This window comes from Aythya ferina, assembly GCF_964211825.1.
Source record: "Aythya ferina genome assembly, chromosome: 8".
Classification (NCBI taxonomy): domain Eukaryota; kingdom Metazoa; phylum Chordata; class Aves; order Anseriformes; family Anatidae; genus Aythya; species Aythya ferina.
In genome coordinates, this window is record NC_140304.1 from 30,136,281 (window position 1) to 30,280,459 (window position 144,179).

At 42.0% G+C, this 144,179-nt stretch overlaps 3 long non-coding RNA genes across 6 annotated transcripts in view; 1 reads left to right on the top strand and 2 right to left on the bottom strand.

Moving 5' to 3' along the window:
• The first annotated feature begins 9,017 nt into the window (after positions 1–9,017).
• LOC311440971 lies at positions 9,018–72,448 on the top strand. The gene is made up of 4 exons (XR_014695692.1): positions 9,018–9,201; positions 12,131–12,202; positions 70,421–70,545; positions 71,129–72,448. It is a non-coding gene; the product is annotated as an uncharacterized lncRNA (long non-coding RNA).
• On the bottom strand, positions 51,955–72,974 carry LOC311440972. 3 transcript variants are annotated; one of them, XR_014695693.1, is made up of 7 exons: positions 72,859–72,974; positions 65,434–65,501; positions 59,801–59,950; positions 58,687–58,783; positions 56,339–56,428; positions 55,363–55,490; positions 51,955–53,193 (listed from the first exon to the last, which is right to left on the bottom strand). It is a non-coding gene; the product is annotated as an uncharacterized lncRNA (long non-coding RNA). The 3 variants fall into 3 exon arrangements; XR_014695694.1 differs by having other exon boundaries at positions 56,339–56,454; XR_014695695.1 differs by lacking the exon at positions 51,955–53,193 and having other exon boundaries at positions 54,722–55,490.
• Positions 72,975–134,907: 61,933 nt separating this feature from the next.
• Positions 134,908–144,179, bottom strand: part of LOC311440675 — a 10,801-nt gene continuing 1,529 nt past the window's right edge. Inside the window, exon 2 of one of the 2 annotated variants that reach the window (XR_014695534.1) lies at positions 134,908–139,188. This is a non-coding gene — a long non-coding RNA (uncharacterized lncRNA). The remainder of the gene's footprint in view (positions 139,189–144,179) is intronic. The other variant, XR_014695535.1, reaches the window with a different exon arrangement.

Here is a 144,179-nt window from a genome sequence, read left to right on the forward strand (position 1 = left end):
AATGTCTCCCACAATTAAAACTCTCTCCTGCTTCATGCATACGAAATTCCCGTTTCTCATTAATGAATATTTTGAACAAATGAAAATTCACCTTAGTGTTTAGTAACATAAAGATTTTCTTTAAACTGGGAAGGAGACTTTTATTTCATTATTTTTTTTACTAGTTGTTGCTGCTGTTATTTATCAAATAGCCCCCTAAATCACCAAGCTTCCTCAGGCTAGAGGAATACAGCTCACTAGGAATTGAACTCCAAAAATGGTAAGAGACTCTGACATTTACCCATTCTCATAAAGCATGCAAAGCATTCTTCCTTTCAGCGCCATTTAGTCTGTTCCAGAAATAAGTATATTTGCTTGTAGCAAAGTCTGAAGAAAGTACAGTCAATAGACAGATGTGTTATATGTTTGGGTAAGAGAGTCCATTTCCTTTCCTCCTCACCTCCCATTTCTGGTAGTTATGCACTTTTAATAAAGTATGACTAAAATCCCTTCTTTGGCATGGGGAGATTGCCAGCTGTTGAATCCAAAGCAGTTCAATTTAATCTAGACAACCACTGTCTGGTTCCAATGAAATATGAATATTTATCATTACTAAATACATGAATTATTTACATTATTTATATTAGCCAGAAAAAGAGTTGCAAGCATCTTTAAAAGAGATGGCTATGCTGCTGACTATAAAGAGACAAAAATATAAAAATATTCTCCAAATATTTTATTTACAGCTTGAACATGCATAGTTTGCATAATGACCTAATCTTGACAATATATATGTATATACATATATGTCTGTGTATATAAATAAGCCCAGAAAAACAAAAAGAAGGGCAATGGTCCTGATCCTGAGGTGATCAGACCGCTGCAGGATGAAAGCCAGGCAAAGTATTCAACCAGCAGACGATAATAAGCAAGAGGATGGGGCTCTTGTAAGTGTCCATAAGACAATGGAGTGGGAGAAAAGGGAGAGTTTAATAGGACTTTATGGGTGAAGTCATAGACCCCGTGAAGGAGCTTAGGGTAATTCACTGAAGTACAGTCAAGTAAGAAACAGGGAAGAAATGTGAAGCTGAGAAATTTGCTGTAGGTGGTGATCCTGAGAAAGGGGAGCCTCTCCATTTGGTCTGTGTAGCAGGCAGACAACTGCTGATAACAGCCTGTCTAGAATTTGAAGGGAGGAGCAGGGGTTGCACAAGTGAAGGCACCCAAGGATTCAGCCTGAATGAGAATGGCTGGAGTACCGGCTGCAGGCACAGCTTAGTGATAACCAGTGCTCCTAATACAGAATACATTTAGTTTCAGAAATGTGGAGCCTTCTTGTGTTATTACGCAGCATACTGTACGTACAGAAGTGTCAGGGGTCAGCCTTGTGGCACTCACAGCACAGAGAGGAGTGATGCCACGGGAAAACAAAGAGGCACAGTGGAAATGGAGTAAAAAGGCAGCACTAGTTTCACCCCAAAAGCTGGATGTGCTTTGAAGAAGCAAAAGTAAAGGTTTGTCTGCATCTTCACCCCTTTACTGTGACATCTGGGGAGTATTTTGCTGCAGAGATATGTAGTAACTGAACTGCTTTAGTAAATAGTTAGAAATGTCCAATGCTGAGGAAGCATTTTTCCACACATCCTTGTGAGCTTGTTCTCAGAGGGCACCTTTGATTGAAGTTGAGCAATACAAATGCCCTCTAAGCTGTTCGTGAGCTTTAAGAGGTGTGAACACAGAGACAGCACTGAGTATGCCAGTCTCACAGGCTGCATCTAGAAAATCAATAATTCAGCTATGCAAAAAAGATGGATTCCTTAAAAACTCCATTATTCAGCTTACTTCCCTCTAATAACCATGGGAAACTGCACAAGAGCTCACAAATAGAAGGTTTTTATCAACCTTGATTGCTTAATTTTTTCTTTCAAATAGATTTTTCTCTCTGAATCCTATTGTGTTTACAGAAAACCATGCTGCACGTGGATTGACTACAGTAGCTTGGCTGCTTACCTGGCATCTGCAGAGAACACAGCTAGAGCAGACCCCACGAGATCAGCTGGCTCACTGGAAACCAAGAAGAAAAAGGGAAAAGAGAACATGCAGAAGACTTGAAAACTCTGGTGTTCACTTATAATTTTGGTATTATCAAAGGATGCTTTAAAAGGAGCATCTGTGGGATGTACAATTTGAAAGAAACTTCAGAGAAAGAGCTTCAAATAACAAATGTAACTGAACAATCCAGAGGAATATAACAAAGAAAAGGGGAAGATCATGGAATATTCATCACTGGAGACACAAAACCCCAGGTTTGATTTTTGTTAAAACAAGTAAACAGATCTGTCCACGCTCAAAGGATGGATTACACAAATTTGCATATATTTTTTCAAGCCCTATTTGCTAAGAATCTGTGAAAATGTGAATAAAGAAAATGTGAGGCATCAACAAAGAAAGACACAAGCTTCATGGCCCAGTGCATACAATATGTCTGTGAAAGTCCTACTAGATCAAAGACAAACTTGATTGCAGCTGGTTTATAAACAAGGTGCAAAAGCAATGCTGAACTGTGGAAATGTGAACAAGTCTCCTGCTTAGAAAAAAAAAAAAAAAAGGAAAAAAAAAAGAAAACATTCTGAACACAGTGAGCAAGAGCAGGATTGAAGAGGAACTCATAGAATACAAAAAAATACATTGCTTGCTGTTTCATAACAACTGACTGACAGGGAACACCTCCTTGGGTGTGGAAAGTCAGGACAGGAAATTATGTGTAATTTCCCTATAATTTAGAACTTCTCTCATTCTGTACCATGATGAAAACAAATTCTGTGCACACAAAAAGCTGTAGTATCTCTTCACTGGATCCCCTTTATTTAGGGCCTAATAAAATTTGTTCTCTCGGTTGTCTGAAATGTTTAAGAGTGTAAGGAGCACCCTCTGCTGCCCTGAGCCACATAAAAATTGTGTGGATTTTAGTGCTTTATTAGGATTTTAGTGCGAGCACTAAAAGTCAGGCTCTTGACAGGCTGACCTCTGGCATACGCTGAAGGGACTCTTTATATGGTGCCGCACTGAAATTTCCCTTTCATAGGAGTTTCAACATGCTTAAAGAAATGGACTGCATGAACGGAGTGTGCTGAGCTCTATTGTAAAGATCTGCATTTGACCCAAACCAAAGAAAATTGAGTTTTGCTTTGGATTTGTGTGCTAAGACTAATATATACATATATACATATATATATGTATGTAAGTATATGTATATATATATAAATAAAATTTTGGTTGGAATTGAAGTGCTAATTAAAAAACAACAAAAAAAAAAAAGAACAAGGAGAAACTGAGGCACAAGTAGCACTGTTGTGCCTATATGAAGGGCAGCTGCTGTTGAATACTGCGGGAAACACCCAGGATCTATTGAAATTTTAGAAGAGACCAATCACTCTCTCTGGAGATTATGAAAAAGTGCTTATGTACAGAATATTTCTTACAAATGCATTTGTTTTTGGACTTGCCTGCAGTTAAAGTCAATTTGATCTATAGTTGACGTGAATTTCAAAATTAAAAGATAAGTTTTCAAGTAATTCCGTGCTAGGCAAGCAATAATCACACACTTACATAGCCCTCAGTAACTCAGCAGCTAAAATAACATTGCTTTACTATCATGTCTGATGTGGGGCAAACCAAGTGTAGTGATGGTTCCTGCTCAGGAGTCACTAGCACAGGACAGGGAGTGTCTTGTTGTAACTATCACATAGCTTGTTTTAACTGTTCGTGCAGTTTCTCATCCTGATCAGCAGGCAGATGATCCTGCTTTAAATATACTGTCAACTAAAGAGGCACTATTCTTGACCTATCAGACTATATGAGATGGTTGGGAAGAAAGATGGGCTTGTTCCTCCTCTGCGTTCCAAATCTAGAAGATATCACGAACAGCTCCAGCAAATCCCTTTTTCCTTCTCTTAACCAGTGTCACCTGTTCAGTTAAAGCATACAGCACATTATGTAGCTGCTATTAGGAACAGAGCTCTAGCCCAGAAACTAAAAAAGGTTGGATTAATATTAATTATCTCATAGGTATCAAGTTATATGCTATATATATTTTTACTAAAGGTCAGTATGGGATTCTTTCATTTTATAACCATCTGCTTCATTAGGTAAAGGAAAGTAAGTTAGATATAATGGATTTTTTTGGTACTTTTAATCAACAATTTCATCAAAAACACATTTTTCACCTGTGATAACAACATAATGGAAAACTAGATCAATACATTAATTATATCCACTGCTTTCTAGAGTTTTGTTGTTGTTGCTTTTGTAATACATTAAGTGTTGTGGAAATTAGAAAGAAAAAAAAAATACAAATAAAATATATTACCTTTCAGTGTGAGGCAAATGATCTGCTTATTTTTTATTTTTAAAAGACTTTAATTATTATTTCATATAAAAGATCAAAAATTAGGAGATCCTAAGCGTAATGTCCGTAGCATAGCATAGAATAGCAAATAATGATTTTGCTGGCATATTACCCAGAATACGATGAAGTAACAGCTGACTGCTAGATGATAGAAATGGCAACTATATTAATCTGAGGAAAACCCAAAATCTTTACTTCATGGGAACTCCTCCTCCACACTCGATGATGGAGATAAATATCCTCATCTTTTCCATCAATCCAAGGTTCTGTTACCACCACAACAAGTGAGGCAAGGCAGCAGTCAGAAATGTAGGGAAGCATCTCTAAAGTCAGGATATTTTCTTGTGGGGAAGAACATTTCCATACTGAGATGCTTATTTGTCTCCCAAGATGCTGAGTTCTTAAAAGTCAAGAAAGTGGAAAATAGCTACAAATCAGCTAAGCCTCCTCTGCAGACCTTAGCAGGGTCTGAAAAACATTTGGTCTCCAATGAAAGTGGAAGCTGCAGTTGTCCCGTTTGCTAGCCTTGCTAGCTCCCCTTGTAACACACCATCTACAGTCACAGCTCCTCTGCTTAGATCTTGTGTTTCTTTGCACAACAAAGAACCCCAGACAAGCACCACATTGGGCCAGCAAGTCTCTTTATGGGACTACACAAAATGGATACAAAAGCAGCTCTGCCTCAGCAAGAGGGCTTATTAATTTAGGTGCAAAGCTACAAAAGTATAGCTGTTCAGTTTCAGATCCAGCTCAGAGAGCCATAGCAGTGTCTTTACCTTCTGATTCCAGTTCTGGAGTTAGCTTGCAAAAAAATGAACAGGTACTCTAACTTGAAATTTTTATAGACTTCATATATGTACTGTTAACTACTTTACGTTCTGTTCCAGTTTCCTTAGCTCAAAGGACACTTCTTTCAGCTACCTTGTTTTCTAGCTCTGGACAATATTGAGAAGGCTAAAAAGACAGCAAGAGATGGAATCAGCAACACAGGAACAAGATAATCTAAGCTGGCAACCCTTCCATACTGAGGTTAATTCAGCATCATCCCTCGCTACTGCTTCGATTTCTCCTCTTGATTCTCCCAATAACCAAAACCAACCCATCTTTAACATTTATTTCTTAATATGCCCACATATTATAATTGCCAGCATAAAAAGAAGAGCTGAGTCCAGCACTATTTTCTTCTCCTTGCAGGGCTCACTGGTTAATTCCAAAAGACATCTTGCTTCCAGGCATTCCCTGAAGCTTTCTGATGCAGAAGTCCACACCATTTGGGGAGATTTAATTTCACAGAATAGTATCACAGGATTCTGATCTTCTGACACGAATGACAGTTCAGATTTGAAAACATCTGGGAGTAGATTCTCTGTTGGTTACAGGGAAAGGGGAAAATTGACTCTAGTCCTTTGACTAAGCAATGAAAGGGGCCCAATAAAAGTATGAAGCACACAGTTGCACAAGTGGTAGAATGTCTTAAACCTCGTTTCTTATTCTTATGAATTTGAGGTGAAAAGAAAATGTGACCTAGAACTGAATTTTTTCTCTGTAGTGATTTATTTACCACAGTTACCACCTCCACGGATTTCCTGGAGCTCCTAAAATAAAAGTTCATGCTGCAGCCTTCCATCAGCTGGGCACCACAGAATAGATATACATGTATATTTTTTGTTCATCTATCTGGCCACTTATTTTCATGAAATTTGCTACAGCTCAGTCATCTTGGAGCTTCTGTCATTTTGTCACTGTTGGTTGGAAAAGGCCACTAGATTCAAGAATTATTAGGGGGTACACAAGGACAGATACATGCACAGAGACAGCCTGATCACAGATGCCTTGTTTCCATAGGAAACCAAACTAAAAATAGACAGTTTCCAAAGTGTTAAAGATGGAATTTTTATTTGTTATTGCAGTTGTAAACCTAAGAGGCCCACTATTCACATGGCTTTACCACATGAGAAACTGGAAAGAGAAGTAATCTTCATTTTTCTGATAAATGTATCAATGTGTGTAATACAATGACTAGTGACAAACAGCCAGATGATCCAAAGGCTGTGATCTTCTGTTAGATCACAGATTTGTCTATATGGCAGCATATGAGATTTTCTTTTAGCAACATCTCTAAAATCATTTGGTAAGCACAGAGAGCTCTATTTGCTAGAAACACAACACATGATGACATCAGTCTGTGTAAATTTCATTGCTTTGAATGATCCAGGCACAAATAAGGTCTCTATTTTGCTTTTCATTCATTGAAAAATGATAAAACAGATGTTAGCAATTCATTTTTCCCCCATCAGTTGCTAAGTATCAACCTCAACGTGGCATGCGGCAGCAAATGATAGCTAGGCATACCACGACTGAGAAAGCACAGCTTTCTTTTGTAATCAAAATAATATGGTCATTATAGCATACATATAAGCTGTGCAGTGCAAGCTTTGGCTGAGTCCTCATAGAAGCTGACATTTTACATATGGATGTCTTTAATGTATTTGAGGTGTTTGAGCTAAATCACTTGGGGATATTATATAAAGAAATACATAGAAATGAGGTGAGCCTCTCAAGCAATGGATGAGAGAGGTGGAGAGTTTGACTGACAACTCAGGCTATCTGTGTATCATTCAGCTAAACACACAGAAATCATAGGACCACAAGTACTGTATAAATACAGATAATCTGAAAGCACTGAAGGGTCTCAAAACAGAAAACTATTTTTAAGGTGTAGTAACAATGTGGAAGGAATAACTTCCATGGCATCTTATATGGTAGCATGTGAGGCTGTTGCTTGACAAAAACCTTCTAAACCTGCTTTACTTGGGACCGAAGCTGCAGGTGGTACAGGCTGGTTGTGCTTATTGCTACCACTGCGCCTCAGGGGATCTACACCAACCGATATCTAATGGTCAGCAGTTTTAAGAGCACAAGCACTTGCAATTGTACAGGCCTCAGCCATTAGCAGCAAACAGTGCATGCAGGTGGATATTTAACAGAAAGAAATGTCACGGTCTTCAACTACATACCTTCATGCAACAGCATACAGCAATGTAACATGGTGGGGAAGTGTGTGTCTTGAACATGCATGTAGCTCAGAAAGGCCTGCTACTTTTTGGGCCTAAGCTTCAGCTGTCCTGCAATTTCTTTTCACTTCTGTGTCAGACCCAGTCAGACCTTAACCATGAGAATCAGATTGGTGGCTCTTCAGCACAGGTGGGCCTTCCAGCTCACCCTGGCAGCACAGGGTCTACAGTGCGTCCACAGCCCTGTGTGCCCCAGGGGACACAGGTATTCCCTACACACACCCATATAACCATTCCCCCCCCACCCCCCCAAAAAAAAAAAAAAAAAAAAAAAAAAAAAAAAGATTTTCAGAAGTATTCAGGAGTTTAACTCCTTTGGGGACTAAAACTGAGGATTTTTTTTTTTTTTAATCTGGGTTCAGAGAGCATGAAATTGAAAGTATTTCTGGAGGAATATTACAATTAAGTCTGTATTTAGCCTCAAGAAAATGAGTCAAAAGTTTTCCCCAACCTCCTGGAGAGAAATATGTGGTTTGCTAAATGGGGTTGATGGGGTTCAGAGCTCAGCACAGCACAAAATGGCATCCGGAGGAGGGAACAATGCGAAGGCAGGTGTAAGCTCCAGTGTTGTGGTGCAAGACCATCATTTATATCACTCTATTATTGATTTATGTGAGGGATTATTATTTATTTTGATAAAAAAATGTGTGTAATCATGATATTATTCACCAGTGATATTAATTCACATAAAACTACTGAAATCATTTGTGGCAGTAAGGCCTACCTCAGTTACCTGAGGTAGCTCAGTCACCTGAAGCAGAGAACTAGCTGAGGGAAATCAGCCCCTGCAAAATGGAGGACGCCACTCTCCAGAGGGTGGTAGACTCCTACCACGACCGTGATTCCTCTCTCATACAACCGGTTGGGTTGTGGCAGGAGAAGCCATGTTATCACAGCACTGCCTTCCTGCCGAGGAAGCTCTGAGGGACAGAGACATGCCCTGGAGAAAGAAAGTGAGGACATGGAGTAGGTGCAAGAGGCCAGGAGTCTGTGAGGTGAGGCCTCCGCTGGCCTGTGAGGCAGGAGGGAGCGTTTTGGGGGATCCTTGCCCCCACTGGTATGGGAGTTAAAAGTTGCGTCTGGAAACTTTTTGCACTGTAGCTTGGGGGCTGGGTAGAGAAAAGGTTAGGAAGTGCTAGCTTAAATCAAGGATGTAGTTTTTCAAGGATAGGTTGTTACACACAGATTGATGCCACACTGTTGTCAACATGCCAGGGGTAGTTTTAGCTGTCAGCTCTGTCAGAGTCTGCCAACCAACTTTAACTTGTTTTCTGACTTTTCCAAATGTTTTCCAAGTTTTTGCTTGCTGTGCTGAGGATAAATTGTTCCTCAGTTTCTGAAAACCACATTTGTTTACTTATTTCCTTTTCATCTCTGTTTCTTTCTATGGTGTTCCCTGAGGGGGTGGAGAGAGCACAACCCCTACACCTTCACTCAGTCTTAGCATAAAGATAAATCACTCATGTTGGTATATGAACCATGAGGTTCTCTTCACCTATCAGTAGTCACCCATGTCCAACTCATGGTTGCATTATTCTAGAGTTGGGTGTGCCTCCACCATGCCCAAGATGGCAGACTAGACAGCACATGCAGCTACTCAGGAATAAACTCTTATAGCTGCTCTTTTGTGTGATTTCCTGCAGGTAAAGACCTCTTTCTTCTGGTATGAACATTTTGAGGAAGAAAAGTGTTCCAGCTTGGTGAAGATTATTTGCCATGAACACAACAGATAACAAGGAGGTGAGCTACAATCCTGCAGCGTTTCACTGCTTTCCAGAGCCTCTCTCTTTCCACTTCGGACTGATTGTGAATGGCTCCATTTTGGAGAACCAATCTTACAATATTTACAAAGAAATCAATTTTAAGGAAAGTTAAAAGAAGAGGGGAATTTGAAGACCAAAAATTATAAAGCTGAAACTAAGATTGCACAATAGCTATGTATGCATTATGCTACATTTACTTGCTTGCACAATTTTTTATTCTGATAAAAGATGGATGGAACAGACATACTTCTGGTTTTCCTCACAGTCCAGTATGTAGTCCCAGGCCTTGCTTACTGCCCAGAGTTACTAATTTCTTCTTCATCTCTTTTACAGCTTAGCAGTAAAATTTATATACATGACAAACAAAGATGTAATATATTTTTTTTAAAACCACAGGAAGGTGCAGCAAAATGAGGTAAAGAAAAAAAATGGAAAAGAATTCTGATGTAGGAATATAATTACTTTAGAATACTTACCATTACATCTTCATATTAATACATTACTTTGGGGCTAACTACAGAGAAATGGATCTTAAGACCATGATTTTCTTAAAATGCAGCAAGGAATATATCCGGAGCAATTGGATTAGGAGACTGACAGTAATTGGTCACTTTGCTCCTAGAAATCCACCAAATTCACAGTAATAGCATGTAAGAAAGAAAATGCTGGATTCTAAGCTACTTGCTATTTTCAGTGTTTATATATCTATGTATGTTAAAAGTACTCATAACTGATACGGTGTTTTTACTGAAACTTGAATTTATTATACGTGTTTTATGGAGATACCTAAGTAAAAATTCATATGTTCTTTGCATTGCTCTCCTTTGTCCTCAGTTTCAGTTTGTTCAGCACTTCAGTGTATACAGTCCTCTAGTATGAAGCTGGGCCCCCTGAAAATGAGGAACATATAAGTGACCATATATCACTGGATGTCTGATTTGCCTTTCACCACATAATAACTTTAGTAATAACAATTAGAGAATCAAGATCTCAGTCTTCAGTGGGTTTAACCATGAGACTTTCTTATCACTCCCAGAAATCTCTACCTCATTTATTACCTCTAGTTTCCCAATATGTGGAGATTTGAAAGAATTTATTTCACAACACCAATTTATCCCAAAGAAGATCAGAACTATGAAATGAATAAGGCAAGAGTTTTGTAGAAAAAATAGCATGCAATTATGTTATTAAAGATATAATACGTATGAACAGGAAGAGTTCAATTACTACTGAAAGAGCAACATTCATTCTGCAAAATCTGTTCCCATGAGTCCTTGGTATTGAAATATATATAACTTTAGTATAGTTTCTGCCTGTCATTTTTCTGAAAGGCTCATAAATAAAACGGAGAGCAGATCTTGCATCACACTGACATCCTTATGGGTCACTCCCAAGTCCGGGAGCTCTTGTACCGTAGCTCTGTACCTAAGCTAATGGAGCAGTTAACAGCAGCGGCAGCTTAAATATGCTTTCCCTTTTGGCATGCAATTGCAGTTTGCTCCACTTATATCTTTTCTACAGCCAGCCATTCCCTTCTTTCCTTCCATTTGGTGGTATTTGGTCCCAGGTCCTCCTTCAGTCTGCCTCCTCTCTCTGCTAGCACTCAGTATTTTTTGTCCATGGCTTGCAGTTCTGATCTCTTCACTTAGTTTCCCCACACCTCAAATCTCAGTTCCATTCTTTCACCCACCAGCCTGCAGCTCTGGGCTATGAATCCATCCAGTTGTTTGCCTCAGTTATATCACATGAGATAGCTTCTTATGCAAATGTAGAAGGCAGCTTTGCCTTTCACACTGACAGAACAAGGAGAGAAACAGGATGCTGACGCAAAGTGGCTAGCAGCAGATGAGAGTTGCAGGTACCAATAACATAGTTTTTGATGCAGTCCTTTTAAAAGAGTAATGACTTGCCCAAGTCAGCTTACAGCTTTCCACAACGTGGAGAATTTCAGCACAAAGAGCTGAAAGCTGTCAAGATTATAGGCAATCAGACGTGACAGCTTTAGAGGCATCTCAATAATAAACTGGTTTACCTGTTCCACCTTTACTTAGGTCACAAGTATTTTTTATGTACTTTGAGCTTAGGTGGGACATAAGACCTTTCTCAAAAGGAAAATGTGTTAGGCAATAAGGAAGAATGAACAAGCATTTCTAACTTTCTATTCCACTTTTATTTAATCTTTTTTATTAAAAGGCACAGAATGATTTACCTTTGAAATACCTTCTTCTGAATGTCTGGATCACCCTCAATACAAATAGCTCCAGACCTCTTTTTTTCTTTGCTTACTGTCAGGTGTGTTTTGTGTTTTTTTCTGACCTGTAAGTGTTTCTGAGTTTGGGCTTGTACAGTGAGAGACTAGAAACAAGATCTATAAAAAGGCTTCTGAACCCTTCTCTCTACTGCATTACTGAAAGTTAGGCTTGTCTTCTCCATTATGTCTAGGAAAATTAATCTGGATCACCTTTGGAAAATGATTAGTGTAAATGTAGTGGTAGAAGATAGAGGCATATAAACAAAACATTCCAGCATAGATTTCAGTGTTAAGTTGGTGGACATGAGCTGCTCCGTGTGCATGTGGTAAATGAGAAGTGACATAGCCCTGTGTGAAATAAACTATTTCACATTTACCTCTGCAGATCTGCTTGCGTACAGCCAGTAATTAGAGTTGATATGCTGTAAATTCACGTCTAAGCATAGGTCACCATCATTTATTTCTGGGCCTGTATGAGAATGAAGTGGCCTTACTTTGTATGTGTTGCACTTTGCAAGCAAGGTCATTGTCATTCTGCGTCCACCAAGTGTTTTATGAAGGGTAACAGATCCACTGCAAATTCACATTTCTAGTTAACTCAGATTTCTTTTCATAAACATTGCCAAGTAAACAAACACTTTTCCACCTCTTTTAGAGTCGTCATCTTTGGAGGAAGTTGTCATGTTGCGATCCAGATCTATGAGTGGACCTGTCTTTGATGGCAGTGGTAAGTCTAAGACAGAACTATCAGGGTTTTCTCACTCCAAGTCATATAAAGCATAACAGTAAAACATGCAAGAGGAGGTTGTACATGATATATCACAAAATGTGGTTTGGCACCAAGTACAGTAACAGTTTAGGGAACAGGCTGTTCTTTAAATAATATGCTTTTGTTTTCAACTTTTAATTCTTCATGCGGCTGATTTACAGCAAAGGCTTTTTTCTTAAAAGAAAAAAAAAATAAAAAAAAAAAGCAGACCCACAACTAATCCATCAAAAAGACACAGTATGTGGTTTCTTTGTCAAACATTTCAATAAATCATTCAGCTTTCTCTGGAGTATTTGTACTATTCGCATTGGAATAGAATTGTTTTTTTTCCTTTGAACTGTGGGCTGGATTTGGTGTTGGTGCATGCAGATGTACATGCACAAATACACATGCCTGGCTTCGAAAATCTGATCTTAAACGCACAGGAGGTGAGTGAATGATGTGTGAGACTGAAAGAAATTTTCAGTGCTCAGCTAAAAGATCTGAGGAATGGGGAAATGAGAGGTGCTCATGACTGAGCTTTAGCAGGGGTCGAGGGGGTAACCGATAATTGGCGCCTTTTAGATCTGATGTCATTATGTAGCTAAACACATAATCAGCAGTTAATCCAAAAAGGAAAAGAGAGAATATTAGCGGCACTTAATACTGCACTTAATCTTTTTGTCTGTTCTTCTGTCTGTCATTCATAAGTAAGTTTCATTTTTTGACTGTATTGCTAGGTTTATGCTGCAGAACTGTAATAACTATTGGGCAACATGGACACATCTGACATAAAGTCAGTAATGTCAGTAAAAGATTACAATAATGTAAAGTGAGATGACCTTGGATGTTGGGGATTTGTTTGATTTTGCCACTACAGTTAGCTTTCATTATTTTTTTGTATTTTCCTCACAATGTAAAAATTAGCTGAGTGATTAGCTGATTGATTTTTTGATTTCATTGCAAAATAAAGATCAAAAACTTTTTCTCTGAGTCAACACAGAATTTATCATTCAAATTTAAATGAATCATTTCCTTTTTATGCCACCTAAAATTTCTAGAGACTCTTCTTACAAGTTTAGGTCAAATTCTAAATGAAAAATACTTGTTTCAGAGGGAAAATTAAACCTTGTCTTAAACTGAAGATATCAGCATTCCTGAAATCAGGTATTTTTATTTTGAAAAAGACCAGAAAAATGTTTAGCCATTTACAGTATTTTCTGTATTTTTGACCAATTTACTGAATCTGATCTACTAACAAATAATTTTGGTTTCTTCAAAACTGTCAAAAAAATCCTGTTTCTATTTTGCACATTTCATTTATGAGGGACAAAAAATAGCATATATTTTGATTAAAAAATTGAATAAAAGAGGAAGGAGCCAAAAAGCAAAATGTATTTTCTCAAGGGGGACCATTTCAAACCAACTTCTTGTCTATATTTTTTTTTAAAAAAAGCTAATTTTTCACCAAAGGGAAATGTGGCAGGGCCAAACTATCCGGTCTTCGGCGGTGCATAGGATATTACAAGGCAAACCTGCAAAAATGCAGCTTACAGTAAATAGTAGAAGGAAACAGGTATGCAAATGACTGCCTTGCTATACTAAAAGCAGTGAACAACCACCCAGATTGTTAAGCTAAGTGAAGACTGAGCATGGACTGGGGAGGGAAACGGTAATGATGATAAAAGCTACTTGGACTAAATGATGTTGCATTTAATGTGACTGGAGGCGTCAACCCTCAAATGAGTTCTCTCTTTCTGAAGCCCCTAATGTTGATGAGCGCTGCTTATAAAACGCCTTGGTGATAATGCTAACCATTGTAAGTGTTCAGGGCAAGGGTGAAATCGTGGCTCTGTTGACATCATTAACAGTTCTGCCATTGATCTGAACTGGGTCAGGATCATCCCAAATTAAAGCAGTAGGCTTGCTGACAAAAGAGCGCTAGTCAGAGGGAGGCCCAGTCGCTGAGTTCATCAACCCTGTGTTCTGTTCAACAAAGGTCAATAAGATGGAAGGTCTCGGATTTAGATCGCTAGGAAGATAAGCATGCCAGGCTGAAACAAGGCTCCAGAGAAATCTGGGAACAGCATTATTTGGATATTTGCTGTATGACTTGTTTGAGAATGATTAAAATGCGCTTTATCCATATTCAAATCCAGTATAAACTGAAGTAGAAGAATATGATCTCCGTGGGAAGAGATCATGGAAACAATATCTGTGCACCTGCCTACAGATCCATGCAAGCATTTTCAAAACAGACATTTTGGAAACAGACAGCTACTGCTAATCTATTATTGTTTCCATGCAGATATTTATATAAATACCCTTCTTGCAAAATACCACATACTCTGCTGAGCTTTGAATATTGGCATATTGAAGAAACATAACTTCAGCCTCTGTAAATAAAATTTAAAACTTAAATGGTTTGGGGAATCTGGACTTTATAGGGACAACTGTGTTGAATTTGTCTATAAATTATAAACTCATCAATTCAAAAGAATGTATGTTCCTACTAGTTTGTAATTTTTTATTGACACTTAAACATTTTCCAGCTGATTTTATTCTCTTCAAGAAAATATAAAAATACCTTCTGAAAAGTGTCTTCAAACCTATCGTATCAACTACACCTATTAATTTAAGATACAATCACCCGAACAGTTTGATAATACGCATCGTAAAACTGTGTGTGTGCAAGTACACACATTCTTTAATTTTCTTCCTGAGACCAGCACACTTTGGAATGATATTTTAATTTATTATTATGAAAGGAATGGCAACTGGTTTTTAATGGTTACAGAATGGTGACTCACAACACTGTCCCAGATGCTGTCACCGTCGCTATGAGAGCAGATTTGCAACATCTTGTCATAGGCACACATCAGTGCTCATGCCTGCTGCCTTCATCCCAGAGGACAGCCTAACACCTGCTGCTGGCAGCGTGCCGGCCCTTCGGGGAACAAATGTTCCATTGCTGCTGGGTGATAGGATAGGACAGACTCGAGATTTCAAGTGAACTGGCTAAAGGCACCCTAGGGCTTGGTGCACCCACCCCAGCACCCAGATGGTTGTCATTTCTGTAGGAATATTAGAGAGCAAGTGGTATGTTATAGCTGCCTCCTGTAAATACAGAATAAGACAAAAATCATCAGCACTCTGGATGATAAAATTTCTAGCATTAGGTGTAGTTCCTTTGGAAAATAAAACATTTTTTTCCAGTCAGTATTGTACTGCTGGAGTAACGTGTTCCTGCTCTCTATTTTATCACATCATGATCTTAAAAGAGTGTGTTAAAGGTTTTTCCTTTACAGCAGAATATAAGCGCAAATTCACTTCTGGATGGATATTGTGCTTCTCTGTTGCAGCATATCTTTAACCTTATATAATTTACAAATTTACAAATCCTAGACAAAATAAACAGCATTTATATTTTCCACATAGCGCTGAGCTGCCATACCTTTAAGTTGCCAGATGCACTATGTTAAGATGAGACATAAGGATGAAATCAAAGTGGGTAAATATATTTTGCAAGTGTTCAATTTAAAGCATTTTTCAATACACCTATCCCAGAGTTTTAAAATAAAGAGTACTTAGCACTAGCTCCAGAGTGCCCAGATTTCTCCCTGAATTCAAGGGAGCTTAAAGGATTCCTGGCTTGGAATAAGAAGCTCAGTACATTTCAGGACCAGGTCCCTCAGAGAGGACGTAAAGTGTTTCTTTCAATTTATTACAAGTCCATGTCCAGTGGGGTGATAATGGCAGTGTTATGAAGGATTCACTTCATGTGGATTGAATAGTAGGCTAATAAAGATGAGGTTGGGGCTTTTTTTCAGCTGTTACACTCAAATTTCAAATAAGGCCATTTTTAATCTCTGCTTTTGAAAATGCATGTTGTCCCCATTATTCCCAACAGCTTAGATCAAAAACATGTCACATTTCTGACAGAGGTGCAGTCCAGGATTCTGTGCATTAATATTTCAGCTACTGCCACAGTACGGTTTAAGTACTGCATTTCAGCGTTTGCACAGGCATTTGTTCCTATGAAAACAAGATCGCTTAAATATAAAAAGATTGATTATGTATTTATAGGAGGATGGCTTGATCCAAAATCTGTAAATAGTTGCAGTTGAATTCAGTGTGGTTTAAATCAATGTGCAGTAGAACAAAACCCAAGTATTTCACTTTCACTGCAATATGCTGCACTTTTCTGCAACAAATCACTGTAATCTACATCACAAGACAAGGAGCAACATCTTGGAACTAGCAACAGGAGAATTCTGGGTGGCTTTCAACAGTTAAAAAAATCCTTCTTTTTCTCATGTTAGAACTGCTAATGGTTGGGATGCAACACCGTGAAGTCTTAGGAAGGAACAACATCACAGCTCTTTGTGGTTCTGTGAACACACGTTCCTATTCTGTTCCTTCTGATGGTCTCTAAAACGAGTTTCCAGGTGATGCCAATTCATAATATTCTCAGTGCCAGTGACCCAGTGATTGGCCCTGGACAAATTGCATTGTTTTTCTTTGTCCCCTAATTCTCTCTGTAAAATGCTGCTAATAGTGTCCACAACTAAGAGGTGCTGGGTGAACCTGTGTGCTGCAGAGGACTTTGAAGATGAAGAGGTTTATTTAAATGTTAACTGTTGCCACTATTATTATAGCAGATTAAGAATAATTCTACCCTCAGATAGACACGTGCAGCTGTTGCTATTCCTATTGTCCATGTTTACACAAATAGCCATGCAGTGGTGCAGGAGGGTGCAGATCAGCAAGTCAGCTTCACTAGAGCAAAGACAAGGCTTTTATGTGCAGATGGCAGGCATGCAAATTTGGTACAGTCACAATTTAGAGGTACTTTTAAAGCATTTATGTCAAATGAGTCCTTTCAGCTTCTATTGCTGCAATATGAACTACAATGAGAAAAAATAGAATGAAAGAACAGGGAAAGTATTTACCTTAAAGCCTTGGATAAATCTCCTGATCCAAAGCAGCCAGTGCTAGGGCATTCCTGGTGATCGAGACCTGGATATTCAGAGGTCAACCTGAGCTCTCGTGTCACATTTGGGTCATGCTGCATGAATCATCTCTTTTGCAAGGCTTCCTTGTAAGCTGTGGGGTACTTCTGATCTGGAATTTCTATTCAAACTGAAAAATGATAGAAGCCCTGTTATCACTCAAACATTGTATTCTCTTTTGCTCATGGTAAAAGTAATTATTTCACTGTCCTGCATATCGTCTTTACAGAGGATTTCCAAGGTAAGTTTTCTGCCTGTGACGTCATTCTACTAAATTTAATTGCACTTCTCTAGCCACACTGCCTTTGCTTAGCTTGCCAGGTGTAACAACAGTAAAATTTGGCCTAGTAAGTAGAAGCTTAGCCTTGTACTCAGTACAAATAAACTTCTGAAGGAGAGCCTCCCTGAATAAATTGTCATCTTCCATGTTTCAAGGTATATTGCTTTCTGTTTATTCCCCTTTTTTTTTTTTTTGGATGACTAGGTCCACTTGCAAAATAGGAATAATCCAAATTCCAGAAGGAAATAATAATGAAAACTCCCACTTTATTGTCAATTAAAAGCCAACTTTGTCAAATGGCAAGGATGCTTCTTTTACTGGGGAAAGCTACATTTACTGCTTCGTGTTCAGAACATTCTCTGAAGTGAACAGAAATGAAGCTGGCCTGTGTAAGAACCTGGGCTTCAGAAGCCAAAGAAATAAATAAGTTCTTGCAGTTAATGATGTCTCTCAGTGCACTTTTAAAGGCCAAGATTAAGTAAATCAGTAAAAGAAGATACACGCATCTTCAGAATCCAAACACCCAGACCTGATATTTTTTTAATAAAAAATGGTGCGTGGTGTGAGAACTCAACGGTTCTACTGAGGAGTTCAGCATTAAGATAAGAAAGAGAAGCCAGAGAGTGTGGGCCAAGCTGACTGACAGAGCAAGCTAGTGTCTGAGCAGCTGTGTAAGTGCTTAAAGGGCTCTTTTTGCCTTTTGAAGTTCATGACCAAAAAAAATAAAAATCTTTCATCAGAGCTCTGTTACTGGATCACCAAGGACGGATGCTGGGTGGTCCCTGTAAAGTTTCTTTTCAGCTTGCTTGCTACACTCATGGGTACTTTTCCAGCATTTGCAGGGCATTAAATGACACTGAATTCATTTTCTTTTCTAAATAGAAGGAATGAGAGGAGCAGCTAGACCTCTGTACAACCAACCACCTTTGAAATCATTGCTTTTGGGCTTGTCTGTACGTTTTGTGAAATATTATGTGTTGCATGGTCTGGCCTTCCTTAAGACCCTCCTTGCTAGACAGTGAGCTTGGTAACCTTGGATGCCTCTTCTGAGCACAGCAGAGCACTTGGGCTGGCTCATGTTCAGGAAGGTCAAAGCTAAGTGCAAAGATGCTTAACAGCAGTAAAACATGTAACCTGCTCACCTGGCTCCTTAGAACGAGTAGTCATCTGCCATCTCTAAGTCATGTTCTCTTGCACTGAAGGAACCACACAGACGTGATATTAAGTTATTAGGTGGCAGTTGCTAAAACCAGTGGGTGAAATGGCCATCTCATATACAAGGTCCCCAGACAAGCAAAATATTTCACAAAGTGGTACACAAGAAATCTCTAGACTCAAGTTTGGTTTGTTTTTTTTTTTTTTGTTTGTTTGTTTCCTGCTCTTATTTCAAAATATTAATGGTGCATTTTACGGTCATTCATTTCTTGGGAAAGATGTTCATGTAGGAAAAATGGTTTCATGACTGCTTAATTTCTGATCTTGTTCTTGCGTTCTCTTCATGATACCATCTGATAAGATCAGCCACCCTGAGCTGCCACTCATTACTCATTTTCACTTGATCTTCCCTATTAAAAAACCTGCTTTGGAATTCCTTTATGGAATGACCCTCCCATACCACTGTGGTGGTGTATTCATAGCCTCAGTCAATACCCATGGCCTGAAGTAGGTGATAAAACAGCAGGGAAATAAAATCAACATCCTACTGCAGAGATTATATGCAAGTAAATAAATAGAAAATGCAGTTATTAGCTCCTGATTTTTTTTCAGAGAACAGTTGAACACCAGAAACGTGAACTTCACAACCTGAAATTGATTTAATGGCTTTCATCCATGTTTCACTATGATTAAGTCTAGACAAACAAACTCTCCTCTAGCACCGCTGAGCGTGTCTGCTTTGTGCACAGCCTGCATAGTACACATTCCTTCCTTGAAAAATTATATTGAATCTATGAGTTTCTTCATGACTATTGAATGAAAACAGGTTATTAAAACACCTGGTGTTTATACAATCTCTCACCTCTTCAAAGCATCCTACTGCATGATTGGCTTAATTACCTATTACTTTGCAGCATCCTTTCCATTGTGCAAAGCAAGACACACACACAGAAACAAAAAACAACCAGCCCTCCGTGAGGCCCTGGAACAAATACCTACATAGACAAGAGTGTTCATCTGCTGAAAAACAACTGAGGATATGTCCCCATCACCCTTGCAGAATTAAACTAGAGTCAACACACTTGTAAACAGAGAGAGCCAATTTCTGACATCAGCATCTAGACTTTACCATTTCACAAGTACACATAAAAATATGGTGTCACTAGGGAACTCAAGTGGAAAGGTGAAAATTCCATTATTAATAGGGCAAATGAACATAGGCAAGAAAGAAATTTAAATGGTAGCTGGGACATCTAACATTTGACTTAGGAAATAACCACATTTTTAAGGATATGGAACGAAATTACCTTTGATACAGGGTCATCTCGTAAAACAGCCTTAATCTGGAAGCTGTGTATAAGGAAACAGTTTATACATTCTCTTGCAGTCATATGCCCAACTGCCAGATTCTGGGTTGCCTTTCCAGTGTTTTCCATCTTTAGTTGTCAAAGAGGCAAAGCACATTTCTGTTGTTTGCAGGTGCTTATTCTGAACCGAGACATGTCAGAGATAGTGAACTTTCATTTTCAAAGAGAAAAAATCAATAATGAGACATAAGATTCTTGGAAGTTGAATGAAATCTAGCATCCGTTTTTTGCACTCCTAGTACTGTTTTGTTTCTTCTTACCTTCACTTTTGTACCATGCGCATCGCCCTAGATCCTTGCAGACACGACTATTCCGGTGCAAGGACTTGTCAGATATGGTTTGTTCCCTCATTCCCAGGAGAGGGAGCCTGTATAATGAGTAAATTGTTTTGGTGAAGGAAGCATTTGGGAAGGTTTGGGTACAGTTTGCATGTGCTAGTACACACATAGAAAAAAAAAGTACTGCTATTGCAAAGACTACAATTTCTGTAATTCCTTTGTCTTTTCTAGCACAAAGCAGTCCTTGGGAAATGCTGGTTACCAATATCATAAGAACATAAAACATGACTTTCTTCATGTTCAGTTCATCTAACCTAGCATTCTCCCTACAAAAGGAGTCAGCAGCAAATTCTAAGGGTAGAATAGAAAAACAGTACTGAAGTGGCATTCCCATCTTCTAATCATTCTGGTTTGCAGTAGTCAGTACTTTAAGAACTCGAGGCTGCAGCTAGGTCATCCTGTCCAATGCTATCAGTAGTTGCATTCCCCGTGAACTTGTTTAACTCCTTTGTATCATCAGATTTATTATTCTTCAAAATGCTGGTGGGACTTGAGATTGGATCACTGCAAGAGTATACTACACATTATTTGTATTCAAAATATTTAATGTCTATGTTAATGTCTCAACAATATTGTTTTACCTGTTCTAGGGCCATATATGAGGTTGATACTCCTGTTTGAGTAAACAAGCAGTTACTAGTTCGCAAAAATAAAAACATCTTAACTTTCTGAGTACAATTTTCCAGTGACACCTTAGATCAATTGTTCTAGGCTGTCTGCGCTTTAAAGCTCAGCGTGACTTTAACCTCCAGGCAAGGGGCCACAGATAGAGCAGCCATAGAACAACAGAGAAAGGTACCTAAAGGGTGAGCATGAAATGTAAGTATAAATTCAAATGACTGCATGGTAAAAGCAAAAATCTGCTGGATGCTTTTAAAATACAAGAGGCTGCAAGGAGAGCTGAGAATGACAGAGAGGGCAGGTAGTGACCCCTGTACTGAAAGATGTACAACAAAGGCATTTGCTATAAGTTCTCATGGAAAGCCTTTTAGACAAATTAATTAAGCAATAAGACATGACAGGGTGTGAATCACTTGGTAATGATTTACGCCTATTGTGTTGTTAGGCAGAAGGCCAAAGGCCGAGTGCTGTCAAATCACCTAGGTGTAAATTATCATTTGATAATTTGAGCCCTGGAGTGCGTTATTGTAATTAGAAGATGTTCTATCATATAACTTTGCTACTTCGTTCCATTTTTTTCTCCATTCTCAGCTACATTTTGATACTTTGAATTTTGTTATTAAAAATGGAAGTTTTTTTGGTGAGATATTTCAGACAACTAATATCCTGAGGGGCTTTAGATAACAAATCCTGTCGTATACCACAATGCATAGCAAAGAAGTCGATGCAAGCAAGTCATTGTGATTCAGTCATTGCACCTTCATTCATAAAGCCAGGTCTAGACAAAGAGAGCTATTAGGGTTATAGGGGAACATGCAATTTGAAACGAGTTGGAAGTGAGATGGAGAATCGATGAAGAGGAATGAGGCAGCTGTAGATGACTTTCAATTTTTACATTAAACAGCGCAAAAAGAGATGAGAAGATAATAACAAAAATTCTTGCAAGTTGCAGCTTCGAGGCAGCTGTGGCGACCACAAGGCAAAAGCAACTAAAAATGATTATTCAAATTGACAGACACAAAGTCCAGCAAGGGCTGTTCAAAACAAAGATGTGGACATATTTGGCTTTAAAAACTCATACAGTGCAAAATGTCGGAGCCTGGGAGAAGTTATCACGATCTACTTGTTCTGTTCATAAATGTTTCTTTCAGCTGCTTGCTACTACTGGAGATAAAATATTAAAGTAACAGGATCTTCAGTCTAATTCAGTTTAGCATTATTAGGCACTTATAATCTTTAGCCACATTACAGGTATGGAGCAGAAGCACAGATCTTTTTCAAATCTGCCATAGAAATGGATGTCATGACAGCCTCAGTTTCCCTATTCTGTTGTCTATGGCCCCAAGATAGTTAGGGAAAATTATTTTACCAAATCTAGCTATTAGTGAATGTTAACCAAGGTCACAGCCGTATGCAGTAGAAGATGCTTAATGTTCTTTCATGACTAGATGACAACAGCCCTCACTGCAGACTTCCTAACACTAAAATGCTTCCCCACTGATAAATAGGAGCCCCAGGATAAAAGTATCCAGGGTGAAATGGAAAGGTCAATCAAAAGAACATCCTTCCATCTATTAGATATGCTGAGAGAAAGATTACTGTGTCAATCTGATACATCATCAGTCAGCCATGATTTCAAAACCAGCAAGAAACCATCTTGTAGGTGATGTAACCGTAAAAACAGAATGTTTCAAGTCTGTTCTGATAAACCTACTGGTCTTGAAATTATTTTTCTGGAGTTTGCTTTTAATGTTTGCTTATTGATGGCATATGCTCCTTTTTTTGTTGTGATTCTTTTTTGCATCTATTTTTTTTCTCCTCCTTCCATGTTGTCATAAAAGCTGCCACACATCCTATTGCATTTATTTAGCCAGAAGGATCCAGATAGCAAGATGGTTGGTTTTACCATCCGTCTAGCATATTATTAGTAGGTTGGGGTTTGGAAAGTTGACAGAGAAACAGATGTTGGGATTATTTTACGTAGCTTGAATACCATAATGATGTACAGTTGTCAGAAGCATCTATTTTCTTATTTCAAGAAGTTGATTGTTTTATGAAGGAAATGGCTCTACTCTTTACAAGCCAGAGGAGAGAGAAAAATAAAATGAAAGAACCCGAGGAAAAAATCTAAGGAAGGAGTGACAAATGTTTAGTCTGTGCCTAAAAGTCTGTGCAGAACACATGTAATTTATGAAATGTTCTATGGGAATAGTCCTGGCTATGCCTGTTTCCCTCACAGATGCATGTTTGATGAAATTAGTGAAAATGAATCTGTAGTCTCAGGATTTGCACATCCTCAGTCTGCTATAAAGCGTGACACGAAGGAGGCACCATTGTTGTTAGCTGCAGCTTTAATAATGGGATATGCAGAGGTCTGCCTTTCTAGGAAGGAAGCAGTGACCTTGCAAATAAAGAACTTGGACATGCTTGGTATGTCTTCATTCCTTTTTAGCTATGCTTATCAGTCACAGTGGGGAAAAAAGATCTAGCTGATGTACAAAGGACAAAGGTCAAAAAAAACATTATTTCCATGTTTTTTTCCATATTTAGTGTCTTACTATTTGACTTTTCGATGCAAAATAACAAGATGAAAGGTTTTTTAGTGGCTCATGAGTTTGGTTGCTTTGTTTTCTTGACACCTGCTCAAATTACGTTTTGTGAAGGTGCTGAGTGACAATGAAAAATACCGTGAAAAGAACATAGTTCTCCATGCTTTGATGTGAATCTCTAAGAATGAATATCCATTCCTACATGTCTTTACCTCTAGTTACCCTTTTCCTGCCTATTTTGTCACAGTAGCATCAGATGTGAATAAGAATTCAGTATCTGGTATGACACTATCACTTTAATGGTCTAAGTAGTACATACATTTGGCTCCTTCTGAAGGTGAAATAAGCCTCAAAAATGAGTTCCTGGAGCAGTAGGGAAGGCAGTGTCCCTATCTATTGTCATCCAACATATATATTCATGAACAGGGTTGGATACTTTCACCACTGACATCCATGGGAACATTCTGACTGCAAAAAAAATGAGGAAACAGTGCTGCACATGGATTGGTGTGGCACTTCACTGCATGAGAAGTAGACAGAAACCTTTGTACACATGCATGCAGATTCACGTGTGGGCACGTGTCCACACAGACTTACGCTATATAACTTTTGAAATCTCTCCTTATTTCATGTAACAGAAAAATTGGATGTTCAGTCTTTAAAAAGTATGTAAAACTGGTTGAGAATAAAGTAACTTGTACAAGATAATATATAGTCAAGGAAATCCCTAGGAAATTTGCAAAGATCTTTAATATTAATAATAAAATTATTATTAATAAATACTCCCATTTTTGTTAAAGGCATAAATCTCCATAATGAAATAAAGTTCACTATGTCCAGATTTATACATTTAGGAGGGCTTAGATCTTTATGGGTGCTTCCCAAAATCGAATAGGTACTGAAAAAGTGCTAATCTGATAAAGTCAACAGGTAGTTGATGCAATATTAGAGTTTCAACTACACTTTTTAATTATAGGGCGACAACTTGGAAATGTATAGAACTATCTCTGGACATTCAGCAGAAATATCTCCCTTTGATTTACTTACCTAGCCATTGGTTTATAGCTAGTATAACTTAATTCAAAGGCAACTGGGAAAGGATGTATGTGATAGTAAAGCTGTTCCCATTAAGATATATTAAGGACTGGAGTGTGCATTTTTCCGTGCAGCTTTAATAAAAATAGGACTGTTCATCATGCTCTAAAACAACAATGGTTATTGCCAGTATTACCATCAGATTAATAGATTAATCCACTGGTTAAATTATTTATTCTTTCTTCTTCATCCTTTTATTTGTTTTAAAATATTAATTTCATGAGTATTATTGACAATGAAGAATAAAGAAAAGAGCGTGGGTCAGCTATCAACTGCTCCATATGCTCCAAATCTGTTCTCACAGGAGTGTCTTGTTAGTACTTAGCTGTGCTCAGCCATTCCTAAAATTTCATTTTCCAATAAAAATTCTATATCCAATCCTCCTCTAGCCCTGGGGAAGACACAGTTTCAAACTTCTTTGTCTTTTTGTCGTAGCCTAATTCATCTCCAAATTCAGATTAATTCAGGACAGTGAACTGAGCCTTAACTTTGTAATCGTGGTCCATCTTTTAACATCCACTTGCTACATAACATGCAACAGCTACTAAAAATGACAAACATGGAAATGTTAGTAGAGTCTTTCAGTTTTTGTCATGAAGCTTCTAGGATTTACAGTTCATTATTATAAGAGAGATGAGCATTTGAAATATTTGAGAAGTGTTTGTGTAGTTTTATGTGACTAAACTTCCCTGGAAAAGAATGGAAAATAATTAGCTGTCAAAGATGGTAGACAGGTTCTAAAGCTAAAGAAAAATGAATCGGGATCACTTCTAACAGATGACTTCATCCTTGGGGTGGATCTGCAGGAGAACTGGATTCTGAGATTAGTCTTTTCCTTGTAGAACTAGCCAGAATAGCGTGGTAGTCTTCATAGTGTTCCGTAACCAGGAACAGTGTTGTACTGTTCTTATGTATAACAGATCTGCACGGGGAACCACCGAAAACAGCAATCAGCGTGATCCAGACTCTACTGTAACTTTGACCTACACGTACCTAGTGTGAGGATTCTGGCTGGCTGCTGCACTGGCCATGAAATACAGCCCAGCTCCCTTGTACTACTTGCAAGCAATTCAGACAGAGAATATTTTGGGGATTGTAAATGAGCAACATCTATTCCCAGGGTAAGGCAAGTCTATTTCACAAGTTACTTTATGGACCATATGGTTATACTTGGTTACATTCAGCCACATAACATCACACAAAGCAACTTAATCCAGTGTGTCCAGATACCATGCAGTACAAGTGGAGCATCATTTTAAAGCTTTAAATGTGCCTTGTCTAATTCCCTGGGGAACCTGCTATAGACTATAGCTTTAGGTAAAACTTCCCATAAACTTTTAACACTCCACTCTCACAAAAGAGCACGTCACCTTCCAACCTAGCGTGATGCAGCTTATTATCTGTGTTAAAAAAAAAAAAAAAAGGCACCGTGGTATTCTTCTAACTGTATGCTGAAAATTGAATGTGAAATTACAACCAGTAAAGAGGAGAAATTAGAATTGGTTTAAGCTTTTAGTATGGTCCTTGCCAAAAACAGCAAAGTATCCCCAAGGTCCCCTTATCTGGTGAGCTGAGCCCAAGCCTTCTGGAAACAGCGGGCTCAAAGGCTGCTAAGCCAAACTCTCTTAGATAATTTTAAGGCTTACAACCAGGACATTTTAGTACTACACAGGGAAATAGTTCCCAGTCTCAGAAATGGCAGATATTGGATGTAATTATGGGGTGAGCGAGACAGAAACCATTGCTCAAGAGGCAAGGAAAGAGTTAAGCATTATGTTCTCAAAGGTAGGACTTCAGTCCCGGGCCGACTGCCCTCCAACACAACTTTCCATTGTTCATGGGTCTGGTAAGTTCCTGGGGTAAGGTACCTTTCAGGCTGTTGATGTCAGGACTGCTATCGCTTTTGTGATATAATTTGGTTTTCTGTGTAATTACATCCTGGCAAAAGCATATTTCTAATAGCACAGCTAGAATTTTCTGCTTAAAATGCATTGTTGACTTTACGCTGGCATGGTGGATTTGGTTACGTTTCGCCCTCATTATAGAGCTCTCTGTACATCCCAGAGCACAATAGCGTTATTATGCACTACCTTGGCCTCCAGGTCACGAACTACAATTATCTCTTTTTTCATGGCAACAATCCTTATAACCTAGAAACTACTCCCAGGGATAATACTATAAAGAAGGAGTGGCGTATGCATAAATAAAGATGAATAGTTATTGGCACTCCTCGGAGTTTTTGCCATTGATTATGGAATGTTGATTAATGCCATAATCACTACCTCCCCTCATAAACGATAGCAGCATTTTGTGCTGGCTTCACTTCTCTGTCTTCACATCTGCTGCTTTCTCTCCGGTCCCTGGCTCTTGTCACCCATCTGATTCATCCTTGTAGCACGATGACAAAAGTCACAATGTTTGGTTGCCAGCGAGAAAATTTCAGAGGAACAATTTTGAATCTGATTGTTCTCGACTAACATGCTGCTCCAACGGATTATAGCACTTTTATATGCGGTTGCTTTTTGCTAGGTCCATCTGTCTGCTCTCCAAGCTGTGCTCCGAAGATTTGACATTTCAGGCAATTCTGATTCTGTTTTCTCTCATTCAGCTTCAGTTTTTAAGAACAAAAATCCAGTCAGGAAGGTTATTTGGGGAAGAGTAAGCAAAAAGTATGATTATTCTTAGCACTCTTTCAAACTATTAACCGCAATGCTTTGTATTTCATTGCCATTGCTTAAAAAAAAAATCTCTATACAGCCCATCTTTAAGGCAGATGAGTAAATAGCACCCGCTTTCTGTGTTTGTAACTTGAATCCAAGAATGAGACATTCAGCAAACCTGTGTCATCCACAGGAAGAGCTTATGAACCTGAACTCCCAAAGCACTCTTCACTACAATAAACCCCATCCTCGTTAGATCAATTATCTGAAAGTTCATCTCTACTTCCTACAGGTTGCTTCCCTGCATTTACAGGTAATGAGTGATTTGTGCAGCGCGGCTGCGTTTTAACAGACACGGCCACACAGTCTTCATGGAACATGATCAGAATTGCCAGCAACAGAGATTGCTCTGCAGAAAGAGGGCTATGCTGGAAATGTATGTCAGAGTAAAATAACTAATTTACATGCATTGTCATTTTATGCAACATATGTTCATTTTTTAAATACTTGCCTTGCCAGAAGCTAAGGAACCAGCCATAAAGATAAACTAAACCAGACAATGTCTGGTAAAGTTTAGAGTAAAAATTGCTCCGAGTCGTACTGCACTGTTCTAGCTGTCCTGCTGTACCATTTAAATATATAGTTATAGCAAGTTGATTAGGTTAGTCCAAACATGCTGGATGCAAATTACTTGGTATTGGTATCGGGGAAGTCTTCTGATTGCTTGAGAACTAAATGCTTAAGGGGGGGTTGTAAGCCAGCCGTCAGCATAGCTTTTGTCTGTAAAAGTCCATCGAGGCTTACGCATGTCCACGTATTTTGTGTATCTGGTCTATCTGGGACAAGTAGAACAAATGGCCTTTGTGCCTTTGGTCCCTCTGCTGTGGGAAAGGTTTCCAGAAAATTGCATTAGCCCTAAATGGCACAGGTTTCCTCTGGCAACAGAGCAGCTAGGAGCAGGAGGGGATTAAAATGCAAGGTAGACTGTGCAAGAGGTGTAAAAATATACCAAAGGCAGCAAAAATGAATCTGAAAGTTCTGACAATCATAGAGAAAGGCAGAGGGAAGAAAACTGGAACCTGAACCTATAGTTGCTGAAATAAAAAGACTATTTAAAGAATATTATTTCCTTACCTACATGAAAAGATTGAACTTTTTTTTTTTCTTTTTAATTAAAGCATTTATTAAATACATGATAGTAGATTAATGGAAGCATTGATGAAAGCTTTCAGAGACAGGGAATTTCCTAAAAGAAGTAGAGATTGTACAGGTATCAACTGCTTCCCTTTTACACAGGAGTTAGCAGGAGAAAGATAAAAGATACAAACCCAGCAGTCCTATGTCCCTGAAGGTTCCTTGGTGCTGGGTTGTTATTTTTCCAGTTTTTGTGTCCTAGCATGATAATGTGGCGTGTGAATCGTGAACCCAACTCTTAAATCTTGCTTTTCCCAAAAGGTTTGTAGACCCTTGTCCAAGTGCTGGTCATGTAAAGAGGCCCATTGCAGTCAGTGCCTCAAGCATTCATGCAAGTTTCTTTCTAAAGTGGGAATCCATCCTCCTGGAGACCTGCCTGACCCTTCGGCGATATGCAGATTTAGAAACAAAGCAAGCAAAAATCCTCAAGGTGTGTTCAAGTACATGTTAGCACGGGGAATTAGACACACTGAGAAGGACTCGCATAGAGTGGATAAGGAGCAAATCCCTTTAACATGTGCTGCCTGCAATCCAGAGGGGTCAGCAGGCAGCAAGCATAGCTCTCAATGGCAAATGAGAGCAGCAGAAAGGAATGACAAGTAACATCATGCTTTCAGGACAAAGTTTGCCACAGAACAGGATTGATTTTAAGGATTCCTCAAAATTGTAAAATAATGAACAGTTAATGGGATGCATGAAAGGACCAAAATGCAGAAAAGGACTAGTACAGTAGGAAAAACAGATCTCTAGCACAGTAGACAGCGTGATATGAGAACATACCAACGTTTGATGTGTGCACAAGGAGTTGCTGTGTCCACATGCCTTTCCAGTTTTATAACTGCATACCCAGAGCGAATAGTTCTATGTAGAAGGAACTGCCTGTGACAGATACCAAATTATCTCAATGCCAGTGTAGTCTATTAAAAGCTCCTGTGCTGGTAGAAACAACACATAAGAGAAACTGCCACAAACAGTGAGGTCTGCTGTGCCTTTAAAGAAGTCAGGTTTAATGCCTGGACTTCAAGGATTTGTTATCTGGTGGATGACCTTCACTGAAGGAATAACATAATAATGTTATTGTAAAATAACAAAATAAAAATAACTCAGCTGACTTGAACATAGTTATGCCTGAAAAGAGTCAAGAATTCTTCCCCTATTCCTTCTATTCCTGGATAAAAGAAGAAAATAAGCATATCCCTGTTTCTACAGGATTACTATTATTACAAATATCATCTAAAAGGAGCCCAGAATAATGCCATTCAGCCTAATGACAGACTGTGTATGCAGGCTAGAACTGAATTTAGCTGTGTATGTCTGTGTGGCAGCAGAGGTGACAGCGAGTGAATACCATTTGCAGAAAGGCAGCCAAAGAGCAGCAGCAGCAGGGATGATGGTAGCTGCAAAGTGCCAACAGACTCCACTCTGAATCAGGTTTGCCAAGACTGCTGCACCATGTGATGACACAGATTCCGTGCTGAATGCACAGTGACATGGAAAATGTCTCCTAGTGGTGTCCAGGCTTCACCTGTTAACTCCTCTAATAGCCACTCTCCCCTTACTTTGTGTTGTTACACCAGCCGTTGGGCATCTCCTCTTCAGAAGGAACTACGAGCAAAGTGAAAGCATCATTAGGGAAAAGCAACAACATATAGATGGGAGAAGAGTCATTTTTTTTTGTTGTTTTAATTACAAGTAAGTGTCTGTCTGTCTTCTGTCCACACACAAGGAGTATCATCATATTTAGTTACTTGAGCTTGATTTGTCTTTTGTACCTTCCTGCACCAAGGAGCTCTTGGAAGCGCAGAGCGTTCTGGAGGATACCAGAGCAAATGCACCAAGCACAAAGTTGGCTCCACTTGGCAATGTTAGGGAAACTTCAGGGTGGAAAAGATTCCTATTTGGTGAAGAGGCAGTTCAGCAGTCCAGCCTTACATTGAACTCCTGTTTGTCTTCCAGGACTGAAGGCATTCACCTAATGCCATCATGGTCTATGAGTGATGAAACACCCCTGAGAGCTTAAGGCATCCAGCTAGGGCTGCCTTTGGGTAAGCCAAAGGCCAGAGAGCTGAAACAAGCCATTCTATGGGAAATAGAGCTCATGAAAACTGGACTTCTCTAATTTGTGTCTTGTAGTAACTGTCTTTGGTGCTGTGAGGTCAAACTGAAGCTTTTGGGATGCTAGGAAGGAGCAATCCTCTGAGGGAGGATTCCCTGGTTTCTAGTTCTGTCAATTTGTGCCATAAATGCTTCCTGAGGCAGTGTGTACAGGTTCAATCAATGAGGCTTTCTCTTCTAAACAAATACTGATTTTTACCCAATGTGTAGAAGCTTAGCCATCATTAAGAAGTGTCTGAAATTCACCAGTGATCCAAACAATTATTAAAGGACACAATGCAGACAGGCAGCACACCCCACCTAAAACCTGCTTCCTCAGAACCTAGTTCTATAGGCCTTATTTCTCTACAAAAAGTAGTTTAAAATGAAGTAAGCATTTTTTGCACATTGCTGCCTGTCTTTGCCATGTTGGTAAGTGGCCTGGCTGGAGCACATGGATCCTGGTACCCTTTGTTCTGTTGTTAGTGAAACCCTCAGGAAGACAGGAGGTGACGAAAACTGCCAAAATGCTTGCAGTGTCTTTTGCCTTTCCTCTGGCCTGTCGCGTGCTCAGTGTCTCCAGGCTGTCATGGGCCAGAATTCATAAAAGTTTTTGAGGTTTTATAATCTCAGAGCACCATCCAAACGAAGTCCATAAGAGCACACAATTTATTTGGGGCACACTAAATTAAAGGCCTTTGACTGTTTATTAGTCTTTCTTCCAACCTTTCAGTCTATAACTGAGATAAGGATGTGTTCATACATTCTGCCTCACACCTGCCTATTATGTGTTTCATTAGTAAAAGCTTTCATTTGTAAAATCTCCCATGAGATGCATACCTTTGAGAATAACTGAAATCAGGCAGTCATAACCTATTCAATTTGATGCTTTATAAGGAGGAAGCTTTAGGGTTCCAGCTGGTGTAGTAAAAAAGCACCAGATACAACACTGTAGTAATGTATTGGGAAAAAAAATCATTAAAACAACATTAACAAGACTGGTATCTTGCACTGGTTTTCTCTTGGGTTTCTATACTATTCATAGCAACATGACAGAATCACTCCAATTTAGTGTCATAGTGAATTTTCCTCTTAGTGTAAGGGCTTCCATCTGACATCCTTGTCAGGTTCAGAAGTACACGTGCAAACACAGCCATTCCTTCTGTGCCAGTACAAGTTGTGAGTCCAGCAGGTAGCGAGGACACCCCATTTCTGTGGGATTGGTGCCTTCCACTGGGGTGCATCTCGCTGAGCAGTACCAGCATTTCAGGATGAGGCATAAACGTGCATATAGCCCAAACTAAGGAGACCTGTTAGCACGGTTTTGCACTGAGGTGGCAAGAACTGGTAGAAGGGAGCAGAAGAATAGGTGGAGGAAAGCTAATGGGGCATCCTAAGAACAGACACTTTGACACGGTGATGGTAAGATGGATTCCCCCGCCTGCACATTTGTTGACAATTTATTTGTTGGAGGCTTATCTGTATTCAGATCATGGCAGGAATTCAAAGGGCAGCGGATCTGATTTTCTGTTGTCTGGCACTTTGCTTAACATTTGCCTCCTCCACAAAGGAAAGGGAAAATGAATGTGAAATGCTGTTCAGAATCTGGGCTTAGTTTTGTTCTCACCCTACTTTAGCAGATACGCCTCTGTATTGTCATTTTTCCTGAGTTCCCCTTGTGTGACAGCAGCGGAATGATGTGACCCTCTTTTGTCCTTGCTCTACTTTGAGGAGCTTATTTTCTCATCAAACTGACCCGGAGCCTCTTCACTGCCTATAACTGCAGGTCAAAACATCAATTTTGGCAATTCAGCTGCCTGCTCTGCCATTTGGAAGGAGCAAGGTGGAGACAGCTGGCAGTTAGGGGAGCACTAGGAAGCATATGGTAGCTCTGTGCAGAGCTGTCCAAGAGCTTGTAGGACAATCATTCGCTTGCTTCACTGATTTCTAAAATGCACATCTCTTCTTTTGTCTTTTTTTCATAAGCCTCTGGGATAAGCATCACTGCACCAAGGGTGGTTTTAGAAGAAAATCCATGTTTTGAAATTTCATGGTTCTCCCCATGAAAAAAAAAAAAAAAATATATATATATATATATATATATATATATATATATATATATATACGAAATCTACTTTGAAATTATTCTGCTCCCTTAAATGACTACAGAGAAAATAGGGTGGCTATAGAATATATATAGAATATAGATGATTGGCCAGGAACAATTTTTTGGAGACTAAACAAGGCAATAAAATGCCATAAGAAAGTATCTTAACTTTACAGAATTATGTAGTTGGACATTTGCAACTTGTCTTTTTAACATGGCAGCTGGTCGGAGGGTTAAGAAAATATGTGGCCATGCAACTTTGGCTGAGATCCTGCCTGATCTTGCGAGTTAAACAGAGCCAAGCCCTGTAGTGTTGGATGGGAAAATGCCAAGGAAAATCCAGTGATTCAGTAAGTGGCATTCTTCCTGCATGATTACAGCAACCCAAGTGCCAGCATGGTGCGAGGCAATAGTGTTGTTGGTGGCGGTGATGTTTTTGTATGAGATGTGAACTTATTCTAAAGATCTAGTGACAATTTGCACAGAAGTACAGAAGTTTTGATAATTGTTGTTTTCTCGTAACTCTGTGCTCTACTTTCCGTTCTGTGAGGTTTTCTTCATTTTTTATTCTGCTCATGGCCATCGCTGTAGTAACACTACTGTATTCCTCCAAGGAGGTGGCCATATTTCTGTAGTAATTTCTGTTCATATAAACAGCTCACAAAACATCTACAGCATTTGATGAAATGTATAATCAGAAGTTTGTGTCTGTATAAAGACTGCTTGATATTTCAAACTCTCTCCAGCAAGAGACGGTAATTTTGGAAAGTCTTTATACAGTTCTGTGATACAATTTTTCTCCCTTCTTTATGCCAGTCATTCATTCCAGCCCCAGGCTGCAATACATTACTGTAAAATTTGTGCTTATGTGACTGCACGGGTCACATTCTAAGCCAGATCAATGAGCTGACGAGGACTAAAAAGTCCTCCAAAAGAGATTATTTTTTAACTTCAGTAATTGTTCTGATCAGTTTTGATTTTTACAATCATAAAATCAGTGTCATTAGTACCACCGTGGAGGCAGTAATTCCCAACATGGGACTAGATGTGGTGGAGCAAGGAGGCAGGAACACCAGAAGAAACAGTTGGCCCCACATTTTTGCCATTTTAAATAAGACTAATGCCTGTGTTTTGAAGGGTAACTGCTGAACACGATCCTCCCTTCTTTGTAGGCCTGTTTTCACCATCTCATTGGGAGTTTGGAGTTTATAAAGGATGGTCCAAGTGCTTTTGGATCCTTGGATTATAACTGTCTCCTGTAATAGCTCAATGTAATGCAAAAATGCGAGTGTATGAGAGCGTTTTTGCAGAGGTCAAACTGCAGTTTTTGTTATTTCACTTTACAGTTTCCATTTGAAATAGGATTCCATGACACGTCTAAATCATTATACACAAGAGTCTCTTCTAATAGTAGTAGGCTCATAAAAAATAACAAGACCAAATGATAACTGTCTCCTGACCCATACAAGTATTTACAATAGAAGTACTTTAATAAAGGTAGCTACATCCTCTAGATCCCCAGACCTTTGTTTGAACTCTTCTGTAGCGTAATTGACGGACAGAATTAGGCTGTATATTAAGACCTGGAACTGAACTTTTTCACTAGGCTCAGCTTCAGTCACACTACTCATTATATTAGAAAGAATCTGTGAGAATCGTATTAAAATGATGCCATCCTGACATAGATTAACAGAGTATGCAATTATATTTGAATGCTGTAATTGGAACTTGCTGTTAAGTGCCTACTGTCACTTCTCAATTCCCCTCAAGGCAAGTAAACCACTTCTTCCCGTGCTCTATAAACTCAATGCCATATTCTGCACATAGAAAGAGCTGGTATTTCATCAAGAGCATTTGGTTTGCCTCAGATGCTGTGAAAACACAGGCCTTGTGAACACTGCAGGATATGAATCCGTCCTGGAAAATGACTCTGTTAAAAAAAAGGCATTTTGCCATTTCATGCTTGTGGGGACAACCTGAGTCTCTGCATTTGATTAGTTTCTTAACCCGAGAGCTGTCTTGAGCTCACTCTGCAGTACACAGCATTGTTAGGAGTAAAGATCCTGCAGGTGAAGGCAGGGCTTGAGTAACCTAAAGGTACCCAGGTGCACCTTTTTCAGCCCCATGGATGTCCCCAGGTGTTTCTGAGGGTCTCACTTCAGTGGCAGAATGGCTTTTGGTGGTGATGGTGTGTGACAATGGGGAGCCTGGTGGGACCCAGTGTGCAAAGGCAGGATTGTAGAGGTGCCAAGTAGGAAAGATGTATTCTTGGTTATGCTTTTAAAACAAGATTTGATGGGAGACGAGAAAAAAAACAGTGATTGAAGTTACTTGTGTGCCTCTCAGAAAAGACCCTTCTCAGTGTCTCTGCAGCCTTCCATGAGCATGATACCCTCGGCTAGTAGTTATCAGCCAGATACTTAATAAGTGTCTGAATAGATTTAGTCAGAATCGTGTGATATGCCTTTTTGTTCTGCGGGACTGTATTGGTGTGGGTTAGCACCTAACATGCCTTGTAGTGTTTAAAGAACAATAAAGTGTTACTTAAAACCTGAATGGGAGTTCTTGTCCTTCTCATTGATCTAGAGTGCCTGGAATTCTGTTTTTTCAGCACAGCCATGATAACACTGTTTTTTCCTTTTTTCCTTTGTGTCTTTTGCCAAAATGACCTAGACATGAACTCTACCAAGAGCAGGAATGTGTATTAGCATAGTCTTCATACTTGAGTAGATCCAGAGATCTCTTCTAGTAGGTGCGATAGGTGGTGTGAGTTACATTGGTCCTGCATAAATCTGGGATGGTGACTATTGCCCACTGGAAACTTAGTCTGAGGCAACTAAGTCCTTTTGTGCAAAAAATAAATAAAAAATACATAAAAATAAAAAAAATCACCAGCAGTTAAATAGCATTAGTTTGGAGGCAATATTAAAAAGGCTAACTAGAGAGGTGTATGAAGGAATAGGTCATTTGTTTTGTTTTTTAATTACTATGGTTGACTGTAACTTTACTGTGAAAATTGGTATTATGCAGGCTGGGGTGCAATTCGATACGCATTCTCTGCAATGTTGCTTTTCTAAGTACTGTACTCGTGTTAAGTTTACATGTTATAGACATGTTATGTCTGTGGATGTTTAGAATAAAATAAGTATAAAGCTGCATATTGGTGCCTTTGATAGATGCACAGAAGACAAAAATCTGGGACTGGGCATTACTCTACATTGCCCAAAAATCCATCTATTAATCCGTTTCCATTTTCTGTCTTGAAATGGCATGCTTTTGTCTGAGCAATGAACTAGAAACCAGCACACCCAGATGCTACAGAAGGCCCTTGGCTCCTCCACAAAGCTTGGTCTTGAATGATGTTTTTGCAGTGTGAGCAAGTGCTAGAACCCCACATGGTGACCTACATGGCACTGGCTACAGGTCTTAGGGTGTTTATTTTGTGTGAATCTAATCCAACAAATGCAGCTGTCTGTAAAATAGTAGAGCTGCAAAAGCACTAACATCACAGAGAACTGCAGCTATTCTTCAAGGTACCTGCTAGCTAAATGTGAATGTTTCTAATACAATACCGTGCTCTCATCAAAACTCTTTCATGCAAGTACGTTTTGCTTTACATCTTTTTCTTTTTATTCTGATGCTATTTATACTGCCACTCTTCTGACTCCCTAAACCATTGGAGGATAAACACCATGCAACTGAAAGCTCTTTTGAACAGAATCTGCAGTTGCTCATTCATGCTGCATATGATTGTCATCATTGTATGCTAATGGCCTTATTAAAGGATACCAAGTAATACAATGCAAACAGCAATACGAAAACATGAAGCTGGAGTCCAAATCCTGCGTGTTTCCCCGGTGTCTTGGAATCAAGTCAAGAGCTCAACTTAAATGGAGTCCCAAGAATGTCACCCTTCAGTCATCCTTTGTAGCAGCTTCCCTTTGACTTTGTTGGAGTCCGGCAGCATCATTAACTGATGTTTTTTTTCCCAAGTACTTTGAGTGATGAGGATTCACTATGAGTTTATCAGCGTTCCTGGATCGGATGCTGCTTTCTCAGCCAATGTGGCAAGATTATGTAGATTAGGTCCTAAGTTATCCAAGTCACCATCTCCATTATTGAGACAACTAAGGATATTTTAAGGCCATTTTCGTTCCACTGCACTTGATAGTCTGCGTTGTTAATTAAATTCTTTTTCTCGGGATTCCCCATAGAATATGTAGAGTGATATTCTGGCCCTAGTGAAGTTGGTGGCAAAACTCCCATTGTTTTCAACGATCTGAGACTTCCCTCCTAGAACCAAAAAGGAAGAGAAACAGGCCAACAGACTACAAAAATACTAATGGAGTCACTTTCAATCTATTGCCATGACTGAGACTTATGTTTCGGAAGTGAGAAGCTTAATCCCAATAGTAGGTGACAATACATCTCTCTGAGGAGCTGGGGGAAGCGTTGGTGAGACTTAGAGGTTGTGACAGGCCTGCTCTCCCAATTAATGACCTGTCAGTCTCAGGATGGAGTTAGGCTATTTCGTCAGTGCAGGACTCCAAACCTGGGGATACACAAAGGCTGGATTAATGGAAGCTCTGCGTTAGCTTAAAATATCACAAAGTTTGGGGAGGATTGAAGCATCTGACATGAACTTCTGATATGCAGTGATACTTGATTAACTTCAGTAGCATGTGCTAGTTATATATCCTGTAGCATAAAAGAAATTGGTGTTGCAGAATTTCATTGCAGATGACAAAAGATGTGCCTAAGGAAACAGTTAGACCTCAATGCAATCTGCATCTCGCAAAGAAAAAAATCTTTTAGGGTTACAATTACAGGGATAGAGGGAGAGAATTCCTGAAGACTTGGTAGGTTTGGGAAAGCTATCAGTGACAATAAATGGAATAGGACAGACAAAATAAAGTAGAAGGCTTTCAGGAAAATATGTATAAAACTCAAGTTTCAAAAGCCAATTGCTTTTGTTTGAAAGTATGGTTCAGACACTTCGGTTGTGATGTTATGACTACCTCAAGGACAGTTAATTTTATCATGCATTTACAAGGGGATATTGCTATGGCAATTTGTACAAAATGGGCAATAGAGGTACAAAGAGATGTGCCCAAGGCTTTAGCAGCTACTATGAATTTAAAGCCCACAATCCTGATACCCTATTTCAGCCTTCCTAAAAGTAGATACAACTGTGTAAATGATGGAGGAGTTTTTGGTTCAGGAGTCAGAAAAAGAAGATTTTTGTGTTTAAGTCTTTCAAAACTTTCTGGTTTGCACCATGCACACATTGTTTCAGAGTGCTGAAATTCATATTTCAGTGGTAGGCGTTTTTTCTCCACCACGATACAATGAAGTTGCCTAACAGCCTTGTCCTTCCATCCAGAGTCTGCCAACTTCAGGAGGTGAAATCTGTGGCTTAAATACTTGTCGTTTCGGTGGAGTTCAGGTTCTCTTTCAGATGCTGAGACAAATATCCAACCACCCATTCCCATACACACACAGCTCTAGGAAAGCTCTGACCTTGGTCAGCCCTTTAACTCTGTTCACCCCTAGTGTGTATTTCAAATAGTCATTCAGGTAAATGCAGACAATTATGCATTGTCAGCTCTTCATCTGTCCTCAAAGAAGTGATGGTCCTCAGCCAGACAAATCTGTCAACCACTTGGAAGAATAAGAAGGGGAGTATGAAGAACGATCCGTAGGGGATGGCCTGCCAAATGGTACAGAAACCACCTACCTATCTTGGTTCTGCCAAATCCAGCATCCGCGGTGGTGGCTGGGTTGCTCAGGGGGAGCACTTAGATGTATTGCATCATTCTAGCAGCCAGCCAGAAGGGGGAGATGACAGCTAGGATGTTAAAACTTGGAGGGCCAAATGGCTCTTGTAACTCCACTAATCACACCTAGTGAGAAGACTTTTTACTGCCCACGTCAATTGCTAGGACACAAAGTAGACTTAGAAATGAAGTATGAGTGCAGATAAGGAGTGACAACCCTGGAAATCTCTGGGTGATCACAAGAAAGTCAGTTTGGGAGAACCTGAAGTCCTGCCTTCCCCTAGGAGAAGCTGGGGAAGGTGGCTAGGTGGAGTAGTTTGCAAAGAAGGGGGCTGTATGTTGTACAAACACCCTGTACTATGCTCACTTGTTCGTTGATAGGTGATGGATCCGATGGTTATGATATCAGCTGTCTGTACTCCTATGAAAACAAATTTCTGTTTCCATCCAGGCTACATATTATTTCTGTATTCAGCATGGTGTAAGGAAGTAAAATGTCAAGTGTGTTTAATCCATTAATGCTAGGTAGGAGAACCTCTGCAGTTCAGTGAAAATATTGGCCATACATGAAGTGTCTTGTGCCTGGCAAGTGCTGTTTCCTCTTCTTGCTGACATTTTGGATTATTTATTGACTATTTTAGAGCTCATTCTTTTTCAGCTGAGACTTTCTGTGTTACTCTGATACAATCATACTGTTTGATAATGAAGTTGGAAAGGAAAACTAACCTAACATGGGACTTATCTAATGCTGAAAGTGGTTATTTGTAAACAGATGCCACTACTAAGTGCTTAAATTAGATAATAAATGGTACCTATCTCATGAATGCCATTCACTCCATTTAGTCTGGTGTGCAGTCTGGGATTTTTTTTCTGCTTTTAGGATGTTTTAGGAATGCAATTTGCTTGTGAATTGTGCACAACTGTCACTGGTTCAATACAGGCTTATAGGGATTAGCTCTTTTCTAGAGGGTCCCAGGTGGATTTTTTTTATTAACCTTTTGGGTAATAAACATTTATCTAATTTTTACAGCAGCATTTAACACTATCTATTTATGGCCAAATATCTGTATATCCATTACGTGAGCTGAAAATGCACCTGCTTCGGAATAAAAGCTCTCTAGAGAACTCACAGCAGGCACCGATAATTGTAAACAAAACAAAACAAGAGCCCATAAAATAAAAATAAGAGTACTACCTTGAGTATCATGTCTTACAGAATGACGGCTTGGAACAAAAATGCAATAATTATCATAGCATGTCTATTAAAAAATAAAAATAAAAAATGGTGGGGGAGAAAAGAGTGATTGAGTTAGTGTGAAATCGAGATGGATGCTTGCATGTCCAAGCCTCAATGACTGTATCTGGGACATCATGTGTACATCAGTTGAAAACATGATGTTCTGCATGTGTATAATATTAATCTATTAGACTGATCTATCATTTGCCTTGTTGCTTATAAATTTATAGACCTCCAATCTGCGTTGAATGCTCTATATGAAGAAATAATAAAAGAGGCCAGTGGTGGAAGCAGCCTTGGTGAATCCCATATCTGCTGTAGTCTTTACTCCCAAAGAGCCTACAGAATCAGTGTAGGTCTTAAGAGTAAGGATGACAAATGAAAAGAGGGAAATGGGTCAGGATACTACCTATCATTCAAAAAAACATCTCCTTATGCTATGTGTTGTGAGTACAGCTAACCCAGAAGAGAGAGGGTACGTGACAGAAATAAGCAGTAGTGTTTTCAGAGGAACAGATTTTGAGCATATGTTGATTTCATTGTCATCTTTCTTAAAGGTAAGCATATGCTTACGAGCCTTGATGAATCACAGTTGTAGTAATAGAAATAGCTATCACCATTAAAAATGTTTTTTTTTTAAAAGGGGAAAAAATGTGGGCTTCGATCTCAGGGGTATAATAATAGTCTTCTTACAGTTCTGTTGGGCCATTCATTGAAAGTTTTGTCTGAACTTGAAGCTAGTTTAATCTCACAAGTTCAGAGCTTGGTTTCTCCTTAGTAATTAATTGCTGAACTGCTAATATGGTACAGGTACACTGCACGTTAGGAAAAGATAATATCTTCACATTCTGGAGGTACACAATTTGTGTTTCCCATGTTTTCCAAAAGTTACATGCATTTGGTTACCTAGAAAGACTTCACCAGAGCAGTGTGACAAGAGGCGTAAAATGCATGATGTTATGAGGCAAGCTGAAATTTTACCATTTTAGGTGAAAAGCCATGTGTATTTATTTCTATTGAAGCAATTATTTTGGCACCATAGACGTTAACAATGCAATAGTCACCCTTTCTAGCTGTGTAAACCTCATACCTAAGAGGCAGAAGTAGGGGTCAAAGAAATTACATCATTGCAGTATGAGAGAAAGAAGCACTCTTTTCACTGGGCTGATCAAATTAATTATGCTAAATAGCTGAAAACAGAGGGAAATGAAACAGAATTAGCCCTTCAAATGATGCTTAAGGCAAAGCCAGAAATGAGACCACTTCAGAGTGGTCCAGTGATATTTACAAATTGGGATCTCATTCTATTCCCTCCGGCTCTGGCTGACACCAAATTCAGTTCTTGGTACAGGTTTCTGTCGCAGAACCACAGCATGGAGGAGCACAGGGTGGAAGCTGGGAAGTTCTGGGATGTTGTTACCACTGCACATGCAGGGCAGGATTTTCTTGTTGTTGTTTGCTTGTTTGTTTGTTCTTGTTAAGAGAATTTTCAGCAATTATTAATAACAAGTTTTAATTTGTCATTTTACGTAATGTGATTTTCTCTTTTGTAAGTGGAAACAAAGTGCTCCCAAGAAGTCTTGTGTACGAATGGAAATAGGTAAATGTGTGTTGATCCAAATTTCTGTAGTACGTACACCTGTGCAGCCCAGAAGAAGCAACTGAATTGAATAAATGTAATGGGGAAACAGAAAAATACTGCTGTGAGTCTTCATGTGTATCAAAGTAAATGATAACTATGTTTATCTCCAACACTGAATCCATTTACAAGGTGATTTTGATCTAGCTTAATTTAATGAGTAGCCTTCCTGCTGCTGCAGTGCTTTGAGAATTAATTAGTGCTCAATTATCAATATAAAAGGGATTTGATAACACCAATATGCATATGTATGTTTTGGTTAAAATGTTTGTCCTGTTGACATCAGTAGTCGTCTCTTTCCTTAGCAGAGTTAACAACACAATCAAAGAACCAGATGCACCTGTGTTTTGTAGAAGGTAGCTTCTATGTAGTCCAAACTTTTGGGAGAATCTCAAGTAAAAATAAAATGCAAGATGCTGCACAGCCAAGGAGCAGCACGCGAGCATTGGCTTTGGTTTGGGAGTTACATTTTGCTTTGTTTATTGAGTGATACAAAACACAAATTTCTGTTGCAGAAGGCGGTACTCTTATCTTCTGCATATCAGCAGTGGACCTAAGTCTTCATCTCCTGTCTTTATCAGTCAGGAAATGCATGAGTAAGAAGTACAGACTGAAGCATAAAGTGTTCCCAATAGCTCTCATAATTCAGTGAAGGTCACTGCTTTTGTACTCAACCAGAAAAGATTTAGCATGAGAAATTAAACAATGACTGCACTGAAGGTTAAAACTATTGCACTAAAAATTATTCCAGTGTATTAGGAATAATAAATGTATATAAGGTTTGTAAGAGCCTTTTTATCCAAAATCCCATATATCTCTTTACATATAGGTTATTATTCCCACTTTGGAAGTAGTTAACCATAGGTTTGAAAGCAGTTTCACTGGTTTGATCATGTAGTGTATCTACAGAAGAAAGAAGAACACAAAACTGTTCTGCTTCCTGAAATCTGACTGTGCATTAACCACTACACAACACTGGGTAAATGAAAGGCCCTAAAAAGGCCTTAAAAGCTCTTTCTCTAGTGGGAAATTAGCACCTTTATTAACGAAGAGTACTGTAGTACTGTTATTAGGAAGTGTTCTTGTGACAAGATGAAATGCTTCCCCAGGTGAAACTACTTAGTCAGCAAGGTGCTTAAGGTTATAGGATGGCAGGGGCTTCTCTGCAAATAATCTACAGATAAATCTCTGAGGAGTTGTACATTGCCTAATGGGGTATTCTGCATACTGGAAATGAAACCCACAGAAAAGACTAAAAGTAAGGAGGGCTGTCTGTACTAGTGAGACTTGTGTTACGCTTCTTCCTACCAAAAAAACTTTTATGTGAGGTTCTTAATCGCTTATCTGAAGCACGTAATTTTAAATTTGAATGGTTTGGAATAGTCTAGAAACATAAGTAACTCTTCCAATTCAACTTAAAGAAATATGAAGTAATGAGTTTGAGGGGAAGGTAATTGAGAGAAAGGGTTTTACTATTAACTCTTCTTTGTTAGAGAGCCATGAAGAAGAGAAGGATATGGTAATGATTTGAAATAAGCCCTCTGAAGTCATTAAATAGTTTTAAATAGCAATAACAAAACTTTCGGAACAAGTAAAAGTTTCCATGTTAGCTACCTCATTTATTAAAGCAAGAAATGCTATGGCAAACAAACCTATGGGACAAAAGGTTACTTCTCTGGGGGCATTCTGTGATACATTAACACTAGAAATCCAAGCTTCAGACAATAAAAGAAGCTCCTGAGCTCTGTTACAGCATGCAGAGGACACAAGGCTTCAGAAGTAAATTGTGTGCATATTAGGAAAAGGAAAACATGGGAATAAAGCTTGTAACCAGGCTTCAGCAGCCCAGGAATTATGACACTGTTGCTTTTGTGCTTTCACTAGCCTAACTTCCTAATGATTTAGGTGTATCAGAAACAGGATTGTGGCTTTGGTTTCTCTGTTGTAGTCACCAACACGGTGAGATAACACAGATGTCTAAAATCACGCACATGTATCCTGAATGAGACCCGCAGTGTGTGCTTTCCTTGGAGGCACTTTGATAGGAAGGCAGAGCAGTGTCAGCAGGAGATGTGCTTCAGGTTATTCACTAATGTAAGAACTTCTGAACTTGAGCCCAGAACTGAACTCATTTCTGGTTTTAATAGCCAGTGGTCTAACAACAATAATTAATTGCAGTCAAATTGTAGAAAAATGGTTGAAAGGTTCTTGGATTCTTGTTACCTGCAGAGTCCCCTTTCTCGTGAGAAGACTCCTGGAGTGCTTGCAGGGTCTGTCCCTGTCTTGCTGACTGTGCTACTACCTCACTGCACAGGATGGGCTCTATAAACATGTGTTAAGTCAAACCACCTTGCAACTAGAAGCAACAAACATGTTTGTTTTCATCACGTGTAACCACGAAGATCTGCCTTACATTACATTGTATTTAAGATCACTGTTTTTGCACATGTCATAAAGTGAGACCTGAGAAGACATTAAATTCATTATGTTCTCCTCGCACCTATGTAACCCTTTCTCTTTCCTCAGGCTAGCCCTTTCCTTTAGGAACTTTGAGAGGTTTATCTTTTATTTTATTTATTTTTCTTGTTGTGAAGACTGAAACCAGCTGTTCGCCTTCTCTAAGACTGTCAACAGCCTTAAAGATAAGGACAGTGACCATTGCCATCTTGCAAGGTGTTTAAAGAAATCTGATATCCTCACAAGGAAATAGTTTGCCTTGCCCATAAATATTTTTCTCTGTTAAGAAATGTTTCGGATAGGTTATGTTTTGGTATTGCCAGGTGTATGAAATCCTGGTGTTCTAGGAAAATTAATTAGAAAAGAATTTATCACAGAGAATGTGGATAAACAGGATTGCTCAGGGACCGCTGGGATATCAGGCTAAGAACCACAGAACAAAATGAATATGCAATGGGATTACTTACATTTTAGTAGATGAACAATTGGATTTAATAGGGAAAGACATGAAAGGCTTTGTGGGCCACAGGTGTCCTTCAAGGCTGCACCTTCAGAACAAGCCAGTGTCGTTATTCCATCAGTACAGCATAACTGGGAAACTGGGCTTTCCAAAAGGTGGGTGGAAGGTCTTAGCTAGGGGGCATCACCAGTAAAGAAAGAACAAACGAAGCAGCATAATTTTAAAAAGAAAATCTACTCTTCAATTTGGGGTCTTCAGCATCTTCAAAACTTTCCAAGTATTGAACAAGGACATCACGAAGCGGAGTGAGCAGGTGACAGAGTGGCACCTGGAAATCCAGGTTAAGAAATTCAAAGTAATGCATGTGGAGGGAGACCGAACTGCTGCCCAGAATGACTGCGTCTAACTGACCCGTTATCGCTCTGAAATGAGACTCTTGGAACTGCTGTGGATGCTTCTGGGTGGCTGTCCACTTGGGGTGCAAGCTGATAAAACAACATTAGGAACTGAGGGAGCCCAGGAACTCCTTTGGGTTGTTGTGCCCAGTGTGGCTTCTAATCTGAATGTGTTGAACTGTTTTCCCTCCAACTGCTTGAGTGTTTTTTGAGAGCTGGGCTGTCAAAAGCCTCAGTGCAATTCAGTGGTGACTTTAACGTGGTGCCAGTGGACAGCAGGCAGAGCTGTCAGCTTGCAGTGGTGCCACTGCAATTACAGCTAAATCCTCTTAATAACACAAATAACTAAGTACCTGTAAAATTATTTGAATCAAATCCGAACAGGAACAGAAACAGAAGCTTTACTTGAGAATGAATAGGAGTAATTCTGTCTTTTCTGAGAGTTAAAAGTGTTTGGCTAACTTCTGCTGCCATATTAGTTCTAATTTGCTTTGGCATTTCCAGGGCCAGCACTAAAGCAGCAGTGGCAAATATAAGTGAATTACTCTGAAAAAGGTTTTCGCCATTGCAGTTTTGGTCTACTTAGAAGCCACAGAAGGAAAGCTGTTTCTCATTGTGTTTCTGCCTTTTTTTAATATGTAATCCTTCCTGGGTGTCTGGTCAGACCAACCTTCTGAACTGATTCAGCCTCCACCTGCATTTAGAAATGTCAAATCACAACTGAAAGAGGAAGAAGCAGTCATTTTTCCCTTTCCCATTCACAGCTGCCAAGCGACTGTTTTAGCACCTGCACGAATTAGCATACTCGGCTCCAGCCGAGCTCTGACTCACGGACATCTCCAAGGCTCTTATTACTGGCTGTAGCCGAAATTACCATTGGCTCCAGGAATACCAGCTCTTCTTGCCGTATCTGGATTTCCTTTGTGTCTCGTCCAACCGGAGCAAGCACATGTTCTAAGCTGGTGAAAATTGATCCGAATGCATGGAAGCCAGTAATGTTTTGCCGATTTACATCTAGTAAGGATCTGACCTGTCTTTGAACCCCTGATGGGCCTGCGCTGTTGGCTTTCTTCCAGCTCATATCTCTTTTACAGTACAGTCAGGTGAAGCTTTTCCAACCTTTACTCCTGTAGCAGACATGTTGCAAGGCGTGCTGCCGTTCCACCAGGGCATAATATTGTTTGTTTTTTGTGAGTGGGATGGGCTTATGGCAAATTTACTTCTACACAACGAGTTTGAGTCACTTTGCTCTTCAGCAAACCAAATCTTATCCAAAACATCCGTCATATCCCTGCCCCACTAAAGAAAGCAACATACATTTCTGGTCACCACAGTTTTCAGTTTTGGTAAATACATACCTGTGTTGCTGCTGCTATGTAGTAAATTAGTGCACGGGGATAAATCCTGAGTGTGTGAATGCTTCAGCAGCACCACGCTTCTGTTCAGAGGTCATCGCTGAAAGCCCAGTTAAGTTAGTGAGAGCAGATACAGACCAAACCTTTCACAGTTGGTTTTTTTTTTTTTTTAATTATTAATTTAATATATTTTTTTTAGTACTAGGAAATTATTTCTTTCAATTGAAGAGAGTTTACACAAATACACTTTGCACAGAAACACTCCTGATAGTTTTGCATGGTGCAAGAAGTCATTTTGTAAGGCACATTGGGCAGCAAAGTTAAAGCACTCAGCTGCCTCTCTTTCTCTTGCAAGAACCAAGCTGTTCATGGGCTCCTGTCAGGTGTCAGCACCAACAAACAGCCTCTGGGGGTCCCGGGGCACCAGTGCACCCACCGGACCATGAACCTTCCCTTTCACATGCTCAGCACTGAAGTGGTTATTCCTTATCAAGCAAAGCATGCTGCAGATAATCTCAGCAGGTTTATCGGTTGTGTTTCCCTTCCTTTGCCAAGTAGCTACAATTTACCATCTCTTCTCTTATAAAGTGGAGTAAATAAGAGCAGATACTTTACCATAAATAAATAAATAAATAAATAAATAGCTGTTTAAAGTTAGAAAAATGTTAGTATATACTAATAGCTAATATAATGCGTATAGATTTTTTGTTATATCATTTTTATGAAAGTAGCTGGAAAAGTTGTGTACCTGACATAGAGTAGAAATCCATTTCTTTTACTACTTTTTGAGAAAATTCAATTACATTAAGCTGTCAGGCTTTTTTAGTTTTTCATCATTGCTTATGGAAAAAAAAAAAAAAAAACAAAAAAAAAACCTTTTTACTGGGAACCTACAAAAATGCTGATGGAAAATTTACTTTGCTTTGTAGAAATAGTACCTTTGTATCATGTCAATCTGCTTAAACAACCTAAGGAATTTATCTAGTATTTTGTGAAATTTTGTAGTGTTGCTCTGACTTCCTACAGTTTACTCTGAAGGGCATGACATTTATGTTGCTATATTCAGCCATATCGTAGAATACCTGACAAAAATACATGCAGAAGATGTCCCAGGTATTACTTGAAGAAGAGTGATTCCTATTTAGAGAGGAAGAGGAAGCAGAAGCAGCGTCTTGCGAGGAGGGGTGGCAGTAAGGCCATCTCTGTTGCCTGATGAGCCAAGGTGGCAAATTCGACAGAGAAAGATCTGCTGGGAGTCCAAGCCAACTTCTCCCAGCCATGGGGCACAAGGCTGCTCCTGTTGGAAGCAGTGCTGCTTTTTTCAAGGCTACAGGGCCTGGGGGAAGGGATCTTGGGCTTTTGTTAGCCCTCATCTCTCCTTTTCCTGCCAGCAGCCCTGGCCCCACTCCCATTTCAGTTGCAGCATTGTGAACGCTTCTGTGAGCTTTGTGGGGAAGCAGGAAAGAGGTGTTAATAATAAGGAGGCTAATTGTCACTCTACACCTCATCTGGCCTGGAAAGGACAGTTCAAAGAGACGCTCCTTTCACAGAGCAAGCGGTTCAGAAGGCACGTGGTAGCACGCCCTCTAAATGGCAGGGTGCAGAAGGAGTGGTTGTGCAAAGGAGTATTTATATATCAGCTTAGATGTTTAAAGATGTTCCTACAACTAAGAGATAAAAAAATAAAATAAAATAAAATAAATAAATAAATCGATGGTAATCTAACAAATGAATCACCTCCCTCCCACCCCTCTGCCACCCCCTTTTTTTTTTTGCCCCTTGGAGGCATTTTCTGTGGTAGCCAGAGGAGCTGATGGAGCTGAAGGGTTTCAGAGTGGAGAAATGGCTTCAAACATTGTCCAAGTGGTGGCACTTCATGAGGAAGGGGATTCTCTTTCTCCAAAGCTCCTCTTATTGTAATTAAGCTTATATTATGAAAGCACCTTCCACCTACACAACGTCCCCCTGTGACATCCATGATGAGGACTATGAGAGTGGAACTAGGATGAAAATCTGCTGGGGCTTCCCACTGTGCCCGGGGATGCGCGCAAGCACCACTTTTAATCTTCCAGCATCAGACACGACGTGTGCGATTCTGATCTCATTTATAGTACTACAAAATGGAGATTAATTCCATCTAAATCACACAGCCATGTCAAGTTTCGAAAGTGTACCTTTAAGAAGCATATGGCAGAACAAAATGTATTAAAGTCATCAATATTTATGGAGCAGGTAGAATGCATATTAGACAGGCTAGATGCCATCTGTCAAAATAATCTTGATTCCAACTTGCTATCCAAAATGATGAAGACTAATTCTAGGGCCAGCTCCTTAAGTCAGGTTAAAAGACAACATATTACTGTGCCAACAAAAGTGAGGTTATCGCGCAAACGAATACGAAAGAATATCCTTATGTATTGAGTCACTGTCAATTCCAGACATGTACCAGAAATCTCCGACTCTGAACACATCATGGAGTAGCCTCTAGGCACAATTGTCAAAGTAATTCTGTCCTTCAGACCAAACCGCTAGCTGTTAAGCAGTATCCCAGGCAAATAATGCCCAAAGTAAATTAATTAACAATGTGGTATCACATTTTCTAAACCATGTATTACAGAAGTGGACCACACAAACATACAGATAGAATAGATTATCTTAGGTAAGGAACAGTCTGAAGTTTTCCCCTTTCTAGATTAATTCCAGAAAGTGTTGGTATTTAAATATTTACAGTCTAATCCTGCATCAGCTTATGTTAATAAAACTGTCATTAAACCTAGAGGAAGAAATTTCAGGCCCTGGAAGGTAAGTTTATTTTAATCCTGTTACACAGGACTGTTTAATGTTCTTCACAGAAATCCTTAAAATGAGGCAAAAGTGACTTGTTTTTCAGATTTTTGAGGGCATTTTTGTTTCAAGCACACTGCCCTGAAGCCCTCCTCATGTTTGCCAATTTGGCTAGAATTCTGACTGAGCTTAGGGGAAAAGGAAAAAAAAAAAAAAAAAATATTTACATTGGGGTTTCATGTGGTTTACAGTTTTGACCCAAATAATTTTCACTTTGAAATTTTTGGTTTTGTTCAAAACAAAAAGCAAGCAAACTTGGAGGAAAGGGGACAGAAGAAAGGGGAAGGCCTTCCCTTAATCATCATTAATAGAAGTGGGTGCTAAAATCCACTAATGCCTTCCCCCTTTTTCAGTGTGTTGGTTTTTGTTTGTTTCTGAGTATCTCATTATGAATAGAAAGGTATCTGAAACACTGTTGGCTAAGCTGATGTCAGCTGCTGACATTTTTTTCCTCACTCTTAAGAAAATCCAAGCACAGACACCTCCATTTATTTAGGAAAGCTTTAAAATGCCAAGAAATGGCAAGAATTGGCAATGTTCTGTAGCCAATGGACACTTCATTAGCAAAGTTGTTAATAAGTAACATCCAGCGAAAGCCCCCTAAAATCAAAGGGAAACCTTCCATTTGCACTTCAAACTATTAAAATAGAAGCCAGTAGTAGAAAATCATCCCCAGTTGTTATATTTTTTTTTCTCTTATGAAATGCTTATATCCACCATGTTACTAAATAAGGCCTGCCTGATCAGGGGTATTTTCCCCCAAGTGGATTCCCTGAGTGTGTTGTTTGTCATGGCAGATGTCCACAGAATGTTTTCTTTTGCTGATTAATACCTTCATTAAATACTCTTTAAATTTTAAAGATGAAAGCAACTCTTTAGTGTTCGCTTCTCCTGCTACTGGCTCCGTGCTTCGGCAGGGACGCAAATGGGCGGTGTCTTGCTGGCTGCACAGAGGAACTTGCAAACTTTTTATTTTTACTTCAAGGCTTTATTCCCTTACCAGGATGCTGCACTGGGGTATGACGTGTAGTAAGGATTGTTTGTTTTCCCAAAAGGTGTTTAGGGAATAGCAGAAAATGGTACAACTTGGTGTTCCAGCTCATAGCTGACAAAAAAAAGAGGATATGGTAGCTGAAAGTGGAGCATATTTGATCTGCAGAAGTACAGGGTTGTGTTCTGATTTTGATTCTTGAAGTTATTAAAACCCTTCCTGCAAAGTGCTAGGTGCCTTCAGGTATGCTTCTTCAACAGGAATTGATGTTGCTGAGCTCCATCTATCACCCAGACCTAGTATACAAATGTTCAAGGAAGACTACGTCTAATCTCTTACATGATTGTGCAAAATTGCTTAACCACATCAAAGAAGCGTGGGCATCCACTCTGGGAAAGACATTGGAAAAGAGCTTTCAAACACAAAATGCTGCCTTCCAGGTGATTTAGTCATGGGAATGCATCACTGAATGTATGTTTCCCTTATGCCTCCAAAATCAAAACAATGGGGCCATTATCAAAGAGAGATTAGAACCATTTTCCTTATTAACTTGGCTTATTAGAGGATATTTAGCTGTCTATTCATCTTTCCTTCTTCTTCATTTAATCAAAGCATTTTTCAAAATCCATTTTTGATCCTTATTAAAAATAAAGCGTCTTCCAAGGGTCAGGAGAAAGATTTTAATTATTTTATTTTAAAAAAAATAAACTCAAATAATGGTTGGAAGAAATAAGGGGAAGAGAATTCTGAAAGAAACATATTTCTTCCCACTAACTCCAGTACTCACACAAGGGTAATATTTCTCCCACACCCCATTCCTGCTGTAGTCACTGTAGGAATGTTTTGCAGTAGCTGAAATAACGTCAGCGTTCTCTTATTTGGTTTCCAGACAAAGTAGTTTGAATGCTTGTGAATGTTAAACTCTCAAAGTGCAATGAAAAACATCTTCAGCAGGAGTTTTGGTGGTTGTTTTGGGGTTTTTTGGTGGTTTGGTAATTCTTACTTTGGGCTGAAACCACTGTGAAAATTACCTTATTTAATGAAACTCTGCACCATATTTCATGATTTGTTCAGTCTGACATTGCTTCTCTGGTGTGGGCAAGGAATAATTACTACAAGTTGGAGGAGCATGGCTTTGAAATACCCAACTGCTGTTGTCCTTTACAGACCTTTGATTTTTGGGGGGCAACCTAAACTTGTTGTCAGACCACGAAGGGGGTGTTAGGGCTACAGCAGCCCTAAAGAACCCCAGCCAATCTTCCCCATGTGCTCGCAGTGCTCTTCCCCTCACCTGCCTCTGATCAGGAACAGATTGCACTCACACAGCCATGCTTATTTTAAATACCCAAAATCTTTATGAGCTATTCATTACTAAGAGTCTGGCTTGCTGATGTGCATCACACACCATCCAAATCACCTGCAGCCTCCTCTGTAGCTTCACTGAGAGGTGTGCTAAAGCTTGGCCAACCACCCAGGTGAGCAGAAGGGGTAAAGCACGCAGAAGCAGGGGTCAGCCTTCAGAGCAGGGTGGGATTGTCTCTGCAGCATCCCCACCTCACTGACAGCCATGGGGCATTAAAAAGACAAACTGGGGCTGGCAGGGAGGACAAAGATGGATGACCTGTGGTGTGTGCTGCCTGCAGTCTGGGCTCCGATGCTGTGTGGGCAGGGAGGAGGCAGGCAGAGCAGCCTGACCGTGTTTTCTGCAGCATTTTGCTTTTGCCCAGAGCACAGAAAAGTCTGAATGCGACCCCTTGCCTTAAGGGCAAGGCCTTAAGGCTTTTTTTACTTACTAGATGTTTGGGGTTTCTGTTAACTGCCTTCTCACACCTTGATTAGATCTGTAAAACCCCTTAATTTAGTGATTTTTAAAATAATAAAGCCAGTAAAATGCTAAGCCTCTTCCTTTTCATCAACAAGTGGCGTGTAGTTTGTAGCTTCGGAGAACCACACATAACGGTGTAGTAGCGATGTGCCCAGGTGTGACTGGAGGTGTTGCTGTCTGCATACAGGCAGGCTACAGAGCTCCAAGAGCTTCAATTCACTCACAGGTGAATTTCTTTATCCAAGTCAATATAATGTCCTGAAAATCAGAGCTTGTGCAAAAGTGCTGACACCAAGGCAGGGCACTCATGCTGCTGCTACAGGGATTCAGCTGTGCTTCAGCCAAGAGCACCTGGAGAGCTGTGTCTGGGCACTGCCACCAGGTTTTAGCTCCAGGGTGCTAATGCCGTGTGCTGTGAGGGTTTAGCAAAGGTTTTGTGATTACACTGCTCTGAGCAGTGCTTCCACAGCAGAATCAGCCTGGGTGCAAACAAACAGTCAGTATTTCTGAGCAGGAGAACCTAGTAAAACATTGCCCGTATTGATTTGTATTTTAATGCATAGAAATCCCCTCTCATTCATTGTTAATTGCAGGAAGCTGGCTATGGCTGCCAAAACCACAGCACCGATACTTTAAAGCCTGATGTAACTGAGCAAATAGATGTTTACAATAACCTACATATTGGAAAAAGTGGGTAGTAAGTTAACATTTTCCAATTCTATGTTTAGTTGTGTAAAATTAACAAATCCCCTCACTAAAACCCACAAAAAAAAAAAAATCAACTTCAGGGGCTAAATTTGACTTGGGTGCAAATCCAAAGCATCTCTCACACGCCAATCCTTTTATACAGGTATAACTGAAGTCTAATTTTGTCTCCTTTTGGAGTCACAACCTTGTATCCATAGAGATGGAAGTGGAATTGGGACTTTATCCTTTTAATAGCAAAGCTTTTTTATTTGCTACTAAGCATGCAGGGTGTCTTAACGTGGAGGGGCAGTGTGCAGGGGAGGAAAAAAAAGGGATTGAGAGGAGTCTGAATCTGGAAAGCAAGTTCTAGCAAATATAAGCAAGGATTTTACCAAATGTGGTCATCAATGACCTTTTTTTTTAAAAAAAAATAAATAAATGGAACTTGTAGCATCTGGAGAACCCTGTGGCATGGGGTCCCACTGCTTGCTTCCTCAAGCAGTTCTGTTTGCTGCCTGTAGTTCTCCTCTTTGTTTGAACTCTGTGAGCTGTGCTGGTGAAACAAAATGTGGCACAAGCTGAGATATTTCTTCTTCCCAGACGTCAGTCAGTCTGGACCTTTGCTCCTTGGCACATTGGGATTCCTGCTGGAAAATCAGTACAAATCCAGACTGGGAGCAGTCTCTCTGCTCTTAAAAGAGCAGACTGTGGTTCCCCCCATCACCCACAAAAGCACATAGGAGGATTGTATCTTCCTTATGTTCTTCCTGGTGATCCTCCAAGATGCTTGGTGTTTTCTGTAGGCCCTTGTTCAGAGTGGGGATTTAAAACCTGCAGTTTAGAGAGAAAGATTACTATTTGCCATTAAACGTACCATATATTTTGAACTGACCTATTGGCCCTTGTGAGTTAAATAGCTGCTAGATAATAATTAAAAAAAAAAACTGTGAAAGAAAGTCTGTCTTTCAGTTGTCTTCTTTCCTCAGATATTTTTGGTGTAGTTCTGTTTTCATCCCAGTAATCCAGGATTTTTGCATAAAGAACAGAAGCTGCAGCAATAACAATTGTGCTGGAAACATTCTTGGTCTGATGGGTAGTGCCAAAAAGCTACTGCTGGAAGTCTTGAAGAGAGTTCATTTAAATGATTTACACACAGTCTCCTGCCCTTATTTATTTTTTTTAAACTTCACATAAGCCCTGAAGAAAGTTTCTTATGAGTATAAGGTACATACAATAGCATATTCCTTGCTTATGTGTAAATGTGTTGGATATTCAGCGTGCTGGGTGGTCTGAGGAGTAGGAGGATTACACGAGAGAGCGCAGAAGACCCAGCACTTGCTTGCTAGAGCATATGGTGTTTCTGGTCTCTGGTATACATATCTGTGTCCATATTATTAGAGATACAGAATGCAGCAAGTCGTTCAGCATATGCTGGTGCTTATGAAGTCTTCCAGTGGTTAGAGACGGTACAGTCAGCTACAGAAAGCGTAATCCTCAGCCTCATAAAGAGAGGGAGATTCTTTATGCTTAGTGAGCTTCAAATCTTTCGTTTCAAGTGGTAGCTGCTCTATCACCTGTGTGCATGCAGCAACTGAACCCATAGGGAACATACACAGTAAATACTTGGTGTTGGGAAATCATGATAAGACATGGATGTGGTCTTCAGGCTTCGAAGTTGCATAATTGTTGCCTGTAGCCTGTCAATTACAACGCAGTAACTGACAAATGAGAAAGCTTTTAACAGTGTTTGCATAGTGGGGGAACCAAACAAACCAATTTTGCAATTTGTGACTGCTTAATTACGTGTTTGAAGGCCAGGTCCGCTGCAGACAGCAATACAGGTTTCATTATGTCCCACGGTGAAAGGTTTAACAGTCTTTTAAAAGGTTTTATAGCATCAAAAGTGCACGTAATATTTTGTTAACTGCTGGACACGATACATTGCATTCTGCTCTGTGCATGTGCTCAGCTGGCCCAAGCACAGTGAACTTCAGGGCCGTGTTGGAGGGTATCTGGGGAGCAGACAGGCTCCGGCCCCAGTTGCTCCCAGCGCATCTCCCAGCAGGTCCCTGTCCAGCAGCACGTGTCCTCTGTCAGCAGCTGGGTCTGCTGCAGCTGGCAGGAGGCGTTCCTGTCCCCTCCCAGCTGCAGGCTGCTGTCCCTGTCCCCTGTCCCTGCTGGGATTTCAGAGGGGAGAGGATGGAGCAGGAGAAGGTGGCTTTGCTTAGGCTGCTGTGGTGGTCAGAGGGGACCAAAAGTGCCATCTCAACACGGATTTTCTTTCCTCTCCTCTCCAGAGTCAATTGACAGCCAGTTGCTGTTCCATTCTTTATCCCCTTTTTTGTTCCAGGGAGGAAAAAAAAAAAGTGGAAAAGGAGCAGGAGGCTGAAAGCATGGTAATTAAAGAAGGATGTCTGCAGGGGACTTGTCATCGTGCTTGGCCTCTGCCTTCAGCAGCTGGCCCTGGGCATGCACTGCAGCCGTGTCTCAGCTGATGCTGTGTCAGATATGCAGACCCTGAGCCCCATTAACAGACCATCTTTGTGCACTGCTGCCATCCGAAAACCAGGCTAACTTTTGGATGTTTGTTCATTACGCCTGTTGCCCTGTTCTATTGCTTGCTCCTGCACATAGGAGTAGGTGCCTAAATGTCAGATTTGTGGGGCAGATTCATTGTAGAAAGAAGCAGGCAGCAAGAAACATAACTAAAGAAGCTGCTGTGTGCCATGACCGCCAGGTTGGAAAATACTGCTTTACAAAATAATTCCTGAGAGGTGCTGGACACCAGCCTCGGGATTTCCCTGTGCTGGAGTTGGTAGCTGGGCTTTGCATACCGGGCTGTGACCCTCCAGTGGCTGGCTTCACGCAGATCAGAGGTTGGGTTGGGACAGGAAAAGGGCAGGAGAGAGAAATTTGGAGGAGTTTACGGGGAAGGCTGGGGAAGATGCAGGCAAAGCTTTTCTCACTGCCACGGTGGCATCTGGTGACCCAAATGCTTACTGTCACAGGAGTGTCGCCGGGTACTGCTGGAGAGTAGTTACTGGCTGCGATGCCATCCAGTTAACTCTTGGAGCGCTTGTGTTGGCTGGGGGCTGGGAGGGGAGATCTTTTTCCTCGTGTTCCTGTTTCTTTTAGAGTCGCAGTACATGAGGGGAGAAAGAGATTAAATCAAGTTTAGTCCCGCAGCTAATGCAAATTGCGGGTTATGTACAGAAACGCGCAAAGCTGACTGCGATGCTGAAGCAATATGCTGACTAAAGCATAAGGAGCACTCCTGGATGATGTACAGCACGTGCCAAGTGCAAAATGGTTAAGATGCAACCTGCAGAAATTCAATTTTAAGTTACCAGAAAGAAAATCTTTCTTACTGGTCCTGAAACTAGAGGAAAATTTCCAATAGTAACCACCGAGACAGTTTTTACAGTGGAATTAAAGAAAAAAAAATAAAAATGAAATAACATTTGCCAATCTACAAATCCTGGGGCTCTGGATGTTTTCTCCTTCCTGAAGACGGCTTCCAGTTCTGGACTGCCCCGCAGGTGATCACATCTGCCCCAAGCAGAACAAGCAGCATTTGCCTTCCAGTCCGTGGTCCATCTCTGGGGCAGGCAGCCACCGAGGGGAGTTTATCAAATGGGCATCACCAGGCTGCTGTAGTGATAACGCCCAGATCCAGGGAGCTCCCCCAGCCCTCTGCTGCCTTGTACTCATCACATCTCACAGCCTCTGCTCCCAAAATGCTGGAAGAATCACTTGAGAAAGGACCCCGGTGTCCTTCTCAGAGAGCAATCTCCCAGGCTGTCCTTACTGTAAGCTGTTGTTTGCTGTAAAATGCTCCACTACTCTTTGCAGAGCTGAGCATAGTGAAAATGAGCAATAATGAGAAGTGATACAGATGATCTTCCTTCAAATTTATCAGTTCCTTTAAATTTTGATACAAAACTTCTTGTCTTTAACCTTTAACTCTTATTCTTACCTGGGAGAGGGGCAGAAGTTTTGAGGATTTTGAGGGTGGTGGTGGTGGTGCTGGTGTTTTTCTTTGTTTTTCATCCCCCGTCATTCTTTGCTGAGAGAGAAGGACAAAGGAGAAAACTGACAGAAAAGAATATTAGTCTGCAGCTTGTAAAGAGGGCAAGGACGTTGCAAGCAATGGAGATTAAAAAGGGAAAAGAAAAAAAAAAACTATAAAGAAGTACTTGACAGTCTCCTGCATTTACTGGAGTATGCTGCTCAGGCTAAAACAAACAAAAACAAACAAAGAGAAAAGAAACACCAGGACAAGAGGTAATGGGTGCTCAGCTGTTTGCTTTTAATATGAGCATGGCTTTTGCTTCCACTACACCCAGTGATGCTTTTATCATTCAAAACACACCTCACGGAGCTACTGGAAAACCAAGTGTAGTGGGTAGTATGCTTCTGAGGTTATGGTGTACATGGAAGATGTAAGCTCAAAATATTTTTACAATCAGTGACAATACTGCCTGCTAATTCATTATTACCCCATGCGTCTTATTCTTAGTCATAAATATTTTGTTTCTTAAAGTTGAAAGCAGCTCAGCCTTGGAGGCTAAGTTTTGTGCAAGTGGCTTAGCTGTTGTTGCTCTGACGTTTATTTCAGATGCACTAACCTACGTGCAGTCTGCAAAATCAATAAGTAAAACATAGAAACTTGGTTGGAGATCGGTGCGTGTATTTTCCAATTTTTCATGCAGGAAGCAGAGGGCTAATTTAAAAATCATGCAGCTAATTCGCAGAAGGGAGAGGGAGAAATTAGGTTTCGCTCTGTAGGCCTTGTTTTCAGGGACTGAAAAGCAAGGTCCAGGTTCAATGCATCATTCTAAAAGCACCGAACAAAATCCGTCTTTGTTCTTTAGTGAAACTTATCTGGAGAGGAGCTGCGCTGCTTCCTGTGAAATACAGCCCTGCAGATGTGCTTTGCTGGTCGTCCCTCTGCTTTTGCTTCCTTTGGTCAAGTAGTCAAGAATAGGCACTTTGTGCTGGAGTGAAAACGATGCTGCCTCCCCCGTTTGCCCTCTGCCGAGCCTGAGCCCTGCTCACCAAAGGGCCGTGCCTTCCTGCCAGGTACCCCGGTGTTTGTTTATTTGTAAGGCGTAACGGGAGATCCCTCGGCGAAACCAAAGCTCCCTCCTTCAAGCCTTGGCAAAGAGGCAGCAGGTTCCCAAGCAAGTGCAGACAAACCTGAACTGATGCTGGAAGTGCACGAACATAGGCAATGTGCAAGGGGAGGTGATGGCCCTGATAGTTTCGCTCTATGGAGCATATGGTCGGAGTTCGGGAGGAAGCTGGTCCTGCTTTTAATGGGTCAGATGTAAGAAGGTGAATTGTAGGAAATTAAGGCTTTAAGTGGCTGAGTTATAAAGCAGAATAGAAATTGATTTTGTAATAGTCCCTTGCATACTCCAAATATCCTTAAGTGCTTCGTGTTTTAAATAGAGCAGAGTAAATGCATAGCAAAATGAATTGCCTATTATGCACCAAATAGTTGATTTGTTACTAAATCTTAGAAAAGGACGGGTTTTACCAGTATCTTTTCTGTAGGTATTTATTTAGCATAAAAATCATCTTATGAAATTTTCCAGAAACCCCATGAACATTCATGGCCCGATTGTGTTAGGTGCAGTGTAAGTAGTTAGTAAGATCCCTACCCCAAATAATATGAGCTGCGGGAAGGCAGGGCTGAGAAGTGATGCAGTGCAGGAAGGGGAAGACAAGGGGATGTGTGCTAAAGAGCGGATGGGACGTGCAGATATCCCATCCCTTCATTTCCCAGGAACATACTCCTGGCTCATATTTGTGGAGTGACATTTTTTGATAAGTATTGTCTGGGTTAATCTCCTGTGGAATAATCTTTTGGATTATCCACTGGAGCCCAGGTCTTCCAGCAGAAGCACGGAGAAGCTCGAGCTAACGCTGCTTCCCTTTAGGAAGGCGATCACTATATCCTCAGGTGAAGCAGTTACTAGAAGGGACCTGATTCTGTTTTTGTGTGTGTTTTGTTTTTTTTTTTTTAGGCTACATTGAGGTGCTCTAGGCAAAACTATACCCACTCCTGACTGAGAGTGAATATAAGCACGGAGGTGCCGCTAGACATCTCTGCAAAAGCAGAGCGAGGGGCAAAGCAGCTCACTCTGGAAGGTGTTCAAATCCTGCATCTTTGGGAGCCTGACTCAGTATGAGCTGTACACAAACTTCTGAATACAAGACTGAGGCTGTGAGTTTATGTGTGAAAACAAATATATACAGTGTGTCATGTATTGGGAACCTGTTTGTGGCTGTGGGTAGCCTTAGGAGGACTAGTCTTACCTCAGTGCTTGCCGTGAGCTTCTCTGCAGTTATCAAAGCATGGCTGTTCTTTGACAGACATCACTGGAACCTGTCAACTTGCACGAGCCTGGTGAACCTTAAAAAGTAGTTCATGAAGATTAAAAAGCTGTAGAGGCTTTTTCCCATCCTTTGATGAATGGTTCTCCCCTCGCTTCCTACTGTTCCTACTTGTACGGTTGCAGTTCTCACTGCTTCCCTTTCAAGAGCCAGGATTTGCCCCGTTAATGGAAAGTGCCTGCAATTTGTAGGCTTTGCTTCTTTTCATATAAAGATAGTGCTATGCCATTTACGTGTGTTGAGTCCTCATGTTATGGTGACAAAAGCTCTGATCCAGGTAAGCACCCAAAAGCAAGGCTGTTTGACCCATCTGTAGGCAAATATGTGCCAAAACTGAGTGACAAAGCAGGTTTCAGCCAAGTCTGGCTGAGGATTTGGGGGAAGAAAAGAGGGGAAAGGAAGCGTGGTCCCCACTGACTCGTGCACAGCTAACTGACAGGTTCAGCTCTTGAATACTAAGGCCTAAGATTAATTTTTTTAGTTATTACTGGAGCAACATTTTGTGTAAACATTTACACATGGATATATTTATAGCTCTTTGCATTTTGTGCAGGCTTCCTTGGTATCTGCCTATCTACAGAGAGTTGGAATAATTTCATCCAGTGAAAAATAAACCCGTGCCATGACAGGTTTTGCATCACTTCAGGATTGTTGGGGGACACTGCAATGTCCTGGCTCGAGGTGGGAAGCAGGGAAGGTTGTGCAGGGGGGAGAGCACATCCCATACAATCTCCAGCACTGTCCCCAGGTATCTGATCTGGTCCCTGCTCAGCTGGGCATCGGGTTCCTTGCTGCTGGGCTGTGAGAAATCTGGGCTCTCTGACATGGGAATACTGCACGGGTCTGATTTTGACCCAGAGTCTCAGCAGAAAGCCAACAAGAACTGGATTCCCCATTTTACTTCCTGGTCTGAGCAGTATTTTTACCCCTGTATCCCTTCTCAGCAAACAGTTTTCTACTCTTACTCGAACACAACGAGCTATTCTTGAGCAACTTCGCCGGTTTGCCAAGAATAGGGCTTGAAATATGCTCTTACCTCATACACGTGGCTGTTTGTCTGTATTACCTCATGCAAACAAGAGCACTTCTTTCTTCTGCTTCTTATTGATCACAGCAGGTGACTTACACTGAAGGAGGAAACACCTGATTTATTAGTCCTCAGTCCCCCTTCCCGAGGACACAGCATCTGAAATAAATCGAATAAAGGGGCAGAGAATGTACTCAGACCCGGGCACAATTGTTTGTGTCTCATCCTTCCGATAAGAAAAAAAACTCTAAAGAAAATCTAAAGTGGCATTAGTGTGATGCTATAAATAAGCAAAATGCTGCACAGATAAGACTGTACCACATTTTCAGTTCTGGAAATGGCTTGCAAGCCATTAGGTGCAGGTTAAGATACGGAACCACAGATTTAGAAAGGGGGAAGGAAAGAAAAATTAGTGCTGAGGAGCAGAAGGAGAAAGCAATCACTGGCTCTGATTTCCAGGCTCTCCAGCCTGAGATGAACCAATTCCTTCAAGAAAGGCTGGGAGCCATCACTCTTATTTGGCGAGATGTTTTGTCTTGTTCATCTCTCTCAAAATCAGCCCCAAGGAAGCAGAAGCTGACTGCAGCTGTCTGCTGGGGCTTTTCTCAAGATGGGAGAGCCTCAGTGGCAAACCTGAGTCCTCTCCCTCTTTCTCTACAAAGCATCCAGCAGTGGCAAGGTAGGATGGTGAAGGACTAGACCGTCCTGCATTCAGCATTGCAGCGCTGATGCATAATGTCTTTGGAGCCAGCTATGCACAAGAAAGGCACCTTCTGCATCTCAGGAGTCGGGGAGGTGCAGCAGGACGTGGCCGAGCTTCTCCGTCCCTCTCCCACCTCCCAGCCCCGTTGATAAGACAGCAAAAACCTCCTGGAGTGAGAACTTGTTCCAGCCATTTGGTTTAAGAGCTGAATGGTAGAGCTCAGAAGACATGTTTTCCATTCATTTAAAAGAAAAAAAAAAAAAAAAAAAAGCTGCTTTCATTGCTTTCCACTGTCGTCCTCTGGAGCCTTGAGGGCCGTGTGTGTGTCACACCCTTACTTTGTTGGTCTTGCATTTATAGACTCTGTTTTTCACTCCCAGAGATTTATTGTCCCAGTGAAGAAACAGTCTGGATATGCCTCTGAAGTGGAAATGTAGCCATGTATTTGCTAAGAACAAGTTTGTGGTTTACCAGAATATTTCTGTTTCCTTCTGAGGTTTCCAGCTAATGAAGGGGAATTTATCCAGTACATTTATTGACATTAAAATAAGAGTTGCAGTCCATAAATAATCCCATTGTTGTTTTAGCTTGCAGTTTAAAACATTTTGTCAGCAGCATTGTCGTCTGCTGTGACTCAGCTTTGTGTTTTTCCTCGCAGTACCAGAGCAGCTCGCTGGTAACGCAGATGCACATTCCAGCCATTCCTACTGAGTAGGCTTCAAAGCCTGCTTTGAAACCATTCCTCAGCTTTTCAACACTGAGCACGGCTGATCCACGGCACAGAGTCAAGTTCACAGTCATTCCCTACCTTATGAAGGTAAAAGCATAGCGCCCTGAGTGATTTCTGGGTTCCTGTGAACTCCTGCCACTTCAGAGCTGGCCGAAGGCCTGTGAGGGACAGGTGACGTGGTGGCATAAGGGCCACCACCTCTGTTTTACCTGCAGGCATACAGGGGGCATAGCCAGAAGGGTCATGATTAGGCTGAACACAGGGTGCAAGTTATTTGTTAGTGCCTCCTGACTCCTGTAAAGGAGCCTTTGAGGACTGAATGTGCCTTCCCCTTAATGACGGATTCCTGTCAGAGAATTTCTATATAATCTTCTCTTTGCTAGCAGTGCACCGTATTTTGAATTAAATTTGATTTTCTAAATCTGAAGTAATAAATTTCCATTAGTTCTAAACTCATGAAAAACTATGTTTGATTAGCTGAAACTTCTTTATGGGACTATTTATTTTTTGATGAGCTATGACTTCTGTGGATATTTTTGGAAAGAGGTTAGGAAAAAAAAAGGACCTCACAAAGACAGACAAGTGTTGCAGACTCAATCTCTGAAATTCCTTTATATGATCAGTTAACAGAAAAAAAAAAAAAGAAAAGGATCTTATAATGATATCTTTTGAATAAACTATGTTCGGAGATTTGCCTTCCAGGATGTGATGCTCAGTGGCATGGATTACACAAGAGCGTACATTTATCTTAGCATCACTGAAGTGTTATCCTGCTGTAAGATGTTCAGTAATCCGAAGCCACTTTAATGCATTATATCAGGTTCACTTGTAAAATTTGCTTCCATGCAGCTCGGTCCTTCCCCACAGTTTTCCAGGTGTGCTGTTCAGCCTGCTGGCTGCCATTCAGCCCTATTGTCAAGAGGACAAGCCTGACACCTCAAGAGGTGAAGCGAAGGAATAGGCAGGTATTTAAATAGACATGTGAACCAGCAAACGAGGGTGGTTTTAATAGTAGAAGCATTTTAATCTTGTTCTCTAAACTGAAGAGGATTTACTTGTTCACGGACTAAAATTGCAAAGTAATGTGTGGAGATGTTGTTAGTACTGAGGGCACTGGAAATCCATGTGATTCAGTATATTTATTGTTTTAATTGTTCATATTTCCTCTGCTTTGAGGGATTTGGTCTTTGAGATTAATATGATGGTCGCTGCCACATCTGTCTTGGATTCCTTATTCCTCAAGAATAGCCCTAAGCAGACAGTGTTACAGCAGTCTCTCATTAGGAAGGAGTAGTCACAGCCTTTCATGTAGTTGTAGATGATAAAAGGCATTGATTTAGCACTGCTGCCTGTGAATCCAGCAGCACTGGTGGACTCAGCAGGTCCTATGAAAGAAAGCCATTTCCAGGCAGACTTTGGGCACTTGCCTATCACTCTTGATTAATACTAAAGTCTTCCTTTCTGCTGTGAGCCACTTGCAGCAACTGGTTATCAGAAACTGGAAGAATAAGTGAAAATCAGAGCATGGTTTCAGAGAGATAAATGCTTCCTGTGGCATATGACACTGCAGTCTTCGAATCCAAAGGTAGTTCTCAATCTGCTTTAGTCATTAAGGCATACTTCAGGCATTACTTCATGTGATGTTGAGTTTGTGGGTTTCTATAATACCTACAAACTCTACAGGAGGAGTGACAAGAAGTCTGCCTATGCCTGGACTAACAGTCTACCCGAGTCATCTGTGCAATAGGCATTGGTACTCAGCCTCCCAAGCTTGACCAAGCTATGGAAATGTGCTGAGCCTGATGAGTTTTGCTTGCTAGCCTCTCTCTTACAATACCCTGCAGACCTCTAAAATAGAAATTGTCTGTAGCAGTCCCACAGTTATTTGTGGTGTTTAGACTCTTCTGCATCCTTATTTCTCTTCCTTCTTTATCTACATGGAAGCAAACTTGCATAGAGAGACATGAAGTGTTGTTTCTCATAGCACCAGAGCACCTGAAATACATTTTAGTTCTAGTACATCAGGACATCTTAAATATAGGCAACGTATGCAGCTTTAGATGTTTCTGTATATGCATAGACAGTTGAGAATGAGGTTATGATTTGTGTGTTAGTACCAATTTAGCCACAGCTCAAGTAATGTCCTCCTGCAACAGCAGCCAGTGTCCATGGATCACCGAACACACCAAGTAAAGATAAAACCTAAAGTAGGGCTGAATGAGAATTAGTTTTCAGGTGACTCAACGGTTACTCTTAATGTGCGGTATCAGCCACTCATAGCAGTGGTTTTGGACCTGTAAAAACAGATGGCAAGAGACTAAGAAAATTAATGAAATGAGCTACTTTATTTTCTTTTATGATGGCATTACTTTGAAAGAATAGGGATGGAAGATTTGAAAGAATAGAATGGGGATAGGATGGTGAATGATTATGGCTACATTCAGCAATTGTGCCATCCCTTAGCAAAGGCTTGAATATTGACTCTCCTCTGGCATGTTGGGAATCTCGGTCCTGTTGAAAATTTACTTCCTTATTTCTAACTGGATTTTTCATAGGAGTCATACTGAGACTATTATATGACATGAAAGCACTGTCAAACAACTGTTAACTTTAAAAAGTTTTTAAATCAGAAAATATTAAATCAACTGTATATTATGTATAGAATGCAGTAGAAGAAAACCAAAATTCTGTATTTCTGAATAAGATTTTTTTCCAATTGGCTGGCACAGGGAGCAAGTTTGTCTTATATATGCCAATGTACAAATATGTCCATTAATAGTAGAGGGAGCAACTGCTCCAGAGCTCTGCCAGTGTTCATCAGACACAGTGACAGTAGCCACATCATTAATCTCATGGTATATTAGAAATAAAGTCACTGGAATGGAATGGTGTCAAAGGATAAATGTTTCCCCCTTTGAAAATAAACTTCTCAGTTTCACCTCATTGTGTTGTCTTTGTGTGTGTGTATGTGTGTGTCCCCTTTCCACCCTCCCTTCAATAAATCCTTTGGTTTCACCTGGCATTTAGGTAACAGTAGGAGACCGATATCCTATGTCAGAGCTCGTTCTGCAGTTATCAGTTTAGCATACCCTTAAATCCCCCCAATGCTGTGCCAAGACCAATCCTCTCCCGGAGAGGTTAAACATATGCATTACATATTGAAACAATGTAAGTAGCATGTAATTAGCGCTGTTTATGCAATCTCACTTTAAATTATACTTTAAAACCTACAATGTTTTTCAAGGCACTTAATGTTAGAGAGACTTAAATGAGCATTCATCTTGTCATTTTTAACTTTATTCATAAATAGCGCTCTAAATATATTTGAATGGGTTATTGCATTAGATCCCATGAACTGAAGCACGCGTTCTTGTGTTAGAGGATATAGTTCCTAGTGAAATATCCCTTAAAATGATGAAACCCATGAATATGGCAATTAAATTTCCAAACTGTCATCAACAATTTTAACAAAAGATGTTTGAACCGGGGAGGGAGGGTGTAGGGGGGACCTTTTTTCTGTCCTATTTTTCCCCCCCTTTTTTTCCTTTTTTTTTTTTTTTTTTTTTTTTTTTTAAAGTCTTGTTCCATAAGGATTATAGCTCCCCCGCTGTTTGGAAAAGATAATTTCACTTGTAACACTAATAACTTGAGCAGGGAGAAGGCTGGCTGGGTGAATGGAATGCACTTCACTGCACATCTTGGCTTCGCTAGAAATCGGAAACAGATGGTCCTTGCGGCTGGCTTCCCACTCGGGCCCGCTCAGTGCCAGCCTGTGGTCGTTGGCTGGTTGCTGCTGGCACTGTGTGACTTGAACATAGTAGGACAGTGGCAAAAGAAATCAAATCTTTTTCATTGAGCAGCAAACTGTAATGAAATTTGACAGATCTGACATTCTATACCCAACATCTAGTTAGAATATATTAACCTTTTAGTTTTCTTGAGCTCCGTTCCTACAAGTTATGAATCTTACTATTAGAGTTTTGCCGTGGCTCTGGAGATGGTAGAAAGCAGCATCTTCCGCATGCCCTCTAATGTCAGAGTTAAAATAATATATTTCAAATAATAAAGGAGAGACTGGGCTTCTAAACATTACCATTTTTTATGCAAAAATAGTTAGCAATACAAATAGCAGGTAGTTACTTTTGTTAATATTTCATTCTAGGAAGAAAAAGGAAAAGAGTAGTAAGGTGACATTCCAGCCTAATTTACCTGATAAGAATATTTTCTGGGTACATCCTGCACACTCGCCCCAGGGGGTGATGTTACATTTGATGGAGCTGCATCAAAACAGAATTTGTAGTTTAGATTAATACTTTTATTTTGATTTCTATAAAATTGTATTACTTAAATTTCTTAGATATTTCTGGGGCAGAAGTCCTTCATCCCCTCTGATAGCTCCTCCCAGGTATGAGAATAATGATTTTTTTCCAGATTTGTCCCTCCTCGCCCTTCTCAGGGGACCAGGCTGGCTGCCACAGGCCTTGCGGCCTCAGAGTGCACGCTCCTAGGGCTGGTACCTGTCTCAGCTGAAGGATGTGTTGAACTGTTGTGTTGATTTATGGCCACAGATTAGGAAATAGTTGGGCATATTTAGACTTCCAATAAATCTGGCTTATGTTTCTCTACATTTTGGGTTGATAGAGAAGAATTTTTACATTTTTCATAATGTTTGTGTGCCGTTCCTTCCCCTTAAGTCCTTTTATCTGCCCCTCCTTTTTTCTTTCAAACGTGAAGTCCCAGCCTTGTCCGTGATGTCAGGGTGTCCGTACTGGCAGACTGCTCTGTCAGGAGCAGGGTCTTGGTGCTTGCTTCAGATGAGGCAAAAGGGGGAGTGCAGATGGCAAGAAGAAATTCAGAGGAGCGAGAGGAATGCATACAGCTGAGCTACGGGGAAAATGCAGAGACCAAAGACAACTTTCCTGTGGAAGGGGAAAGGACTTCTTTCCCTGGGTTTGGCCACATCATCCAGCATGCCTGGGTCACCTTGAGTATCCCGTAGAAGCTTTACTGCTGCACTCATTTTGGCTGAGGAGCTCTTGAAGGTGCAGGCACAGCGGTCACGTGCTGCTTCTGTCCTTGTTTACGCCTTCAGCAACAGCAGATCCTCTTGATTGAAGCCAGGATTATAGGATTTCCAAAAGCTAGAACACACACTCATTGTCAGCAACTTTGCATAAGTTCAGAGGCTGTCCAAAAATCAACTGCCTGCTCTCACGTGGCACTTGAACTAATTGTCACTGCTTGAGATAAGGAAATCCTCTCCATAACTCATCTAAGTGCAGGCTTTCCAAGGAAAACGCCTCCCAAATTAGGAACAGATCTAATCGGCTGCAACCTTCCAAAAAGGTTCTAAGCTATTGCCACTGAAGAAATAAGGGGGGTAAAGGGAATCGAGAAAGCGCTAACGAGCAGTAGACACGGTGCAATTAATAGGAGTTCTAGCAGGGAGCCCCAGGATCCTAAAGATGTGCCTAGCGCTGGGAGCCGCACGCAGTTCTGCCGGGTTTCTTTTCCCGACGTGAACAGTAGAAGCCAACATTTGGAGAAAGCACCCGCTATGCCAACATTTCTAATGCTCTCATGCATTCAGTTTCCAGTAGACTGTAAAATGCCAGCTTGATATAGTCATCTGAATTAATACACTTTATTAGCCTTTTTTCGCATTCCGTCCTGGTTGCGTACACTTGATAGCAGCGATGACCTCACCCAGCGTGCCGCCGAGGGCAGATACGGAGGGGCACGCTCGTGCTGCGGGTGCTGCGGCAGGTAACTGCTCGACAATGAAGCGCATTTATTTTTGCATAGTTGGCCACTTCTCCAGTAGGAAGTCAGAAAGCAACTGGCAAGTACTTCAATTCAGTGCTTGAGGCCTAAAGCTGTCGGAAAACAAATCTCTTCCCCCGTAGCCCACAAACACAGACACCTAACTTATTTCCAAGTTGAAGTATCACTCGTATATTGCAAGCATTTTGATTTTGCAGCTGTGTCTGCACGAATGTCCACGCAGCACGAAAGCTTTTTCTTCCTTCGGAACAGATCTGATTTAGAAGCAAACATCTTTGTGGCTTATTAGTCGTTGGAAGGCATCGTTTTGTCCTAGTACTATTCACAGGGAGTGTTGTGCAGAATGCTGATTGACAAGAGTTAAATTCAAAACATGTAGCCATTTTCTGGTGTGTGGTTTTTTTCCTGATTGAAGGAAAACTACTTAGATGTTTGTTTCCAAAACGGCATCTGTCAGCAATCAAAGGGGAAAAATTGCATAAAACAAATGCAATTGTTTGGAGTAGCATTTCCTGGATCATGTTAAATGCTTGATTTGCTCCCCATTATGCTCACCAAATAATTTTATTTTCCACAATAATTGCAATATTTAACATGTTGTATTTAATCTTGTTTTAATGCTATTAACAACAGCCGCTTATGAAAGGAATAATTGCTCTATGGGTAAGAACCCACCATCCCCGGCATCAGAACGAACAATGGCAAAGTTAACTACACCTAATTGTGCTGAATTTAAAACACAGTTAACCAGCAGCGCTCCTCGTTGCTTTGCACATAGCTGCCGTCAGGAAGGAAATGGTTTCATGCTTCTGTCATTCATAAGCTGAAAAGTGTACGCTCTTCTGAAAAAATGTTTATCCAGTGTGCTTATAATTAATATTCCGATGTAAAGTAATCTATTGCCATAGGAAGACCTAAGTGCTCTCCAAGCAGTGGTTAATATAGCAATCAAGAGAAAGTTTGTCAGTGGATCTATAACTGCATCGGGCAGTGGAAAGCCATATAGACTGAGCAGAGATTTACCACAACTTGAGGGGAAAGATACGCAGCCCAACTAGCTATAAAATACTAAATAAATTATAAGCAGGGTGGGTAGGTTGTTTGTTTTGAGAGGCAGCAGCAAAAACAGCAGCATAAAATCGAACCTGACACCCATTCAAAGGCAGATCGTTACTTCGGGTTTTTACTTTATATTTTGTGTGATTATTTTCAGGGAGCTTTTTCAGGAAGCAGCAAGCCCCGCCGAGGACAGGTAGCGTTAGCGAAGCCCAAGTAACAGAAGACGATAAACGCTTTGGCCGGCCAGTGCAAGGACAGTTCCTGGCACAGCGTCCCTTTTTTTTTTTTTTCCTGGACTCTGACTAAAACTTAACACTTCCCATGCTAGTCCGACCCTTCACTGCAAGTAGCAGTGATACTGTACCTGCTATCCAGGGGAAAAAAAATAAAAATAAAAAAAGCAAACTGGGATGTGAAGTAGTCGTGCAGATCATGCACTGACATATTTTTTTGTGCAGTCCCAATCGATGGTTAGGGCTGGGGCAAAAACAAAGACTAACCCCTGCGTGTTACATCAGCACTTTGTATTTTATCCGAAGTCATTTGCTTATCTCGCACATCACAGAAATCTGAAAGTATTGCTGAGGCTGGATGAAAGTTAGTTCTGTCCTGTGTGAATGCCGGTTTTGTAATATTGTGCAGCCCGGAATTACAGTTCTGCTGCAGCCAAATAGTTAAACAATTGTTAGTACACAAAACAATCAAACGAGGAATTGTGCGCCCACAAGCTTCCCTTTTTGATGCAAGCAGAAATAGATATTGTTTAAAATAGAGGGGATATTTTTGATCCGTTTTCCTCCTGCATCCAAACGACAAAAAGATTCGCAGCGGATCGCTGTTTGTGAGCGAGCGACTTCCACCAGCCCCAGCTCGACAGACCCAGGCGATGTTCCTGGCGACTCTGGTGGCCAGTGCAGAAGTTCATTTTCCCGAGCACTTGAGGGACGGCGCTGCTGCACGGACTGAAGTGCCCTGTTGTGGGGTGGCGGTGCTCAGAGCTGAGCATCCGTCGCAGGGCGGCTTAAATGGGAAGCATTTGCTGCCTGTTTAATGCTCAGCTGTCCTAAAAGTAATACTTCTGTTTTGCAGTGCCCCAGCACAAGTGGGAAACAGAGGTTTATAATAAAATATACAATTATCTTTTACCTGTTTCTCCAGGAAAGGATCTTAGCATTGAACATTACCAGGATTTTGTAACTTTCCAAAAGTATTTAGTCTGGAGTTGTCATTTTTCCAAGCTCTCTGTCAGTTCTGCATTTAAATTATGAATGTTGTGGAGAATACCGATGCCCAGAGGAAGAAACAAACCTCTGTGAGGCTTTTGGCATTATTGCCTGATGGTATCAGGAAGGGTAACATTAAAAACAAGTTTTAAAAATATGGTGGCAAAAATATATTTAAAAAAAAAAAGACAAGAAGGGAATTGTTTGGCTCTTAGGGAGCACTTTAGCCATTTGAACCTTCATATGAAAAGTCATTCATTTAAAGAATAAGATCTGGTATCTAAAATCAAGAAGGAACAAAGAGCCAAAACTTTAACGTCTCTCTTATTTAAATTAAATAAATAAATAAATAAATAAAAGAGCATTTGATTCTTTCAGAAAGCGCCTCTCACTGAATCGAGAAATCAACTCAAGCAGTTTATACTTTTGTTTTGCTCTTGCATTGCTTAAATAATTACATGCACAGTTATGAAAGAAAGAAAAAGAAAAGAAAGGTGCAATTCTTTTTGCTCAGTCTATTTTTTTTTTTTTTTGCCCAGTCACGTACATGAGAAAAGTAGCTGCGATAAACAGATACTGAATCAGACTGAAAGTCTTTTTTTTAAAAAAAAAAAAAAAAAAAAGAGAAAAAAAAATCAAAACATTGCATGATAGTCTCTAAGCAGTTCCATCTGTCAAGCAGAAATTTTAGGCTAATAGCCTGTGGCGATCTCCCTCCGCAGTCCACTACCTGCCTTTGTCCTATTAAATCTCTTTATTCTTCTTAAAAAAAGGAAAACGGGGAAAGGAAAGAAAAACCTTGCAGACCAAAATCATCTGAGTGATGAAGCCCTAATTTTGACCGCCTCTCTTTGATGTTGAGCAGTGGGTTCTTATTTAAAAAAAAAAAAAAAAAAAAAAAAAAAAAGGAGTGAGTGAGAGAGAGGGAGAGGGGGAGAGAGAGGGAGAGAGAGAGAGGAGAAGACAGTGCTAGGAGCAGATGACTTTTCATCTCCACTTCACCTTGCCACTGGGTCTGTGAGAGATTGGTTCATTGTCAAGGAGATTTTTTTTTTTTACCCATGATTCCATATGGTATGGACCGGGCTACATGTTGCCCAACATGCCAGTGCAAATGTTTTCTCAATTAGGTGTCTTATCTCCCGTGAGTTAGCATCAGATGAAGCTTGCTGACAGCATAATGGCAGGGAAAACCTCCGACGGCTCCATCAAATGGCAGCTCTGCTACGACATCTCGGCCAGAACTTGGTGGATGGTGAGTTGGCAGCAGGGCTGCTTTTTTTTTTCTCCCTTTTCTACTTTCCCTCCCTCTTTGACAAAATGTCCCAGACCTCACATTTATCAAATTAACATTTGATTTTTTTCACACTCTTCAGTGGAGCAGCCTCACACTTGTCCCACTTGTGTGCTTTCCCCTGTGTAACAGGAGACCGTTAATGTGCACTACAGTTTCCACAGGGAAGCTTTCTCAATTCTCCTTAAGGAAGGAAAAAAAAAATAAAAAAAAAATACACAAACTATGCAAAGAAATAGTTTGCAAAAGCCTCGTGCAGAGTAACTTGTCTCGGTCGGCTGCCTGGCGCTCAGTTTGTTTTACTTTATCTGCTGCTTTCAAGCGTCCGTGTGCGTGATTTTTTACCATGCACTATTTTGTAAAGAGGGGAGGTGGAAAGTTCAGCCTGCTGCACTGCGAGCCGCTGACTGTAAAAGCCTGCAACGGTGCGGTCGTGGCGTGGTGTAAAAACCATCACGTGTGCGGGGAGCGCGGTTTGCGAGGTGCTGCCTTTCGCCGGAGCCCCCGATCTAACTTCTCCCTCCGCTTGTTTACGTGAGAGCAGGTTCCCGGGCTGCGCTGACCTGGAGCCATGTGTTACGGATCCCACCGAGCCTGGCTCGGGCTGCTTTGGGGCGCAATTAAAGTTTCCCTAAAGTCCCAACGTGCTCCGTAGAACGAGTTAACTAGCATGTCATGGTCAGCCGGGCCAGACAACCTTTGACATCTTGAATCTATAAGAGGTATAGTGAGTTGGGAGGATGCACAATAGCCCATTGTGGCAGAAGATGCAAGTCCTGTTGTGAGGAAGAGAGTCCTCAAATCATTACTGCCCTCGTTAGCGTGTTGTCCGTTAGGGATTAATTCGTTAGCAGCGCATTTTGAGTTTTCTGTAATTATTATTCTTGTGGCAAGCGTGAATTCTTCCAGTGAGAGGAAAAGTTTGCTGCCAGGACAATGAATGTATTATCCGCTCCTAACTGGACCGTGAACCTCAGCTCGTTTCACATAGATATCAGTTAAAAAAGGACTGGCGAGTGGAATTACAAAACAAGGCATGATCACTTTCATTGTATGATACGCTGAAACAAGTCGGGGGCTCTCCCTCCCCCTCGCCGCCCCGGACCAATTTTGGTATCATTTGGAAAGTTTAAGACCTCTGAGGACTTGAAAGACTTTTAAAAGTGAGATCCGGAAGGTTTTTATTCTGCAGCTTGGTGGTGGCCATTGTGTATATCATGTGGCTTGTATTTAAAGGTGTTTGGGCTCGGGTTTTTCAGTTTTGTTTTGTCTAAACTCTTAATTTTTTAACCGTCTATTAGAGGTTTGCCAGCGGTTGCCAGTGAAATGTAACATGCAGCTTTTGGTTAATGGGAATAGGGAAGGCTAACCACTTTACTTATAGTACTGATTTTCCAATTAGACTTTCTGCCAGGGGAAGTTGGAGGGGGAAGGGGTATTTGCATGCACATAAACTGTTGACTATTCATGTGACTTTTTTTTTAGCTGGTTAAACCCCTGTAAATAAGGCTATTGATTCTGAGTTATCATTTTCAAAGCAAAGTTGTCGACTGCCTGTTTTAACCACACAATTTATATCGTGCTGTGATTTTGCCTTATTCTAAGCCATTTGTGTATTTTATTACCACTCCTCTTTTATTGTCTATCGGCTGCTTTTATGATGAGGTATGTCAATGTTTATTATTTAATAAGTATCCTCAAATGCTATTAGGCAGTTATTGTCACCCTTTAGAAAGTATCCGAGGAAGTTTCATTTCAGTCACATTTATTTCACAGATGTTTTAGTACTGTGAATATAATATGTAAAAATGCTGGAAACATTTAGTAATGCACTTGCCTAAAAATAAACAGTTTTATAACCACACATGCTGTTGTTTAGATTAAACATTGCAGAAAGTTCTCCTTAAACTTGAACGTCACACCATTTATTTTCTAAGAGAACAAAAACCCCACTAAAATAGCCTTTTTTTTTTTTTTTTTGGTAGAAGTTGTGCTAGATGAAAGAGAGGTTATTTTTAGCTGAAATGAATAATTCAAGATCTTTACAATAGATGCGTTAATTGCAAATAATTTTCATACAAAGTTTCAATTATTGATGGAGCAATAAGCAGTTTTTCATACAGTCTGTGAATCTAAAATGCACAACAAAAAGTAGATATCTATCATTTTCTTTCACCCCCAAAACCTCACCGCATTTGCCACATTCTTTTAATCAAAAGTAAGCTAGAGAGCAGATCTTAATGTTTTAAAGACAAATAAAGCTTTTAAAATTACCTCATGCATCGTCTGGCTGCACAAAATCTCAGCTGCATAGTGCTAAACTTCGGTTTGGTACTGCCAGCATACAAAGAGATGAGTGAATACCCCTTGCACCCATATGGACTCAGCTGCCAGCACTGTGATATGCAATTTTGCTTTTTAATGAATCGTAAACAATTTGTGTGTCAAACGAGTGAGTTTGTTTGCTTTCTGGAGCAGGTTCTAAATCAGTTTTTAGCTAGAGCTGCGTACTGTACTGGAGTATTATGCCCAAATTTAAAGGTTCTGTGTCATTTTGATGAAAAGACCTGTTATAATGAAAGAAACGGCTTTATAAAAGGCTGGGTGTAGTAATCTCTCTTTCTTTCTTTCTCTCTCTCTCTCTCTCTCTCTCTCTCTGTCTCTCAACCTCACACTCTCCCTCTTTCACTCCAGTCTATAGCATGTTTATAGCTAGCTAGCTGAAGATAATGGAGATTGGTTGATTGCATGATTAGGAAAATGAATGGATTTTATCGTTGGGCAAAGCAGCTTGCATTTTTGAAAGGTGGCTTTAAAATGCAGAGTTCTAATTTTGACCTTATTTTCTTTCACTGATAATCTTTATTAATGCTCCTTTAATTCGTTTTTCCTCATCACAGTTAGTTTTGCTCACTAGCCAGCTGATGGGATGGTTAATATATTTTATCTTGCCAAAATAGCACGAGGTCAAGGTAAAAGAAGAACGTTATTCTTCTTTCTTGCAGACAGTTATTAATGTTTCAAACTATTTTGACGAACCCCACAGGATTTGTACATTTTAACAATAATTGCGTTTGTCACCACAGTTTTTAGGCAATCTTTTGATACCTATTCTATTTTTCTCGTGCTTTGCTTTAATCAAGTAAGTGCAGAAACAGTTATTTGGCTATATTGTAATATGACATTTGTGCAGAAAACTTCCCCAAAATGCTGTAAATGTGTGTGAGAAGGAATTACATATTTTACATAGATATAAAAGCAAATACTTCAACCAGCATAGCAGCCTGAAGGTATGATATGAACTGATTTGTTGAAAAAAGGACCATTATTTTGTCACTTTTTATTTAAATTTGATGCTGTCATACAGGCACTAAAGGGTTAGTTATAGAAAAGTTTCAGTACTCTGTCTTGCATTTGTAACAAATATGTGCAGCTGTGCTACTTGTATAAACATTTATTTCAAGCTGATTATTTTTTTAAATTATTTGCTCTAGCAAGCCTATATGATGTGACTATCATATATGTTTAATAAGGGATTGACTGCAAAATTCCTTTGCACGGGGTTATTGAAATACATACGTAGCAAAGTTACATACTAGAAGAAAATTCTCAATGACAATACAGAGCTGGAGACCCTGGGCCAAATTCTGCTCAGCATTTACGCTGCCGTCAGCCTGGAGTTGCTGCATTAAGCGGAGCAGAGCGACTCCAGGTTCACCTCCCTGAGTGACTGGGAGCCAACTTTGACCCAAAATTTGAGTATCTCAGTCCAAACAGCTTCAAGATCCAAACAGTTTCATTTGTGAAATATCTGGCAAAAAAAAAAAAAAAGGCTCATTAATAAAAAAGAAGCCATTTCAAATGACTCCATGTATGCGTTAACACGCAAACTGCTGGGTTTGAATATGACAGCTAAAGCAGATCCTTCAGACATTTGTCAGAATATTATTTTCTAGTTTTGTTATCCAACTGCCTATCCCTATTTCCGTGCATAGAACTTTATTTTCTTTAGATGCTGTAACTTAAAAGATAATTGAAGATACCAGGACCAGGCTTGAACTGGACATGTTGTTACTTTAAAGGTTTTTAACCCAACATCATTTTTTCACTGAAAACTTTTCTTTCACACCTCTGTGCTCCATTTTTAGAGGAATAGCGATTGCTCATGTCACTTGTCCAGTACAAAAAAATGAGAATTTCAAAGTGTTAGTAGCATTTCTGTCAATTAAGAACTAATGGAATGCTCACCATAAATCTCATTGCAAATCAGATTAAAAATAATGGCATGTCTAATAGATATTCAGTTCTGTCATATGGAAAGCTGATTGGCACTAGTAAAGCTAAAATAGTCCAGAAGCATGAAACACTCAAAATCAGTATTTCTCATTTAAATCACTGTACACATCCATACCTGCACACATGTACATACTCTCATGTATGTTTATCATGATAATCCCTTCGTGCTGTTGAATTGCTAGTGGCTTTGCTGATTTGTGCTCCCTGGTTATCACTTAGGGTGTATCAAGAAGCGTACGTGTATTAGAGATTAGACCTGCCTATATAGCAATAACAACGTGTGAACAAAGAGTAACATCACACCATGGACTTTCTTTGTTTTATCCAGCAATTTTTGTATATTCACGCACTGCTCACCCGTTGTGTAAATGTTTTTATTAAAATTATTCCTTCCCTGGCAGAGTTGCTAAATTCTGTATATAACTTAAGCAATTCAGTGCATCGTTCTGCACACTTCTACTACTTTATCGTGTCTTCGCTCTCTGTGAATATCCTCCTTTTGCCTACAAGCCTTTTCCCTAGCTGCTTTCCACTCTTTTTCCTTCACCTGTCCCGAATATTGCCATGAATGTTTCTAATTTAAAGCCAGAGGAGTCAGTGGCTGATTAGAAGACAGGAAATTGGAGGATTAAACTGTCTGGTTGAACTTCCTTTACTTATCAGTACTGTGTAACTTACACTGGATTATAAACTCGTTGGGACAATTTCTACAATGTATTGGTACTTCTGTTTTCTTAATCTTTATTTTTCCGGAGAAAATGTGGAAAGCAAGGAAAATGGGGAGTTTGTGGCTAAAGAAACAATACTTTTTTTGTAACACTGAAGCACTGTAGGTTTAATTTAAATCTATATATACGTCTTCAGATATGAGAATTCACTCATTTTTTTTAGCTATGCAGGTTTATAATATGGATTTTAAATTAACTTCAGTGTGTAAACAACCAAGCAACAGATACTTTTGGGGAGGGGGAGGGAAATGACATCATTTCAGTAAGAGGAGAACGCGCCACATTAACCCTTGGTCAGCCCTCGTCCCCTCAGAAACTTTCACGTTCGTCATCACACGATGGCATGGCCGTGGGACTCTCTGGGGAAGGGGCACAGCAGAAAGCCAGCTTGTCCAAAAGCTTCGTCAGGACTCATGGTGGGTCTGAGCCAGGAGCCGGCGGTGTGATGTCCTCGTCTGGCACTCACCGGGGCAGCAGGACGTTGTGTTGTGTAGATAGCTCATTCTCTCTGCTGATAAGTACGAGGACTTCTAGCCTGAGACCATGCTGTATACCTAAAGCACCTCTGTGCCTCACCATTCACCATCCTTCTAATTGCACACACTGGATTGAGATCTGAAGTGTCCAAACTTTGGCGAATACTTTAGCATGAAGAAAAACAAAAAATGTAGGTACTGTCTTGAAAGGTCTAACACCCTAATCTGAATCCAAAGGCTACAAGGCTAATCGGACACTTGACTTTAAGCACCAGGCCTGGATCTTTAAATTGATCAGGATGCCTGTGATGTTTTCTGGCAGTGTGGTCCTGGTACTTTAGGTAAACCCTTCACTAATAGAAAGAGTAGTCAAAAAAGGAGATGAAAATAAAAGAATATTCTGCAAGATTTTGCTGGCACAGTCCAAGTGGTTTCCATAAGAACAAAAAACAATCTGAAAATTTTTATAAGGATGTAAATATGTGCTTTCTCTGCCTTCACGTGAAAGGAAAAAGGTAATGTTTTCGGTTTGTCGGGAGGTTCCCCGAGTTTTAATCCCAGCGTGAAAAGAGCCTTGCTGTGCTGCTAGAAGCACGCTTCACTCCTCTCCCTCAGATGTGGTCACTGACACTGATTAATATTTAAAGATGATTTTAGGATGAATCGAGTTGTTTCTTTGTTGATTTTGAAGACAAATATGCTAGTTCTTAATAGCATGCTTTGACTTGGTAATATCTTTGATTGTTATTTCCATTAATCTCCCTAGGAACTCCTCTGTAGCAAGTACTGTAGGATTTGTCCGGTAATTACGTTACTCACTGAAATGCTGGAGCTCTCCATACACGCACATACACACACTTTACACATGAGATACACTCACACTTCAGCCAGCCACAAAAAGCAGAGGCCCTGCCACACTCCCAAGATATCTGGCTGGTCTCAGAGCAGCAGGAGCCGCTCTGATTGAGGTGCCTTTGGAGTAGGCATCATACAAGCCCATAACAGCTCTTCTGCGCCAAGGTTTTTGCATTTATAGTCACTGTAATGAAAATCTCTGGATATATTTTCCATACAGTAGATTACTGGAAAGTAGTTCCCAGCAAGATGGAAAGTCATTAGAACAGATTAAATAGATGTATTGGCTAATGGAGTGAGATTCAAAATATTTTGCCTGTATAAGCGTGTCTGTTGTTCTTTGGTGTTTTTTCTTTTTCTTTTTTTTTTCAGAGGCTGTGAAACACAAAGTTAGCAATACAACTAGATATGGGTGGGAGTGTTGGATCGTACAGATGGCACTATAAGCTTGTAGACTTCTACTACCAATAATTGCAATGCCCTTGCTTTCAAAGGAGTGCAGGTTGCCCTTGATGTACACAAACAGCCATATTAATTTCACAGCCCGATTGGAAGCACATATACAGACTAAGGTTGTCAGTAGGAGCAGCGTGGAAATGCAGTGCTCTCGAATAAGTCAAAGAGGCCTTTCTGCTCTAAACATGCCTAACTCAAAAGATGCAGAGTGTGCGTGGTCACTAACAGAGTACTTCCATAAGTCAGAGTTCATGAGTAATTTGGGAGATTTTCTGTTTGTTTTTTGTTTGTTTGTTTGTTTTTAATCCAGAATGCGGTTGAGCTGCAGCAAATGGACCCCATTCTGCGTGGCAATATGCTAGTATTCAGAAGTGGTCATCTTTAGTAGCGTAGCAGAAGCGAGAAGTAGAGCATGGCTTAATGATTTACGTAAAGGAAATATGAAGTGACCCAAATTAACTTTTTACCTTCAAGAAGCAAGAAGAAGAATTGTCCCATTTGATTGCCTATTCAGTCAGCATTTATGTTCCCTCCAAGGAACAAATAGAAACAATATGCCTGTGTACTTCTGTTTGCCAGTGGTTTTTTGACTAGAAATTTCCTTTTGCTATGCTATTTGAGAGGACTGGATAAAGAGAATGTGTTAAGTGGGGGTTACTTAGGGCAGTGGCTGAAAGGCGAATCAGCAAGGTTTTAAGAACAGCAAAACAAGACCACCCCGAGCAGGGCCCAGCCCCACATCCAGGAGGCTTTGGGAGCCCCCCAAAAGGGAGCCCACAGCCTCTCTGGGCAGCCTGTGCCAGGGTTTGGTCACCCTCAGAGTAAAAAAGTGTTTCCTGATGGACACACGGAGCTCCCTGGGTTTCAGCCTGTGCCCATTGCCTCTTGCCCTGTCCCTGGGAGAGAATGTCTCTGTTATGACTGCAGTTTATAGAAACTGTGATGCATATAAGCACTGCATTAAGACTTGTTGCTTCATCTCCTTTTATCTAGATTTCCTAAGGAAATGAAGCTTAAAAGATCACGTTGTCTGTCTGCCTCTCCATGTTCATTGAAGGAAAGCGTAGCATAAGACATTATTTATAACACCCAAGGAATTTCTTAATGTTCAAAAATTGATGAATAATTCTTAAATGATTGCAAAGTAAATGGTCATTTTCTTATGATTTCTAACTGTCTCACCAGATTTTATAGGACACAACTTTTTCTCTGTGGAGTTACGTAGAGCTGAAAATCTCAGGAAATGAGGTCTCTCTCTACCGTGTCTTTTTTAGATCCTTGTAACATTTCTGTGGACACCCATTCTTCCCTTTCACGAGGGAGTTTTCTAAGAGCCTCCCACAGAACAACGGGGGAAATACCTTCCACAGAAGTAAGTGGGCATATAGGAAGATCACATAGGCCTAAAATAGTGGGAAGTCCTTGATGAAGGCCTGGCCGCTGGCAAGCAAGGACATTTGCTGGTATCTAATGTAAGTTTGTGATGAGAAGAGGAAGAATAGGAAGAGAAGGGCTGAGCAAGGCATGGGTGTTCAGCACAGGTACTCTAAAGGAGAGGAGGGAAGGAGGGCTTCAATATGAGAGTATGTTTTGGGGCATTATGAGGAAAAGTGGCCAGGGAATCACACCTGTGTTGAGACAGTGAATCACAAGATATTTTTCTTGCTCTCAGATCTTTTCTGATCTTGCTTTGAAGTTTTTTCTTTTTTGTTACTTAAAATCCCCTTCAGTAACATATGGGCTACCAACTGCTGTGGTCCTCCAGTAACTGGACCACTGCACAGACAAATAACTTGGGTTTATTTTCCTCTCCTCAGATGCACAGGCATGGTTTGAATTGCAGATTAGGAGCTCATTTGCTCAAACTCTTCTGTGCTCAGGCGACTCCGTAGCAGGAAGCCAAAGAGCCATAGGATGACAGCAGTGGCCGAGCACAGCAAGGCTTGGTGCCAGCCCCATGAGATGTCCTCCATGATCAGCAGTGCGGCCACTTTTGATTGCATCTGCTCAGCTCCAGAATTTGAGGGCTTATTTTAGGGGACTCTGCTGTAAACTCTGGTGAAAACAGAGAAAAGGAAAAGGAGAAAAAGAGAGGACACCAGGCTGACAAAGTGCCCCTGTGGCACTGGATTCAGATGAGCCCAGTGCACCCTTGTGTATCGCAACCTCTAGCCTTGCATCCTGGCGTCTCCCACCTGCAGCTTGACAAAGTCTGTGGTTTCACAGCACGTTAACCTCAGGAGCCACATGTCCTTGTGATATTCTCACTTCCTCTCCCTTTCCTGTTCCTCTTATCAGTCGTTCCATCTTTGAATGGTCCGATCCACCTTTCTGCAACTTTTCTTAACACGTCTGTTTTTAGATCTGCTCTGTGATCATGGGACTGGTCCTGCTTAAAAGCTGATCTTGTGTAATAAATGAGGTCTTCACAGTAGTGGTATGCAGACATACTGGGGATAATAAAACCTTAGCTATTATAAACTGAAAATGTTTATATGGTCAACAACTGAATGATTGGCTGCCTAACGACAGAAAGATCAATGGGCTGGGAATTTTCATTTTGCCTTTAGACAGGAAAAAAGGACTGGAGACAAAATGAGGGGAAGTTGTACCAAGAAAAACGGTGTGAGACAAGGCCTTCTGGAATACAAGAAATAAACAGACCGGTAAGGGGGGTATGACAGAGCTGCAGAGTTTTGAGGATGGTGACAATTTCAATTTGATGCAAACATCTGTTCATGTGCTTTGCATTGAAATAATCAAACACCTGCACTTCCATGTATGTGTTCCTGCTTGCAAATTCCTTTGTTTTAACGAGTTTTCTGGGTGCACACTCCAGGACGGGTATGTACGAGCGTGGTGTGGAATTATTATTTGTATGCTGTAGGTGTTTGCACCTGCAAAATGCAGGTGTCTGCTAAAATCTGTGCTCTTACAAGCAGATACGCAATGTGTTCCCCTTGGTTTCTGTGGGGGTCTGCCAAATCTATCACTTTAACTTCTTTATGCCTTGCCCTCCCCATCTATGGAGCAGAATAAAGCAGCTCACCTCAAAAAGGGTGTTAGGTGTTAATTAATAAGTTTCCAACATTATCTGAAGGCAGGTGCTATGATTGCAGTACATTATTTTATTGGACAGTTACTTCTGAATATAAACTCCCGCAGAATTAGAGAAGCTAAAGGCAGGGAAGACCTAACAGGCTGTGGAGTCTTTCCATCTCCTAGCAGTCTGTTTATACTGTTTATTTATTGCTGACTTTTATTTTGCCTTTAAGCCAAACACTATGGGTTACTCATATAGCATATGCTTCTTCACTCTGAGCACAAGTAAAAGCAGTGCTCAGTGATTAATCCCTGAATTCGCTCTCTCAAAATCAAGATAATAATATAATAAAACCTGGCTGGGGAAGCCCGGAGTGGTATCTGTGCTCAGGCTGTGTAAGACAGAGAGCTCTGTGTGTCTTTCCAGGCACTTGCATGCCGCTGTTCCATATTAAGTAGGAATTTGGTAGATTGAGTGGATTACTGGGATTTCATTAAAAATTAAATGTACAATTATTTAGATGAATTTTTCACATATGCTTGTGGGCAAACAACTTTTGATTAGTTGTTGACATATAGTACACACAGTGTGTGTGTGTGCACATGTATATTTACATGCACGCTATATAAATAAAATACAGACAGTAATGTAGTGTTAGTAAAGTCCACTGGTAGTCATTAATTTGATGAGTCTCATATAGGATGGAAAGAATGATCTTCCTCAGACTGAAAAATTGTTTTCACTACACCACGTCGATACTTTCCGTATCCAGTCGGCAGCGTCGGAGCTCACGACCGAGCGCAGTTCCTCCTGGATCTCTGCTCGTTTTACCTAACTCTTGGAGTTTCCCTTCCAAATGCTGCTGTGGGAGGGGAGCTGTGCAATGTCTTTTTCAGCAGCAACTGTCACTGGCCTGGGGTTTCGGGATTTACATCTGTGGAAGGAACTTTCTCAGTTTGATTTTAATTAGAAATCAGGTGGTGAAGCTGGGGAGAAAATTGTAAAGATCTGAAGTGTCTGAAGAGGAACGGCTTGAATAACACTGTATTAGTCATGAGGCAAGGAAGGAAGAATGTTGTCGTGATTTGAAAGTAACATTGTTCAGTAAACGAAGATGTGTGAAGCACTTGCTAAACTAAATTAGTTCCGAGGTTTGGTGCACATTTGTGTAACTCCGTTCATTGAAGCTTTGAACAATTGCGAAGGAAAAAACAGCAACACAGCTATTAAGAAAAACTGCTTGAATTGCTTGTGGTGCTTGTCTGCAGCCATTCAGCTGCCATTTTCTGTATTTCAGACAGAAGAGTAAGTCAGCACAAATAGCACAGTGTAGATCTACCCTGAATTTCATTTTGCGGCGTTGAGCTAATGAAGACTTTGCTTTCCCTCATAGAAGTTGTAGAGAAGTTTTAGGACCCAGTGTCTCCTAAATTTTCCATGGAGGCCGTTCCTCAACACCTGACCTTTCTCTGTTGCAGGGATTTGGTGTGCAGAAAGGGTAAATCTTACACTTTGAGTGTCCCCTGTAGAATAACATTGAATAAGTGCGGCCATATACCTTTTATTATATTATCTTGTGATTAATTTCTCGAAGAGTTGGCGCTCCCACCTCTTTGCGGGGAGGGGAGAAACTGTCTGTGCTCTCAGGAGGTCATAATCTCAACTGCTTTAATGCACCTCTGACATTTACCCGGCTATGCAGGATCTTTACCTTTGTGCCATTGTACTTGTTGCTGTCTTACTCAGTTAAGAAGTACAAATAGCCCCGGCATTGCCAGCTGCAGTCCCAGGCTGGATCATTACTCCAGATTTGAGGTTAATCAACTGCAAATTCCATTAGCTTCATACAGAGTGAAAATAAAGAACAGACGGTCTCGCAGGCAAGCCAGAAGTCAGGTGCAGCACAATACGGCCAGCCTTCAGGTAGGGCGATTTTCTCCCTTCAGCTAACAGCTCTCAGATGAGACCTAAGGATAAGAACAAACAAGAATTTTCATGGAGATGCCCTTGGTTTTTTGGTATTTCTCTATTTTTTCCCCCCTTTTTCTTTCAATTTCCAATTACAAAATAGATTTTTGTTTGATTCTGATCGGGTTTTTACCCTATTCCTGCTGAACTATGGAAAGTCTTTGCTAAGAGTTGTATTCCCAGACGTCTTCTGTGCTTTACCTACCTGTTGATTGTGCCCACAACTTGTTTTGTTGCTGAAGGAGGTGCTCTATGAAGTCTGGGGGTGAGATGGCTACTCATAACCCATTCCCTACGATCCCAGTCTCGCAAGTGCTGACACACACATGCACCTTGTGAGCGCTCCACCGATTTCAATAGGACTCACAATATCAAAGCGAAGCACGCAGGAGAGCAGTAGCAGGGACCAGGCCTAGACGCTTCCCTGCTGCTTTTATTCTGTGCCTCCCCCCACCCTTCCAATACCGCTTTTGCTCGTCATTGGTGGTTTTCTCAGGAGCCCTTTTAAAATTTGTTTAATGCTCCTTTTCTTTTTCCATGTGCTACAAGCAGCCGATATATGTAGAAATAAAAAAAAAAAAAAAGTGATCTGGAACCTGGAATTAAAATCCTGTGATTCCAACTGCTGTTGTCTGAAAATAATCTCTGGTATATCTCGGTTCCCTAAGGCAAAAGTTTCCCTGTTAAAAGAGCTGTAGCAAAGTCAGAAGTCTGTGGCCAGAAGTCGAGATGCTGCTGGGCTCTGATTGCACTTCTCCAGAGTAAATTTTGAACATTTCCATGAGCACAATATTTGCAAACCAACGTGATTTCTGTGTGCTGTGGCTTTCCCCTTTTTCTTTGCGTGTTTATCTATCCACCCGGTTTTGGTGGGGAGAGGAGGTGCCTGTGTGGATGCGTGTGTGTATCTCCCTATATACATATGTTAGATTATCACTGGCATGCCATTACAAAAGGTTAGGGAAAATATTGCTGCCAACAGAACTAAAGATTAAATAATCCAATCTCTGGGAACTGTAAACTAACAATCACTATCACAAATGGGCCCTTTCTAATCATAGTTTGTGGTGGAATGAAAGATGCAATTGTCTGGAATTGATGAATATGGGATCCATGCTGGCTTCGGGGTCAAAGGTGACTTCATGCAAAGGTCCCTTTCTCTCTGGCACTGCTTCCTTTGTATAGCATAGCTTGGCAGCTATCTCTTTGCACTTCGGCTACCTGCCAATGCAGCTGGTACTGTGCAACTGTCTGGTACAGACTACAAAGCATCACTCAGCAACCAGCAGCTCCGCATGGGGCCCCTTTTCTAGGATGACAAAGAAAGATGGGCTATACATTCTGCCATCTCTGCCCATTAAAAAGACTCTTAAATTGCATTACTACAAGTTATTGTTAATTATGTAGTAGTCACTGGATCTGTATGATCCTTTAAGGGGTTGATAATCTTTACTGTGTGCTGGCAGCGTAAGCAATCGAGAGGGAAAATCAGTATTTTGTTGTGTAAAAAAGTAAGTCCTAATGTGGTGAGTTGCTCGTGCCTAGGCATATGAAGGAAACCTTCGTTTGGATTATGTACGCCACAGGTTTGCAGCATATGCAGGAAAAAAGCTGATTGAACCAGACAAATTACTTGTGAAGTTGTGTCCTTATAGCTTCAATATTCATGTTACAGTTAAGCTTGGAAAGTGTTTTTGTTAGTAAGCATTTATCCTGAAAGCTTGCTGGTTGTTAAAATGTGCCTTGAGCTGAAACTGAGATGGAAGAAAACAAAGTTTCTGGCTACATGAAAATAAACAAGTTGCGTTCAGAAATCACGAAACTAAGCAGTGTTTAAATGATGGGATCCTGATAATCCAAGTGGCCTTGCTGGCAGATCGAAGCGACACCGATCATCCCGAGTACTTTTCCCCTCAGCAGTGCATTTTCCTCCTGCTCTTAAGAAATTGTTTGTAGTGCGTCCAGCAGAAGGAAAATCTTTATCCGTCCTAAGGCTGAGGGCCTGATTGTCTCCTGAGGAATGGCCAAGGTACTCCTATGACAAATTGTACTGCAACTAAATCTGCAGGCCGGCTTCCAGCTCCTATAAACCCGTCAGTGTAACTGGAAGGGCTAATTTGGGACAAAAGAGCTTGGATTCATCCTCAGTAGATGTGTGGCAGACTTCCTACATAGATGTAAGTTGCTTTAACTTAAATAACCTGGGCCAAACGCTCAGCTCTTGTCAACTGTCGTAACTCCGCTGAAGATCATGGCAACCCATTGAACCCATTTACTTCCGTACGAATTTTCTGGGCCTTGCTTTCCCCAGGATTTCAAGACGTCTGTATAGAAAATGCCGAGGCTTGTTTATTCATGACTGTTTTCCCCCTTTTCTTTTCTCCTGCTTTCGCTGCACTATTTATGATCTTGCACTCACCTCCTGTAGAGCTGGCAAGCATCCTGAGCTGTATACCAAATTCTGGGAGGGAAACAGCACCATTTCTGTACAGTACCATTGCGAGAGCAGGTCTGTTGAACCACTTTTATTTCCTCTTTTGTTCAAATTGCACAAAAATCTGAGAGGCACAAGCCACAACAGGAGGAGATGAGAACCCTCAGTCTTCAGTTTCTCTCTCCCCTCCTTGCGGCTAATATTCCTTTCCTTGCCTTGTTCTGGTAGCGGCTATTTGAAATAGTTATATATAATTTAGCATTATACAAAAGTATTGTCATATCAAACATAGTGAAATGGATTCCAAAAACACCATCTGGTATTTGGGAATGCACTGTGAGTTGGGAACGTGAGAAGAGATATTCTTTGCCACTTTGCTTGGGACCCAGCCATTAGCAGTGTAATTGCCAAGAAAAGGTGACAGGCTTCAGGCTTAATGCAAGTGGTTTTTTTTTTTCCTCTCTCTCTTCCTCAGCCTGTTAACTCTATGAGTCCTAAACAAAATGCAAAAGGCACCGTGAGGGCAAGGCGATGCCGAAAAACAATAGGCTCCCTTAAATTAAAAGGCAGGGCAGAAAATGAAAACAGTCACTGGGCTCCTCCACCAAGACTAGAAATAGGGAAAGCAAAATAAGCTCGTTGAGAGGGGGAAAGAAATCAAGACGAGTGTGCTTTAAAGCTGCAGCGTGCTCTGCAGAATTGTTCCCTTAAGTAGTGGATTTGTAATGATTAGAGTTTCCCAAGCTTTATCCACAAGCTCATTTCAAAGCCATCATTAGTTTCCTCTAATCCACCCAAAATTGCAGAACGCATATTGTGAAGGTCATCCGCGACCATTCCGAACCCGTTTCGGTTGATGTTGCCTCGCTTCCTCCGCTGTATCTCCATCTATCCCTTTAAGGACGGGGGGAAAAAAAGATGGTTTAATAAATTAAAATCTCAGATTGATTTCTGTGGGAATATTATTCTGACGTGTAATAACCCAAAGGGCGTGCAGAGTACAGTTTATATACCTCCATGTTGCTAGCCTGCACGCTACTGTTGGCAGGTGGAACTCTAACAAGTTCTGCCAATATTTCTCACCTGAGAACCAGATCAAACATGAGGGAAGGCAAAAAAATCGGAGATATTTGAACAAGGATCAAAGTCTCTGCATTACATGCAGGAAAGTAAATAAACTTTGCAGCAGAGCTGGAAAGCAAGTGAGTGACACAGGTCTTAATCGTCACCGATTTGCATCTAACATTTGAAATACAGCTTTGTATTAATTCGGAACTTCCAAAAAGGCCACATTGATTTGTTTCGGTATGTCAGAAGCTGCAGTGCTACAATAGATCTGCTATTAAGTTACACAAAATAAAATGATTTCTGGTGGGTGTATCTAATGCTTGCCAAATTAGATGAAATGAAAGCTAACCCTCTTAGTCTAGCTGTTGTTTTTAAATATTTATGTCTTTAACAGACATTTGTGTGTGCCATGAGGGGGACTAGAGACTCCTTTGCTATCAGTCAGTCGATGCAGACATGCAGGATTGATACAATCCCAGTACCAGACTCACACAAAACGTTCATCACCGCGAGTTCTTCCCATTTATCCCAAATAAACTTGCCGATCCGCCACCCGGCCGCTTTGGCTCCCATTACTCATTTATCTCCTGCGATTGCGTTTCGCCGCAGATGAGGTCGGCACACAAAATGTAGTGTGCAAGGTGTAGCACGGATTTTCAGCGAGGAGTTTGAACCTGCCGAAAAGCTGGTGGCAGGCCCACAGGGGCCGGAGTGCTTGAGGGACTGAGAGAGGAGCTGCGAGCCCAGAGCTTGCCCTCCCTGCTCCTGGCCTGCCCTCGGGAAACTTTGCCCTTTTCTCTATACCCTACAGGCGTTGTAGAGCCGGGCCTCCCCACGCTCCGAGTGGGAAAATAAGTCAAATATCACAAAAAGATCTCTCTGTTTATAAGAGCTTAGAGTGGAGTCCTATTTTTACCCCAGCCCTGCTCGACTTTAGTGCTGCTTCCCACCTAAAAGGCAGTGATGGTCTCAGGTATGTCTGTCCTGCACCAGGTTTCTGCCTTTGGAGCATGTCGATCAAGGCAGTCACCAGTGCACTTAGGGTCCCAGACCTTCCCGATTCATAGCCCAGCCTGGGCGGCCCAGAAGAAAGCCAAAGTTGTGATTTACAACGTGGAAAAACAACTGCATTAATTCTTTTCAGGCAAAATCACTCTCCAACAGAAATACCAAGCTGCACATGGGCTTGCTCGGTTCCCGCTGCTCTGCTGGCTTTGGGAGTGCAGTGCTGCCCGGGATGGAGCAGTGAGAGCCACATCCAACATGTAGAAGCGTGGAGGTTTTATGTGTGCAGGCGCCGTGGCCACCCTGTCAGTGCAGTGACAGCAGGACACACGGCACAGGGGGCTCCCAATTCCCACTCAGAGGATCGGGGAGCACGGGAATGTTCGGCAGGTTCATTGCTGAAAGGACTTATTCTCCTGGGAAAACTTCCCTACAGGAGAAAAGGCCTTCAGCAGAAACAAGATGTAGTAATAGTACCTCTTGCATTATAGTTCCTTCTAGAATAGAAATTGCGTCGATTCTCTCCTTTTTGACTGTGCTTTTGTTTGACATCGAATAATCTAATGTTTCCACAATCTCTGTTTTATCTGATGTTTTTAATCAACGAGCACACCAACAAAGAATCTGCGCCTCCATTCAGTAAGTTAATATCACCAGAGCATGCCTTCAGCCTCCCTCGAGCAGCCTCTGTGAACCAAAACCCGCCGGGACTGACAGCAGCAGCACCTTTATTCCTCACAGATCACTCCAGGTTCGTCCCCGCTGCCCAAGGCAGGGCACCTCCAGGACACCCTGCCCATGGCTGCACACAGCGATGCCCTGGTGCATGCCTTGGCCAGGCAGGTTGTAGCATCTTACTGCCCCAACGGGGACCCGCCACCCGCAGCAATGTGGAATTAGGTCTTTCTCAGCAGTTCTTTCCTTCTGCCTAGAGGGCTTTGCCTGTTTTTCCCTTCCCGGTCTTGTTTTGCTCTCCGGTGACACGATGACAAACTGCAAATGAATAATCAGGAGCAGGCAGAATTCAAATGGCAAAAATATTATTAGCTGCTGTCCCCCCACCCCTGCTCCCGCACCCCTCTCCCGTTTTCCCCTCCCTCCCCTTTCGACGGCAGGCAGGAGATGCAGATGCCAAGGCAGCGGAAGATATTTTTAAGCAGGAGCATCTGGCTCCTTGGCAGACTCCACAGGCAGTTGGTTTGGTTGTTTTGGAGTTGCCTCTGGGTCTGTCACATGTTTTGGCATCTGACTGATTGTCTGGGCTGCCTCCTCTTATTGGACATATTTTTTCTTTGACTCACCTTTGATTCTGAATTGTCTCTTTCTTTTCCTTTGCCAGCGAGCGGCAACTTCAGCTGATCCTGGGCTTATTTATATAGAAATGGTCCCCGCTCGCGGGAGCCTCCTCCCCACCCAGCCCTGCCACCAAAGGTGCTGGCTGCGAGCGCCGCTGCCTTGGGATTCAGTCAGGCTCCAAGCACACCAGGACGGAGATTTTTCCAAGGAGCAGAAATTTCCTGCACCCACAAACACAGCTGAAAGCACAGGGACACTGCTCCTGGTACATGCCATAGCTCTGTATGGTTTTTTAATATATATATATGTAAAAGATTAGGATATTGGGGGGAGGGCTTAGCTTAAAATAGTGTTTTTTGTGCGTGTTTTTTTTTTTTTTTAATAGCTTTTGTACAGAGTATGAAAAACTACCTGAAATAATAGGTTTGTTACCTACCTGCAGTTTAAAAAATAATAATAATAATAAAAAAAAAAAACAGCTGCTTAGCAATAATGCTTTTTTTTTCTTTTTCTTAGCACGGCAAATCTTGAGCAAAGCCACTTTTTCATTCAAAACCTCATTTTTTCCCCCAAATCCCATGCCATAGCAGTCTGGCAGCCCGTCCCTGCAACCTCCCCAGCCCGTGAAGCCGACCCGGGGCTTTTAGGACTGGCAGGGCAGCGCGGGCAGCAGAAGCAGGTGGGCACCCAGCGGGGAGCGGCAGCCGAAGCCCCGCCACAAGTTCTGCTGGGATTTTTTTAGGTGGCTAAACTAAATCTAATTAATGCAGAGCGGGTTTAAGCGAGCTTCGTTTACCGTGCACTTTGTGTAGCTCCTCTATTAATAACGGCAGCTCTGGGTTTTATTATTAGTGCTATCGTTTTCCTGGTTTTCCTGATATTGCTAGGGACTGAATGGATTATTTATCAGAGGGCTAGGGGGTGGGTTTACATTTCTAAGTGCTGTTTTGGAGCTACCCTGTGAACTTGTCCTTGCTGTGCTCAGGAGGCACTGCAGGGACGAGATATAAATCTGTGCTCTCGAGCTCAAATGAGAGCATACTCCATAGAGAAAGTGTTTTCCTTTTACAGGGAAGGGAAATAGAAGGGAGAAAAAATGCAGCTTTTGGAATACATTTGGAGGTTTTTGAAGGTTTTTCCCTAATCTGACATAAAGAAGGCATCGTGTAACTTGTGTGTTGTTTGGGATTTTTCCTTAATTACACCAAATCAAATTAAACTCATCCAGGAAAAGGGCATGGAAAAACATAATACGGCATTTTCAAACAAAAGCTCTCAGTGTGTGTTTTTCATTGGAGTTAAAGTTTTGCCTAAAACACAAAGCTTGTCTCTCACTGGCCTGCCGTTTTTGCCTGGGCCAAGCACGTGTTTGGAAGCCCTGTGTATTTTATCACCGTAAGTAATAAGGATGTCAGAAGCTAGGGAGTTGGCACATAGGAAAAGAAGCTGTTTATTTCCAGGGTGGGATGTTCTGGGCAGCTGGGCTGCGTCCTTGTCTCTTCCACCTACCTGTATGCAGCAGGGAGCTGCAAAGTAGCACCAGGTTCGTTTCCAGATACTCGGAGTTTGCAGAGATGTCTAGAAATATCGAAGAGTGTAAGGGAGAAACTATGTCTGCCGTTATTTTCTATACGTGTGGAAAGGAATAAATGTTTTCATCTTAATTTTAATTCCCAAACCAGTCACCGAAAGTAGAAGGAGCAGGCAGAAAAACATCAGGCATGTGAGCACACACACTTGCATGCACACACCTTGCATAAAATTATGCTTTCTGTCCAGTCCTGAGTCTTGGCGTGACTTATCCCAGGAAAAGCCCTGGACCCCAGAACTGTACAAGAGCATTGGTAAACATTTGCCGTGAGCACGGTATGGCATACAAATAATGTGGGGCTCAGGCTCTCGTGTTTGCAAACGGAAGCCTGTGATCACAGTCAATGCTTGTGTGCTGAAATCTTAAAAAGAGGATGACAAATCTAGCAAAACAATCTCTGCCGTGTTTTTAAAGTCATCTCGGTATACCAGGGAATGTGCATCATAAAATGTAAATACATGGAATTAGCAGTATCAGGAAGGGGAATCCCAAAGGACCTATCTCCACCGAGTAAGGAATCTTGTAAAAGGGATTCACAATAAATCCTTTCATAAGCCTTGGCACTTGGATGGAACTCCATAGATTCTCTGTTAGGTTTTCCTACGAGGTGAAAAAAAAACAGGTCCTTTTGGGCTTTTGAAACTGTGAGTTGGTTTTGTGATCTGAACACACCATATGGGTGCTTTCACCTTTGTTTTTCAGCACCTGCAGCGTTTGGCAGATACACGGCAAAGCCGAAGCAGCAGCCCAAAACACAATATTACTGGGAGAGGGAGATGTGATTGCGAACTATCTGTCCTCCTGGGGCAGGCAAATAGCAGAAAGCAGCTACAACGCTGTGCCAGACTAGTCCTGTGGGGCGACGTGGTTGCAATAACTGATTTTTAAAATGCCTTGTTTGTGCTACTCCAGGTTTGCATCCTCATCCAACAAGGGCCTTGATTTTCAAGGCACCACTGTAAAGTTCAAAATCTCTGCATAAGGCTTATGTTGCAGCTAAAGGGAGGTTTTTTTCCTGTCCTACCCATGATCATTTACTAGAATAATGGGTCACCCTTTAGGAGCATGGTGATATTTTTAAAAATCTCCTGAACCTTTCAATACCGTGGACAACACGCAGTCACTGCAGCTGGACATCCATGCTTTTTGCTTTTTGGGGAAACAGAGGCACCCTTTAGCACTTCTAACTTGTTTTCTTGCCTTCTTGAAAGTCAAGTCAAAATGCATTTCAGATTAAGGTAATTGAGTATTTCTCCTCTTGTTAAAAAATAAAAAGTCAAAATTGAGGTGGTCCAACAAACCCTTACCTATCCAATCAGCAGTGTTGCATTTTTCAGGCTTCAGGAGCCCTTCAGAATAGGCCCATCTATCTTGCTGTGTCCTCCTCTGTCATTTGTTTTACAGCATCAGTGGCTTTTGGTTCTCTGTGAGACAGAATGAAGGAAGACTTGAAAATACATTGTGAAAACTAATGAAGTGAGCCCCTTCTCTTTGGCAGGGAACAGCAGTCTTCAGTTTTCCAGTAGAGAAAGAAGGGTTTAATCAATGGGGTCAGTCCTGAACACCAGCCCACACAAGGCCAAGACTTGCTCTGCAGCCACCTTGGGCCTTTTGTAGACCCCTAAGCATCTGCAAATGCATTGTGCAAGATGAATGATGGTCCTGGCTTCTCCTCTTGCTTTGCCAGGATCCTTCATGCTGCGGAGTTGAGAAGGAAGGGCGGCTCTTCTGTCTTTAGCTGAATGAGGAAACAGCTTCATCTGCTTTCTCTGAACTCAGATGAGTAGCGAGGGAAAACACAAACCTGTTTAAAAACCATTTCTCATCAGGTGGCACAAAGAGCTGGCTGAGGTCAGGGCTAGGATTGAATCCCCTGGACTCCATGGCCGCTTGCACCGATGTCACCAACAGGCTCTGAGCGCCTGGATTCTGCTCAGAGTGCTGGAAGCAAGGTGAAAATTCAGGCCTGAGGAGTCCGAGCTTTGTAAACCTTTTTTCCACCTTAAATTGAAAGGTGCTGCTGTTGATGATCAGACTTTCCAAAACAAGAACATGGCTTGGCCACAGTTGAGATGGATTTAGTCTCCCAGAAAAGTTGTTTTCTCCGCTGCCATCTGACACAGGTGGAGCTAGTGCCAACCTAGCGAGTGCAAATTACAGCCAACGTGATGTGGAATATCTTGTGCATGGACCTATGTAGCTGTGTAATTGCTTGGCATGTCTTTGGCCCTTCACTTGTCCCAAGTGATAGGTGTGTGAATGGGTTTATACGAATAATAATTCTCCAACTTAGAGCCAAATGTTTGCCTCCCTCCATTACCCTGCTGGAAAAGATTTCACAGCAGTTTGCATTGGTTGCAGAAGCCCGCAGAAGAGGTGAAGTTAATCACAACTTTGGCTGTGGCTCCGCTCCTAGCAGAGGTTTTTTTGGAGCTGCCTTTCCGTGTTCAGAGCAGTGCAGCTTGCCTCACATTTCAAATGAAGTAAGGTAAGAGTTGACCCATGACAAAGAGAAAATAATGGCTTAAGATCCGGATCACCTGGAATCCAAACTGCTCCATGGAAACAAATCCATGGACCAAAAAAGAATAAAAAATCACGATGAGCCAGGAATAATTCTTCTGCCACCTCTCAAGGTTCACGCAGAAATGTGTGAAATTGCAAGGGCAAACCGTGGTGTAAATTTCACTCACCTGTTGTGGAGCTGAGATCAGTGATACGCTGAGGTCACGGAAATGAATCCCGGGGACTCACTGCAGAGGACAGCGAGGAATAGCAGGTGCTTTGTGCACTAGGCTTAACTGAATGTTCAAATATACCTTCAGATAACAAAAGGGAGTTTCTCTTCAAAACGTGAGAACACGCATGGCCTCCTTATGCCCTGCATGCTCACTTTGAGAGCATCAGTCACTTTTTCTCTGCCTTCTTCATGAAATAGGTAAAGTTTTCTTCTCCCAGTCAGTCTTCTGATACAGGATTTGTGCCTCAGCATCCTCTCCCAGTACCAGTTCCCCCTGTAATGAAAGCACTGTGCTGCCTCCTGCTCTGCTGTGGAGCCAGAAGCCAGGGCTGGTAGGGAGCAGGCAATGACAGGAGCATAAACTGTCCACATTCATACCAGGAGGAACAGGTAGGGGCTAAAACCCTCTGTGTGCTACACCCCAGCAGCAAAACTCCTCCTCTGCCTCTCAAGGGGAATCTCAGCCCCAGGGCAAGGTGTTATCCTGCAGCAGCTCCGGCGAGATGAGGTCAGAGGGTCAGGGATCTCTGCAAGCCTCAACGCCACTCCGTGGGTTTGGTTTTGTGGGTTTGCATCTAATCTATGAACTTCACATCACTTAAGTGTAGATTCTCCCTGTGGTTTAGTAGAGGCAGCCAAAGGTTGAATTCATACTGTGTTCTCACAGGTGGAACTTCGCTGACTTGTGCCAAGCAATATATTCTGCACATTCCCAGTTTACATATTAAATCTATGGGGCAGAAGTGGGCAAAAAGTAGGAAATCTCCCATTACTTACGTACAGTGAGAAACAACATTTGGTGGGTGGATACAGTTTCGTAAGGAAATGAGCTGTCTCTCCTCTGAAGGAACACTGAAATAGTCTGAAACAGAAACTGAATCAGAAAATTTCACCTTCTGCTTTACTCCAGAAAATATCAGTGAAATTCCCCAGACAGGGCATGAATATGTTATCATTGAGTTAAAATCATTTGCACACACAGATTTTGACCTTGCTGGGGCACAGAATCTACACCGAGCCATTTGTGCACAGAGATTGAAGAAAATAATTGAGGTTTCTTTCAGGGTGGGGAAAATGCTTTGTAAGCAGCCAAGAGGTACACTTTGAAAGATGAAGGTGAGAACGAGCAGGGAGTTGTCGGGATCGAGATACCAGGGTGTAATTTAAAAATTAATAGGTGAAATAATACTGATCCTTGAATTTTGCTTTATTTCAGTGCTTGCTGTCCCTCCTTTTTTTCCCCTTTATCACCCTCCCCAGTATTACTGAAGCTGGGGCTGTCCATTACACTGTGTAGCACTTATGGAAGGCTTCTGGTCCATACTTCAGGTTCCTAAATGCTGTTGCAATAAATATAAATAATAGCACTGAATTTCAGCATCAGCTGTAGATGTATTTCCTCTTGCTGAGGAAAGAACTGAACCTGTCTGGATTTGAAGCACTAAGGTTTTACTTCCAGAAAGCAACCCAAGTGGAAATAGCAGTCTGCTTCACGAGAACCCCATTGACCTGCGAGATCTTTGTTAATTTTTGTCATAAAGGGAAATGCCTTTCATTGTTAGTGTGCTGATGTTCTGTACAGCGAGCCCAAAACAAATGCTTGGGGACTAGCTAGCAAGTTAAAGTGTAAAATCTTTTCTTTACTGAACACCTTGGGGATTTTTATGGGGAAAAAAAAAAAAAAAAAAAAGGAAAATGGGAGATTTTCCTGGGAATGGGAATTTTTTTACTGCTGCTCTAGATCATCTGATTTCCATCCTTACCTTTCCCCAGCCACTGAGGAATTCATTTGGTTGGTTTGTTCCTCACTTTCCCCAGATCTAAAACATCAGGGTTACCCGTAAGGATTCTGTGAAGGTAAAGCCAGTGGGAGCAGCAGCAGATAAATGCAGTGGCGTGGGCAGGTCTGGTGGGCACTGGTGTGCCACCACAGCATGCAAGAGTGGCTGCAAACTTATTTGGGTAACCATTCTTTCAGTGCATGTGCACAGTGCTGTGTGATGTATTGGTCAAGTCAGCTGAAAGACAAGTCAACATTTATAATAGAAAGTTCTGATTTTCCCATTTTCTTTGAGTGGGAGAAGTTGCGAAGGACTTAGAGACTTCTGTCAGACAAGGCTGGGAAGCTTGTCCTTTGGCATGGACAGTCCTAAAATCACGTTATCCCATAACAGGATTATCCATGGAAAGATAGAGAGTTGATAACTTCATCCTACACAGTGAGAGCTTTAAAATAACCCCTCCTGTTAAATTGCTAGCCATCTTTACAGCGAAGTGATGAGCGAGCTGCCTCACATATTTCTGTGCTTCTGTAGGAAGAGGCATGTGCAAGACCCGGTGCAATAAGCTACCATACACCTCCGTAACACTCCAACATTTCCAAGCTCCTTCGGTATTAACTTGTTTTCATCTAAAGGCACCAGAGCCCGAGCAGCCCAGCTCAGCCAGCGCTATGGAAGTGGCTGCGTTGCTTCAGCTATGCCGTGCCTGCGGTCTGTGCTGCGGTGATTGATGGATCCCCGAGATCCATCGTGACCTTGCTCTTCGTATCAATGGGCATCCTGTAGGAAACCCCAGGGCTTCTGTCACACTGACACCCTCTCAAGCCCATCACAAGTTTCATGTCACGAGCTCTTTTCTTTGAAGCTGCAGTTCCTCTTTATGCAGCCTTCCCCGAGTACGGTCGTTTTGTCCACCTTCGGTATTGCATCAGCAAGTGCATGGCTCTGCAGGCGTACTTTGCACCACGAGGCACTGCAACAACAGGGCTTTGCAAATCAGCAACTGTATTTCTGATGTCTTTTACCTGTTTCCATTGTTTTTCTGACCTTCATATTACAAATTGGTCTTCAGTGTACTCCCAGGGTCTCTCTCCCAAGCCATGGCGGTACTAAAATTGGATTTAGGGAAACAGGAGGTTCACTTAGTTGGTGTTTCTAGTCTGAACTTGTGACACAAGATAACATGTTTTGATGCAGTAAGTGCAGGGCACTCCACAGAGAGTTCAGGACAGAGCAGAACAAATGGAAGTGGTGTCCTAAGCTCAGGCTGAGAATCAGCTCTGTCAATAGGTAATGCCACCAAAAGCTACGAAGAGAAAGCAAAGCTCAAGTAGAGCAAGTAGTGTCACAGAAACCAGGAATTATTTCTGCTTGGGCCAGCTGGGGCTTCTGGTCTCACACACAGATACACTGCAGTCACCGACCCAGGCATCAAAGGAGAACTTTCCAGTGCCCCTGAACTGCTTCCCTTGCACAGCCCATCTCTGCCCCAGCTTCGTTCCTCTCCTCCATCAGCAGCAATCCAGGTGAAATTGTGCATTCTTCCCTCTTACAACTGATTAATGCAGAGAAGCAGTGTATTTTATTTCCTTTTTGAATGGTTTCAGCACAGAGAATGGTACCAATAAGACAACGAGGCTCCTACCAAATATGATGTAATGATTCTTCGAGGTCTTGTTGTTCCCTTCCTAGATAGCAGAGCTGCTCCAGTGCTGCCAGCCCGTTAGCTGGATAGGATTGTCACAATAACCAGGAAAACACCACCAGCCCTAGCTCAGAGAGAAATTCCTTCCTGTGAAAAAAGCGAAGCTTTCTGTCTCTGTGTGCTCTGAGCAGGAAGAGGAGGCGCGAGAAGCCAGAGTGGTTCCTACAAATAGTAAACCTTTATCATTGTAAATCAACTTGGTGAGTAGCAATCGACTTCTTTGTCTCTAGAGACATTTAATAAAGTACCTTGCAACCTCTTTGTCATCCATTAGTCACCAGATATTGGACATCCCTTTTTAAAAGCACCATTTCTTTTTTTAAATATATAGCCTATGAAAGATCTATATTTTACTTCTTTTTGGATAGGCACTTTAAAAGGATATTCCTACATCCCTGTCTGGATTGAAAGTGCTAAGAAAGTCCTGTTGTACATGAAGAAAATGTAAGTGCACATCTAGCGGGGACTTTCCTTTTTTATTGCTAATGAAGTGTCCACCTCCAGCCTACTCCGGAGGCCAGAGCATCTTTCAGAGCAGTCACTGAGATCCAGCTTGTCCAAGGATTTGGGGAGAAATGGCATCGAGGAAAGTAGGGAAAACTGTGGGTTCCCTTCACACAGTATGTAAACCTGTGAGCTAAAAATTAGATTCAAACTTATCAATTCATTAATCTGCACATCCTGAGGAGTGAGAGCATTGTCTTGTTTTACCTCCTTCACCACAGACTCGTGGTTCAGCCCATGCCACAAGCAGACTGGAGCATGCATTGTGGCTGAATCGACTCCTCGAGGCAAGCGTTGCCTACAGTTGAACGTGCCATGAATCTGAGCTTTGGAACAAAATAAAATACAGACCAGGTCTTCGTGGAGACAGAGCAAAGCTTGAAAATCTGAACCATAGAAAGTGAAAAAAAAAAAGTCATACACCAAAGGCAAAGGACGTACATTTAATTTCTTGCATATTGTCCTCATTCCCCTGTCAATGTCATGATTTCCTCTTGCTTTTTGACATCAGTAATACTGCTGTTCTCACAACAGGGTACTGTCAAAATGGGTACTTTATTGTAGGACATCTTGCACCGCTGTAACTGGACCCCAGCTCCCTGTGAAACTTTCCATTTTTAGCTGCTCTGTCCACAGGCTGATGACAGCAGCACTTTCCTCCTGCACAAACTTCTATCAGACTCCTTACTCTGCATCCCAGGGTAAGGCTTCAAAGATGTGCTCCCACGGCATGGCAGGTGAAGACCTTGCTGACGCTTTGCAGTCAAGGAAACATGGTTTTAGCTGCAGTAACTAATTTTGTAAAACAGGAAGTGCAGACGGGACTTACTAAGTGTCTGAGTGGCGAGGAATGCCTTAGTTGATTCCTGCACTTTCCTGTAAATAGCTTGATATTCACTGTGAAGGAGTTTCATTTCTCTGAAGTGCTTCGTTGCATGTGTTTTATTGGCTTTTTGAGTTCAGATTCTGTGACTGGTATATTAATTTTATTTTTTTGATTATATTCCCTCAGTTTATATTCTGCAATCGCATTAATTCAGCCTTCCCCGATCAATAATAGTTGCAAACAATTTGCCTTTCACTGCACATACAAAATCTGTAATAATGGTCCTCAAGTCTTTATAGTTTCTTTAGTGGTGTTAAATTTATTACACCTTCTTAGCATAGCAGAAAGGATCAGCAAATGACCTGCTGCAGTAGAAGGCAGGTAGCAGACCTAGCTGCCACTTCTTGCAAAAAGAAAATACTCTAGATTTAAATCTAAACAATCATTTTTTCTCCAAAATATTGTTGCTGGGATATAATGATCAGCATAAGTTCTCTCTGATAGATTTAAAGACCTGTGCAAGACCTGTTTAATTGCTTTAGCTTGTTTTTAGTTACTCAGTCCCTTTCAGTAGTGGGTGAGGTCAAACTGCGCTATCACAAAGGTCCATTCTGGTCTTAAAAATCAAAGCCAGTGCTAGAAGGGTTTGAAAGTCCCTGGTCCATATCTGAATGTGCAGAGAGGGGCGATGTGCAGCCAGCCTCCTGTCCTTCTGCTCCCATCGCTCCTGCAGCACTGTCCTTACCCCACATACACCCCGGGGCAGGAGCAGGCGCAGGATCCCAGTGCTGCCCTCGTCCAGCAATGCCACGTGGACACATCCCTGGCATCAGAGACAAGAGGGAAAACCAGGAGCCCCGTGGAGATCCGACATGATGGGCACGGCCGATGCTGCCCCACGGGCTGGCAGGGACAGGTCTGGCCAAGGAATGCTCGGCATCTCCTCCTGCGGGGGGAAAAAGATTGCTCACATTATTTGCTGTAGACTTCGGGCTAAGTCTTGCTCATTTTATTTACAGCCGTTGACTTGAACAAGACTACTCATATGGGTAAAGGAAACAAGGCTTTGGCCTCCTGACAACTTTAAAGTCCTAGGATTTACGTTGCTTGCATCCCTCAGAAATGTTTGCAAATGTTGACGCGCACTCCTAGATTTTCGCTCATAAAAATGCTGCTCGTGTTTTGGGGTTTCTTGGAAAAATATTGTTAAATCACTTTCCACCCTTAAGGTCCATTTGAAATTCACACTCCCAAGGCCATAAAACAACACTGCAGGTTTGGTTTAAACTGGCAAAAAGCAGGAAGCCGAGTTTTAGTACGCTGCTCTCTCAACAGTAGGTGATTTTGAAGACGGCTTTGGTGTCGGCTCTGAATATCCCATCTTGCACTGGTCCAAGCAGGACTCTGACAGATTTTGCTTTTTCACTTTGGCTTTCCAACATTTAATTTTATTAGTTGGAAAAAAAAAAGTGGAAATAAACTTTTAATGGAAGTGTATGAGAACTGAGATGTCAGGAGCAATTACAAATACACGCCGTGCAGCGTAAATCTGCAAGCACTCTTTATGGACTGGGGGCTTTAGCTCGCTGCAGTTTAATGGCCTCAAACATTCTTGTCTGGCAGTAAAAGAAACAAAACAAACACAACATTTTGTCTTCAGCATGATGTATACCTAGAAAATATGCATATTTTTCAGTGTGACTGTATTTGAGTAGAGATTGAACCCAGCACCTCTCCCTGAGAAGCCTGACCTCCCGTTTGAACTTGGTACTTTCGGGCTGGTTTGGTGGAGCTGCCTGCTCCAGGTTGAACCCGGGGGGCTCCATCACACCAAGCTCTGGTGCAGGGCACCCGGGGAGGTTGGAGCTCCTCCTTCTCTTCTATCTGTTAGAGAGATGCTGTGACTATGAGCCAGTGAAAGGTATGGTGGTCCTAAACCGCTCAGCTAGGAGAAGACAAGGGGAAGGGTTGGGCTGGATGGAGCAGGAAATCCAGAGTTTCAAGGGAGGAAGGGAGAAGTGTCCCAGTGCCGTGACCCCATGCTGCGTCTTTGAGGGTGGGCTGAAGGTTTGGCTTCCCTTTGAGGGGAGGTCAGCTGGGAAATGGGGAATTACGAGCCTCTGCTCCACCTGCTTCCATGACCACAGCACCCTGCAGCACCCCTGGAGCCTTGGTGGTGCCGTGGATGCTCTCAGCATGTTGATATCATGAGGGATTGATCTGAATGCTCCTGCACTCATTATAACATACACTGTTGTCACTTTTCTAGGTGAAGCTTCTCTGCCACTTTGCATACCCCTCTCAAGAGGTAATCGCAGTCTTCCAGGCCAAGGAGAGCCTCTTGATTCAATGCGCTTTGTCCTGTAAAGCCGCTATAAAGCAAGACAAAATGGTGCACATCGTATTGTGCAACTTCTGTTCTAGCCCCAGCTTACAACAGGCCTGGGAGAAGGGAATTGCATCCTCGTCTCCTATAGGACGAAGCAGCATTGCCATAGCCCTTCTGAGCTCAGGGATGTAATTACAAAATGGGTCTATAAACAAAAATTCACCATTATGGAGCAAATAAAACCAAAGGGTAGTTAATCCAGGGATATATCACACATCAAATTAAATCTCACTTTGCCTGCAGTAATAACAGAAATAATTCATTAAGATAAACCTCTAGATTATACACAGCATCTGGAGATAGAATTAAGACCTTAGCTGTGAGTGCATGTGCATGCACACTACCTCCCTGCCCCCGTCCCTGTTCCCCCCTCCAACCCCTCCCCAAAATGATACCAAAATAAGAGGAGGTTTAGAGTCAACTGTTGAGCTTTTCACATCCATTTATTTCCGGTACTTACAGAGAAAACAAATGTGATTTCCGAAGAGAGCTCTTTCTGGAAGGGTAAAAAATTCCCACATCTTTTTTTCTGCAGAGGAATGTAACACGATGTAGGGGCCTCTGTGCAGAGCCAGGACCACTCAGAAAAATGTTGACATGCAACCTTGGAACTTGATCCGACTTCTTGTGGAGTCGGTGTGAGTTTTTCCATGTATTTCGGTAGAACCTGAAAGTGGTCCTTCCAGCCTCTCTTTCTCGCATGCAGAGTGGAAATAATACAGGTAATGAGGATGTTCCTTCCTATATTTTTGAGCAGTATTAAAGACAAACTGATAAATAAAACCAAATCAGGAAGTCTAAAAAAAAAAAATCAAGCAGACGTGGATACCAAAATTGCTTATCCTTACTGTAAAATCTTTGGGACAGAAATTCTCTTCCATTTGTAATTCAAGTGCAGACCCACTCCTTACTCTGCACCGTCTCTTACAACTCTCAGGAATGTGCCACTGGATGTTTTCATTCTCAATAGGACGTTATCTCTGTCCCTCTTCTTGTTCCAGACAGTGCTTTCTTGTCTTTCATTCAGAAAAAAAAAAATAAAAAAATCCTTAGGACATGCCCTGGACACTGTTGTTTGCTCTAACGGAGCATGCTAAAGAATACACTAGACAACCCCCTGGCAGGAACAAGCCTGCTTTTGGACAGAGCATTTCACAGGAGATTTCTCAGGGTCCAGACTAACCCTGTTTCCATGAACCCATCAGCAAACCGTATGTTAAAAATTCCTACTGGCAGGAGTTCTAATGGTGAAACTGGTAGCACAGAGATAAAGCAGCCCTTACCCGTTTCTGAAGGCACACTATTACATTCACGCTCATTTTCTTCTGGACCTTTCTAGAAATGCCCTGCCACCTTGTTTCCCTTCCATGCCCTGCACCAGCTGTTACCAGCAAATGGGTTTTTCTATGACTTGCACTGAGTAATGGTGGGCTGTAAATTAGGCCACGCTTGGGAGCTCCCAAGGAATAGCCACCATCATCTAATTACATTTATAATTAAGGTTATAAGGAGACTAAAAAAGTAAAGAATGCATGCGTGGACTTCCAGTAAAATGCGTATTTGGAGAGGACTGTCAGGGCTCACAAAATATGCTGGAGAGCATGGGGCAGATTAAGACAGTCCGAAGTCCTCCATGAAAGATGACTGTGTACACAAAGGATCCGACAGTAAACCCATGGGAAAGGATGAGTTTGAGATCCAGGCATGAATCCAAAACTGAGGAGAAACATAGCAATGGGCGCCTGAAAGAGCAGGTCAAGAAGACGGGATCAGAGGAAGTGGGAAAGCCACAACAAAAGCCAAGGCTGAGAACTGCCAGGTCATAGCATCTGCTGCAACAGAGCTTTAAAATCTCCTGCAAGTGGAAATAACTATTAACTTACATGTACAAATGCATTGAATAGGCTTAAATCAACGTTTTGCCTCCAGAAAAGACCCCTGAAAGGGTCCTCTTCTAAGCCCAGTGGCAAAAGTCACAGACTTCTATCTTCAGAGAAAAAAAATTGCTGGATTTGCCACAATTTTTGCTGGAAAAAAGCCTGAGAGGTCAGCCAGTACATTCAGATATCCAAAAGCACAGTCAGCTTTCTGATGTTGTCCAGTTCAATCTTCAGGACCTCCGGTGATGAATAATCTGTGACCTCTCAAGACGAACTATTTCAGTGCTTCACAGCTCACGTTCAAACCCCAAAGTCCTTCTCACTCCCATTGCCTCTTACCCACATTGGAGGCTAGGTTCTCAAAAAGGAATTTGCTGTAGGAAACAGGAGAAATGCCTGACTTTATGAAAAAAAAAAAAAAAGATACAGAGAGGAAAGGGATGAATTCTTCTCACGTCCATAACCAGGCCATGTTATCTACAACTCCAATCATTCTTGTTTTCCCTTGACGTACCTCAAATTAATCTATATCATCCCTGACTCATGGTGCCCAAAACTCATTCCTCGAAGACAATGTTGCAAAAATAGATTTCCACCACTTTAGCTGCTTGCAAACAGAACATGAAAAGGATGCTGCTTGAATATAAGAAATTCAAGAGCAATTTGTTTGCATGAAGCAGAATTAAAAGCAGATGAAAGAAACGGTGTATGGGTGCTGTGAACAGAGATTTAAAATTGAGCTCTTTGGCTGAAAAAAATCTGAGAACCAGGCTTAGCTTCACTGTAGGCAAATTATTGCAAGCCTTTCTGTGGCTGAAAACTACAGAAACCTAGGAAGAGGTTTCTGTTTTGAGAGGTTTCCTCCAGTCTAAACTATTGCCAGACTGGATGTTAACAATGAACCTCTAAGTTAACTCAAAAATAAAACCAAGTCTTCACAACAAAGTCTGAATAATGTAGCTGAGCAGAGAAACACTCACTTAGAGGAGAGGCCGTACTTAGTTCTGGATACGACCCCGATGGCTTTCAGGTTGGAATATGAAGCAAGCCAGGAACAGGTGGACTTCCAGAGCTGCACAGCCTGATGGAAGCTGACACACGTGAAGTCACCGAAGTCACTGGAAATCAAACAGGAGAGTGTGCATCATGCTTCTCACTCAGCCCCCTTTTATGCTTTTACTGCATCTAAGACAGAAGAAATGCTACATCGCCAGCTTTTTCCGGCATTACTTTCTGCTTCCACTTTATTTTGCGAGCAAAAATGATGTTCTTTATTTTGCATCATGTGCAAAAGCATGAGGAAAAGTAATTAAAAAAAGCTAATGGAGTTTGGTTGGGGCTAATTTCATTGATGGGGTTGAGTGGTTCATTGTCAGAGTGTGGCAGGAAATGCAAGTGAGCAGGGCCAGATAAAACGGCCATCTAGGCCTGGGGATGGACAAATCCTTGGAAACAGGGAGCTGTGGCAGTGATGTCACTTGGAAGGTAAAATAAGGAGAGATCAGATGGGCAGCTTGCTCTTCTGTTCCTCAGCTGATGGCTGGGCTTTGAGGTACAGCTTTGCTCTCCATGTTCTCCAGCAGGTTCCTTACGTGGAGCCCTGGTACCGCATGCATGGTGCGTGTCCCATGGACCAGGTCTGGTCATGTCAGCAGGCAGCAGATCCCAAACAAGTGAAAGAGTGACGTGTACACATGGATTTCTCTTCTAAGCCCATAATCAGAAACATTAGTGATTTGCCTCATCCCTCAAAGAGGCCTTGTAGTGTCTGAGATACCCCTGCATCACATCCCGACCCTTGGACTGAGTTTTAAGAAAAGGTGCTTGTTCCATTCCCTTCTGAATATTAATACTCCATTTTTTTAATTTTTTTTTTTTTTTTTGGTTTCCTGTGTGTGCCGGAGCATTCAAATTCCAGATTATTCCCCGAACATTCCTCGTTTGTTTATTTGTCCATTCCTATAACTGACTTGCGTCTTTCAGCCTGTTCTGACGGTACCTTTCCGCGTGATCATTCCCTCTGCTACAACGCCAGCTTCAGGGTACTGGTGCTTAAACCTCCTGTCCTCTGCAAGGTAACTGAGCTTCCACACTGAGCACTGACACTTGGAGTTTTGAAACTATCACTTGCTTAATAACTCTACATCCGTCATTCTTGGATGAAATCCATGGCAAACAGAATGTGAGAAAGTGAAAACTAATGAGCGTCTTCAAGAAAGGATAGGGAGCTTCTGTTATTTCATTTAGTCCTAAGAGTTTAACTTCTGGCACCTCCATCACATTTCCAAATGGTAACTAAAGGTTGTTACTTTTTCAAGTTGTGCTGTGTAGCACATTTCATCAATTAAAATGCACCCTCAATGTAAAATCACAACAGGGCCAGCCTGGCATGAAGGATGCTATCATGTCAATTTTTTTCTTTTTTTAAAGGATACTTTTGTTTCAAATTGCTGAAATCTTTATAGAGCAGATTCAAATTAAAGAAAACACAGATTTAAATATAACCATGGAAGGAATACAACATGCGTTCATCTTAGAGTACTATGCAGTTTACACTCCAAGTAAGCTAACTCTGCTTTGCATGCTGTGGTTTAATGGTGCCTGTAGTGATTATTATTAACTTGGTGCTAACAGGATATAAATATCTCCTTTACTATGCAGGATCTTGTGCAATGACCCCATATCGGTCAAAAGTTTCCAGAACAGTGCTATGAAATGGCACTTTCAAGACATTGAGGAGATTTAAGATTGAAGGCTCTGCAATGCACAGCAGGTGGACAGGGAGGGTGAGAAGCAGGGGTCCAGCTCCAGCCCTGCTACTGACCTCCTACACAGCCTCTGGTCAAAAACACTGTCCTGTGCTCAGCTGCCATGAGCAAGCTTCACTTGCTGCTTCTCACCCTCTTGTATTTACCTGGGATTGATAATGTTTGTGGGTAAATGTTTCATAGAAGCACAGAGCATTACTGTGTCTGGGTTTTTAACGCTGCATCTCCGCAGTATAGCTGTAGTTCTGCACTGGTACGGAAGGATGGGAACAGCACATCTGAGGCTGCTCAGCAAATCTGAACCACCCTCTCTCCTCTGTCTTCTTTGGTTATGTTCTTTCCCACTGATTTCTGCTTGTGATAGCTGGGGAAGGACAGGACAGGTGAAGGAGGAAGGCAGGGAAATGCGCTCCAATGTGCAGGTTAAAAAACTCACTACAACTTCAGTCAGCTGACAGAAATTGAAATTGCAAGGTTACAAGTTTAGGCATCTTTTACCAATAGACTGAAATGAAAAAGTCTTCTTTCAGATCCAAGACAACACTGATCTCCTTCCAGGTCCCCACATACCTCCTTAAAACATTGCCTGCCAAATCCTAACTCGAAGAGAAATGAGGTCAAGCACCTTGCTCCGTCCACAAGCAGCATTCTCTGTTTTGCCTCCTATTTGTTCAGGCTGAGCTTTGCATATTTTTGTTGCAGTTGCTATCAGATAACAAACTCTCATGAAAGTCTATACCTAATGAAAGTGATAGATCAGACTTCCACCTGGCAGAGAAGGCTGGTGTATTACTGTGTACCCAAATTAGACTTTGGCCTAGGGCTGCTTTGAGTCAGACTGCAACAGAAGTAGGAGTTTAGCAACCCCTGTCCCTTCACAGTGGTACATCTTCAATCAGCTCTGGTTTGGTGCTGGCTCAGCTGGCTCATCTGTAAGTGACATTAGGACCAAGGGCACGGATACAAAAGAATTCCCCACGCAATCCAAAGGAAATCTTCTGTATGCAAGAGCAGAAATGTAAAGCTGAAATGATGTTCAAATCCCATGACATTCACAGAGATTTCTTAGAAGTGCTCTGAAAACAAACTGGGTGATGCTCGGCTTCTGTTGTATTTAAAGTTGTCAGTGTTTTGCTTGCTTTCTTTTAACATCAGAAGAAAAAAAAAATGGTATTGTGATGATTTCAGCTGCAAGAATGATCAATAGGAGAGGTGGGTCAGCCAGCTGAACAACCTCAAACCTTGCTGATCTCCGTGGTAATTGTCATAGAGCTGATCTGCACCAGCTTATGCAAGCTAAGAGTGTGGCCTTTCACTGCTATTTTAGTAAAGTTTGGGAAAGTTTCAGATACTAATTTTGTTCCGCATTTTGCCGTCTCTTTGGGTGAAGAGTAATCCTCCACAGAAATACAAAGCACTTCCAAAGCTGATTTACTCAAAAAGTGCATTGATTTTGCTGGAGGAAAAATTTTGCTTGACCTCAGAGTCCCTGAATTTCCCAAGTGCACTGGGTTCAAATGAACACATAACTGAGACTACTCCTGAGCCTAGAAGCAGTGCTGGGAATGATTTGTATTCACAACCATTTTCCAGATCAAATGCAGGACCAAGATTTAGGTCTGGTGGAACGAGGTGGGGACAGAAGTAGGTCAGACTTGGAATGATGTTTTACTGGGCTGTGTGCTTCAGGACGAGTGCAGAACCCGAGTGTCTGTAGGTCTGCTGCCGATTTCTGTCTGAATTGCTACAGAAGATTTCATCAGCAAAAAAGATGCACTGGATCCATTTTAACAATTCTGCTCGAGGGCTGGTGAAATAGATTTTTTGGGTTTATATGCATGTCCTCCTTACTGCAAATACTCTGCTCAGAAAGAGAAAGAGCAATTTTTCCTATTGATCAAACGAGCGAACAGCCATTCATTTAGCAGAGTATCCGTATGTTCTGTACAATTCAAATGCTGCCTATTCAGCTAGTCAAATATCTTTGTTCTATGTCCAAGTAGGCATTTATTCATCACTACATAGCACTGCAATTCAAAGGCTCAGATGTTTAAAGATATATATAGGCAATATTTGGCTTGCATTGGCATGTCTAAATGACTTGGACAGCTAAGTCCCATTGGGCATCTAAGTCCCTTTGTTAAAGGGAAATAGAAAACTGCGTTCTGGTAGCTAACCTGCAGGCACCTACATCACTTCTACTATATCTCCTGGATGTTTAAAGAATCTGTTTTCTGTAACTATCATAAACATATATAAACATGTTTAGATGAATAGAATACAGTAGAATAGTTTAGGTTAGTTTAATTCAGTTGGAAGGGACCTTCAAAGATCATCACGTCCAACTGCCGGACTTCTTTGGGGCTAACCAAAAGCTAAAGCATATTATTAAGGTCATTATCCAAATGCCTCTTGAACATTGATGGGATGGGTATGTCCAAAGATTTGGTATTTGCTGTTATAGAACCAAAATACTTACATGTATGTCATCAACACGTGCAAGAGTTTGACTGAGAAGCTACAGCTGGCATTTTGCAGTTGATGCTTATTAAACATATAATCATTTCAGGCTTACCTTGTGCTTCTCCATCTGTTTGTATCTGTTTGTTTCTACTCCATCTCGTCTTATACTCAAACAACATGAACTGTTTGAGATAGGGACCGTCCTTTCACTGAGCTTATACAGTTCAGCAGAGCCCCAAACCTACACCTGAACAGGGAGATGGTGACAGTCATCATGGAAATTTTCTGTGTTGTACGAGGGGGCTATTTCCAATACTTCCATGTGATGGATATACTCAGAGAGTTACTTGAAATATGTTTCTGTTATGTATTTCAGCCTGCACCTTTAGATCATCTAGTCTGATCTTTTGTATGCCACAGGCTGTAGACATTCGTCTTTGTCTTCCCAAGTAGAGAAGAGTGGTGCATGTTCAAACAGAGATGATGTTCAGCCTTCTTGAGACAAGATCAAGGGGAAAAAAGAGGGATACTTTTCTAGCCTCCACAACAGTTTGTGCCAGTGATCTGCTGCCATCACAGCTGAAAGTCTTGTGCTTTGTTTCTAATTCTAACAATCTCTTACGGGCATGCCTCTGTCTCTGCTGGACAGTTGTATCTTACAGAAGTTAGATAATAACTGTCATAGCAATGAGTACATGGTGACTATTGATGTGATATCCGCATCCATTGAGGTGGAGCTCCAAGTGACACAGGTGTTGGTATCAAATAGAGAGTGGCTCAGTCTCTCTTGGCAATAATAAAAAAGCTGCTGGTCTTCTTGCTTCATCAACATCTAGCTCTGGAACACTGTAAGTTTCCTTTGCCTTTATACAAACAGACAAGCAGAAGGGACACTGACCTTTCCTAGTCCTGCCTGTGTGACACCTGTACAAGCAGGACTACCTACACATGCCTCATAGCCCAACTCCTGATTTTAACAGGGATTTAAGTTCTCCCTGGGCTCACGATCACTTTTTCAAAGTCATGCTGCCAAGGAGGAGAGAAAATCATTACATTTATATCACTCGGTTCCATGGGCCTTTCATCTTGCTCTCATTGTGGCAGGGGTTTAACTTTTCACAAGGCTGACACGACAGCCCAGCTTGCAGCAATTATTTCCCGAGTTTGTTTGGAGCAGGGTTTAAAGCATCTCCAGAGGAGCTCCCTTCCCACGAAGCACCCTGTAGACGATACGGTGTGCTGTGCTCCCCAGAGCCTGCCAACACGGCAGATCAGCCCTCGAGCCATTTTTCCTTCTGGCCCTTTCTTCCCCCCACAAGGTAGCAGCTTTGCCCAGGGAAGGTGCAGGGAGCGGAGACACACGCCACGGTGCTATCTTCAACTTGCTGTTGTGTGTGTGTGGTTTTTTGGAACCGACTCAACATATGTGAAGGAGAGTTTAACCAGAAAAGGAAATATAAGCAAAGTGGTTGCATCCTTTTGCAATCAACTATTTTCAAGGCTGGCCGTCATCTGCTTAATGAGAAGACTTTTTCCAGTTACCAATGAATAGTTTTATTTTACGTAATTGCAACCATTTCAGTATGGCAATTAAGATAGAATGTTACCTTTGGGATGGGATCAATTAAAGGTTTGAAAATTGAATTTGGGATCATGATTAGTCTCTTTTACATCGCTTTAGTATTCTAAAATATATAATTGTATGATTCAACCCTTTTTCATACATATAGTAAATATAACCTTTCAGGGTTTCTTTTTAAGCAAAACCAGATTTTTAGAGGCCTACCGGTAACTAAAACCATAGCATAATGGGGGAAAAGGGTTTCCCTATTTGATTAGAGGAGATTTTAAACTTACAGTACATGAAAATGTTGAATTTAGTGTAATTGGTTGTCGGATTTCTTCAGAATTGAAATCATTATGCCCTGGCCGCATTCCAAGACATCCTTTCTTTATTTTTTATTTTTTTTTCAAGTTACAATTCAAACCAGTGTGGAACACGCTATAATGTTGTAGTTGCTCATGTAATGTCACCGAAGCTGACTTCTGAATATAGACAAAGGACTTCATGTACCAAAGTGCTCCACCGGTGGAAAATTGATAGCAGCATGAGATATGCTATTACAGGCTTTTTGTTCTACCTCCAAATTTGTGCTGACTAAAGTGCTTTTGTGCCTGCACAGGAAAAAAATCTGTCTAGAAGAGGCTGGAAGCTTAAAACAAATGCGGCACGGAGGGCATAGATTCTTAAGCAGGACTGTGTGAATTTAGCTGGAGCTCACTAAATAACAACCAAAGTGCTTTATTTTTGTCAATTACAATTTCCTGAAAGGACATGAATCACAAGGAAAATGATCAAGCAGCAAAGAATAAAATTCTCTCCAAGACTAGAAAAGTAAAACGAAATGGAAGAATTAAGCAGTGTTTCCTAACTCTTGTCAGTCCAGCTTGGAGTTATTGCCAGGTTTGTACACACCACAATCTATTCAAGCGTTTCTGAGAGATAGGAACCAGAGATGCAGTTTGAATGCAAATTAAGCACGCACTTTCTTCCAAAGCAGCTTGAAAAAGTCAGCGTGACCATGGATATACGCCCCCTTCCTCCACCCTCCTTCCTAATATAAATAAATCAGCCAAATAGCACCATCGCCACTGCCTCCACACCCAAACTGGAGAGAAAAGGCCAAAATAAACACTGTTGATCGTGAGCGATTCATCTCACCTTGCATTAGCGATACTGGTGGAGTGTCTCAGGAGCAGGAGAGTGTGCAGCGAATGGCTCTTGTGTCTTTTGGGTGACTTTGCAGATCCCTAGGCAGTGGAATTGCCCTCGGAGAACCATGATGGCCATGGGACTATCCTTCACCTGCTCCAAATAATGATTTTTTGGAATTTGGGCAATGAAGCCAGGGCCCTTTTCTGTTCCCATCTGAAAAAGCAGAGGCAGGCAGCCCCGAGGAGCTGGCCCTTCCTCGCAAGACCCCATGCAGGACTGTGACACCTCTACCTTTAGTGCTCTGCTCGACGTAGCATTTCCTGCTCTTCCCAGCCATCACCCTGACGTTGTCACACGCTCATTTTCCTTCCCACTTCAAATTAACTAAGTGTGTTCCCTCTCCATTCATTTTCCCATTAGCCCAGGGCGTTATGCACTCCGTGTCCCTGTATGGTACTCAGCCCCAGCACTGCCACAACAAGCAAATCTCTTTTTTCTTAAACACAAGGCTGGCTTCTCACTCTAACCTGGCAGGGTTTTTGCTTTGAATTTTCATGTGAATCACAAGGTGCAAGGTCACGTAGTTACAGACAAGGTCACTTCCACTCACAGCAGCGACAGTGGGAATGAGTAACCTCCTAACTGCCCGCAATTCTTGGTCATATTTATCTATATTTTTATTGGAGAATTCATTCACCTCCACCCTGATAAATTGAGCTGACATCCTGAGGGGTAACTAAATGGCAGTTACAAAACAAATGGACCAATAGTCTATTTAGCCCAGTCAGTGTGATCAGAATATATCCTTCAAAATAAAATACTACTGGATGGGGTATGGGAGTCCTCCAGATGGCCAAGTGGATAGCTTTCTAAGGTCAGCATGAATATTTAAACAGCGTTTTTTACAGTGCAAGCATTAAAGGCACAAAGTTGGAGCTGCTCATGGTATCCATGGAACCCAGATCACTCGCAAGGATACCTCTTTACCAGAGAAGACAAAACAGCCAGGCGTATGTGATTTTTGAAGAATATCTGCAATGTGTGTAATTATTGTATTTTAATCACACGGGTTTTTCAGCTGTGGGGTTTCTTCGTGCTGGCTTTGTGCTGGGTAACAATACATTTGCCACATGTAGAATTGGTGCTGGAGGGACATTAATGGTAGCAAACTGTTAAAATCTCTGTGCTTAAAGTGCTTTCGTGAATGGCAGTACCTTGCAGAGTGGCTGCATTAGGCTGTGCAATATTTTTTGCAGACTCCTCAGTCATCACCGCATTTAGCTGACCATGCTTAGGTGAGACTTGCAGTACCTGGGGGCATCACCAGTGGGGATATTGTCCAAAACCAGGCATTTGACAGCATGTTTCCTTCTATGAAAAGGTTTAGTCTCACTCCTTCCCCAGACCGAAGCATAAGCAAAGGTAGTAGTGAGCTGAGGAGCTAGGTAACAGCACATCCATTACTCTGAATTTTATACCCAGGTCAGTATATTCTTCCTTCTCAATCAAGCAGTGTTTTTCACTTAGATGAGCTCCATTTCTTTCCTGCCAGGATGTTACTCCCGTGTCCCCTGGGATCCTGACTCTATGTCCCCACTTGTGGCACCTCAAGCATGTTCTGCTGTCACCCAAAGAATCCGTGTTCTGAAAATAATCCTGCTTCTATTAATTCCCCCCTTGAAAGACAAACACAATAAGAAATGAGTTAATGCTACTACTAATCTAATAACCACACACCCATCCTAAAATTATACAGCCATCGTTTACAGACTCTGGGATGAAAGCTCCAGAGAGTTCACGGACTGTTCCTAACAGGTCCATGAAGGGCAGCTAGTAAAGCAAACTTCTCTGCAGGCTTAAATTCCTTATGCATGGATCTGCACCTCCACTGGAAAATCTTTTGCAGCAGTCAAAAGAAAAAAAAAAAAAAAAAAAAAAAGAAATCTGTTTTCCAGCTATGTGCAAGACCTGAATTAAAACTGGATTATTACATAAATACACAGCCTCATTCTAAAGACCTGTCAGTCTGGGTCCATTTGGGGTCTTTTTTTAACCTTTATTTTGCAGTGAGGTCATGCCAGCGTCTCAGCACTGGTATCCAAAGGCTTTGAGATGTTCCAAGTTGAGGTCAGATATTTGCACCGTTAGCTACAAATCGACATGGCCCTGGCTGCTATTATCACATGTTGATAAGATGATCCTTTTGGAGCTGAGTGATTTGAACGATGTGATCTCAACATTGTTAAAAAGTAGGTGACTAGAATGAGATAAAGGGGAGCTGTGATCCCAGGTTCTCTCAGCATATGTTAGCACTATTTACCAGGAAAAAATATATATAAAAAAGACTATTATCTAACAATGATCATTACAATCTACATGTTGTTTCTTTGATCTTTTGAATATTGCTTTTCTAAACAGACCTCTGGTGATTTCTTCTTTCATTTTATTTCCATCTGTCTTGCTGAGACTAAAACCCACAAACTGTGCATTTTTTCAGTAAACATAGTGTTTTCTGTATTGTGAGATTTATTCCAGATCGTAGCGCCCAGAGTTACTGCAAAACAACCAGAAAAGCAATTTCTTTCTTGCCTCCTTCCTTGCTTTCCTACCTTCTCTCTCATAGCTGTAGCAAAGACATGACAAATACGGTGAATTTAAACAGATATATATTTTTTAGACAATCTCAGAAAGCTTCTTGGAAAAAAAAAAAAAAAAAAAAAAAAGCCTTTAGAAGGTCCTACATAGTATCTTTTCTATTTTCTGTCACCGAATGGCTTGCTGGGTCATTTGTCAACTTTCTCATCCATGATCAGGAGAATTAAACTTTATCCAGAGTTTTATTTTTGGGGCCTGGCTGCTCAGCTCGCAGCAGTGGCCAGAGCCCCGCGTGAGGCGTGCTGGCCCTATATACCCGGGTGTACAGCTGTGTGCACACCTGCCATCTCTGAAACAGCCCCGGGCACTTGGCAATACCTCTCTGGTACCCAACTGCCACCTCGTTTCAGGAAGATGGAGACGAGGAGGAAAGGGATCACTGCAGTTTCACTCTGGGCTGTGTCAGCAGCAAACACGAGCGATGCCACACCAGCTCGGCCAGCCCAGGCCCACCGCATGCCTCCAGCTGCTGTCCTGGGAGCCAGACACCCCCAATTCATACAGAGCAGTAAGGAGAAGGCTTTTTCCCTCTTCCTTAGCCCCTGTATCAGCTGTGCCCCTTTGCCAATGTGCCCAGCCTGCTGGTGAGCTCCGTCCTACTCCCTGACCCCCGTGGCAGCCTTCCCTGGGGCTGCAGGCCGAGCAGGCGGCGCTCCTCACCCCCAGCTGTCCCTCAGCTTCCCGCGCCAGCCTTGGGTGCTACTCGGTGATTGGGACCATCTCTCCTGTTCCAGACACTGATGAGCTACATCTGGGTTAGATTTAAATCTCCCTCGTAGCCAAAATCTTTCCCGACTCAGTTATTTGAAATAACTGTTTCCGTCCCAGACTCCTTCCCATCTTCCCTTCCTGTCCGTGACAGAAAATAAAAATAGAAACAGCAGTAAAACACACTCTCTAGAAGTTGTCAGAGAGGGCAGTTACACATTTTAGTTAGTAAATATGATTGCTTGTGGGAATTACTCCACTCAAACCAAACCAGCAAGAAGAAGGGCTGAATCCGTCTGCCTGGCACTCGGCAGAAGCGCACCTAGGCCGGGTCAGCCTGTGGCCCCCTTGTACTCTGTGGTAAGAAGCAGGCCCTTGGAGGCAGATAAATTACATTCAGGATGTGCAAATTTATCTCCACGGACTATCAGGGGATATTAATACGACCACAATCCTCATGCAGGCGCCTTGCTTCAGTATCTCCTCGTAGGTCTGGTGACTGAAGCCAAGTGAAAGCTTTGCAGCTCATGCCCAGCGCATGGCACCAGGTGCAAGTTAGCTGTGCTAAACCTCCTGAAACATGAGCACAGTGATTCCCAAACCAGTTGCTTTTCTGGGCTTTGTTTTTTCACATAGGCTTGTACAAGCCGTCAAAGATCAATATTAAAGCTAAACAAAGTCGTGTTAAGTTTCTAAAGCAGTGGCGTGTCTGGCCTAGCTTCGTGGCAGCTAGCAACATTGGAGCCAGAAGTGTAGTGGCAAGTTTTCTGTTCCAAGCAGGAAAAATTGGGAGGTGATGAAATGAGTATTCGCCTGAGGCTCTGGAAAACTGGAGACAGATGACGGTGCATCGTATTAGGCAGGCACTTGCTGAAGAGCAAGAGCATGCACTGATGGATACTAGCAGCAGGGACACTTGCTTTCATATCACAGCAATAGCTAGTGGAAATCATTAGAAGCCAGAGTCTGTACAAAAATGACATGCAAAAAATGTTTTGGAGTGGCTACTTTCAACAAGCTGGAGGGAGCAGTTGCCTTCCTGCAAAGCAGGCACCTCCTGACCTACTTCTTAATAGCAGCTGAAATCAAAGCCCCTTTATGCTGCTGAAAGCCTTAAACTGGGAAGCTGTTCCAGCAAGCAAGAAGTCCCGAGGCACTTCTTCTTGTCCCTTATATGTTCTTTCTAGCCTTTGGCTACTCATGGAAAGAAATGCCTTTCTACTTAAACATAGTTTGACTAATTAATCTATTCCATCTGTTCCTTCCTCCCAAAATGTAACCATGACACAGAAGTTTCCGAAACAGATTTGGTTCTCATATTGATAAACAGGTCACAGAAAAACAGGAGAGCGGGGAAGGGGGTGAAGGGAAACGTTGGGATTTTAGCTTTTATTTCATCCCGACTAGCTTCTGACTCTCCTTCATGCAGACGGCTGATTTGCACAGTATGCTGCATACATCAGGGCAGTCAACAAAATGCATCTGAGATCATTTGTGCAACTAGATCAGAAAAGCTAATCGCTGCTTGCAGAAAGGCGCCAGAAAGTGCAGTGTGTTAAAACAGGGTTTTGTACAAATTCCAGTGGAATTAAGTAACTTCTTTGGGTATTTCATGTAACCTGGGAGTTTCCTCTCGAAATAAGTACCAGAGTCTGCTTGTCTCTCACATAGACTAGTGAATAGGGATTCAGTTTGATAAATTTCTTAAAACGCTGAGGAAGAGCCAAATGGGTTAATTTTTAAAAGTTCAAAGTGCACCTGAGCGGCTGTGCTGAGGCTCACCAGCTCACAGCTGCTGCGGAGCTGAATGCAGCACTGTGTTGCCATGTGCAAGTTTGCTCCTAACAAGTTAGCCCTGCTATTGTAGATCAAATGCCCTTTATCTGAGCTGACAGCAGGTAACTGATCAAATATTACTGAGTTTGCCTTTAAATTTTAACCTGCGAGAGTTACGCCGCATGCTGTCAGATTTTATGTTTCGTGACATAGGATGCCACAACCAGGCAATGCAGCACAGCATAATGCAACGTGACAGCTAAATTCAAAGGAAAAGACAGCTCTCCTGCAACAATTAAGCACTCCTGATACTCCGAGCACAACTCCAGTGCTTTATGCTTGCTGCAGCCAGCCAGGTGTCCTCGTAACAGGAGTGTCGCCTGCAGAACCGCCAATCTTTCTGAACATACAAAGCTAAACCACTGCTTGCAAGTTTCCTGAACTTTGTTGGGTTATCCTCCACAGTAGGATAAGACAACTTTAAATATGCTTTATTCTTTTCCTAACATCCTGATTAGTCTCTCTTTCTGTGCAGTGGAGTTCTGTCCATGTTTCTCCAGCAATGCAAAGGTAAATTATGGATGATTTCCAAACTTGAAAGGAAAATAGAAAAAATACATACTTTCTAACAAAATAACTGTGCTCACTCCAGACTGTATGTAATTCGGATAACCTTGACAACTAACACAATAAACAGTGCCATGATTTTAAGTGAGGATGAGCTAGCACGTTAAAATCTCCCTGCCAAATCTAATACAAGCGCCAAGCCTTCCAGGTGTTTCATTGTGTTATCACACAGAACTAACATAATTTTTTCTTTCAGTTCTGAAGAGGTGGTCCAAAATGTTTAAACTACAGTAGTTGCAACATGTCAAAGAGGGAATTTATTATCTCAGCCCCAATAGGTCTTAATAAGCCTTACACAACTGTTTAGGCATTTATTCTATTAACGGCTGTTCATTCCAGTGGCTTCACCTGAATATTCATGATCTTACTATTCCCAGTGCTTCAGTGTAGCAGCTGTTTGAAATCCACAGCAAATGTTCAAGAGAGTTCCACAAATATAAACACCCTCACAGCTGAATGTTTGGGGCCTGTGCATCGCAGAGGAGAGACATGAAACATTTATGTGGAGTGATTTTTGGAGGACGGCATTTACAAAGCTTAAATAGTCCTTGCACATTTGGGAGCACTTCACTGTGATTGGGACATTACCATGGAGGACAAAGAGTCTGGAAGAGCCTACAGCCCACAAAGATGTTACACGCGCCTCTATGTGATAATTCAGCGTAACAGAGGATTCCTGTGAAATTCCAGATTCAGAGTCAAACCTAGGCAACTGCAATACAAGGTGGGTTTTTTTCTTGCCTTATTGGCATGGGTTTGCATGAGGATGGAAACAGCACATGTAGGAAGAAGCTACCAAGGAGGTTAAAAGAAGCAATGTGCTCAAATAAATAAGCTAAACACAGAAGGAAACATCATTATACAACAAATCTTTAAAGTATTGCTATCACCTTTGCTCATATGTGAACTGAGTGTCTAACTCAAGACTCCACTTACATAAACCATTTGTCTCCTATTAAGTAGAAAACATGTTCTGATGGAGTCTAAGCAGATAAGACACTTTAATTAGCAGGCACATGGAGGACATAAAGAATTCAAGCTCCTCTCAGAGGAGTGGGGATGGGAAGCAGAGCTCTCTACCTGGCGTCCCATCTGTTCTGCCTCTGTCCGTGTGGCTGGCGTCTAGAAGTTGTCACTGCCTCAGATTGTTGGTGGTCTTTGCAAAATTAATGGATGGATTTAGCCCACTTCTCAGAGGACAGGTGCTCTCCTGCAGGAAAACACTCTGAGGGCACGAGAGGATGATTTGCTCTGAGAAGATGGAGCAGAGGGGCTGGCAGCAGGACCAGCGCTCACAACGGCTGCTGCCTGGTCAAGAATGCAATGGGAGCAGGAGCAGCAGTCATGCAGCTGAGGGCACTATCCCAGGACCTGTGAGACCGAGATCTCTGCCCTGCTCCCTGCCATGAGGACTCTGATGCTGGGGATGGTTTTCACCACAGGAACCAGAGAAAGGGGTAGGAAAGAGAAGGAGGGCAGGACACAACTCCTTACACCAACCTAAAAACTTTCCCCTTTCAGTTCAGGACTGGGTCTCCCTTTTCCTTATGGAGTTTCCCCTGCTTCTCAAATTGAAATCCACGTGTGGACAGACAGACTTCTGATGGAAGAGGAGGAATAGAAAAAATATAAACTGGGCATATAACAACAAAAATTGTTTCCCATCGGCTAAACCTTCCGAACTGGAGATTTTGGCGTGACTCGGCCCAGCCATTTTTCACAGGACTCGTTTTAATACATTGGTGGATTAGACATAACAGCAACATTAAGTTACAGATAATTAGCTAAAATGTAGTCAAGTTACAGTAAATGTTAGCCTAGACATTGGAAATACATATATGCATGTATATACATATGCTGTATACACAAACATACTAGTTACAGGATTAGCACCAGTTAAGACCTTCCACAAACTATTGAAAATGACCATATCTCACTTTTGTATAATTCAGAGAGAAGGAATTTCCTTTCAGAGACTATGTGACTATGCTGATTTCACCAAAAAAAAATAGAGTTCTAGTGTTTAAAGGAAACCTTACAACAGCCACGGGATTTTCAGTAATGTACTGGGGAAGGCATTGTTCATATACAGACCTGATCTCTGTGAACAGTAACGGTTCCAGGCTAATAATGAAATAATCCATTTTTACCAGATGAAAGAAGAGGGATCAGAAAAGTAACTCGATCTGTGGGTAATAATGGTGCCAAAAGCTTATAATGGAAAATATCTGAAGAATCCGAGACTCTCTTTGAGAGATATGAATGATTTCTTTTTTCTTGCGAAAAGTGTATGAAGAACTTGAGAAGAAGTGCCTGACTGAATTTTATGAGAAAAAGCTCTGTTTGGGGGAGAAAGCGGCAGTGTCAGGTTGCAGCCCAAACACAGCTCGGCCCTACGTAGCAGGAGGCACAGCTGAAAGATGCTCCAGCGCCTGCACTTGATGCACTCGCATGTTGACTTCTTTTTCTCCTCCTCTAATTTTTTGTTCTCCAAAAAACAAAGTTTATAAATTAGCAGGAAAAAGTCCCTGTGTCCAATTTTCCATCTGTTAACAGAGCCCATAATTCACACTGTAATGACCTTTCAGCAAAAAGAAAATACGGGGTAAAATCACTAAAATCAGCTGAGGACTTGCTGCTTATTTCAACAAGGTCAGGGTTTTGCCATTCCTGCCCAGCTGCTTTCATTGGGCAACTAAACCACATTTCATACAGAAACCTCCCCGACATGCAATGTTCAGTTTACCCCACCTGTGCAAAGAATCCTTACTCAGATAACCAGACCTAGTGACATCTCAGGAGCTTCTCAGCTGAGAAGGGCTTGCAAGAGCCCTCCATTTATCCAAATATTTTTATGTTCAAACCCTCAAACTATGGCCACATAAAGGAGAGTACAAACAGGACTCAAACAGATTCAAAAAGTCTTTTACAAAGGTAATTGGCCCAAGTATTCCCATTTCACAGATGGGAAAATTGAGGCACTGAGGGACAAAACTCGTCTGTGGTGATGCAGCAGAGCCGTGCTTACTGGGCTCGTAGCACAGAGGGCTCTCAGCAGCACTGTGCCACCTCCCTGCATGAGGAAAAATCATAAAAGTAGTTTTAGGGTAGGCATAATGAACTTCTCGGCTGTTCCTTCCATTAAAACTGCCTTTTTTTATTTTTTGCAGTTTCATCTTTTGCATTGCAGGCACTGGCACGTTGTCTAACTCCTGCTCAGTCCTCGCAGGTATGCGTGTACTGGTTACTGGGAAGTAAATAATGAAACTGGGGGCACCTCTCTGGCACGTTAGTTTAAAGTGCATTGTGAAATCTAGCCCCTCTCTCTCTCTCTTTTGTACACAGATAAAACCTCCTTGCTCTGTAAGTGTGCGTGTGAGTGGATGTGTAATGCAGATAAATCATTGGATTTCAATGACTACTGGGCTGAGATTGAAATAAGAAATAGCTTGTTGATTACTAAGGCGATTAAAAGGATCATCTTATTGATTCCCACCCAGCCAGGCACAGACCTCAATAATGAACATCGACTGGTTTAATAAGGGAAAAGGCAAGATTTACTGGACGCATGTGCTTTTCATTAGAGAGAGCTGAAAGGAAATAAAAAATGCTGACCTACCAAGTCATGGGCCACTGTGCCTCTTACTCTTACGAGTGCAGCTAGTACAGGAAAGTGGGTAATAGAAAGCAGTATGCGACTGCACAGGGGCAATGCCTAATAAAATTACTGAGACTAAAGTAACAGAAACAATTTTTTTTTTTGTCCATTTATTTTTTGTACTGATTTCCATTCCCCTTGCTTCGAGTACAAGGGTTTGGATTTTGTCGATTACCAATGAGAGCTGACTGTGCATTAAAAAATCTGAGGTGAGGTCTTGCTCCCTCCTTAGATCCACTGGGAGATACAAGATATGTAGAGGAAATCTATCTATCTAGGTTGGTACTAGGAGGAAATGATTATCTTAAAGATATGCTTGGGATTGAAAAAGCATCAATTTGGGCATTTGTGTTATACAGGAGTCCAGACATGGGTCATATTTGTTCTTGTAACAATCGATGGCTCTGTGAAGCTCTCCTTCAGGAAGGCATCCGTTTCCAAGTCCGTACAACAGGTATAACTGCAGATCCTGGCACATGTGATGGGCAAATTTTTCTTCTTAACAGTCAGCAGAACAGGCAGCAGAAGCTGGTTGTACAAAATACAAATAACCATACCTTCACATGTGGCATGCCTCAGTTAATTTACACCCCTGCCAGAAGGCTCGTACTTGAACCTAACTCCTCAGATAACACCCACCCCACCTACACCCATGTGTAACCTCTTCAGATATCACCCACCTCACCTACACCCATGTGTAACTTCCTCAGAATCGGAGGCAGGGAGCTCGGCGGAGTGCAGGAACCAGGCTGTGAAGGAAAGACCTCATTTCTGGGAGAGAGGAAGCAGGTTGCTGAGGATTGGAGACGTTGTGGGCTGCTAAGGGAGACCAGACTTTCAAATAAACACCCCTTCCTATCACCCTCTGATTCACCTAGCCCACAGTGCTGCTGAATCACCGGGTTTTCTACAAATAATCAAATACTTTGAATATCATGTATATGAAACATGATGTTCTTGCTTGAGAGCCCCACAGAGAGTATTCCTTTCTGAAACAGCACAATGTGTGTTTTCTTTGCCTGCTTACACAATGAATGATGAGGAAATGATGAAATTTGGTATTGTGCTCACTTTTGGTCCGTGTGAGGAGTGGAGCTTTTCTTGAAGCATTTAAAACCAGAAGGGCCAAAATCGGCTTAGATTGTAAGGGCAGATCCAAGGCACCTCCACCAACCCTAACTGGAGGTCTGTCACCATGGCACGCTGTAAGGAAAGGACAGACCTACTTAGTAAATTAATTCTGCTTTAAATTGAAGAAATGATACAGTATTCATAGATATATCTATCCGTGCCCTCTGTGAGGGGTTTCCTGTCACTAAATCCTTTGGACATCCCAGGAACTTGGTTGATTTATATTTTTTTTTGTGCTACTGGTCCTGTTAATGACCGTGAGCTGGTACCAAGGCATTAGCACCAAATCCCTTCCTGCCCACAATTCCTACTAGTTTTGGTGGCCCAGGAATCAGGAGCAGGGTGCAGGACATCTCTTTCTTTCTCAGACGGAAGCCTTTGGGTAACAGCTCAGCGGGAGTTCAGAGGCTCGGCCTCCTAGGGAACCAAGATGCTGATAAGCAATATCTGCCTCCGGGCAGCTGCTCCCAGCTCCCTGGAACTGCTGAGCTCCAAATTCAGCAAGAACCGGTGACACTGATGTGACATTCAGGTGAGAGAGGCCAGTGTTGAGGGCACGAAATATGCCTCATAAGTGATATCTCGCCGGGAGCTGAGAGCCCCTGCCCGAGCAGGGACGTGTCTCTGGCCGCCCCGGTGCCTGGCCCAGAGCCAGCCCTGCTGCTGCCACTCAAACCCAAAGCATCCAGTCCCTCCACGGGCAGCACCTCCGAGTGTGACTTCTCTCCTGCTCCTGCTGTGTCCCCTCTTCTGCCCAAGAATGGTTTGGGTAAGTGGCTTGAGCACGGGCTGACACGGAGGTTGTTGTGGTAGCTCTGAAACGTTGCCTGCACGGGCAGGGTCTGAGATGCTCATATACACCAAGTACTACGAAGCCCTCTGTGGGCATTTCTCTTTCTGCTTACAAGTGCCCTGTTTAAATCTAGCCTATGGTTGAGTCAGGAGTGAAATGCAGCTGAAGGACTCCAGAAGCACTGAGGAAGGTTTTTAACCCAGGAGATATGGCCAGGCTCCCAGTCACACCAGCCATCTGTCTGCTACCTCTGGCCAAAACATACCAGAGTCTGCCAAGAGGGATGAGGGTGTCTTACCTCGAGTCCCACCACCTTCATCCCCTTCCTGGAACCCAAAGATGGCATTTCTAGTCGTGCACAGTCTGGAGATTTAAGAAATGTTGGATATCGTGCTGTAGACAGAAAACAAACAAACAAAAAAAGACAACAAAAATGCCTTGTCTAGGGAGACTTCTTCCCACAGCTGATTTCCCTCCTCTGCCTGCTTCCACCCGAGAGGTACCGTCAGGCTGAGCTTCCCTTCCCAAAGCTGGCATTGCCAACTTCCAGCTGAGGTCAGAGTTAAGGCTTGTTCCTCTTGCCAGAGGAATTTGGGCATGTGTTACATTTCTTCGATGCTGGAAATGCAAAGGAGTTTCTTGTGGAGGCTGTTTCTCGGTGTGATCGCTTGCTATAATGTGTGGGCACAAAGGGGTGTCCAAAAACTCCACTTAGCCAAATATTTCCCTGCATTTTAAGATTTGCATGAGTGGGTTTTGTACTTAAGCAGCCTTTAATGTATTCAAAAAAAGGTTTGGTTGGTGGGTTACATAATAGTGTTGAATCTGACCCAGACGTGTTGTCACAGCACTGCTGTCAGATAGATAGTGAGCTGTCAGATTGAAGTATTCGTTAGTAATCTAGGTTATTGGGCCCCTTCCCTCAGCAATGCGCCCAGCAGAAAGCAGCAGTGTTAGGAGCTGGAATTACAAGGTTCCGCAACGGGGCTAAATATTCTTCTCAAATCCCTGCCTGATAAAGGGAATGTTTGCAGGCGTACTATGTTCTTTTCCAGGAGCAGCTTCCAGCTGATTTATTTTTTCACCATTCTTCTCGGGCTGGAGCGTGATTAGAGGTCATAACTTCACAGATCAAGAGGTCACAGATTTCAAGGTATTTACCAGAAATGTGCCCAAATTGGAAGGAAAAGGACTCAAGGACTTGGTTGACTGCAGTCAGCCCTAGCAGCACATAAAGCACTACGCCATCAGGCACCGTCATTACATAGTTGATCTCTAATTAAAACCTTAAATACAGAGACTAGATAAAGTGCTGACCTTTTCCACTGAGAAAAGACTAATTGTTCTTTGTTGTTAAAGATGCACTAGGTGTCTTTAAATGTATAATCTTGCTCACTCCAGGACACTTTTTTTTTTTTTTTTTAGAAAGGTTCTGCTACAGAGTCATTGATAGGAGAAACAATTAGCTATAAAAAAACATCTTATGCCACGTAATGACACTTGTGTACATTTGAAAACATTTTATTGCAGAGCTCTTAGCTGCTGAAGCTTGAATTCTTATTTTGCACCATCTTCCTTTTTAAATCAATTTGGCTATCAGAGACCAAAAATGCTAACACTGTCTTGGGGAATATTTCTCAATTAATGAATTTAATGACTTTTCATGGATGAATCTTGCCACTTTGCCATGTCTATTCTTTACTCATAATGCAGTGATCCTAGCGTGCTGTGACTGCTTGCTGCAATATATACCACATAATATATCTGCTATCAGTATTCTCATTACAGAGGGAGAGAGAAGTGAGATTGAAAAGTGAGAGCAGAACCGGTCAGATCAAAGTAAAAGGGAAAACAGTGAGAAGTAAAAAAAGACTATGTGGAAAACCCATATTATCAGGACCTTGAATTCTCCCCAGCTTAAAGTGACCCAGGTAGAAAAATGACTTAATTTCTGTCCTATCGAAAGACTACAGCCCTTTGATCAGAGAAAACAGAGGTTGGGGAAGGAAGTTGGGTTGTTAGAAAGACAAGGCATCTGTAGAAGATACCAATCTGAACCAAAAAAATATGTGCTTATCCTTGGCTGGAGCAATCTCCCATTTCAGCTCCTCGGGGCACAGGCTGTGGTCGGCGCTCCTGAGTTGTTCCGGCTGCATTTAATGTTCGTTGCACCAACTTCAAGGCAAACGAGCTCCTATCTCATAGAGAGAGGCACAGGGCTCTCTCCCCTTGTGCACATCACTAACATTCACCACTTTGAACAAATTTCGCTAATCCAAAGCTTTTTATCTGAAGCTTTCTGCTGACTGCAGCGATGGCTTAGGCAGTTCCACCAAAGGCAGAGAAAGGCTCCTGAGCTTCCCACCAGCGCTGCGTTGAAAGGACTCCAGGAGGTCCCTCCTGATAGGCATCGCCTCTGTTTCACATTTGTGTGTATACATCTGTCTGAGCTGTGTTTCAGTTTGGTACTACTTTTTATTTCATACGGGGAACCTAACTCGACCTATAACAATGTGCTTGATTGCGCTTTGTGTTGGCTTTGCTTGCACGCAACTGAGTAGGAATTAAACATGCTCTGTAGTAGGAGGGGTAATAGAAACTTTTCCTGAGCTGCTCAGCTCCTTCTCTGCCGTATTTTCCTGGGTGTCTTCAGCCTGTGTACCACCAAAGCTCACTTTGCTGACGCAGGTGTACAAACTGACTTACAGGATGGAGAAAGGCAAGGCACCAGCTTCACAGCAGTTCTCTGCTCTGAAGTTTCCCCCGCACACTCCATTCATTTTTACTCAGCTCCTCGCTCAACTGAAGTCTGCTTTGAATTATTCCAGGCAGTATGGGCTGATACTGGCCCTCGCTTACAAGATTCAGATTCATCTTCCCTTCTTTAAAAATCCTGCGGGGCAGAACTGATTATAAATGGTTGAGACCACTTGCATCGGATAATTGACTGGGAACTGCAGTCTCCTAGGACTCATCTCCCCAGGCAGCAGCGTGCACTGCCATGAAATGAAGGATGTGTGCACCCCGACCTCAGCAGTGTCTGCATGGCCAGGGTGTGGGACAGGCCATACCCCGTTGGGGATGAGCTCTCGGGTGGGAAATGGGCAGCCTCTGAGCCCTGGCACAGAACCCACAGGGAAGGTGGAGCAGGATGGGTGCCTGCCTCCAGCCATAGCACAATTAAAGGTACTGGGACCACGCTGCAAACCAGCAGACTGGAGTGTGCTCCCTATTTCCACAACACTGCCAAAGAGAACAAAAAGAGGAAGCAAGAAAAAAAAAAAAAAAAAAGAGAGAGAGAAAGGGAGAGAGAGAAAGAGGCTATAAATCCCCCAAACTGGGCAAGATAAATTAGTGTGAAAAGTCATGAGGAACCTGCCAGGAAAGAGTTACTTTGTGCCATTTTGCAGCGAGGAAAAACAGCCTTAGGTTTTTCTATTGTCTGCAGGTTTTTTCTCTGTGAGAACAGAAGGTTGGGCACAAGGTGAACTGTCAGGAGGAAAAATCGAGGGAATCATAGAGAAGATGGGCCTTGTACATAATTGATCTGACAGAGTGCTGCCCACTCCATCATTGTGGCTGAAATATGCTTGGCCTCCTGCGCAATAATGCATGTGAGTTTAGCAGCACAAGACTTGGTCTATTAGGGAGTTTGTTTAATCAGGAATGCTCCCAGCCCTGCCAGCACCGAACGTCCCTTAGAAATCACAGAAACTGCTCTCTGACTAGAAGAAAAAAATCCTGCCGTGCTAAACACTTTCAACAGCAGGCATAAAAACAGAAAGGGACTTCGGGTGAAATCAAGGGCTGGTAGAAGTAAGAGCAATATTTGCATTGCCTTCCACAAGGCCAGCATAATGCTGTGCTCCCTGCAGACTTCCCTCATTGTTTCTCCCCACCAGATTTCTTTTTCCTAGTCCTTTAGTGGAAGATGTCACCATCTCAGAGAATTGTCTCCCAGCTGGCCTGGCGGTGTGCCCTGTGGTCACCCATAACTCATTGTAAGTGCCTTTGGTAGGAGGTGTGAAAGATCTCTGAGGATTTGGGACTTCAGACCTGGAGCATTATTATAATTGTTAAATATGATAGCTTTATAATAATAATACTGACAGGTAAAGAGGCAGGGCTTTATTAATAATAAAACTGACAGAATAAGAGGCAGAGCTTAAAGGACCAAGATCCACCAAGATACAAGTTCTGATAAAAGCTATGATTTCCAGACACAAGCAATGACTGTGCTTTAAAAACTCCAGGTGCTCCAGGTCTGCAGACCTTTTCCAGAGACCTCTCTCATGCCTTGCTTTGAACGAAACCTCGACAAGTGGGTGAATACTCTGAAATGATGACTGTGAGGTAGGTGCTGAGAGCTACCGGACTGCACAGGGCTCAGTGGGCTGAGCTCAGGCTGCTCAGGGGATGCAGATCTCGCTCTCTGCTCCCGGCAGTGCAGAGCTGTGGAGGGACCGCTCTGTTTTCCCCTGCACCACGACTTATGCCACCTTCTGCTAAGACCGAGCGCTGAAGTTATCATTTACAGTCCGTCTCACGGTGGATAAATCAAGCCTGCAATGCACCAATGCTGCAGCAGGGTCACAACAAGCAATTTTCTAAAAACCGTGCTGACATCATCAGATTTTTTTATTTTTTTTTAAATCCTTACTATTTCCAGCTAAAAAAAATCCATCATAATTATGAAAATGACTTGTATCAGACCTCAGAATAATCTTCCCATAAATAATCGCTACTGATCTTTAAACCAATTGTGATTTATTTTGCCCCTCAGATATTCCCTCTGGCTAATGTTGTTGAGAGCTGTGATCGCCAACTCCAGACTCAGTAATATTGGCTAAAAACATCTGACAAAAAAGGGGTTAACAATTTCCATGCAGGGTGAAGCTATAAGGAATTAGTGCTCCAGAGTGTAGAACATTCACTTTTACAGTAGGTGGTGTTCTTGTTACACTTTCATACATGCCAGGCTAATTAACTGTCTTAAAGACCACATCATTAAATTATTTCCCCTGCTTAAAACACTGCAATGTTTAATGTACCCCAGCAATTCAATTACATCTAAAACAATATCCTAAGGACGAACTGCTGCAGGGTGGCATTTGGAGGGAGTTTCGTGCTTTACCTCAAATACAGGTAAAGTAGAAGAGAAAAAATAGAATTTGAATCCGAAATAGTTATGTGAACAAAAAAAAGTCTTCCGTGAAAACTTGTAAGTGAAGGTAGCTACTGCGGTCTGGATAATTGATTTTCCCTTTACTCTTCTTAGTAGAAGTTCAGTTGAAGACTCTAAAGAGTTTTATTTTTCCCTTAATACTTGTTAAAAACTGCCCATTCCAACTTATGGTGCATTTATATATTTTTGTTGCTTTATCTTCCTTCCAAGATGCTGATCCTCTTAAGATAAAAAAAAAAGCACAATGAGGTTTCACTATTTTAACACCCTGGAAGAGGGCAGTGGGTCCTGAAGGTACATTTCAGACCTTGCTAGGGGGTCAATATGCAGAGGTTTCTCTTCCACACCTCATCAAAATGCCTCGGATTAATTTCTCAGAGGAAAAACGAGCTGCATTCTGGCTCGGCCACCTCCACACCAGCGTCATTTCCAGGTAGCAGCGATGCATCTCCCGGGGCAGGGAGCCCTGCACAAAGGACGCCGCGGCTGCTCGAGCCTCGCTCCCTGTCAGCAGGAGCTGCAGAGGATGTCCTCTGCGTGCTGGGGACGTGGACACACGCTGCTTGCTGCCAAGGGTGGGAGCAGCTTCGGCAGCAGACGCTTGTGTCGCTGGCAGAGAGCACATCATCTACTGGATGTACAGAGAAACAAGGCTAGAAGTGACTAGAGGAGTAACTCTGGCTGCACACGAGCACAAAAACCTATCTCCAGCCTGTCCTCTGCCATCTCCATGTGGTATTTGAAGAAATACTGATCCCTAATGTCAGGGAACCAAGCTCCTCGTGCTTAAAGCCTCGTTGGTGTTTGGTGTAGGAAGCTGATGGTCCAAAACTGATTCTTGTCCTCTCGACGCGTGCACAAATTAATCAAATTATTGTTTAAAGACTTACAAGGCACCCTTCGGGTCAGAGCACAGAGTTTACTGTTACAGGTGGGATAGGACCCTGCTAAAATGCAAATTATTACTACAAAAAATTGGGTGGAGTTCATCTTCAGCTTCACTTCAGTGGGAACGCAGTCATCTAAGTACCTTCGGTGACAACCTCTGTGTGGGAGCTGCTGCTTCCTGCCCCAAACCTATCTCATTTTCTAAGGCACTCCGCCAAGCTAGCCGAGAGTGAACGTGATCTCAAAGACAAAACCCGGTGAACCCCAACTCAGGTAGAAAACCACAACAAGGATGTGTGGGAACCAAACCCACAGAGGGAAGCCACAATTCAGAATAAAAGCAAGATAACCATGTAATACCGAAAAGGTAACACTTAGGGCAGAAGAGATATGTTAGCACATAGATGAGAATCACGATTTTACTGGTTTTGGGGGAAGAACACCACAGGATAGTTCTCTTTTTGGCTAACTAAGAAAAGTTAGCTCAAGTGGCCATACACATTTCTACTTTCCACTGTGTAATCAATTGTGTAGGAGAGAAAGCAGTCAGGATCTGGCCCCCAAACCCCATTTTCCTACATGACAGCATCCCATGGGCAGATGTGTTGCTATTATGTGATGGGGAGGGACTCTGCTCAGCTGGTGGACAGTTCTGGTGCTGGGATGTGGGAAGATGCTCGTGCTCTTGGCACCTGGAAGCAAGGTGGTGTCACCAAACAGTTCATCCACTTCTCGAACTTTGTGATCTTTTCTGGTGGGCTGAGTCCACCTTTAGGAGACGAACTGACTGTTCCCAGCTTAGGGGAAATGAAGCAGAGCTGCGGTGTCTGTAGGAGGCTGTGAGCTTAGGATTTTAGCATGGGAGCATCGAGTTGTTCCTAATGCAGCCATACCAACGAGAAAGCCTTTTCAGATTTTAAATGACTAAATTTAGAGGGTACGTAGCACCAGGAATAAAGAATTCCCTCACCATGAGGAAAGCTCAGGTACGGGCAATAACTACCAAGTAGCGGCTGCACTGCAAATCCCACAGGGACGTGCTTTTGTGGCCGATATTCTCAGAGCAGGCTGCTTCTTCTCCAGTCTGGTGGTGGGTGAAGGATTCTCTTTATGCAAGTCTATAAAGAGGGCACTGGTACCTGGATGCTGCTTGAGTATCTTCGGTGAACCCAACCAAGGAAATGGCTTGTCAGAAAATCAGGCATTGGGAGGAAAAAAAAAAAAAAAAAAAAAAAAAAAAAAAAAAAAAAAGGAAAGAAGAAAGGGGTGGGGGGTGGGGACTTAATTTTCCATTTTCACTTTTTTTGATCTCTCGCTGCATGGTCAGAGAAACACCTGTGCTGGCACAGGGGGAGGGAGTGCAAAGCACCATCTGGAGAGCACGGGGGACAGGAAACCCACGTTGGCTGCACAACGGGCCTCTGCCAGCTTAACTAGGCATGGAGCGCTGGTGTTAATCAAGACCTTGAAACAAGCCTCAAGGCAAACAGAGCATGGCATCCCCGGGATTAACCACAGGATGAAATACTTCGCTGACCATGTGATGACCCACAAGTCCCTAAAACATAGATTTACACTGAGATACCTGTGTTAAGGATGTCATTGATGACATTACAGGGAGCTGAAGGTGAAATTCCCAGTTTGCAGGGGTTTGAAATATGTAGGTCTTGGCTGTCTTAATTCACAATAACCAAGTCAGAACAGAAATGTGCACCAGAACATCCATAGGTACAGTTTCTAAAATTCCTACAACCTAATCCCTTTGTACCCTGCTGAAACCTTTGCCAAAGGTTTGTGGTTAGGTCTGTGCTCTCCTGGTGAATTCTGCAGTGGCAAACCAAGTACACACATGCAGCACCCTCGGGACTACACTTAAAACCCATGCATATGCCTGCTATAGAATGTGCTGCATAGCCTTGCATTTTCTTTCTTTCAAAATATTCTTTATAATTTTTAATTAGTTTTAATATATTTATGTCGTATATGTCCCAATTATTTATTTAGTATTTTGTTCCAGTTTTATGCCGTCGTATACTTAGGCAAATCTAATTTTTTTAACCTTGAGTTTCTGGATCTGTTGAACAAATAAATTGCAAATGTCAAGATCATTTCCTTTTTCAAGAGTTTCCTAAACCCTAACCAGCTCAAGTCACATGTAACATAAAACACACTGCATGAACTGTAAAACATATGCATGCATAACAATCTTTTTTTCTAATGTAGTTATATTTTGTGCAGTTATTCCCTTGAAGCAGTCAGTAAAATATTTCCAGTAGGAAAACATACCCTGACAGGAACGTTTTTCATTCAACACTTCTCCCTCTCCTTGTTGAAAAGCTTGATCCTTAAAAAAAGGGGAGGAAGGGGTTGCCACATATGTGGAATTGGTATCTCCAAGACCTCAGTCAGGCTCTTGACCCAGACGTTATGGATCTGGGCTCTGAGTGTGTCCCAGTACTGTGGCTCTCACTCGGACCGACTCATAAACTGCCTTAGGAAACAGTTTCCTGCACTGATTTTAAACCCTCACTTTTACAGCTTAGCTGAATGTCCTAAAGGACTTCTCAGAGCTTTGTAAACCAGTCTCTTAAAAAAACACTGCTATGAAATAACTTTAAATTATAGCAAAGCACGCCGAAATCTGGAAAATAACTTCTCTACAAAGTGATCATGGTCTGTATGGGTAGGTTAGGTCAATTCATTAGGCTCTGACTGTGCCCTGGCTGAGAACCTGCTGCAATCAGAGATCCTTACTGATAAAATTGCTGATAAAATAAATATCCTCCTGGTAACAAACATAACCGTAGCAAACCCAATTCGATGAACTTCAGCTAGCTGTTGTTCCCCTCGCAAGCCACACACCAGTCCCTGAACCACACCAGTGCTCTGTACCAGTAGAGGGCAATGGGGATGGCCATCGGTCCGTGCGGGTATCACCCTGACCACCCTCCTCTTCCAGGACCAGCATCACTGTAGGGAAGAGTCAAGGACAAGGTGCTCCACAGGCCCCAAAGCCATGTAACAACAGCCTGTTGTGAATAAGATCAGTTGTGCCTTGTTTGAGTTCTACGTGTATTTAAAGTTGTTTCAAGTATGCTGGGCTGTTCAGTGCAGAAAATAGGCTTGCTGGGGTTGGAAAATGGGCAGCAAAGCCAACATGCACGGTGTTTGCGCCTAGCTAATTGAGTATCTCGGTTTCAGTTCTGCCTTGAACCTATAGCAGAAGGTTACAGTAGTTTCACCATGCTAATTTTACTTTAGATGCATATGAGAGAGATGGAAGGAGGTGCTAGCACACCCCCATTCCTAATTTGCAGTTATAATTATTTTGTAATAAACACGGCTCTGCAAATACGCCTTTGAGTGACAGAGCCGGAGACCAGAGCTTCTCTTCGTTACGTGCATTAAAGGTGTCGGCAGCGACAGCACAGGAATCCCATCCCTGCCTTGCGCTGTCCAAGGGGATGATCATTGTCTCGGCCTTCCTAAGAGCAGGAAACTTTTTCTTTGCCCTCAGAGCAATGCCCAAGGGTGAGCAAAGCCCAGCCGCTGCAGAGGATTTGAGTCTGATCTGTCCCACTGCCACCCCAGTTTAAACGAGTGTCTCTTGGTTGAGGTGTTTGGAAGAAGGGGATTCTTCTTCAGAGCATCATAATAAGTCAATAATCCGTGTCAGCGTGCCTCTGAAGTAGCACAGCTCTGTCACACCTCAGGGCTCAGCGTTGCACTGGGTTTTAGGCTCTTTGCTGAAACTTCACAGGGGTGAACTCGGCAAACCTGCATCTGAACACGCCGAGCCCTCTGCAGATCCTCACGCCTAAGCACTTGGGTTCCTCTTCATATAGTTGCTGGCATTCATCTGCATTTTACCATGGTCTGGAAACTGAGCCCCAGCTCTGTTTGGGTGATGGCACTTCCATGCACAAGGCTTTCTGTTGCAGGGAGCAGACAAACGCTTACTTTGAGGCAGCTCACGAGGGAAGAGACCAGCTTGTCTGTGCACGATGTGGACAGCAAATGTCATTGTAAGGAATAAAACAAGCAGGTGTATTTGATCCGAAATGGGGCACATACCTACTTTGCTCCAAAGCCTTGGGTACCATAAATTTCTACAGCTTTGCTGCATATCACAGCTACACCAAGAAATGGCCAGAATATCACATGTACAGCTAACCCAACAGCCAACTCACAAAGTGCTCCTTTGTCACCTAGGGATGGGTGCACTGAGCATATCCAAGGGAGCCAGGGCACCACCTGACAGTCTCTGAGAGAAACTCCTACCGTGTTTTGTACCCTTTGCAACTCTTCTGCGGCCAATTCAATGCACTCACTCCCGCAGGAACGTGTTGCTGTGCTTTAGCAGCACCAGCAGATTGCATTACCTTGCCTGCCCGTACAGAAATCACACGTTTCCCTCTGCCTGCAATCCCACAGGTCACAGCTAAGGTCAGGAGAGAACAAAAATGATACTTTGCGATCCAGCATTTAGACAGTTATCAACTCATAAATCTTGGTCCGACCGTAATGGCGAAGCGTGGGGCACTGCAGTCCCGTACACGCAGAGATGTCTGCAGGAGCAAAAGAAAGGCAAAACTGTGCATAAGACAAAGACTGTATTTAGCACGTGGCAAGCCAGACGTGCCTTTTCCAAACTATTTTTATTTTCCTATTTTGCAGTCTTCATTTTCTGCGTATCTAGGTGGGAATAGAAGACCATGTCACCACTTGGGATTATTTATAGCAGTTAGCTAAGGAGTAATGATCATAAGCAGAATCACTTAAAGAACAACATTGAAATGTTTTTCATACTGAAAATAAATGACTCACTCCTTTGTATTTGGCAGCTTGAAATGGGACCTCTTTCCTTAATGACATTCCTCCTTTGCAGTGTGCTTATATTCATTTGCTATTGTGCATTTGTTCACAGTACCAGTAACACTTGGCACTTACACTCCGTACTGTTAACTCAATGACTTTATGAACACCGATTAATTAAACCGAACAGTATCCTTAAGAGGTTTAATGTTTGCACCCATTCCTCAGAGCAGGAAACAGGGAAGGGTTAAGTTTCTTGGGGAAAATAAAATTAAAAAAAAAAGAAAAAGCCTGCTGCAAGTCACAGGTGAATTACAATGTTCAGAAGTGATCTGGGTTTGCACCCTCATCCTCAACTTCATCTGGATAATTTATCTAAACTTCATGAGCATGACATTTAAGCATCTGAAGTTGTAGCTACTCTGCAGGACAATTCTTTCTCATCTGTGTACAAGCTGGATCCATCCATGCCTCTCACAAGCTCTTCCCAAAAAGATGCTGGAGCCACTGGAAATATTCTGGCTTCACTTGCATTCGCTCAGCTTCCCTGTTAGGTGATTGTGTTTATTTTTCTAGTCACTACTCTCATGTTGGCACAAGGTATTAGCACGGTGAGGACACTGCTGAATCAACCCCCCTGCACAAAAAGGAAGTCCTCAGGGAGTCTCCATTAAACTTGCAAAGAAGCGCAGTCTCTTTGCAAGAACCTCGAGCAGAACCACTTCCCCAAGACCCCTTCCTCGCTCCCTGCTGCAGAGAGCCCTTCACACTTCTTTGCAGCGAGATGCACCAGTTTGGGGGTAATTCATTCAGCAACTGTCAGATCTTTCTAACTGCTTTATAGCTTGTCCTCCCCGAGCATTCTTTCGGTAATCCCTATACCAAAGCTGAACCAAATGTGTGTTTATGTAAAACAGTCCATGCTATATGCAGCCTGTGCTTTTTGCATGACCTTTAGTGTAAAATGCAATATGTCTGGTCTCAGTTATGTTATTCTGTCAACATGTTCCAGTTTGGGCTAAGCTGGAAGCAGCGCTCCCTACATCTGGCTCAGGAAGAGAGGACATCTGTGCAACTAGTCTAATAAACCAGAGCAATTCAATGAAATATTGTTCTAGTGTTAGGGAATGAAAAGAATTTTTGCATTGCAAAACACAACAAATGCTGACTTCTACCAATAAGAGTGACCTCCAGAAATATGGGAGATAAATCAGCATGAAAGAAGGGCGAAGAGATGTTAAATGATGCTCTTATTTCAAATATAAACATCTCTCAAACACATAAATCGTCTCATTTGATTTAAAGTTATTTAGTCCACATGGAGTTAGATAATGTCCTCCTTTTAAAAATATCACTTTGGAAATTTATGGATGAAAAGTGCTAATTATGTATTTTTAAATGCATTTTATAATTTCATTGTATGAATCTCTTTAGGACATAATGCTATCTATAAATCCTTTCCCTTCTCCTACCCAGGATTTTGTGAGGAACGCAATTGCTAATGCAGTCTAAATTAGACAACGGCATTTGGTGAGGTCAGAATACTATTGCCTGGAGGATCCCATTTTATTTTCTTTGGCCATTTTTAAAAGGATAGTACCTTACACTTATTCTAATAACAGCATACAGCTCTGAAGTAATTCATTCGGTGATTGCTTTTAGCTGCTTTACAGCCTTCATCAGCCCTATTTATCCTCCTTTTCTGAGTACTCTCATCGAACAGTGAAGAAGTCCAAAGCAAAGTAAGCTCTTGCCATCCTTTTTTAAATAACAGCCCCACTTCTAGAAGATACTGGGACTCACTGACAACTGAGAAAAATCCCTTTTTGCTCCTACATACTGAGTTTCATATTTTGCCTGACTTGGGGTAGAAAGAGCACAACAGTGCCAGGTTTCTCATGCTGTCCTTCACATTCATCTCCCGTTGATGTAATTCTTGAACCTTCTCCTGGAGTTTCTCCACAAATCTCACCTTTGCCATCCATTCTGCCTAAGCTACCTTGCCATCATCTGCCTAATGACGAACTCCCAGGAGGACAGTGCTGCTCTTTTAGTTCAGAGGTAGGTCCAAGAGCCCACCAGGCTGTTTTCCAGTTCCCATACAGTTTGCCATCAGCAAAATTCCCTGCCCCACAGCCACATCAGTTGGTCTCCACCTCATCTGTCACCCTAAGGCCCACATACAACTAAGTTAATCCTACTCATTGCCTTTTGTAGGACTTACTTCCATCTGTCCCACTCCCAATGATAAACCTTTTTCCAAAGTGAGTGAAGGAGAAAGCCCAGTGTGGTGTGAATGAGCGGGGAATACAAAACATCTCTGCAGTGGCTGCTTGCAGCATGTGCTGAATAGGCAGTACATCTCCAAGAAAACCAAACACAGGCAGTGGCAAGATAACTGCAAGTACAGTGGGTAATATTTGCACTATCTCTTTTCTTAAAAGAGACAAAAAAAGGCTCTTAAAAGTTTCCTTCAGGCAATTTGATTCTCGTCCAAGAGCTTTGAAGAAAAAAACCTGCCCATATATCTTGCTGCATTCCTGACTGTCCCGGGACATACTCCTGACCCAGTGGAGCGTATCAGTCAGGGACAAGGCAACATCGGTGCTGAACCTCTGACAGCGTGCCTTATGTTAGCATACAGGAATGTAGGAAGGGGAGGGGGGCTACGTCACGTAGCCCTGGTGTATAATTGATGAGTGTATTAATATAGAAGAAATAATGGTCCAGCAGAGCAGGCACTCGAGGAATCGACAGACTCCTTCTCTGAGCCCCTCCACGTATCTGTATGGGTCCCATGTTGGATTGTTTCATAGTTTTGTACATCCTTTTCCCAAAATATGCTTTGTTCTAAGTTGTCTGTGAGGACAGGGACCTTGTTTGTGTTTCCTAACTCATAGAGAGCAAGACAGCCTGGACATGGAGAACCAAGGGGTGGATGTGCACATCTTTACTGCAGACCTCAGAAGTCTCATAAAGAGACTAATAACTTGCCTTTTTTTTTTTTTTTCCTAAAAGGAAAATAATATATTTTTCAGCTATAGAAATGCAAAAGTATCCAACTGAAAAAAATGCAGACAATTTCTCCTCGCTGAAATGTACTGGGTTTAAGTTTATATTTTTATTGTTTTTATTAATAACTTCCAGATGAATCTTTGAACTTTAAAACTTCATTTCAGAGTGAATTATATTGCCTGCCCTAGAAGTACTCAAAAAAGCCCTAATGGAAGTAAAGACAAGGCCAAACTCCCTCTAATTTTCCTAAATTCCAGGGAAATGTATATCTGAGCCTGTATTTCCCACTCCAGAACCACTTCCTCTCCTGGCTCCAGAGAGCAGCCCGAGCTCAAACATATCTGAACTTTGGCAGCATCTACAGGCAAAACGCTGCCTCGTTTCTGGTAATAAATGTCAGTGCACGTTTCAAAAGCAACCAGAAAGCTACAGCCCTTGTTGAATATTAGCTTCAAAACGATTTGCCCTGAGTGGGTCTGACTGCAACGAGCAGCAGTTAGTAACATGTTAGGGAAAGAAAGGGGGGGAAACCACACTGAAGCTCAAACTTAGCAAAGTCCCAACAAATCTCTCTCGTTTAAGCAGAGCTTAATGACAAGAGTGAAGGAATGGCATGACGAGGCAGCGTGATGCTGGTATTGTGTTTTAGCTGCCTAACTGCAGAAACACCGAGGCATGTAAACACGTCAGTCTGCTCAAAAGCACGTAAACACGTCAGTCTGCTGCAAAACAGTCTGCCTGAAAATCATAAAAACCTGCAGAAGGTCTAACCCCATTACTCTTGCAGCTGCTGTAAATACAACGGGAGCAGATTGGACTCCAGGTTTTTCAGAGTACCTGCTGCACGTTGCGGCACCGAGCCCCAGGAGCGTTCCCACCACATCGGGTTTCCCCATGAACTCTTCCACTCCCTCAAAACTGCTCAAAACAATCGCGCTTTAGCATCATCTACTGGGAGAGACGGGCAACTGACTGGGAGCAGCGCATCCATGTGCGTCTGACTCCAGCAATCCGGGCAGAACAGACCATTTTTCTCTTCAGAAGCTGCAATTTAAGGAATAAAGCAAATGTTTCGGTGCTCGCGCAGTGCAGACCAAAACCCAAGCTTTCCACCCTGATGCTGCTCCTTTATTCCAGCCTCTGAGTCGCAGCACCCCGAAGCAAAGAAGCCGGGAGGGAGGGAGCAGCCGATCTCACAGATCGGTTTGTGCTATAAATTTTGTCACAGAAATGCGAGGTCGGTTGTGGCGGTGCTCAGCGCCGCGGGGCCCGGCGGCTGTGCTGTCTGCAGCACGCCATGTGCAAGACAATCTGAAGCTTGCACTTTTCACCGGCGGCACCAGGCACCCAGCGATCCCAAAGTGCTGGAGGCAGTAATCCTGCCTGGCAGGTAGGCGTTATCCTGCACTGCAAACAAGGAGATTTAAGGGCAAGGATCCCAGCAGCACTTGTGTGCCTCTCATTGACCGCAAGCTTGGCAAATCACCTGAAACCAATAGGATTTCGTATCTTTAAAAATCCTGCCCAGGGTGATTTCTCCAAGGTTCGTAGGACAAGGGTATGAGAAGCAGCATCCAGATCCTAGGAGTTGCAATCCCTTTAATTACTGGACTGTGAATCAACACAATTCCTAAATCTCCACGAAGGTCTTGACATCAGACATGCCATAACTACCAAAACCAGTATGTCCCACATCTGGGCATGAAGGGTGGATTCACCTCAGTTACATTTAACTGTCTAAAAACTAGGTGTCTATTCTAAATAAGTTATTAGGATTCCCTGGCAGTCAAGGAAGAGAGGGGCACTTCCAAGATGAGATTCATTCACCTTGCCATCATGGGACTGCTCCCTTGGGGTACAATCCGGTCACCTGGCGTTACCTCAGCACCTGAAGCAATCCATTCAGAGCAGGAGTTTAGGTTTATGGTGCATTTTTGTTTATTTGTGGTGTTTTGGTTTTTTTTTTTTTTGAGGGTGGGTGGGAGACACCTACATTTTGTCTGCGGATCTCCATTGCTATTTTCCAGTCTGAGTTGCCCTGTCTTTGGGGGCTAAGTCCCCACGTCAGTGGGCTCCTCAGGGAGCTCTTCCTCCACCACAAGCAGCAGAGCCTGGGTTTAGCTCAGCTGCACCAGCCCCAGACAGCTCAAACAAGGCAGCCAGCTGCAAAACCTCAGCCCCCACAGATTGTTACAGCATGACAATGGAAGGTATTCAGTTGAAGTAACAATTATGGTGATAGACCACGTGTATCAAAAAATGCTACGTGTCTTCTGGAGTCCATTTGAGTGACCTTTTGACTAGAGATTAAATACATTGACTCATCAGACCTCCAGAATGAAGGTCGGGTCTTTTAGATGAGGGGTCTGAAAGCTCCCGTAGCTACTAAAATACATGGCTTGATTTTGAAAGTTCCTCAGCACATGTGCATGACCATTTTTTAAAAATCTGATTAAAATACTTTAAAAATGATTGTCCTTCAATTTTAAAGGGAGTTTCTTTGCAGAGTTCCTGGGTGGCTCCTATTCCATCTTCTTGCCATCCATCGTTTGTGCCTCTGTCTGCACATCTCCTCCTAGAAGCATTGGAGGCCAGGTAGCAAAATTACCATAAGACTTTTATGGGAATTTCAACAAAGTTCATTACAAAATAAGTGCTGATAATATATGTGGGAACACACAACTCACTCACTTTGGAAAACCTGTAGACCTGCTTTCTAAAATCAGTAGTAGCAACTGCATATTTGCTGTGCATCTCACTTGAGATACAGAAAAGCTTGCTCTTTCCCTCAAACTGTTTCTAACACCCTGTATAAAATCCCAGGGCCTGCAGCTACAAAGCTGTTATTCTGAACTTTCTCCACTACTAGCAGTCCCAGCCTGCATCTGCCTTCAGCTCTTGGCTCTCTAGGACATAACGTCATCACCTATCATGTAGAAAAACCCTTTCAAAATGGAAAGCAGGCAAAGCCAGGCAAAGATATCACCCTGCCACCAACCCAGTGAGTCACAGGGCAGCCCCAGCCCTGTTGGGACAGGGTGACCATGCCTGGAAAGGTGGCGCTGGGTGGTGGCTGCTCCGAGGACGGGCAGGGAGCAGAGCCCTTCCTCCCTGCCTGCACAGCTATGCACGCAGATTCCTCTCCCAAGATGTTTTGGATTTTTTTGAGCGAGATGTAAGGAATACTCCCCAGCTGCACGCCGGCTCATACTGAAAGACAACTAACATTTCACAGCTGTCGGTGGCCAGCAAGAAGCATGACAGTGGGACTCCCACCTCACAAATCCCACTGCAGCTCTTCAAGAAGCCCAGAGCTAAGTTGGCACTGGGACTGACCTGTCCTCCTCCATGCAGCCATCACCTCTGCAGGCTTGTTCCCTGTACGGATTTGGGATGCTTTGGCCTCCACTGATTCTGCTGTCTCTATGTTCACCAATAGGATTATTTTTAAACTTCAGTGGTGGCCTTTACTGGGTGCTCTTAATTTCACAGTGGGTGCATTGGTCCCCCTGCAAAAGGAGCTCCAGCGTCCCTGATAGGTCAGGGACACTAAGTGGATAGGAACTTTGTTGAGATTGCCTGCTTGGTACCTAAAACGTGGAGTATAATTTAGTATTGAATTTGAGAACAGCAGCAAACAGCTTCACCCCCTTTGTTGTCTCTGCTCCTTGCTGGACCTTGGCTCCCGAGGCAGCACATGGACATGGTGACTGCCATGGGGGAAGATGAAAGAGGGACTAGACCCACCCATACACATCTAAAGTCTTTCTCCACTAACAAACACTGCATCGGTCTGGCTCTGTAAGTCTTCTTCGCTCTTCATTAATCTGCCTCTGGGCTCGGGGGTCTGTGAGGATGAGGGTGGTCTTCTGCTCCACGCCTCGTCTTGGATGGCAGGAAACTGAAAGGTCCCCAGTGATGAGCTGCTACCTTGATCCCATTACGGCCTTGGTTGTATTTTGGATACATCCAGTATTTAAGCAGCTCAGACAGCCTCATCTCTTGAATGCCTGAAACTCTTTGAGGTTTATCTTCCAACTTCACCACCAGTTTCCTCCTCTGCAGTGTCTAATCGATGCTCTGACAACTTTGGGGCAGCCAAAGGTCAACACTGGGAAAGAAAACAAGGAAACAAGCCCGTGCGCATGAGCAGACACTTGAACTGCTTGTTTTCCCCTGCTGTTTTTTTACAGGGCTAACTTTAACTCTGTGTCTAAGTTTTTCCATCTGTAGAAAAGTCTCTTTTTGCAAAGCTCTGTAGAGATCTCTATTCTTAGTGTTGTTATGCCAATATGTAGCTGATTTGCCCAATTCTGCAGTACCGTTCTGGAGTATTTGGAGATTAAAATTTATATTTCTCGTGACCTGGTTAAGGAGAAACAAACAAGATAAAAATAATGGAGCCTCAGATGCAAATTAATTCCCGGAGTTATTAATACGTACGCACTACTGAAGATAAAATATATAACGATCTGACTAGAAAGATGCCAAAATGTGGCTTACTAAGCAGCTAAAAAAAGAAAGGATGACACGGCCAATGATAATTTAACTAGTTCTGACAGTGGCATGAGACCTGATTGCTGCTGCCTGAATACGGTTAGCAGTTTCTGCTGCGTGCACTGGCTGGGTTTGTATCTCCTCATTTACTTGACATCCCGTGCTAACGCAGCTAGGATGTTTAATGCTGTTTATTTGCAAGTCAGTTTAGGTGTTGGTACTCCAAAGGAACCAAACTACGCATACGGGGCTTACAAGCATCTCCCTGAGCCTGTGAGGGTGGCAAGGCACTGGGACAGGCCAGCACGTGGCTCTCTCTGTGCTTTGCCAGCCCCTCAGCACCCCATCCAGCCTCGCTGGAGTCAGCAGAGACACTCCCAGGGACTTGGAGCCGGATTAAGCCCTGAGAGAGGAGCTCAGCCAGGCCCGCTGGCTCAGACACGCAGGCAGAAATGACTTCAGTATGCGAGGTAGATTGAAATAGCAGACTACAGCTTCGTAGCAAACATTTGAAATAAGTAACCCCTGGTTAAGCGGTGCCGTGTCCGTGTAGGGATCCTGTTGAGTTACAGGCCAGGAGATGTCAGCCACGGGATCCACAGATCTGTCCTTGGCAGATCTCTAGAGCTTAACACACAGAAACTCACACAACAGCCTAGGGGTTTTATCATGCTGTGAAAAAAGTTGGTTTGGCCCTGACCTGTCTGGGCTTCCAAGAAATCCTTCTTGGGTCTTGCTGCCCTTCACGGCCTGCTGGGACTCACCTGTGCAGAGACCACCAGTGGTTGCTCCCAACTCTCACGTTTTCAGGACCTAAGTGAGCTGGCACCCAGGTTAACCAGAATTTAAGCCCTGCTGGCTTCCCTTCTCCCCATCATCACTTCAAGTTGGCCTTTAGGGAAAAGGAGTGGCAGCACCTCATCCAGGGCACCTGCCCCTGCAAGTCTCTTACCTAGAGGAAATAAATTCCTCCTCCCCAGCCACCAGGGGGGTTACCCTCTCCTCTAACATCTCTCATCAGCCTCAACTACCAAGTTCAAAGTGTTACTGGCTTTATCCTTCCTCTGAGAGGCAGTGCAGAGGACACCTCCTCCCCTACAGACCTAGAAATATCTGTACCTGAAGCAGTCGTGGAATTTTAATCACCAGATCTCTTTTATTGAGCTTCTGCTTCAAACCCCCAAAATGAAGCACTTCTTTAAAAAGCAGGTAATACAAACATACAGAAAACTCAGTCTTCAGTAGTTTGGTCACAATTCTGAATACAAACCCAACTGAACCTACTAATTCATCTCTGGTCAGCCATGAGAACCGCTGGCAGAAGCGTACCTGCTTTCTGTCCCTCCAGCCTGGGAGAGACAAATCCTTCTACCAACCCCAGGAGCTGGCTCCTTATCACCCACAACATTTTACTCTGGTTTATTGAGCATAAAACAGTCACACAATCATGTCTGCTGCAAAACCGAATGAAATAGTTTCATGAACTATAACCTATTTTGTGTCCATGGAGAACTAAGAAAATTTACACGGGTGTACACACACACAAGGTCTTCTCAAACACGTGCAAGGTTTCATGCAAAGTCTGGCATTTGGAAGTTGGGTTTTACTTTACATAACTGCTGTGTATGCAAATCACATTTTGGATGATGTTAGTATTCTTCCTAATTTGATCTATATCTTATTTATCCAGAATCCGTACAGCATTTTTGATGTTATGCATAGAAGTGACTGTACAAAGACAAGAAAAAAATGAAAAGCCTCCAGCTCAAAATGATGGTAGCACAGTTGTGATACAGAAGAAATTGGGAAATATTTTTCTGCTTTTATTTTAAAATGTTGCCACTCTTGACTCCGAAAAGGTCTTGAGATGTCTAAAGCATTTTAGGAGAAGCATTTTTTTATTTTTCATTTGTGACTTAGATTTGAAGTACTCTTTAAAAACAGGCCTTATTTCGTGCCATTATTATTTCTGTTGTATTTCCAGCATGACAAGAAAATACTTGCCCAAAACACTAAAAAAGAAAAATCTCTCAAGAGAGCTTGTTCTTGCAAGATTTTCATCCCAATATTTACAGGCCCAGGAGGTCCAGATAAGCTTTGGATGTGCATCAAAGCTCCTGGATGGTTATCCAAACCGAGCACAAGCCCTGAACCTTTTGAAGTTTGTCCATCACTAGTTATCACATCCAATTTCTCCCCTTTTATAACAAGAATTATAGTCTCTGTCTTCAGGAAGTTCTTATGCTCAGTGACTCTTAATTTTCCACAGAGGGATATGCAGAATTTTGATAATGTCTATACCGGTCTTTCAAAATCTTGCCCCTATTGTTTTCCAGCATTTATGTGTATTTTTCTTATTTAAAACTTGAAACACAACCCAAGTTCATGCTTCCAATGATTACCTTGACAAAGCACTCGCAGCTCACCCCACTGCAGAGCCGAGCCTGTAGGTTCAGGGCCTCGCCGCGGTACGGACTCGGCCTCTCACCACTGGGACCAAGGCTCAAGTTCATCCTGCACTCTCAAGTGAAATACGGTCAGCAGTTCCCACTCAGTCCCCGGTGAACAGTAGCTCACACAATAAAACTATCATACCTAATTCAGCACTACTGGCAAGCTTTTGAGAGAAAGGCCGTGCGTGCCGGCTGATTTACGGGTTAACCCACCAGAAGATACTCCCTGTAGGTCAGGTGTGATGAGGTCATTGACAGGGCAGTAGGGATGAAGTTTTTGACTGTAAATTCCCCATGTTTCAAAAGCTGTAACAGACAACTATAAACAATTCGGGTAAGTGTCTTCCATAACTCAAGAAAAATATTCGTACTTTATGTACTGCATAGAGGATTGCCATTAGCTTTCTTGTCTTTCCTTTCCCTTACTGCATGTCTAAAGTAAGGCTACGAGGACAGATTTATCCTGCACAAAGACAGAAGTTTGAGACTATCTTCTTAGTACTTTCGAGTTCATTTGCAAAATTCAATGGAGATTGCTTCAATTAGGGTCATCTGGTCATGTATCCCTTGATCCTTTGATCACCAAAGCAGAAATACCATGTTGGTAATCTCTGGGCTACCATTTGGGTTAATGAATCGGCTTGACTTTAATTCTAGCCTAGATGTAATCCTTTATAGCTTAATGATTTGTTCTAACATGAACTCCAATTGAATGTAAACAGTTTCTTTATTTAGAGTGAAAATTCTTTTTTATAACTTGTTTCTCTTCCTAATTAATTCTAGAGCAATTAAATCAAACCTTGATCTGTGGCAATCAAGATTAAATCATAGTATAGGTTAGGCTGCTAATATCGTCTTTGAGTTCATTATTATCAAGGCTAACAGTAATCAGCAAAGGAAGGAGAAACTGATGTAGTGAGGGTTACGGATCTGAGGACTTGTTCTCATTTTTAATAGCTGATCTGATTTAATATATGATAATACTTGCACTTATTTAGTAACTGTTTCCCAAGGAACTCAACATACTCTCCCAAAGTTAATTTATTCTCACAACACTGATGCGCAGGAGGTAAATATTATCTCCCAGGGACACTGAGAAGTTTTGGGGCACAGAAGAGTTATAGGTTGTGCAAAGTCACAGATTGGGGCCCAGATCTTAACTCCATTAACAAATCATTAGCTAGGAGCCTCATCGTGGAGACTAGTTATGATGAGGAAGGAATGGCATCTCATCCCTAAGCACTCACGAAGCATCCTGCTTAAAATGGGTTTGTTGGCCATTGCATCCCGGCAGTCCTCAGAGTTAAAAGCTTCTGTGGTATTAGCTAGCTGCCTCAAAAGATGTCCCTACATCACACCTCCTCAAACGGACCTGCCATTTAGCTCTGCCCTGCAGTTGCCAAGGAGAATTTACATTCCCAGAGATCAGGAAAATATATTTGTAAATTGTTAACAAGATGGAGGGTGATGTATTTGACTCGTATTACAGTTCTTCTTAGTTCTGCCTAAAAAGCCTGGCCTGACCACGTACCTTCTTTTCAAATCAAGATTAAAAGGACAATGAAAGGGACTCTTCACAGCCCTGCCTGTCCTCAATCGAGGCATTGAAGTCCCAGGCTAGCCCCAGCTGAACCAGTTCTCTGCCTGAATCCCTGTACATAATTATATTATCCCATGCTGTGGCAGATTAATTCTGACTGTGCAGGAAACTCCTACTCATTTGGGTCATCCCTGTGTAGTACAGCAATTGTGTGGAAGGGACCGAATCACCCAAGTTCAACTCCAAACAAGGAAAACACGGGAAAGCATCACAATGTTGTTTGTACTCCAGTTCTATATTAGCTCGAAAAAAATTACAGCAGTGCCATTTTCAATTCAGTGTTATGCTGGAAAGGTTGCAAATTAATTAGAATTATGCCTTCTTTGTGCCAAGTGATAATTTACTGCAATTAATTATCAAAAGATCTACTGCTGTCAATTACGGTACTTGCTCTTTGGGGGGGAGAAGCTATTTACGTATAGCTGAATTCTGTAACAAAGTTCCATTTTACTTTTATTGTTTTCAATTAAACTATCATCATTTGCTTTCCCTCTGCCAAACACAATAAAGACTCGTTAAGAACTAATCATGCTACTGTGACCTTTTTTTTAATCCAAACACTAGCTAGACCTGCACTGAGTCAACACTCCTATTGTTACACCTGCAAATTGTACATAGAGAGGAGCATACTTCAGAATTAATGAGCACAGCTGTGGTCTCTCTTACATTCAACACTTGTAAAATAGACCTCTTTAAAGTGCCATTATCACAATATTGATAGAGTTATTTATAGTACTGCAAACGTTCCCAGTCATAACAGAGTCCTTGTTATCCCCCACAGCAGTTCATGTTGTTGCCATCTCCTG